Source organism: Hemiscyllium ocellatum, chromosome 32 (assembly GCF_020745735.1).
Source record: "Hemiscyllium ocellatum isolate sHemOce1 chromosome 32, sHemOce1.pat.X.cur, whole genome shotgun sequence".
NCBI classification, from domain to species: Eukaryota; Metazoa; Chordata; class Chondrichthyes; order Orectolobiformes; family Hemiscylliidae; genus Hemiscyllium; species Hemiscyllium ocellatum.
In genome coordinates, this window is record NC_083432.1 from 50,373,680 (window position 1) to 50,517,858 (window position 144,179).

At 44.8% G+C, this 144,179-nt stretch overlaps 1 protein-coding gene across 3 annotated transcripts; it reads left to right on the forward strand.

Annotated features, from left to right (window-relative positions):
* The first annotated feature begins 2,876 nt into the window (after positions 1-2,876).
* On the forward strand, positions 2,877-119,956 carry LOC132830785 (growth factor receptor-bound protein 7-like). 3 transcript variants are annotated; one of them, XM_060848630.1, is made up of 15 exons: positions 2,877-2,959; positions 60,577-60,766; positions 61,594-61,726; positions 76,118-76,274; positions 79,381-79,502; positions 80,720-80,794; positions 82,747-82,884; positions 90,686-90,793; positions 92,966-93,064; positions 93,522-93,602; positions 95,001-95,117; positions 105,146-105,206; positions 108,665-108,752; positions 109,864-109,957; positions 115,841-119,956. In XM_060848630.1, the coding sequence occupies exons 1-15, from the start codon at positions 2,908-2,910 to the stop codon at positions 115,985-115,987; spliced, it is 1,662 nt and encodes a 553-aa protein (XP_060704613.1). In that variant the 5' UTR covers positions 2,877-2,907; the 3' UTR covers positions 115,988-119,956. The 3 variants fall into 3 exon arrangements, with proteins under 3 accessions (XP_060704613.1, XP_060704614.1, XP_060704615.1); XM_060848631.1 differs by lacking the exon at positions 95,001-95,117; XM_060848632.1 differs by lacking the exons at positions 2,877-2,959; positions 60,577-60,766; positions 61,594-61,726 and adding an exon at positions 70,015-70,087.
* The last annotated feature ends 24,223 nt before the right edge of the window (positions 119,957-144,179 follow it).

The following is a 144,179-nucleotide window of genomic DNA, read 5'->3' on the forward strand; positions in this document are numbered from 1 at the left end:
GAGTATCTTAAAACTCAAGGTATTATGGTCACTACTCCCAAAATGCTCCCTCACTGATAAATCACTCACCTGGCTGGGCTTATTTCCCAAACCAGGTCCAGTATAACCCCTTCCCTGGTTGGACTGTTTATTACTGTGTAGAGAAACCCTCCTGAATGGTCGTTACAAATTCTGCCCCATCCAAGTCCCTAGTATGAAGTGAGTTCCGTTCAATACAGGGAAAGTTAAAATCACCCAGCACACCAACCGTGCTGTTTTTATATCTTTCCAAAATCTGTCTACATCTACTCTCCCATTGGCTGTTGGCAGGCCTGTAGTATAACCCCGGCATTGGGATTTCACCTTCCTTGTTCCTGAATTCTACCCATATTGCCTCACATTATTATTATTCGTTAACCTATGTTAGATAGAGTGTGATCCCACAATAAGGTAAATAATCAGTTAATTTGTTCTATTTTGTGGCTTTGTTTGAAAGGTCAGCAACACCATTTCCAGTTCTTTGGTTAATGAATGGAATTTTTAATATTCTGATTATAAGTGATCACAGAAGCTGGGCAGCTATGAAACTGTAGCATTTCCTCAGCACTACACTGTGATACAGCACACAAGATTGCAGGTCTTGGTGACTAAAACAATTTGATTGGGAGATAGAAAGATTATTGCCTCAACAAGGAGAATTATAAATAGGGGACAATAACTTAAATTTGGAGCCAAAGTTTCAAGACTGATGTCAGGATGTACTCCTCCATACAAAGGATGCTTTCCACTGGAAAGAATGTACTAAATTCTGGGGGACAGTTGCCTCTTCATTAGTGTTGGAGAAGGACGTCAAAGGATGTACATAAAAGCTAGGGGCATGAAGGTACTGCCAGTAGACAGTTAAAGAAATAAGGAATGGCTAGAGTGTTTGTTACTGATCTGTGTGTGTATTAATCAAATAAAATCTCCTGGTCCTTTTCAAAAGAGAGAAGCTAACAGTGTATCTAACCCCATGCTATCCCTATCCTGGGAGTGTTTGATAGGGTCAGTGTAGAGAAAACTTTACTTTCACTTTAAAAGATTATGATTAGATTAGATTCCCTACAGTGTGGAAACAGGCCCTTCGGCCCAACAAGTCCACACCGACCCTCCGAAGAGCAACCCACCCAGACCCATTTGCCCCTGACTAATGCACCTAGCACTACAGGCAATTTAGCATGGCCAATTTACCTAACCTGCACATCTTTGGACTGTGGGAGGAAACCCACACAGACACAAGGAGAACGTGCAAACTCCACACAGGCAGTTGCCTGAGGTGGGAATTGAACCCGGGTCCCTGGTGCTGTGAGGCAGCAGTGCTAATCACTGAGCCACTGTGCCACCCCAGTGAGTTGCTTTACTCTGTTCTTACCCTGTGCTGTACCTCCCCTGGGACTGTGAAGGAGGGTAGATGGTGGTGGGGTAACAGTGGACGAGGGAATTTAAAGTGGCAAGTTTTGATTTGGAAACTGGGTGTAATCTGACAGAGACTGAGAAAGGTTTAGGGACAGTGTAACCAACTCCGGTTTAGATCATAGGGCCCTGAAGTTGCTTCTTACTTGTAGATTTTGCCTGTTAAACTGATATTTAATTTTGAGAAGGAGTCATAGTTAGACCTTCCGTCCAGGGTCACCCTCATTCCTGAATGCTCCTGCTCTCCTGACCTGGTGGACCAGTTCCACTGCAGCTCATGCCAGCTGATCAATCCAGGATAAAAGTCTTGAATTAGCTGATAAATGGTTCTTTTTAGATTAATTGAAAGCTTGCTTGTTATTTGGTCTTCTAAAGTGTGCCTCTGAGAGTCCCAGGTGGAGATGCTGGGCTGCTCTTTGCTTTGTAAACAAGGATGGGTTGCTGATGGATGAGCTGACCCTCTGTCTGGTATTTTGAACAGGCCATCTGACCTGGCTGTAGCAGGGTCGTCATTAGCTCCTATCAAAGTAACAACCCATACTTACCTGACAGCATCATTGACTGAGATTACATGGCTTATGCTCACACTGAACATACGATACGTAAGTGAGTCACACGCACACAACCCGTGTAGTTGTCATGCTACAAAAGGAATATGGAGGTACTGGAGAAAGTGGAAACAATGGGAAAGTAGAACTATTAGGAAAGGTTAGAGCTCTGCCCTCTGAAAGAGTCAGTGAGGACTGACCTTTTTGATCATGGAAAGCTTGGATAGAGTAGGCATGGACAAGAGGATTCCATTTGTGGGAGACATCAGAACTGGAGGCCATCGATATAAGATATTGCCAATCAATCCAGTATGGAATTCAGGAGCAATTTATATTCTGGAGGCTGGTGAGAATGTGGAACTTGCTACACAGGGGTTGAGTTAAGTAACATAGATACATTTGAAGAGGTGATGAATAAATACATGAGGGAGAAAGAAATAGAAGAAGATGTTAATAAATTATTGAGAGAAGCTGATGTAAAATACAAACACCAGTATTGATCAGTTGGACTGAATGGCCTGTTTCTGTGTTCTAACCCTGTTCCAATTTAGAGTTCAGAAATTGCTGATTACATTTAAACTTATAATTGAGGCACATCCAAACTCTTGTTGTATCCATAAAAACAGTCAGAGATAGTGAGATCAACAAAGAATGGTCAGCCTCAGGATAACAAGGTTATAAGAAAGAATGTCAGAGTGAGGTGACCTTTGCAGGTGATAGAGCAGTGACAACAGAACGCTTTAAAAACAGCTGTTGGTGTCAGCTGTTCACTGGGCGGGCAATCTCTGCCTGTGCAAACACACTCCTGCTCCTTCCTGTGCCTGCCCAGGTGGATTTGTGATTACCATCGTGACTCACTCAGATAACTTGGCATCTTGCCATTTCCCTACTCTTAAGCTTCGCTCCAGAAACAGCTGAGCAGTCTGAAATGACATGGACGCCAACCTCGTCCAGTATCACAACAACTGCCAAAGAAACAGGTAATCTTCAAACAGATTCTCTGTCCTTTTTATACATTTAAGCTCAGTACTTGAAGTTGTATAACTTAGAGTCTATGGAGTTTAGTTAGCATTTAGTTGTGGTCTACCTGAATCATGTATTAACTTTTAAAACTTTCAACCTTTATTGTTTTACATCCGGCTAAATCCTTTCAAGTTGCTTTGAAGGCTTTTAAAGAACTGAGTTTCAGATATGAGAGCCTTATTCACAAATGCCTCTTATTAACAAACAGAGCAGCCACTGTTCACAATTACTGAAGTGTTAATGGACAGTGTTTGGGACTGTGCTAGTACAGTATTGAGATGCAGCTGCTATTTTACTACATTGCTGTTGAGTTGGTAGAGCATCATATCTTACTTACTGTAGAGCTGAACCTTTCCCAGGAAAGTAGCATATACCTTGCTTGGAAGAGAAACTAGATTAGCATGTCTGAGTTCTGATGAAGGGTCTCTCTAAAATCTAACTCTTTTCTTTCAAATGGTGACGCGCCTGCTGTGTGAACCCAACATGTGCTATTTTATTTCATATTTCCAGTTTACTGCATACTTTAATATGAATCATTTGTGGCATATTGTTGAAATAATTGATAACATTCAGTAACTTGTTTGTATAATTACTATCACTGGCTGTGTTCCAAAATACCACCAAAACCTTTTCAAACTTTGGTGTAAGATTTCCCACACCTAGAATCTTGGTTGGATTCCTGCCTGTTATTCACTGACAGCTTTCCTGCATTATTAATATTTAAAGGAATTTGTTTAAAATACAGTCCCTGTTTTCCCTACAGAAAGAGAGGGAAATCTGAGGGGGAATCAGCTTGAGCCGTATCGCTCACTAAGATCACCGACTGCCACCTCAGTAATGCCATTTGAGTTAGCGCCTGCCTCTGCTCATCTGTTTCTGAAACCATTGTCTAATGCCTTTGTTATATCTAGAGTTGACTATTTCCACATTCAGCATGTGGTTGACCTTCCACTTTTTACCCTCCATAAACTTGAGCTCATTCAGACCGCAGCAGAGATTGTATTTGGATGTTCAAATGTGAAGGATTACATCATAGCCTGATTAGTGGTTACGTGATATCAATTCTTTGTAAAGAAAAGGGGACAAAAGGAACGAATTTGCATTTACATATAACCTTTCATAATCTTAATATATTGCAAAGTGTTTCACAGGCCATGAAGTACTTTTGGAAATGTTGACATCATTGGAATGAAATGTAGTAAATAATAATAAAATCGATTTAGATAAATGCGAGGTGCTGCATTTTGGAAAAGCAAATCTTAGCAGGACTTATACACTAAATGTAAGGTCCTAGGGAGTGTTGCTGAACAAAGAGACCTTGGAGTACAGGTTCATAGCTCCTTGAAAGTGGAGTCGCAGGTAGATAGGATAGTGAAAAAGACGTTTGGTATGCTTTCCTTTATTGGTCAGAGTATTGAGTACAGGAGTTGGGAGGTCATGTTGTGGCTGTACAGGACATTGGTGAGGCCACTGTTGGAATATTGCGTGCAATTCTGGTCTCCTTCCTATCAGAAAGATGTTGTGAAACTTGAAAGGGTTCCGAAAGGATTTACAAGGGTTTTGCCAGGGTTGGAACTATAGGGAGAGGTTAAATAGGCTGGGGCTGTTTTCCCTGGACCATTGGAGGCTGAGGGGTGACCTTATAGAGATTTATAAAATCAGGAGGGGCATGGACAGGATAAATAGACAGTCTTTTCCCTGGGGTTGGGGAGTCCAGAACTAGAGGGCATAGGTTTAGGGTGAGAGGGGAAAGATATAAAAGGAATGTAAGGGGCAACGTTTTCACAAAGAGGGTGGTGCGTGTATGGAATGAGCTGCCAGAGGATGTGGTGAAGGCTGGTACAATTGCAACATTTAAAAGGCGTTTGGGTGGATAAAAGAATAGGAAGGGTTTGGAGGGATACGGGCCGGGTGTTGGCAGGTGGGACTAGAATGGGTTGGGATTTCTGATCGACATGGATGGGTTGGACCAAAGGGTCTGTTTCCATGCTGTACATCTCTATGACTCAAAGACTCTAGATAGCAATAATATTTGGCACTTGGACTGTCCTGTGCATATCAACATTATCTGGAGCTATCTTGGATCAGCTTATGTCAACAGAAACTTTACAGATACAGGAGGCAGCTACCTTCAGTTTATAAAATAACTGAATCAAGCAGAACAATTCTTGGCAAAGTGTTTCTGTGTTTGTCAGGATCAGCAGTACTGGTTGGGGATGGAGTGACCAGGTGACCACATCTGGGATTATCTGAAAAATGCTGTTGTGGATCAGTGGTTTACGCCATGCTATGAGTTTGGGTTTGAGATAATCTGGTCAATGAAAAGGAAAAAGTCAAGAACTGTATTCAAGCTTGGACTTCAAATTAACATTAAAAATTGCTGTGTCCCTGGTACATGGTAATCATAGGTACACTGGACTCTGATCTTATAGGAGTTGCATTAAATAAAGTCAAGTCTCTCTTCTTTGCACTTTGATGTGTAACTTTAAGGTAAGGAGGCAGAAGTTTCAGAGGTTATTGGAGGAAAAGCAAACTCATTTAAAGAGTTTGGGCATCTGGAACATATTCTCTGAAAGGGTGGGAGAGGCAGAAACACTCAGGACACTTAAGATCTATTTCAAGGAGCATTCCAAACAGCTTGGCATACGTGGCCTGTGGGATTAGGTAGATGTTTGATGACCGGTGCAAACACAATGGACTGAAGGGTCTTTTTCCATGCTGTAAAATCTCGATAACTCAATATCCACGTTTTCATGTCAGTTTTCCAGAGTCTATAGTGTTCTCCCTCTGTCTACATTGTGCTATATTTACTCAGTGATGTGCAGCTCTATCACATTATGTGCAGTTTTGGGTCCCCTATCTCAGGAAGGATGTTCTGGTCCTGGAGCGTGTCTAGAGGAGGTCCATGAGAATGGTTTGAGGAATGAAAAACTTAATATATGAGGAACGTTTGAGCATTCTGGGTTTAGAGCTAAAAATGTGTTGCTGGAAAAGCGCAGCAGGTCAGGCAGCATCCAAGGAACAGGAAATTCGATGTTTCGGGCATAAGCCCTTCTTCAGGAAGATTCCTGATGAAGGGCTTATGCCCGAAACGTCAAATTTCCTGTTCCTTGGATGCTGCCTGACCTGCTGCGCTTTTCCAGCAACACATTTTCAGCTCTGATCTCCAGCATCTGCAGACCTCACTTTCTCCCCATTCTGGGTTTATACTTGATGAGGGTTAGAAGGATGAGGGGGATCTAACTGAAACATATAGAATACTAAATGTCGAAAGTGTGATGCTGGAAAAGCACAACAGGTCAGGCAGCATCCGAGGAGCAGGAGAATCAACTTTTTGGGCATAAGCCCTTTGGATTCTGCCTGACCTGCTGTGCTTTTCCAGCACCACACTCTCGACTCTGATCTTTAGCATCTGCAGTCCTCACTTTCTCCGAGAATACTAAATGACCTGGACAAAGTGGATGTTGGGAAGATGTTTCCATTGGTAGGAGAGACTAGGACCTGAGGGCACAGCCTTAGAGTAAAGGGAAGACCCTGTAGAACGGAGATAAGGAGAAAGGTCTTCAGCCAGAAAGTGAGGAATCTATGAAATTCATTGCCACAGAAAGCTGTGGAGGCCAGGTCATTGAGTATATTTAAGACAGAGATAAATAGGTTCTTGAATATTAAGGGGATCAAGAGTTATGGGGAGAAAGCGAGATAATGGGCATTGAGAAACTTGTCAGCCATGACTGAATGGTGGAGCAGACTTAATGGCTGAATGGTCTAATTTCTGACTTATGGTCTTATATCACTGCAAGATTTCTCCAGGTCCCGAAGCTCCTGTACAACACCCCTCCTCAAGCTTTCTCTCCCGCCATAAACGTTGATTAACAGTTATATATATTCTCAAACATGTTCCTTGAATTACTATTTTTTACAGATTTTACTATACATTTTTTCCCTCTCTGTCCTATGTCTTAATAAGTAGATCACAAGAGTCTCTGACCAGATACAGAAACACTTTGAGGTAAAGTTGGCGATTTTGAATTTTCTCTATTGCTTCCTTAGATCATACACTTGCTGAAGGAGCTTGAGTTGATGTAACTACAGGAAAATATGAGGAAGAAGGATTGGTTCTTCTTTTCTGTCATTAGCATATAGTTTGGGTGCTGTTGTTAATACTCCAAGGTCAGAGTGATGTTGTCCATCCAATGATACTTGTTCTCCATATAAAGGATCTTGTTGCCTTGCAGTATTAATCTATCCTATGGATCCGAATGTACGTGTCAGATTGGGAATGATTTGATTTGTTGTTTGGTGTGTTCTCAGACTGTGGCGCATCTTCTGGCAGTGACTACTTTGTAACAGTGAGTTCGTTGTTGGTCAGTTTTTGATGATGTGGGATTTAGGAACCACATCTGTGAGAAGATCCTGTTCTATTAGATTGCTTCAGTTTTCATTTGGTGTTGTCATATGCTGAACATTGTTCAAATGACTGGTCTGTCTCCTCTGCTCAAGATCCACCATTTTTTGGACTGTTCGTTCTAGAGTTAGATCATATTTTGCTGCTAGAAGTTCAGTGACTGATTTATCTAAGAAACCGATGATAGTTTTGTCTCAAACGAGTTCATGTTGTAAATTTCCATAGCTGCTTGGTTCAGATAGTGTGTGTAGATCATTAATGAAATTATCTACCAGGGAGCGAGAAAAATAAGAAGAGTGAGAGTGAAAGCGAAACAGACAGGATGGCAGAGTTTGAAATAAACAGTGAAATAGAGTTTGAGAGTTCCAGACATGGAAATATTTCAAATAACCTCCCTTCCCATCCCCCGACTCCCTTCTCAGCCCCTCCCCTCCCTTCCACTCCACCCTGCCACCAAACAGATTCATTTCTCCCATTGACCAACCAGGTTGTGCCCTCTACCTGTCTTCACCTATCCCCACTTCACCATCCTGCCCCCAACACCCCTTTTATCTGCAGCTCCCTTTACACCCACCCCCGAAGACTAGACCCGAAACGTCGGCTATTCCACTTCCCTGCTACTGCCTGGCTTGCTATATTCTTCCAGCCTCCTGCCTGTCCACTTTGGATTCCAGCATCTGCAGGATTTTTGTCTCTGAGAGAGAGAGAGAGAGAGAGACAAGATTCTAGATTAGGCATTGACTAGCATGGTATTGTCACAATCATAGAGGGAATTATTGATGCATCCACTAAAGAACTAAAGCAAATTAAGCAGATCAGGAATGGGCGAGTGTTATTGAGAGCTGCCTGAAACACTGTAGAAACTTATTGTAAGGTCATTCAGCAGTGTTGCTCAGAGCCAATAGCTTGCCAGCAAGAAACCATTAATGGAGAGGCCATATCCATAATAACAGAGTCAGTGATGAATGATTACAGCAGGAGATTCTCCATGAAGGATAAGGATGAAATTATTTTAGATGGTTTGAGGTAATGGTAGAGGTAAAAGCAAGTTTCAAGTTGATTCAGAGACAACCTCTTAACTGGTTCCTAACAAATTAGCCAACCAAGCAAAGTGCAGGCCAGTCATGAGGTTTTGTGTTTGGAATTGAGTTCATCCATAGAATTTTGCTTGTATATCCTTCCCTGAACTACAAGTGTCCTGTTCCCTGGTGTCTATATTACTCCCTGATGTCTGACCTATAAAGGTAGTGTGGTAGAAGGATCAGCCACATACCTTCCTTTTTGGATAACTGACCAGAAATCTGAACACATGACCCAAGCTGACACTCAGTGCAATGCTGATATCGTTAACCCATGCTCTCTGGCAGAGCTAAATGTCCTCAGAACACTATTTCAAAGTAAAGCAATGGTGTTCTGGACCAATATTTATTCATCAAACAACATTGTTGAAAAAGCTGTTTTGTTAGTTTATCATAATACTCTTTGTGAAACCTTACTTGGTGTGTAAATAAGCTACTGCTTTTTCCGTATTGTAATACAGTGTGTTCAAGTCATAGTATTAACGTAAGGTCTTTTTTATTACAGTAAAATTAAAATCTAATTGTCTGGAAGTACTTGACTGTGCAAGGCTCTTTGTTCACAATGTCAGTAATGAAACTGGTATTGTAACAAGTGACACTGCAGCTGCTAGTTTTGGAAAGAATGTCAATAACACCCCTTGAGTTTGTAATGTTTTAGTATTGTAAAAAGTGTTGTCTTAATGAACACTGTAACTCATATCAGCGTGGCAAGTTTCCATGTTGTAATGAATATTTATACTTACAAATGTAGACTTCATGCAATTCAAAGTTAGACTCTGAACAGTTCTTAAAAACTTAAACAATTCCTCATCAGATTTCATACTAAGTTTCTTAACTAAAACCAATTTCATTGGTTGCAAACACTATGAGAAGTGCAGTGATCGTGGAAAATGCTATATCAATGCAAAGTTTTTATTTAAGGACAGAACCAGCAAATGGTCCAAGCTGTAATTTTAGCTGGCTTTGTTTGACTTGAGCAGATTCACACTCATTCTGTTGGAATCTTAGATTCGAAGCTGATATCTGCATTTAGTGAATTTATAACAAAGCTTGACTTGTACTTGTGCAGGCATGAAAAAGCTTGAAGACCCAGCTTCTCACATGTAATCAATGTAGGATCTTTGCAGATAAAATATGTTTGGTTCTCACCCTCTCTCTGTAAAATCACGTTAAGAAAATCAGCACTAGCAGAGAAAAATGTAAACAACCAGATTCTGGATTAGTGGTGCTGGAAGAGCACAGCAGTTCAGGCAGCATCTGAGGAGCAGGAAAATCGACGTTTCAGGCAAAAGCCCTTCATCGGGAACCAGAGTCTAGCCTGGTAGGTGTGAGTGAAAAAAATGTAGGGAAGAAAACAACTGTTAAAGAACCTTATCCCTCAACCATTTCTGCTCAAGTCATGGGTCATGGTCACAGTCAGATGCTGAGTCCCATGGCTATTCTTCAGAGTATTACCTCAAACATTCGTTTAGGAGAATGAAGCCCTGTTTACCATTTGTCAGTGTTTAGTTGTGAAGTACCTCCCATCGTCATTCAGTAGTCAAGGTTACTAAGCAAAGGACCTTCTGCAAAATTTAAGCAAGGCTTGCATTTATATAGCATCTTTATGACCACAGGCACCACAAAGCGCTTTAAAGCCAATTATATATTTTTGACCTGTAGTCAGACATCGAGCAGCCAATCTTTGCACTGTAGCTCCCACAACCAACAATGCCATAATGGCCAGATAAACTGTTTCTGAGATGTTGAGTAAGTCATAGAGTCATACAGTGCATCAAGTCTGTATCACCAAAACCTTACACGAGATTACTGCTTACACTGGTCCCACTTTCCCACAATAGGCCCATAGCCTTGAACGTTATGATACCTCAGGTGCTCATCCAAGTGTTTTGTAAAGGTTGTGAGGTTTTTCATCTCAATTCCCCTCCCAGGCAATGCATTTCAGAGCCCTCCACCACCCTCTGGCTGAAATTATGTTTCCTTAAATTCCATTTAAGCCTCCTGCCTTTCACTTTAAAATAATGCCCCTTCGTTATTTACCAGGTTATAGTCCAACAGGTTTAATTGGAAGTACTAGCTTTCAGAGTGATGTTCCTTCATCAGGTGGTTGTGGAGTACCTGATGAAGGAGCAGCGCTCCAAAAGCTAGTGCTTCCAATTAAAGCTGTTGGACTATAACCTGGTGTTGTGTGATTTTTAACTTTTGTCCACCCCAGTCCAACACCAGCATCTCCAAATCGTTATTGACCATTTGACTAATGGGAGCAACTGCTTTCTATTCACCCTGTCCGTGTCCCTCATGATCTCAGACACTGGTCAAATAAGTAAAAGCTCATGGGATACAGAATAATGTGTTGAATTGAATCAAAAGTTGGCTTAGTAACAGGAAACAGAGTAATGGTCAATGGCTGCCTTGCGAGTGTAAGGCTGTATGAAGTGATGTCCCGCGGGATTCAGCATTGGGATCTCTGCTGTTTGTTTTATACAATAATGATTTGGATTTGAATGTGGGGAGGCACAGTTGGGAAATTTGCAGATGTCACAAAGGTTAGTGAAGAGTGCATACGGTAGCTGTAAGCTCCAAAATGATACAAATGGGTTGGCGGAGTGGGCAGTAAAGTGGCAGATGGAGTTTAATTGTAATAAGTGAGAGGTAATGCATTCAGGGTGGTCAAACAGTAAAGGGAAATACACAATAAAGGGGCAATACACCAAGAGGGGTAGATGACATGAGAGGTCTTGGGTGTGGGTGCACAGGTTCCTAAAGTTGGCTGTATAAGTTAGATAAGGTTGTAAAGAAGGCATATGGAATTCTCTCCTTCATTGGCAGAGGTATAGAATACAAAAGTGAGCACATAGTGATGAAACTGTATCAGATACAGGTGAGACCACAACTGGAATGTTGTGTGCAGTTCTGGTCACCACATCACAGGAAGGATGGAATTGCTGTAGAGACGGTGCAGAGAAGATTGATAGAATGTTGCCAGGGCTGGAGAATTGAATATGAAGAGAGATTGGAGAGGTTGGGATTGTTTTCTTTGGAACAGGGAAGGCTGAGAGGTGACATGACTGAGGTGTACAAAATTGTGAGGCGTAGAGATAGAGGAGAGACCTGTTTCCTTTGGCCGAGAGTTCAAAAACCAGGGGTCAGAGATGGGTGGAATGACCTTCTTCTGTGCTGTATCATTTCTGTGGTTTGACCTCTATCAGATCCCACCTCAACCTTTATTGTTCCAAAGAAAACAACTTGAACTTATCCAGCCTCTCTTCATAATTAATATGCTCCATCGCAGGCAATGTCCTGGTGAATCTCCTCTGTGCCCCTCCAGTGCAGTCACATCCTATAGTGTGGAGACTAGAACTGCACACTGTACTCCTACTGGTCTCACCAAAGTTCTGTCCACGTCCAACACAACCACCCTGCTCCTATGGTCTGTACCACGACTGATAAAAGCAAGTGTGCTGCATGCCTTCTTAACGACAATGTTAATCTGTCTGCTGCCTTCAGAGATCTGTGGACAAGTACCTTAAGATCCCTGTGTTTTTCTGAGGTTCCCAGTGCCCCACCTTTCTCAAACTGCACCTTTGTCTTATTCCTTCTTCTAAAGTTCATCACCTCACAGTCTATCAGTTGAATTCCACCTGCCACTGATCTGTCCACCTGACCAATAACTCTTGGTTTATTACATCAAAGAAATCACCCTTTTCTCCTCCATATAGTGCCATGTGATCTTTTACATCGATCTGAGAGGGCAGGCAGGGCTTCAGTTTAAAGGAATTGCCTCAGTGCTGCACTCAGCCACACAGGCTTATTACACAGGCCTGGAAATGCTTCCAAATCTCACCATGACATAAAAGCAGCAGTAATCTTCGGAATATTGCACTTTATCTAGTTTCTAATACATGGAGGGGTGACAGATCTCCAAACAATCCTGATATTACATAGTGTGGGATGGACTGAATGGAATCAAAGTTGAAATATTCCTGCACACATTTGGAATATCTGTAATGAAGAAGATACAGCAAAGATTACCACAACAGTATTAAGTCTTAAAGAGTTATATTATAAGGATAGGCTACATAAACTTGGCTTCTATTTCCTCATGGAGAAAGTGAGGTCTGCAGATGCTGGAGATCAGAGCTGAAAATGTGTTGCTGGAAAAGCGCAGCAGGTCAGACAGCATCCAAGGAACAGGAGAATCGACATTTCGGGCATAAGCCCTTCTTCAGGAGCCCGAAACGTCGAATCTCCTGTTCCTTGGATGCTGCCTGACCTGCTGCGCTTTTCCAGCCATACATTTTCAGCTTCTATTTCCTCAAATTTAGAAGGTTGAGAGCTGATTTAATCAAAGTTTTGAACATTCAAAGGATCTGATAAGATAGTGCGGTGTTTGGAACCAGGCTGAACTTGTTGATTAGGAGGTCGTTGATTTGGGATTGTTAACCTGAGCCAATCAGGAAAGCGCTCACTGACCAGTGTAACCACGAGATGTAGAATTGCCTACTAGCTAAGGCCCAACTGGACTTCAAACAGGCAGCACAACTGACATTGTCATTAGAAAATACAGCAAGTGGAGCATGGGAGCTACAAGGCGTCCAAATACAGCAAGTGGAGCATGGGAGCTACAAGGCGTCCAAATACAGCAAGTGGAGCATGGGAGCTACAAGGCGTCCAAATACAGCAAGTGGAGCATGGGAGCTACAAGGCGTCCAAATACAGCAAGTGGAGCATGGGAGCTACAAGGCGTCCAAATACAGCAAGTGGAGCATGGGAGCTACAAGGCGTCCAAATACAGCAAGTGGAGCATGGGAGCTACAAGGCGTCCAAATACAGCAAGTGGAGCATGGGAGCTACAAGGCGTCCAAATGGCAGTGGACTTCGTCACCTCTCTGACTTAGTTGAGGTGTGGGCAAATGCAGAGCGTCACACCGGGCATACCCTGAGCAGAGGGACTACAGGCGCTGTAACGTTTTATGTTCTATAATGTTGGGTTAAATGGTCACTCAGTTCGTATGGAGGTCAATATCAGCACAGCTGCATCTGTGCTTGCAGGATCAGTCTTTAACAAGATTCACTTTGGACTCCAACCCTTAAGTTTGCCCAGGACCTAAGGCAGACTGAGAACATACACTGAAAAACTGTTGCAGATTAAGGGTACGACTTCGGTTCCGGTCTCCTGGGGAAAGCAGTTGGTGCAGTTACCACTGAGGGTAGTGAAAGGCTTCAGCCCAGCCCTGTTGGAGTGGAATTGTTCGAGAAAGATTCACCTGGATTGGCTCAACATCTTTTGATTAGAAAATGGCTGCGTAAGTGAAGTCCTAGTGAAATACCCAGGCGTATTTCAGGAAGGGCTTGGGACTATCAAAGGAGCTAAAGCAACTTTACATGTTGCCCAGGAAGCAATTCTGAGATTTTGTAAGGCTTGCCCAGTGCCATTAGCCTTGCAGGCAAAAGTAGAGACAGGAATCAGGGGGCTGGAGAACGAAGGAACCATCACACCAGTACAGTTTGCAGAATGGGCAGCACTGGTCGTACTGATTGTGAAGCCTGATGTCTCAGTTCACCTTTGTGGGGATTTGAAGCAAACAGGACTCCACTTGCCCTAGCTGAATAACTACCCAGTCCCTCACAGAGAGGACTTATGTGCAAAGTTGAGATTAGAGTGGTGCTGGAAAAGCACAGCAGGTCAGGCATCATCCGAGGAGCAGGAAAATCGACGTTGCAGGCAAAAGCCCTTCATCAGGATTGCTCCCCGGATGCTGCCTGACCTCCTGTGCTTTTCCAGCACCACTTTAATCTAGACTCTGATCTCCAGCATCTGCAATCCTCACTTTTACCGTATATGCAAAGTTGACAGGGTGGGCTATCCTTTATGAAGCTGGACATGAGCCACCCCCATCTACAATTGTGACTCAATGAGGATTCCCAGAAGTATGCTACAATTAATACCGGTAAGGATTTATATCAATTACAAGACTGTCATTTGGGGTATCATCAGCCTGTGCTCTTTTCCAGCCAACCATGGAGAACATTTCACAAGGGCTACCCTAGGTTGCCATTTTTCTTAGTGATGTACTAATCACAGGGAAGACCAATAAAGGGCACTTGGAGAACTTGGACATGGTTCTTAACCATTTCTCCCAGGTGGGTGAACGCGTTAGAAGGGAAACATTTGTGTTCCAGGTGCCCTAAGTGACCTACTTGGGTTACAAATTCGACAAAACCAGTTTACAGCTATTAGAAGAGAAAGTGAGGGCGCTCAAAGGAACTCTGGCTCCCACATCAGTTCTGAAGATTAGATCTTTCCTTCAGTTATTGAATTATTACAGAAAATTTACACACAACCTGGCCTCCAGCTTGGCAGCCTTACACCTGCTATTGGAAAAAGGGGTCAGCCTTGGAAATGGTCGCGTAGCCAAGAAGCAGTCTTTAAACGAAGTCAAATGCAACTATTGTCATCTAAGGTGTTCACTACAATCCGAAACGAGAGACTGTGCTGACATTTGATGCCTCACCTTACAGTATCAGGGTGGTAATCTTCGAGTAAAAAATGAGGTCTGCAGATGCTGGAGATCACAGCTGCAAATGTGTTGCTGGTCAAAGCACAGCAGGCCAGGCAGCATCTCAGGAATAGAGAATTCGACGTTTCGAGCATAAGCCCTTCATCAGGAATGAGAGAGAGTAGCCAAGCAGGCTAAGATAAAAGGTAGGGAGGAGGGACTAGGGGGAGGGGCGATGGAGGTGGGATAGGTGGAAGGAGGTCAAGGTGAGGGTGATAGGCCGGAGTGGGGTGGGGGCGGAGAGGTCAGGAAGAGGATTGCAGGTTAGGAGGGCGGTGCTGAGTTGAGGGAACCGACTGAGACAAGGTGGGGGGAGGGGAAATGAGGAAACTGGAGAAATCTGAATTCATACCTTGTGGTTGGAGGGTTCCCAGGCGGAAGATGAGGCGCTCCTCCTCCAGCCGTCGTGTTATGTTCTGCCGGTGGAGGAGTCCAAGGACCTGCATGTCCTCGGTGGAGTGGGAGGAAGAGTTAAAGTGTTGAGCCACGGGGTGATTGGGTTGGTTGGTTCGGGCGGCCCGGAGGTGTTCTCTGAAGCGTTCCGCAAGTAAGCGGCCTGTCTCCCCAATATAGAGGAGGCCACATCGGGTGCAGCGGATGCAATAGATGATGTGTGTGGAGGTACAGGTGAACTTGTGGCGGATATGGAAGGATCCCTTGGGGCCTTGGAGGGAAGTGAGTGTGGAGGTGTGGGCGCAAGTTTTACATTTCCTGCGGTTGCAGGGGAAGGTGCCGGGGGTGGAGGTTGGGTTGGTGGGGGGTGTGGATCTGACGAGGGAGTCACGAAGGGAGTGGTCCTTGCGGAACGCTGATAGGGGAGGGGAGGGAAATATATCCTTGGTTGTGGGGTCCGTTTGGAGGTGGCGGAAATGGCGGCGGATGATACGTTGTATGCGGAGGTTGGTGGGGTGGTAGGTGAGAACCAGTGGGGTTCTGTCTTGGTGGCGGTTGGAGGAGCGGGGCTCAAGGGCGGAGGAGCGGGAAGTGGAGGAGATGCGGTGGAGGGCATCGTCGATCACGTCTGGGGGGAATCTGCGGTCCTTGAAGAAGGAGGCCATCTGGGCTGTGCGGTGTTGGAATTGGTCCTCCTGGGAGCAGATGCGGCGGAGACGAAGGAATTGGGAATATGGGATGGCGTTTTTACAGGGGGCAGGGTGGGAGGAGGTGTAGTCCAGGTAGCTGTGGGAGTCAGTCGGTTTATAATAGATGTCTGTGTTGAGTCGGTCGCCCGAGATAGAAATGGAAAGGTCTAGGAAGGGGAGGGAAGAGTCTGAGACAGTCCAGGTGAATTTCAGGTCGGGACGGAAGGTGTTAGTAAAGTTGATGAACTGTTCAACCTCCTCGTGGGAGCATGAGGCAGCGCCGATACAGTCATCGATGTAGCGGAGGAAAAGGTGGGGGGTGGTGCCAGTGTAGTTGCGGAAGATGGACTGTTCCACATATCCTACGAAGAGGCAGGCATAGCTGGGGCCCATGCGGGTGCCCATGGCAACTCCTTTAGTTTGGAGGAAGTGGGAGGATTGAAAAGAGAAGTTATTCAGGGTGAGGACCAGTTCAGTCAGTCGAAGGAGGGTGTCAGTGGAAGGGTACTGGTTGGTGCGGCGGGAAAGGAAGAAGCGGAGGGCTTTGAGTCCTTCGTGATGGGGGATGGAGGTGTACAGAGACTGGATGTCCATAGTGAAAATAAGGCGTTGGGGACCGGGGAAGCGAAAATCCTGGAGGAGGTGGAGGGCGTGGGTGGTGTCCCGAACGTAGGTGGGGAGTTCTTGGACTAAAGGGGACAGGACCGTGTCGAGGTATTGGGAGATGAGTTCGGTGGGGCAGGAGCAGGCTGAGACAATGGGTCGGCCGGGGCAGGCAGGTTTGTGGATTTTGGGCAGGAGGTAGAAACGGTGGTGTCAGGGTGGTGTCAGCTCACTGGTAGCTCAATGGAGAGGAATGCCCAATATTGTATGCTTCCCGGACTTTGGCTTATACCAAACACAAAGATGCCCATGTACAGAAGGAATGCTTGGCAGTCATCTTTGGTTTGAGGAAATTCCACTAGTATCTTTATGGTCAGAGATTTGTCATAGTAACAGGTCACAAACCCCTGTTTGGGCTACTGAAGGAAAACAAGGCAGTGCCACCCATAGTTTCCAGTAGAATTCAGTGGTGGGCCCTCACTCTTAGTGCACACAAGTACAAGTTAGAACATTGCCCAGGAAGCAAAGTGGCTAATGAGCATGTCTTGAACTGCCTCCCACTGGAAAAGTCTGTTCTTGTTTTAAACATCCTGGACACCTTTCCAGGCACCGCTGACAATATCAGAGAGATCCCGTTCTGGTGAAACTAAAACAGCTGGTGATAATGGGGCAAACTGAAGGGCCATCACAACAAGGATTGAAACTTTTCTGGACCCAGCAAGATCAAATCACCGTAGAGGATGGCACATTACTGTGGGGAGCAAGGGTAATTGTCCCTGATTACTGACTGAACTCCACCAGGATCATCCAGGGGTTTCCAAGATGAAGATGCTAGCATGCATCTATGTCTGGGAGCTGGGGTTGGAGGTCAACATGGCTGTGTTGGTTGGGAAGCACCCAGAGTGCAACAAGGACAAAAGCTGCCACCAGCAGTGCCCTACATTCATGAGAATGGCTGGTTGATGTTGACTACGCTGCTCCTTTTCATGGGCTCAATGTTCCTGGTCATTGTGGATGCCCATTCAAAGTGGTTGGACATGCACAAAGTCCATTCGGCAAACTCCAGGATGACGATTGGGAAGCTGCAAGCATTGTTTGAAGATGCTAGCATGCGGCTATGTCTGGTAGCTGGGGTTACACAGATTCCTGGAAGTATTGGTCACGGACAATGGGGCATCATTTACCAGCAGGGAATTTGAATATTTCCAAAAGTCAAATGGCATTCGGCACTTCAGGACAGCTCCATACCATCCATTATCCAATTGTTTAGTGGAAAGATCAGACCAAACCCTGAAGGCAGGTTAAAGAAGCAGCCTAGGGCGTCACTGGATATCAAACTCTCCCAGTTCTTGTTCAATTATAGGACCACCCCACAACCAACAACAGGGATAGCTCCAGCAGAGTTACTGATGGGGAGAAACTCCACACCAGATTAAACCTGATATTTCCAGACCTGAGGGGGCAACGGGGGAAATGGCAGCAGGAAAGCTAAGGCTGGCCACATGCCTCCTGTAAGCGAGAGAGACAATTTAATTCAGGGGATGACGTTTGGTGCCGAAACCATTGAAATGGCCCTCTATAGGTACGGGGAGAGATTGACACGAGGTCAGGTTCCGTCACATACAAAGTTTGAGTAGGTGATACAGTCCTGAACAAACACGTGAATCACTTGAAAGCTCTTACCATGCAAATGGGGCAGGAGCAAAACATACCTGGCCCCTCAGAACAGGCAGAGAACCATGCGTTCTCTCCCCCCATCTAATGTCAAAGAAACCTCAGAATCCAAGATGGATGCAGCCTCAATATTGTTACCGCTGGAAGAAGAGGAAACTCTCCCGAGATGCTCCAAACACAAGAGGTGGGCTACAGCCTGATACATCTCACCTGTGTCAGAGACCGAATCAGATGAACCGGACTTGGGGCAAAAACTTTGCAGAAAGAGCAACAATTCAAAGATCAGGCCTATATCCCTGGACTTAGATGGGTGGGTAGGGATGTAGTAATTGGATCCATGTTGACCTCATTGACTACGAGGTTGTTAATTGGGGTTGTTAACCTGGGCCAAGCTGAGTAATATAACTAGGAGATGCCACAAGAATTGGCACATTGGGAAACGTTAAAGATCCGGTTTACAGCCACTGCCTTCCAACGCCTTAAGACAATGGTGCTCGGAGCCGACATCATGCACCCATTTGGAGATGCTTCGGTGTGTGGTGGAATCTCGTCTGCACTCAGCTCTGCCCGGACGGAATTTCCCAAGGTCCCGTACCTCCCTCAGGAGCCTATGCGCCACAACCTGAGTCGCTTTCAGAATTTCCAATTTGTCACCTTTTAGGGATGTGAAATGGTGAACCTTGTATCAACTGCGGCTGCACACCATCCACACTTTCTTCTTCACCCACTGCCCGGACACACCTTGGTGTGCCCATTTGCCACTGAGCGATGGAGATTCCCAGTGGAGGGTTCTTTATGTGAAAGTCCTCCCCCTTTCCCTTGGGGATCAGGGGTGGAAGATGTTGCACACAGCAGTCCCTTATAACCTCAGATTGTGGTGGTTCACAGACTCCCAGACTAACTGCTTGTTTTGTGGTTGTGCTGTGGAGTCTGTGCACTGTGTATGCTGGGTGTGGGCATATGCACTCCCTTTTTAGTTACCTGAAGAACTTTCTTTTATGTTTTTGTTTGCACTTCAGTCCCATCTCCTAACCTTTGGGCACCGGTGCAGAAGGGGGACGGTAGGTCAGAGGACCTCCTCGTGGGTCTGCTCCTGTGCCTGGCCAAACTGGCCATAAACAGGTCCATGCAGCGGGCCGTGGAGGGGGTTGTTAAGGCCGACTGCCTGCCCCTCTTCCGTGGTTACATCTGAGCTCAGGTGTCCCTGAAGATGGAGCACGTGGTGTCTACCAACACCCTCGAGGTTTTCAGGGAGAGGTGGGGTGTGGAGGGAGTTGGGCCCCACGGGGTGAGAAGGGTTTTATTTCTCCCTCTGATTCTATTTTGATTTAGTCCCTAGCCTCCCCTTCGCTTCTTTGAGAAAAGTATTGCTCGCTCTGGGTTTTGCTTGTCACTGGTTCCTTGGCCAAGTGGGTGTGTTTCCTGGTTGTGGAATATTAATAAAGTTATTTGCACTTGATATTTTTTCCTGTGTCTTACAGACACATGGGTGCTGGGGAGTATAAGCACTACTGCTGTATGGCAGGAGTGTAGGTGTAAACAAAAATAGAAACAAGGGATTCAGAATCTCCCAAGTAAGAAAAAATAAACTGGAGATTCAGAATCTCCAGAAGAAAAAACATATAACCAGTAGATCAGATCTCCTCAGTTCAGGTGACTGACTCTGAGCTGGCTGGAAGAGGCCAGTGTACTGTGCACAAGCAAATAAAGGGGGACTAGGTGATGGGACCTGGCCTCTGTGCCACTGTTTCAGTGTGTAGGCCTCGGACTGAGTCTTTGTGTGTAGGCCGACAACTCTGCATGAAGGCTGAAAGCTTTGTGCATAATGTTATGTGGATTGAGCTTCAAATCTCAGGCTTCACTTGAAAGCATTGCAATGTATTTTTACTTTTAGAGAAAAACAAACTGAAACAAGTTTATTTTGAAAGAGTGCAATAACTTGGATTGTCAAATGCACAAGGTCTGATCTTCTCCGTATAACTTGAATTGTATTTAATGGATTGTAAACAATTTATTCATTTTTTTCTTTGATCTTCTTTCGTGAATGCGAATAAAAAAAAAAGCCAGGAGATGAGAATCTCCTCAGTCTGAGCGACTGACACCCAGCTGGCTGGCTATAGCCAGTATACTGATGCTCAAGTAAATAAAGGGGGACTTGGTGATAGGATACCAGCCTTGGTGCAGGCATTAGATGCAAACTATTTCCTCTAGTAGAGGAATCCAGAAGATGAGGCAGAATCTTCACATTATAGTGAGGCTGTCCGAGGGGAGGAGACATTTTGTCACGCAAACTTGAACGTTCAGCCTCTGGATTCTGGGGTCCATTCAGATTTAAGTTGGAGAACTTTTTTCGGGTAAGGATTTTAGAGGAAATGGAACAAAGACAGGTAAATAGAATCAATCTGTAATAGAGCTGAAAATGTGTTGCTGGAAAAAAGCAGCAGGTCAGGCAGCGTCAAGGAACAGGAAATTCGACGTTTCGGGCATAAGTCCTTCATCAGTCCAACATATCCATGCCGACCAGATATCCCAACTTAATCTAGTCCCACCTGCCAGTGCCCAGCCCATATCCCTCCAAACCCTTCCTATTCATATGCCCATCCAAATGCCTCTTAAATGTTGCAATTGTACCAGCCTCCACCACATATTCTGGCAGCTCATTCCCTACACGTACCACCCTCTGTGTGAAAAGGTTGCCCCTTAGGTCTCTTTTATATCTTTCCCCTCTCATCTTAAACCTATGCCCACTAGTTCTGGATTCCCCAACCCCAGGAAAAAGACTTTGTCTATTTATCTTATCCATGCCCCTCATAAGGTCACCCCTCAGCCTCTGATGCTCCAGGGAAAACAGCCCCAGCCTATTTAACCTCTCCCTATAGCTCCAACCCTGGCAATATCCTTGTAAATCTTTTCTGAGCCCTTTCAAGTTTCACAACATCGTTCCGATAGGAAGGAGACCAGAATTGCACGCAATATTCCAACAGTGGCCTAACCAATGTCCTGTACAGCCGCAACATGACCTCCCAACTCCTGTACTCAATACTCTGACCAATAAAGGAAAGCATACCAAATGCCTTCTTCACTATCCTATCTACCTGCGACTCTACTTTCAAGGAGCTATGAACCTGCACTCCAAGGCCTCTTTCCCTAGGACCTTACCATTAAGTGTATAAGTCCTGCTAAGATTTGCTTTCCCAAAATGCAGCACCTCGCATTTATCTGAATTAAATTCCATCTGTCACTTCTCAGCCCATTGGCCCATCTGGTCCAGATACTGTTTGTAATCTGAGATAACCCTCTTCGCTGTCCACTACACCTCCAATTTTGGTGTCATCGGCAAACTTACTAACTGTACCTTTTATGCTTGCATCCAAATCATTTATATAAATGACAAAAAGTAGAGGGCCCAGCACCGAACCTTGTGGCACTCCACTGGTCACAGGCCTCCAGTCTGAAAAACAACCCTCCACCACCACCCTCTGTCTTCTACCTTTTGAGTCAGTTCTGTATCCAAATGGCTAGTCCTCCCTGTATTCCATGAGATCTAACCTTGCTAATCAGTCTCCCATGGGGAACCTTGTCGAATGCCTTACTTTTTGAGGTATTGAGGTAATGACCTGATTGAATGATAGAACAAACTCAAGGAGCTGAATGTCCTCCCTTTAATCCCATGAGTGACTGGATGAAAACAAGGAGTCAAAACCTAGGAACAAGAAAAGCATCACTAGAGATCCTTAGTGCCTCAGAGCCCATTAGATGTGAAGTCAACATGTAGCCTGCTCTGTGCTAGGCCTGTGTGATTTCAGAGAGAAAAATTGAAGTAAATTAACCCACAAGCTGTATTCTCCATATTCAGTGAATGCTCTTTAAATAATTTGTCACTGCAATTTGTATCACTAAACAGATAGTTGCCAGTGCCCCAATTCTACATGGGAAATTCTTTCTAAATGAATGGTGGACATGTTAAGAGATAAACTGAAACAATCATAAAACATTGCTATCTCGAGAACTTCCCCTTATCATCTTGCAAAGTAACCCATGTCCAATGTCCTCTACCCTGGCACAGTGCCAGACCAAGATTGCTATCACATTTGCCAACTTTGTTCAATAAATTGGCCAATATGAAGCACAGCAATTCTGGTATCTCCTTCTGCACCAGGCACATCAAGATGGGAGGCAATGGCTTAGTGTGATTATCATTAAACTGTTAATCCAGAGACCCAGGTAAGATCCTGGGGACCCAGGTTCAAAGCTGGTCATAACAGATGGTGACATTTGAATTCAATAAAAAGCTGAATTTAAGAGTCTAATGGTGACTATGAAACTATTGTTGATTGTCAGAAATCTGGTTCATTAATGTTCTTTGGGGAAAAACAATTGTTTACCTTGCCTTGTCATACCAACACATGACTCCAGGCCGTTAGCAATATAGTTGATTCTTAGTTGCCCCTGGGCATTTGATGTTAGTTCAAGTCAGAGATGCCTACAACAGGTAGTGAATTAAAAACTGACCAGGAATCTTGCCACAATTGCATTACTGTTGACTAAAGAGTGGAGTAAGAGTTTTGCAAGTGTATTCTGACAGGATCCTATGATGTTATTGGGTGTAGGACCCTAAAATTATGGACTCTTGCTTTGCTGAAATTCTTCCCCAGCCGCCCCATCCCCCCTTGCCCAAGGTCGGAGACTGTGCCCTAAATTTCCAACAAAGGAGAGTATTGTATATAAGAGCTAGATACACAGAATGAGAGAAAGGACGAGTGAGACAGTGCTGAGATAGCCTGTTTGGACCCTTCTATGTGCTAACTGATCCTGGGTGACGCAGACATCAACTTCTTTTCTCATTATCATTTTTAATAACTTGAAGTAAACATGTCTTCATATGAGCTGAAGTCACACTCAAGAGAGGTTGCTGGGGTGGGAAATTCTTTTTTTCCCTTTACCTTAGCTGTCTCTGTTCTTGCTGTCACTATCTCAAACACATGCTTTTTCCAAATTCTCACACTCACTTTTGGTGTGTCCCATACTCTTAGAAGGCTGTGGTGCTGCTGTCTCATTAGAGAGAGAGATGACTGGTGGTGATTTTACCTGAGAGCCACCACACCTCAGGTGAGGGGAGAGGTTTGAGAAGGAGAGTCCCTCGTGAGGACCTCAGCTATTGTGGGAATTGAACCCACACTGTTGGCCCTACAGTGCTTTGCAAAGCAACCATCCAGCCAACTGAGCCAAACCAATCCCCCTCTCACCTTCACACCTCAAGGAAAGGAACATAAGGAGATAGTGGTGGGAGGATAGAGGAATAAGACTATGGAGGAATAACAATGAAGAAAATGAGTGGTAGCTGGAAAGAAGGAGAGTAGATATGGGTGGAAAAGGTTTGATGGAGGTGAAGCAGAGATGATGGAGAAGGGATGATACAGTGGCAAGGGGTGACTGCAGAAATGGGGAAGAGGAGAGGGTGACAGAGGGAGAGGAGAGGGTGACAGAGGGAGAGGAGAGGGTGACAGAGGGAGAGGAGAGGATGATGGGGGAGAGGAGAGGGTGACAGAGGGAGAGGAGAGGGTGATGGGGGAGAGGAAGGACTGATGAAGGAAGAGGAGAGGGTGACAGAGGGAGAGGAGAGGGTGATGGGGGAGAGGAAGGACTGATGAAGGAAGAGGAGAGGGTGACAGAGGGAGAGGAGAGGGTGATGGAGGGAGAGGAGAGCGTGCTGGAGGGAAAGGAGGAGATGACGGAGGGAGAAGAGAGGGTGATGAGGGGAAAGGAAAGGGTGATGGAAGGATCGGAAGGTGATGATGACTTCAGGTCATTTCTTGGTGTCTAACTGATGCTGGTAAAATGAACCATACAGAACTGCATTGCTCTTTCCTACATTCCCTGGCCAAGCTTTCTTGTCTTTGGATTGTTTAATTTAATTCAAATAAATGCTACTTGCTGCATTTTGGAAAAGGCAAATCTTAGCAGGACTTATACACTTAATGGTAAGGTCTTAGGCAGTGTTGCTGAACAAAGAGACCTTGCATAGTTCCTTGAAAGTGGAGTCGCAGGTAGATAGGATAGTGAAGAAGGCGTTTGGTATGCTTTCCTTTATTGGTCAGAGTATTGAGTACAGGAATTGGGAGGTCATGTTGCGGCTGTACAGGACATTGGTTAGGCCACTGTTGGAATATTGCTTGCAATTCTGGTCTCCTTCCTATCGGAAAATGTTGTGAAACTTGAAAGGGTTCAGAAAAGATTTACAAGGATGTTGCCAGGGTTGGAGGATTTGAGCTATAGGGAGAGGCTGAACAGGCTGGGGCTGTTTTCCCTGAAGTGTCAGAGGTTGAGGGGTGACCTTATAGAGGTTTACAAAATCATGAGGGGCATGAATAGGATAAATAGACAAAGTCTTTTCCCTGGGGTGGCGGTGTCCAGAGCGAGAGGGCATAGGTTTACGGTGAGAGGGGAAAGATATAAAAGAGGCCTAAGGAGCAACTTTTTCACACAGAGGGTGGTATGTGTATGAAATAAGCTGCCAGAGGAAGTGGTGGAGGCTGGTACAGTTGCAGCATTTAAAAGGCATCTGGATGGCTGCATGAATCGGAAGTGTTTGGAGGAATATGGGCCCAGTGCTGGCAGGCGAGACTAGATTGGGTTGGGATATCTGGTCAACATGGCTGAGTTGGACCAAAGGGTCTGTTTCTCTCTGACTCTAAAAGGCTGCTTTGACAATGCAGCGTCACGTTGGGGTAATCTTGAATCGACTCTGCCAGTGCCAACCAGAGCTGACACTGAGGTCACTTTAATTGTGACAAAGCACTGCTCTCTCAGACACTCTGACTGCAGCAGGGGTTGGGTGAGTTTGGGACAATTCTACCGATAGGGACAATTTGTGAAGAACTCTGGGATGAAATTTCCATAGTGTCTTCCCAACAATCCAATCATTTCAGAGGTCTTCCAGCAAGATTCTAATTAACAGGGGGAACATCTCATGAGAATGTAATCAGATAATGTTTGTGACTTCAAAGTTTTTCGCATTTGCTATGTACTGGCAGCCATGAGCAGCTAAAATATTTCTCTCAGCTGTCATCAGAATATTAATCTTCAGAAATGTACCAGTGTGTGGAGACCTCACAGGTTGTCTAGTTCTCTGTAATGGCTTCTTCTGCAGAGTGAACATGCTTCAGGATAAGTTAACTGAGATGAGGGGCTGTCATTATTTCCATTTTAGCAACTCAAAATTGGGATGTGTTGAAACAGAGTAACTTGTGGTAATTAGCTGATGTTGAGAGAGCTTGTTTGTACAGATATAGAGTTGGACAAGCTCCAACAATGCTACATAGTTTAAAAGTACAAATGGTTCAAATCTTTCAATATTTTTTAAGAAAAAAAAATGATTTGGAATGAAACGTTCTCAGCTCCCATGTCTGTTCCCTGTTATCGGTGCTTTGTTTATTGAACATCAAACACTGTGCAATGGGACCATTCTTTGTTACACTATATCTACTGTGAGATGATGTAAATGATCAATTCAGATGCCTCTTGTGATGCAATTTGAGTGATAAGAGTTGTCCGGACAATCGGAAAATTCTCTTCATCTTTAACATCCAGTTATTCAGGAAGATGTGAGGTGATTCACTTTGTAAGCAAAAACAAGAAGATAGATTACTCCCTGAATGGCTGTAAATTGGGAGGAGGGAGTGTGCAGCGGGACCTGGGTGTCCTTGTGCACCAGGCACTGAAGGGAAGCAGGCAGGTGCAGCAGGCAGTAAAGGAGGGAAATGGGATGTTGGCCTTCATTGTGAGAGGGTTCAAGTTCAGCAGCAGGGATGTGTTGTTGCAGTTATACAGGGCCTTGGGGAGGTCACACTTAGAATATAGTGTGCAGTTTTGGTCTCCTTTGCTGAGGAAGGATGCTCTTGCCCCTCCAGGGAGTGCAGTGAAGGTTTCCCAGGTTGATTCCGGGGATGGCAGGACTTATGTATGAGGAGAGATTGACTAAGTTAGGGTTGTTTTTACTGGAGTTCAAATAAATTAGAGGGGATCTCAAACAGACTTATAAAATTCTAACAGGACCACACAGGGTAGATGCAGGGAGGATGTTCCCGATGGTGGGTGTGTCCAGACTAGGGGTCACAGTCTGAGGATTTGGAATAGACCATTTAGGATGGAATTAGGGAGACATTTCTTCACCAAAGGAGTGGTGAGCTGTGGAATTCATTACCACAGGAAGTAGTCAATGTCAAAACATTGAATGCACTCAAGAGGCAGCTAGAAGCACATGGGGCAAATGGGAAAAAAGGTTATGGGGAAAAAGCATAGGCTATTGAGTCGGACAATTAGCCATGATCGTGATGGATGGTGGAGGAGACTTGAAGGGTCAAATGGCCTCTTCCTGCTCTTATCTTCTATGTTTCAATAGCACTCTGCTTCAACGTCTCACTTTTAACAGTGCAGCAGTTTTCTCAGCACTGACCCTCCGACAGCGCGGCACTGACCCTCCGACAGTGTGGCACTTTCTCAGCACTGACCCTCTGCTATTCCTACAGTGTCAAACTGGCTTACATACACAAAAACAGAGTGCAGTTTGAATCCAGGTGACTGACTGGTGACTTTGTGTCTTGATGTATTAGTTGGGTCAACTGTCCGACTCTGCTTTTCCTTTGTCTCCACTATCATTAAGATAGTTATATATATTAAAAATGTCAGTGTATAACTTATCAATCTGTTTACAAATTGCTCAAGATGATAAAAGTTTTATAGGAAGGCTAAAAATACTCAGCAAAATCCTCTTCCTGTGAGTTAGTCAGACCGAAATGTCCTTGATTTGCCCGAGAACCAAGGCTGATTAGAACATGTTGTCCCATTGCAAGTCTCTTCCAAACCTCGTGTACTATACATTAAGAAGCATGTTCTGGGTGCATCTGACACTGAAACTGCTATGTGGTTTTGTTCAAAGTAGTAATATATTTTCAGTCAACAAAAGAAAAGCTTACAACTAAGTGATTACAAATGACTCAGGCTTCCAATCTTGGCAACTTCTATTGGAATGAAATGCTGGAGGTGTTGTTTCCTGCACCGATGTTAGAAAAAAGAGTTGCTACAAATAGAAGAACATTAAGCTGCTGGGACATAATATGTTAATCAAGTCTCCTCATTGAGCCCCAATAGAGAGTGTCTATTACTGAGTGGGGAAGAGTGGTATACTATTGGTCCCATCATTCACTCATGTTTTATATGGATGTAACCTTTCATTAAAGATATGTCACTGTCTTCTTTGCCAGACTTCATTAATCCCCTGCCATACACAATAGCAGCATCCTGTTCTGTTGTGTTTTGGTTGTGTTGTTGGATTTCTCATCTAGTTGCTGGGAAGGGCAAAGAGGGATTTGCTAAGTTGTAAATTTTCATCTGTTTCAAATCCTGTCCCACAAGGACCTTCCCCTGGTTCAGTGCAACAACGTCTTATAGTTTTGGATCATAGTTCCCCACCACATTCTCCACTGTTAAGGAAACAACACAGCCACATGACCGTCTCAGCAAATGTGCCAGTTATTTTGCGTGCAGCGAGATCCCATACACAGGACAGGTGTGAATAGCCATGAGTCTACTTTCTTCAAGCGAGAAATATTGTCCAGGACGCCAAGGATGTGCCCCCTCCTCTTCAAACCATGCCACGGAGTCATTTCCATCCAGGGATTCGAGTACTTTTTACACAGAGGGCATGAGGATTGTGAATATATTTTAGATGCGAGGATTTTTTTATTTGTGTGTTTGCTGCTTTCCAAACCATTTTGCCTTCACTAATGTCTGTGATTCTGAAAGATCTTTATTTCTCTTAGTAGATTTGGAGCTGCAGCATTGTCCTTCTGGCATTACCCAGGAAACTTTTATCCTCTCATTATTCCCTGATCCCATGAGAAGGTGATCCTGCTCTGACTGGAAGAGTGACTGATCCTAGCATCAAAACACAACCAGTCTAAAATTCCTGCATTGTGTTGTTCCCCCACCCACCCCAATCTCCCCACAGCAAAAGCTCAAGAACAATTTGTGGGAGGTCAGGTCATACATCAACATCCATCTCAGAGCTGTCAGACAGGGGATGGGAGGGCAGGGCAAGCTGCAGATCGCAGGGGAGACACTGGGCCTCAGCCTCTGACTCATGTTGCAGGCTTCCATTCCCCAGTGCCAGATTTGGAACGAGTTTGAAAATTGTCCCGCTGTCCTTCCAAGGAAGAACAAGGACCTCCTTAAACCAGTCGTCCACAGCAAAGATAGCAGCCGTTCAGCCCATCATTCCACATTCAATCTAAAACACTCCCTACCCCCACACACTTTCTTTCTCAAGCATTTCCTTTTTAAAACTCCCTTTGAGGACCAATGCAACATGTCAGCCTGGTTCAGTAAAACAAAAAGAAAGACATCCTTAACACTGGCTTGAGATGACAGCTGCAAACCTGATTCACATCCTAAACCTTCAAATATTAAAGAATAGGAACTTGTAATCAGCGACTCCAGGTGCAAACACACATAAGGAATGACTGAATTCACCCCAGAGCTGTCAGACCGGGGATGGGAGGGCAGGGCAGAGTTGCAGATCACAGAATCCAGTTTATGGTGTCACCAGCTTCACCCTGAACCCTTGGCTCCATGCACTGACGCTGAGATTCCCTTGGACAGCACTTATTCTCTCACTCATACCAGAAACTCAGGTATCCTCACAGAGTTCAGGCTTCCCCTGCTAAAGTGAAGGAGCTTCAATTCCAGTCAATCATGTGGGTGAGTTCGATTTTCATGTAAATAATTTCATTTTTAAGGTTCTTGTATTTTATATTTCTGTCTTGTTATTAATTTTATGAAATTTTCAGCCGAGTTAGGAATCAGGACAATGGCTAAAAGCAAGAATGGACAATTGTGATCAGTTTAGTTTGCAGCATTTCACTGGCAGTTGTTTTCTTCTCTACGATCTTTCACAAATGCCACGTGGAAAGGTTTTAGCATCCGCCCCCAAAGGTGTGAGATTGGACATGACCCCATGCACAAATATTGTGTGACCCCATTTTATCAGGACCTTTAACTTTTCATCTTAATAATGTTTTGGCTATTTTATAATGAGTATCCTCTTGTTATTCATTTGAGGTTTTCAAAACTACTTTTAGTATACACATTCTGATCAACCACTGCGGGGATTTTAATCTTCCTGTGTGCTATTTTTACTGTACTGGTAAACACATTTCTCTTCAATTCCCGGCGATGCTATTTTAATGTTACTGTTAAAGGCATGTTACACCCAAAGGGGTAAAAGTTGTTTCTCTGTGGTCTCAGTGTGTCTCAGGGATGTGAATTACAGCCTTGCTCAGTTCTACTGCATTTTCTCTAACATGTTGCTGTTGTTGGTCAAGGCAGACTCACACCCCCACCCCCACACTCCTACCTCCGCCTTCCACATTAACTCGATGTGTGGTCAATCCCTGTTTTCATTCACTCACTGAACACCCTTATGCAACTTCCCTGTCTGCTTTGTCAGTTACTGTAGTCAGCTGCAGTAATGATGATGTGGGGTTTACAGTGTTGGACTGGGGTGGAGAATGCCAGAAGTCAGATGATACCAGGTTATAGTCCAACACAAAGTCATAGAGTCATAGAGATGTACAGCATGGATATAGACCCTTTGGTCCAACCCGTCTGTGTCGACCAGACATCCCAACCTAATCTAGTCCCACCTGCCAGCACCCTGTAGCTCAAATCCTCCAACCCTGGCAACATCCTTGTAAATCTCTTCTGAACCCTTTCAAGTTTCACAACATCTTTCCGATAGGAAGGAGACCAAAATTGCACGCAATATTCCAACAGTGGCCTAACCAATGTCCTGTACAGCCGCAACATGACCTCCCAACTCCTGTACTCAATACTCTGACCAATAAAGGAAAGCATACCAAACGCCTTCTTCACTATCCTATCTACCTGCGACTCCACTTTCAAGGAGCTATGAGCCTGCACTCCAAGGTCTCTTTGTTCAGCAACACTCCCTAGGACCTTACCATTAAGTGTATAAATCCTGCTAAGATTTGCTTTCCCAAAATGCAGCACCTTGCATTTATCTGAATTAAACTCCATCTGCCACTTCTCAGCCCATTGGCCCATCCGATGCAGATTCTGTTGTAATCTGAGGTAACCCTCTTCGCTGTCCATTACATCTCCAATTTTGGTGTCATCTGCAAACTTACTAACTGTACCTCTTATACTCACATCCAAATCATATAAATGATGAAAAGTAGAGGACCCAGCACTGATCCTTGTGGCACTCCACTGGTCACAGGCCTCCAGTCTGAAAAACAACCCTCCACCACCACCCTCTGTCTTCTACCTTTGAGCCAGTTCTGTATCCAAATGCCTACTGCACCCTATATTCCATGAGATTAGATTAGATTAGACTTACAGTGTGGAAACAGGCCCTTCGGCCCAACAAGTCCACACCGACCCGCCGAAGCGAAACCCACCCATACCCTTACATTTACCCCTTACCTAACACTAGGGGCAATTTAGCATGGCCAATTCACCTGACCCGCACATCTTTGGACTGTGGGAGGAAACCGGAGCACCCGGAGGAAACCCACGCAGACACGGGGAGAACGTGCAAACTCCACACAGTCAGTCGCCTGAGTCGGGAACTGAACCCGGGTCTCAGGCGCTGTGAGGCAGAAGTGCTAACCACTGTGCCACCGTGCCGCCCACACGCAGACACGGGGAGAACGTGCAAACTCCACACAGTCAGTCGCCTGAGTCGGGAACTGAACCCGGGTCTCAGGCGCTGTGAGGCAGAAGTGCTAACCACTGTGCCACCGTGCCGCAAGATCTAACCTTGCTAACCAGTCTCCCATGGGGAACCTTGTCAAACCACTCAGCCCTCATCAATTCTTTTTGTTACTTCTTCAACAAACTCAATCAAGCTTGTGAGACATGATTTCCCACACCAAAGCTATGTTGACTATCCCTAATCAGTCCTTGCCTTTCCAAATACATGTAAGTCCTGTCCCTTAGGATTCCCTCCAACAACTTGCCCACCACCGATGTCAGGCTCACTGGTCTATAATTTTCTGGTTTGTCCTTACCACCTTTATTAAACAGTGGCACCATGTTTGCCAACCTCCAGTCTTCTGGCACCTCATCTGTGACTATCGATGATACAAATATCTCAGCAAGGGGCCTAGCAATCACTTCCCTAGTTTCCCACAGAGTTCTAGGGTACATCTGACAAGGTCCTGGGGATTTATCCACCTTTATGTGTTTCACCGTTTCATGATATCACCATCTATTTCCCACACTCTATATCTTCTATAACTTTACTACAGTAAACACTAATGCAAAATACGCATTTAGTAGCTCCCCCATCTCCTGTGGCTCCACACAAAGGCCGCCTTGTTGACCTTTGAGGGGCCCTACTCTGTCCCTAGTTATCCTTTTGTCCTTAATGTATTTGTAAAACCTTTTGGATTCTCCATCACCCTATTTGCCAAGCAGCTCTCATGTCCTCTTTTTTGCCATCCTGATTTCCCTCTTAAATATACTCCTACTACCTTTCTACTCTTCTAAGGATTCACTCGAACTATCCTGTTTCGGAGCACTGCCCTATTGTCAGGTGAAGTGAATAAAAGCCCACAAACACAGAGTTTATGGGCAAGAGATCAAAATGTCATTCCCATGGTAAATGGAATGTTGAATAATAAGTCTCTGCAGGTGATCAAAAATGTCAGATGGTGTGAGTAAAGTAACAACAGCTGAATGGTAAGTGAAAGGGATAACCTGTGATCCAATTAACTGAGACAGAGAGGGAATTGCAAAAAATTAAAAATAAGGTGGTTCTAGAGACAAACCAAATGTCTCTAATAACAGAATAGGTCTAACCAAAATATCAAGTCATCCCAACTCTACAAACTTATTAAGGTAGAGACATCATAACAAATGATCAAGGTGATGGTATTAAAAACAGGACAGTAAGGAAGATTTTACAGATATAGAACAGTGTGATGGGGGTTACATGGAGCACATTGAGGCTGTTTTCATGGGTATGGAACTTGGCTGTCCGTTTCTGCTCGGCGATTCCATGTTGTTGTGTATCTTGAAGGCTGCCTTGGAGGAGACTTACCCAAAGGTCAGAGTCTGAATGAGTTTGACTGCTGAAGTGTTCCCCAATGGGGAGGGAACATTCCTATCTGGCAATTGTTGCATGGTGTCCATTCATCCATTGTCTTAGTATCTGCATGGTCTCACCACTACACCACATCTCGGAGCATTCTTGCCTGCAGCATACATGATAGACAATGTTGGCCAAGTCACCCATGTATCTGCCGTGTACGTGGTGGGTGGTGTTCCCACATGTGATGGGAGTATCCATGTCAATGATCTGACATGTCTTACACAGGTCACTGTGGCAGGGCTGTGTGGTGTTGTGGTCAATGTTGTCCTGAAGGCTGGGCAGTTTGCTGTGAACAATAGTCTAAGGTTTGGTGGTTGTTTGAGGGCGAGAACTGGGGGCGTAGGGATGATTTTGGTAAAATGTTCATCTTCATCGATGACATGTTGAAGGCTGCGAAGAACATGGTTTAGTCTCTCCACTTCAGGGAAGTACTGGACGACGAAGGGTACCCTATTGGTCATGTCCTGTGTCTGTCTTCAGAGGAAGTTGTGGTTTTTCATTGTGGCCTGTTGGAACTGACGATCGATGAGTTGGACATCGTATCCCGTTGTTATGAGGGCATCCTTCAAAATCTTTAGGTGTCCGCCACATTCCCCTCATTTGAGCTGATCCTGTGTACGTACAGGGCTTATCTGTGGGGGATGGCTTCTTTAATATATTTGGGGTGGAAACCAGAGAAATGCAGCATTGTAAGGTTATCCGTGGGTTTGCATTAGAGTGAGGTACTGAGGTATCTGCCCTTGATAGATATGCATGTGTCCAGAATGAGACAGATTCTGAAGAGTAGTAAAGGTAAGTCTGATGGTAGATGAAATTTGTCAATATTGTTGTGTACTTGTTTCAGTAATTCCTTGCCATAGGCCCAGAGGAAGAAAATGTCATTGATATATCGGAGGTCCTGTGTAGCAAAGAAGTCCTGTTTGAACTTGTGCATGAAAATGGTGGCGCATTGGGATGCAGTAGGGCAGTGAAAGGGTTGGTTAGCTCAGTTGACTGGATGGCTGGTGAGTGATGCCAACAGCCAAAGTTCAATCCTCCATCAGCTGAGGTCATCCCCTTCCCAACTTTTCCCCTTGCCTGAGGTGTGGTGATCCTCGAGTTAACCATCACAAATCATCTCTCTCTCTACTGAGAGAGCAGATTTATGCTCCTGTGGAAATACGGTGACTTGACCCTTTTGTTTTTACCCTGCAACATGCCAGTCAATATTATTCGTCTGTCACAGTCAGATTTTCTTTCTTGGGATCTAGTCAACAATTAACTCTTCATTGGGTGATTTTGTTTAATGTTTAGCATTGATACTTAATAAATTCTCATATTCATCAATAAAAACATTCATTTGCTAGAGTGAGAGAGAGAGAGAGACCCCGTTTCTCTCCACAACTTGTCTTCAAAATCCCTACAGCACATGCACTGCAGTGCATCAAGAAGATAGCTTACTACCACTTCCTCCAGGGCAATTAGGGATGTGCACTAAATGCCGGTCCAGCCAGCGCCACCCATACCCTGCAAATGAATAAGAAAAATCTGGAAAACTTTCCTTGCAAACCCTAATGCTGTGTGAGTGAGTGATCCAGAGATCCAGCGACTGCACTGGGCAGATATTCCACTATGATAACTGGTGGAAATTAAACCCAAATAATAATGTAACATGGAATTGAAACTATCAGCATTTATCATAAAAACTTGTCTGTTTCAGTGATACTATTTAGGGAAAGAAATTAGCTTTTACCTGGTCTGGCCTACATCTCATTTCAAACCCACAGCAAAAGCCCGTGGCAATGGTCTCAGTAGCCACTCGATTCAAGGGAGTTCAGGACCTTCCAGCAATGCCACATTCTTGAAGAAATGAGGAAAAGTACAGAAATCAAAGCAGGAGGGTCAGCAAGTGTTCAGCTGGCAGTTCAGTGAGATAACAGAATAGCTGGTTCATTAATGAGATGTTCGAATGTAATATCCAAAGTCACTACCCAGGACAAGGATACAGAAACAGTGAGGCCTGAAACCATGTCCCTATCCCCTCCTGGAACTTCTTTAATTTGTTGCATTTTGTTGCAAATTAAAGTTCCCTGTCAGATCCTCCTTTCATGGCTGAATATCTCCAGTTTCCCAGGAGTTGTCTGTTATTTAATCTTGGACTGTTGTTATTCTAAGAAGAAGAAAGATAGGTTTGCATTTAATTAGCACCTTTCATCACCACAAGACATCTCAAAGTGTTTTATGAAATAACCCTGTCACCAAGTCACCCTTTATTTACATATGAACAGTCCTGGACTTCAGTACTGCCTGTTCGAGTCAGTTCTTATATCTCTGACACTCCCCTTTTCATCTATCAGCTAGGGCTCTCTGATTGACCTGGTTAACAGCCCCAATCAGGGAACTCATATTCTGTGAGGTCCAATAGCCAATTTGCACACAGCAAGATCCCAGAAAGCACAATTTGACAGTTTTGATGTTGTTAATTGTGAGGTAAACATTGGCCGCAGGGCTGTTGGTGATCTCCCCATTGGTTGCAGGGCCGTATGATGATCTCCCCATTGGCCGCAAGGCCGTGTGGTGATCTCCCCATTGGCTGCAGGGCCGTGTGGTGACCTCCCCATTGGCCGCAGGGCCATGTGGTGACCTCCCCATTGGCCGCAGGGCCGTGTGGTGACCTCCCCATTGGCCGCAGGGCCGTTGGTGACCTCCCCATTGGCTGCAGGTCCGTATGGTGATCTCCCCATTGGCTGCAGGGCCGTGTGGTGATCTCCTCACTCCTCTTTGAAACAAGGCCTTGGCATCTTTGCACTTACCACCCGAGAGAGAGGCGACAGGGCCTCCGTTTAATGACACCTGGAATAGGAATGTCAGCCTGGATTTTGTGTTCAAATTCTCGAGTGCGACATGTACTGTGACCTTCAATTATCTTCATGACCCTGGGCCAGACTCTGATTGGAAACCTGACAGCAACAGATTTGGAGTTGTTTTTACTGGGATAATAATAGTTAAGAGGGAAAATTAACAGAAAGATCTAAATTTGGATAGCTACACAAAAGTGCATTTGTATAAATAAGATACCGAGCAGAACAAGATCAGCTCCCCATCAGGCCAGGAACAAGTCTGTAAGACATGATTCTTTTCAGAAAGCATATTGAGAGAATCTCAAATGACAGCTTCGGTTTGCTGCTGATCACAACCAGAGTTTCTTGGGATCCCTTCAAGCATCTTCCAAATGGCCAATACCCCACTGATAGACCTCTGGCTCCTCAATTCTGGTCTGTCCCCATTTTGTTTGAAGATCGGAAATACACAAGCAAGCTTCCAGCCAAAAGGACCCATCTGCTGATTCCATTCAATAATAGAGTTCACCTGTCCTCTCTACTTAAATGCCCTCAGGAGAATATATCTGCTTCTAGGAATTCCCTGTGTTTTTTTGCAGTTGACGTCTATCTTTCTATCTGAAAATAGTACGACATTTTATTCAGTTAACCATTAAGGAGAAAGGATTAGTGATAGAACCCGAAAGAGAAAGGAAGAAGGATTCTTCAAATCCCTAACAATTATGGAATCCCTAACAATTGAATTCTGAAGTCTTGAAAACCACAGCTCTTCAGGAGGGATTAGATAACCAATGCAAGACAAAATATCAGAAGTTTCAGGAAAAGTGCAGAGTTTAAAATAAAGCCATTTGATATCACAGAGTGACATACAAAGGCTGCAACTCTCATGCTGCAGCTGCCTACCAGCAATGCAGCGTGTGCAGCTGGGTTCAGTGAGGATGGGAAAAGGTTAATATTCCTCTTCATGCCCCAAGCAAACAACATTCCCACGTTTCCTGACCCTGAGCCAAGAACAATATTTCACCATAGGTTCATGTTGGCCTGTCTACTGTGACTAGGCCTGATAAATTTGAAAATGTGTTGTGCAAATCACACGGTTTGAATGTTTCGACTGTAATTGAAGGGAGTGTCATTTTACACTGCCTCTACCGACTAGTCAGACTTTGCAATAAGTCACAGAGTGTGGTGTTGGACAGGCACAGCCAGTCAGGCAGCATCTGAGGAGCAGGAGAGTCAACGTTTCGAGTATGGGATCTTCAGGAATGAGGGGAGGCTCAGGGGGGCTGAGAGATAAATGGGGGGTGGGGGTGGAGGCTGTGGGTAGGTAGCTGGGAATGCATTAGGTCAATGAAAGTGGGGGTGAAGGTGATCGGTCAAGGGGGAGGGTGGAGTGGATAGATGGGACGAAAGATGGACAGATAGGACAGTTCAAGGGGGTGGTGCCCAGTTGGAAGATTGGGGAGGGGAAATGAGGGAACTGGTGAAATCGATGTTGATCCCATGTGGTTGGAGGGTCCCAAGGAGGAAGATGAAGCATCCTTCCTCCAGGCGTCAGGTGGCTGGAGTTTGGCAGTGGAAGAGTCTCCTGCTCCTCGGATGCTGCCTGACCTGCTGCGCTTTTCCAGCACCACACTTTTTGACTCTGATCTCCAACGTCTGCGGTCCTCACTTACTCCGAGACTTCTCCTAGGTGCTACCAAAGCACCATTAGTTGCAGAGTGAGTTATTTTGCAATGTCCTGGGACCCTCTCATTGACACTCAGCACTGAGAATTGTCTGGAGCAGTGAATGAGTGAGTGGGTGGTGGAGTGGGAAGGGGAGGACAGGGTATTTGAGAGTTTATGGTGTAGATGTTTGCAGTTTTAGTCTCAATGACCTGTCAGACTGTAGCCAGCTCCTTTCCTTTGGATTGTGGTCTATGTGCCGCATGCACACAGGAGGGGGAATGAGGCAACACGGGGAATAGGAGCTGGCAATCAGTCTACTGGGCTTTGTGGATAATCAACTTGTGAAATGGTATTACAGACCTCTTCAAGAGCACGTGGGTCCTGAACTTGGCCTCCCAGTCCAGAGATAGAGGCATTGCCATGCTGCCACAAAAGCCCTTTATTTGGCTTTGTATTTGTTTCCTTGAAGTGACTTGCTCCCACATTCACAGTGATGCCTCATCTGAGTTGTTGTTTGAGCTGTCATACTGCAGATTGTTGGTTTCCCCTGTTCAGGAGAGTCTGGTGACACACAGAGCAAGGCACCAGCCAAGAGCTGTCATATGACAGCTGATTAGGAACTGAGGCCATGATCATGTGTCAATGACCAGAGGGCGATATTGGAATACGCTGTTCATCTCTCAATGGCTGGAAACATCATATCTGGAGTTATGACTGACTCCTTGGCTTCAGTTTACTGTCATGAAAGATCACACAGCCTCACAGTGAGAAGAATTAAATGCATTTCTTAAAATAGAAGTTTGCATAAATAAAGTATTCAGCTTGGCCTTTCACAGGGTTTGCTGCAGTTGCCAACAGACCTGTTTGTTTTCCTGGTACATCTGTTTTATAGCTGTAAGTTCAGTATTTAGAGTAAACTTGTAAAAATGTTCACTGCATTCACTTCCTTAATTTGCTTCATTCAGCTCCTATATTGTTAAGGACATAAAAAAAGGAGCAGGAGAAGGCTGTATTGCACCTCAAGCCTGCTCAGATATTGATCATGCCCTAATTTTTATTTTCAACTGCACTTTTTCTCTAGAGTCCCAAAAATCCATTGATTTCAGCCTTAAAGATACTTAACAACTGACTATCTAAACTAGTGTGGCAGGCAGATGGGAACCAACATGTATGTTCAGATGGATCAGATTCAGACACAAGACAGCACAATGCCATTACTACAACAGAGAGCTGGCAAAAGGAGGGACAAAATTGACAGCTCAATATCCTTGGATATAAAGTGTTCAGACAGGAGGGAATAGGTGATGGTAAAGGAGGAAAGGTGTAGCAGTATTGGTTAAAGAATCAATCAAGGGGACATAAATTTAAGGTGAAGGGTGGAAGGTATCGGGGGATGTCAGGGGTAGGTTCTTTGCCACTCCCACAGGCGGCGCATTCCATGCCCCCACCACTCTCTGGGGGTAGAGTCAGAATCATTGGTGACCTTTAAGTGGCAATTGGATAGGTACATGGATGGGTGCTTAAGCTAGGACAAATGTTCGGCACAACATCGTGGGCCGAAGGGCCTGTTCTGTGCTGTATTGTTCTATGTTCTATGTTCTAAGAGATGATATATTCAATGTGTTAACAAATGTGGCTCTATGGAATGAACATAACAATAAAAAAGGGGCAGCCACACTGTTAGGTGATTATGATGGACCCCCAAATAGTGTGAGGGAGGTAGAAGACCATGTATGTAGACAAATCTCTGCCTGTAGGAATAAGGGGTAGACAAATAGGAGGTTGGGAGAACACAGCAAGCCAGCCAGCATCAGGAAGTGGAGAAGTTGACGTTTTGGGTGTAACCTTTCTTCAGGTTTGCGGGTGGATATTGGGGGAGTTGCAGAAAAGGAGGGAGTTGAGGTAGGGACAAGTGAACACAGGTAAAGGATATGACCTGGTTGGTCAATTGAATAAGAGGGCAAGAATGGTAGGAGACTTTAGCTATCCCAATATCAATGGGCTTTCAAACAATATGAAGGGCATTAATGTGAAACATGAATGTATTATGCCCAGAAATCGTTTTTTACACAACACATGACAAGCCCAATGAAAGGAGACACAATCGTGGATTTAGTTTTGGGAAATGAAGATGGGCAAGTAGTGAACTAACAGTTAGCAACCATATTGGGGTTAGTGACCAGAATTTGGTTAGATTTTAGTATCATTATGGAAGAGGAGAGAGATAATTCAGGAGTGAACGTTTTTAACTGGGGGAAGGCAGATTTTACAAAACTGAGCAGTGATTTGGCTGAGGTGGACTGGACAGGACTGCTAAAGGTTGTCTAGAAAAATGCAGGGGAGGATTAAGTAGAACAAGAAAGCTTATGATAGTCACAAAAACTCAATGCTGCAGATTGGGGCAGCATGGTGGCCAAGCACTGCTGCCTCACAGCGCCAGGGACCTGGGTTTGATTCCTGCCTTGGGCGACTCTCCGTGTGGAGTTTGCACGTTCTCCCCGTGTCTGCGTGGGTTTCCTCCGGATGCTCCGGTTTCCTCCCACAGTCCATAGATATGCAGGTCAGGTGAATTGGCCATGCTAAATTGTCCATAGTGTTAGGTAAGGGGTAAAATGTAGGGGTATGGGTGGGATGCGCTTCGGCGGGTCGGTGGTGACTTGTTGGGCCAAATGGCCTGTTTCCACACTGTAGGGAATTTAAGCTAAATAGCCAAGAGGAGTACAGAAAATACAGGGATCAAGTTTAAAAAAGAAATAAGGAAATCAAAGAGATGGCATGAAAAACATATTAGTAAGGAAAACCCCAAGATGTTTTATCAGTGTATAAACCACAAAAGAATAGTTAAGGAAAAGGTGGGATCTATCAGGGATGAAGAAGGGAGTATGTGTGATAATGCAGAGGATAAGGGAAAAAAAATTTAAATGAATTTTCTTTTCTCTGTAAGCATAAAGGAAAGGCATAATATATATACATATTCCAAGAGGAATAGTGTGAAATATTGGACAAAATAATCATAACAAGAGAGGAAATGTTAGAGGAGTTAGAATCCTTAAAAGTGGATAAGTCGCCAGGGCTGGATGGATTGTTCCCTCGAATGTTGAAGGAGGCCCAGGAGGAAATAGTAGATACTGTGAGAATTATTTTCCAATCATCACTGGTCACAAGTGAAGTGCCAGAAGGCTGGAGGAATGCAAATGTGGTTCTGTTGTTTGAAAAGAGTATAAAGGAAATGCCAGACATTAAAGGCCCATTAATTTAACTTTGGTAGTGAGCGAGTTGTTAGAATCAATCCTGAGAGACCAAATAAACTGTCACTTCAAAGGCCTGGATTTGTCAGGGATAGTTAGCATGGCTTTACTAAAGTAAGGCCATGTCTTACAAATTTGATTAAATTCTTTGAAGAAGTGACAAGAAGAATCGATGAGGGTAGTGCAATGAATGTTATCCACATGGATTTCAGTAAGTCATTTGACAAGATCTCTCATGGCAGACTGGTCAAAAAGTAAAAGCTTATGGGATACAGAATAATGTGTTGATTTGGATCTAAAGTTGGCTTAGTAACAGGAAACAGAGTAATGGTCAATGGCTGCCCTTGCGAATGGAAAGCTGCTTGAAGTGATGTTCTAGAGATTAGATTAGATTCCCTACAATGTTGAAACAGGCCCTTCGGCCCAACCAGTCCACATCGACTCTCCGAAGAGTAACCCACCCAGACCCATTTCTCTCTGACTAACGCACCTAACACTACGGGCAATTTAGCGTGGCCAATCCACCTGACCTGCACATCTTTGGACTGTGGGAGGAAACCGGAGCACCCGGAGGAAACCCACACAGACACGGGGAGAATGTGCAAACTCTACACAGTCAGTTGCCCAAGGCTGGAATCGAACCTGGGTCCTGGCGCTGAGGCTGCCATGCTAACCACTGAGCCACCGTGCCACCTGTAAAGGGCTCGCTGTTGGGACCCCTGCTGTTTGCTTTATACATTAATGATTTGGACTTGAACACTGGACGGGCACAGTTGTGAAATTTGCAGATGTTTAAAAAATTAGCTATGTAGTGGATAGTGCAGAGGATAGCTGTAAGCTCCAAATTGATACAAATGCATTGTTGGAGTGGGCAGCAAATGGCAGATGGTGCTCAACTGTGATAAGTGAGGGGTAATACATTTAGGGAGGTCAAACAGTAAAGGGAAATACACAATAAAGGGGCAATACACCGAGAGGGTTAGGTGACATGAGAGATCTTGGCATGTGGGTGCACAGGTTCCTAAAGTTGGCTGTATAAGTTAGATAAGGTTGTAAAGAAGGCACATGGAATTCTCTCCTTCATTGGCAGAGGTATAGAATACAAGAGTGGGCACATAGTGATGAAACTGTATCAGATACAGGTGAGACCACAACTGGAATATTGTGTGCAGTTCTGGTCACCACATCACAGGAAGGATGGAATTGCTGTAGAGACGGTGCAGAGAAGATTGATAGAATGTTGTCAGGGCTGGAGAATTGAAATTATGAAGAGAGATTGGAGAGGTTGGGATTGTTTTCTTTGGAACAGGGAAGGCTGAGAGGTGACATGACTGAGGTGTACAAAATTGTGAGGCGTAGAGCTAGAGGAGACAGGAGAGACCTGTTTCCTTTGGCCGAGAGTTCAAAAACCAGGGGTCAGAGATTCTAGCTAAAGGATTACGGGGTACATGGGGAAATCCTTTTTTACAGAGAGGGTGGTGAGTGTCGGGAATTTGCTGTCAGAGTTAGTGGTAGAGGCAGAGACCTTAAACTCTTCAAACTGTCCCTGGATCTGCACCTTAGGTGCTATAAGCTGCAGGGCTATGGGCTGTGAGCAGGAAGAAGGGATTAGAAAGGGCATCTGTGTCTCTTTGGGTCGGCATGGACAAGATGGGTGGAATGGCCCCCTTCTGTATTGTATCATTTCTGTGGTTCTCTGGTATCTACAGCCCTGTGGTGTACAGCAATCCGGATTCATGATTCTCTGAGTAAAACACATTGGTAATCAATTAAATGAGAACAGTGACGCACAGTGTTTGAGGATGGGCTGGATAAAAGGCATTGAAATATTCGATCAGCAATTATCATATTGAATGTTACAGCACGCCTGATGGGCTGAAAGGCCTACTCTGTACCTATCCTCTAAAATGCTCTTTGAGGGAAGGTCAATCAATCCTTTCACCAATCAGGCCTTTAGTTGCTGCTAGGACCCTGGGGTGAAAGTCCAATAAAGCAAGAGCTGCTGTTGAGTCAGCACTTTTGCACTGAGCAGTCCAGGAGCAGGGCAAGGCTGCTGGACATGGGCTGCCATGAGCAGACAGAGCAAAGAGCAAGCTAATAGATTTGTTGCTTGGGGGTTTTGAGGTTGGGGCTCACAGATAGAGAGGTTGCAGGCTGGATACTCCCTTACCGTGTGTCCAGACCCTCCATGAGGCAATTTGAGTAAGGAGACCTCCACCCATCCCTGTTTACAAGCTGCGGGCTCAAGGTTAACCTGTTCGTCACTTGCAGCTGGGTGAATAGATTTTCTTAGCAACCTGTTCAGCAATATTATTACACACCTCTGGAGCAGATGGGACTTGACCCAGATCTCCTGGTTCAGAGATGGGTACTTTACCTCTGCATCACATGATCCCTTGTGCCGGTTATTCCCAGGGGGCTGGATGTAATGCTTAATTGGTCATTTACGGACTGTGGCCTCTGACCAGTGGTGTTCCACAGGGACTGGTATTGGGTCCACTGTTGGTTGTCATTTATATAAACAAATAGGATGACCATATAGAAGACATGGTTAGTATGTTTGCAGATGACACCCAAATTGGTGGTATTGTGAAGAAGGTCACCGAAAATTACAAAGAGATCTTGATTAATTGGGTCAATGGGCTGAGGTGTGGCAGATGGAAAAATGCGAGGTATTGCATTTTGGTAAAACAAACAAGGGCAGGATTTATGCCATTAATGGTAGGGCCCTGGGTAGGGTTGGAGAACAGAAAGGCTAGGGATTCAGGTGCATAATTCTTTGAAATTTACATTGCAAGTAGACAGGGTTGTTAAGAAAGCTTTTACCTTCATTGCTCAGACCTTTGAGTACAGGAGTTGGGAATGTCATGTTAAGGTTGTACAGGTTGTTGGTTATGCCTCCTCTGCAGTATTGTGTGCAGTTTGGTCACTCTGCTGTACAGCAAGGCCTTATTAAATTGGAGAGAATTCAGAAAATATTTTCTGGGGTGTTGCTGGGAAAGGAAGGATTGATTTATAAAAATAGGCTGGGATGTTTTTAGGAGCGTCAGAGGTTGAGGGGTGACCTTATAGATGTTTATAAAGTCATGAGGTACATAGATAAGATGTTTGCAAGGGTCCTTTCCCTAGGGTGGGGAGTTCAAAGCTAGGGGGCATTTTTTAAGATGAGAGGAGAAAGTTTTAAAAAGGATATGAGGGACAACGTTTTTACACAGTGATTCCTGTGTGGAATGAGCTGCCAGAGGAAGTGGTAGATACAGGTACAGTTACAACATTTAATAGACATTTGGATAAGGACATGAATGGGAAAGGTTTGGAGGGATACGGGCCAGGACCGGGCAGGTAGGACTGGTTTAGTTTGGGAACATGGTCAATGTGGACTAGTTGGACTGAAGGGTCTGTTTCTGTGCTGTATGACTCTATGACTCGAGGGCAGGTGGTTAACCATGACCTTCTCCCTCTGAACTTAATTCCAAGGGAAGTGAGAAGTGGTGGGCTGCTGGGACTTTGTTTTGCTATCACTCTGCATCATTAAGTGCTTCCCACCTCCGAACTCATTTCCTTGAAGGGCAGAAGAGTCTGACCTGAGTAGTTGCATCAGACACACTGCTGCAGATAAATAATGGTAACTACACAACACATTTTGTTCAGGTAGTGTCATGGTTGGTAGCAATTTTAGATACACTCCCTTAAAGGTGCACACATCTCATATCTCATATCATAACAGAATAATAAGGAAAAGTGCATATTTTTATTAGGCTAGATTTCTGTGAAAGAACATTTTCATTCATTATTTTTATTGACTTAGGTATGACTTTTTAAATAAATGAGCAATGTACCCAAAACGAATTTCCAAATGGAATTTCTGTATGGTCAAACAAGTGAAAGTGAAAGTGAAAATTAGAAGAATAATTCTTAGCATTTACCCTCTCAAGCTCTTTCAGAATATCATTTGTTTCAATTAGATCATCTCTCATTTTTCTAAACTCTAAACTCTTACTCGATATCCGTCATAGAGCAGGATTCAACCCATTGAAGTTTTGTTGCCTTTGTACTCTCTCAGGCAGATGTCCCCTTCCTCACAAACAGAGCAAAAAATCTGAATGTCGTACTCCAGGTGTGGTCTCACCTGGCCTCACCAAAATCCGATATCAATTTAGCAAGATTTCCTTATTTTTGTACACCAACCCCATGTACTAACGGTATATAAAGCATTTGCTTTCCTCATTATTTCTTGTGCTTGCATATTAACATGCTGTATTTTTTGTACATGGTTACCCCAGTTCTTTGAACACCAACATTTAATAGTTTTTCACTACATTAAAGGTTTTATGTTTTCATATTCACCCTACGAAAGTGAATAACCTCACATTTCACCATATTATACACCATGTGCCACCTTGTGGTCCACTCATTTCATCTGTCTATTTACTTTTGCAGATTTTGGTATCTTAATTCCTTGTCACTGATAGTCTAACCCACCTTTGTACTGAAGCGATTGTAATCAGGGCCCGAAATGTTGACTTTCCTGCTCCTCGGATGCTGCCTGACCTGCTATGCTTTTCCAGCACCACTCTAATCTAAACTCATAGAATAGGAGTTCCGTGATTGGGGCTATTAATCTGGCACCATCAGACGGCCCTGGCTGACAGATAAGAACAGGAGTATCAGAGGTTCTGTTCACTCTGAAAGCTGGCTCAGAGGGAGCTGAATCAGTGGCAAGGGCTCCCCATGTGTAAATAAAGGGTAACTTGGTGATGGGATACCAGCCTCTATGGAGTTATTTCACAGTGCTATCAATCCTGCGAAATCTACATTCCTTGTATCTGGGGCTTGAGCCAAGATTGTCAGAGCTGTTTCACAGATGCATCAAGCAACAGCCTGACATAGTCATACTCATGGAATCATCCCTTTTATGCCTCTGTCCTTACATACAACATCCTGGACAACACTAAGATTGTTCCTGGGTATGTCCACTCACACCGACAGACCAGACCAGCAGAGGTGGTGGTGGCACAGTGGTATTCATGATTTGTCTTTGACAGGAGCTGTCCTAGCCCTCAACATTGACTCTGGACTTCATGAAGTCTCATGGCATCAGGTCAAACATGGGCAAATAAACCTCCTTTTGATTACCACGTCTTGTCCTCCCTTGGCTGATGAATCAATACTATTCCATGTTGAACAGCATGATCCTCTGTATGAAAATGCGACTTTTCCTCCATAATGACTGTGCATCATCACTCTTACTGATACTGTCAAAGATAAATGTGTCTGTGACACGCAGGAGGGAGCATTGATGGTGGCAAGGAAGCAGAATGTACTCTGGGCGGGGAATTTCACTGTCCACCACCAAGAGTGGCTCAGCAGCAGCATTACTGACCGAGCTGGTCAGCTCCTAAAGGATCTGTCTGCTAGACTGGGTCTGCGGCTGGTGGGTGAAGGAACCAACAAGAGGGAGAAACATACTTGGCCTCATCCTCACCAATCTGTCTGTCGCAGACACATTTGTCTTTGACAGTATCATTAAGAGTAATGATGCACAGTCCTTGTGGAGGCAAAGTCCCAGCTTCAGACTGAGGATACCCTCCATTGAGTTCTGTGGCACTGTGCTCACTCTGTCAGCCAGGGCTCCCTGATTGGACCAGGTTAACAGCTCCAAGCAGGGAACTCATATCATGTGAGGTCCACCTGACTGATTTTGTTTCAATCACTACATTAAACAGCTGAAGCCCAGCACTGACCTTTGCGGTACTCTAATAATCATAACCTTCCAACCTGAAAACGTAGCTCCTCTCTGTGTTTTTACTGTCCATTAACCAATCTTCTATCCTGCTCATGTACTATCAACAGGGGAGATGGTGTTGTCATGGTAAAATCACCTGAAAAATAACCCGAGGCTTAGTCCAACATATTGGGGATGTGGGTTCAAACCCCACTATGGCAGCTGGTGGGATTTAATTTCAATGGATAAAAATGGAACTGAAAGCTGATCCCAGTGGTGATGCCATGAAAATATCATTGATGTAAAACTGCACCTGGCTCACTGATGCCCTTCAGGGAGGGAAATCTGCTGTTGGTATCTACGCTGACCACGTTTGACTCGAGATCCACAGCAATGTGATTGACTCTTAACTGTCTTCTGAAAAGGGCTGAGAAAACCCCTCAGAATAAGGACAATTAGGAAGGGCACCAAATGCTGGTCTTGTCAGTGATACTCACACCCTACAAAAGAATTTCTAAAAAACTCCATGAGTCTTATCCTGTGCATCAACTTTTGTGTAATACCCGATTCAGTGCCTTTTCCAGATCCAAATATGCTGGATCCACTGGTTCCTCATTTTCTACTGTGTTAGTTATATTCTCAAGAAGATAAAAGAATTCTCAAATACGATCTTGTTTTCATCAAACTATCTTAACTCTGCCTGTTACCACTTCCTTAAACATGGATTCTAACATTTTCCCAGCAATGGAAGTCTGAATACCTGGCCTGATGTTCCTACTCCCACTCCTTTCCTGAATAACATTGCTATAGTTTCTGTTCATAATAACAATTCCAGAAGCTAGGGAGTTTTGAAACATCACTACCCAGGTACCCATTATCTCTGCAGCCACTTCATTCTGATTCCTAGGATACAGACCGTATGCCCAGTGGATTTGCCAAGTTTAAGTCCCATTACTCTCTCCAGTACCTTTTCTTAGTTGGTATTAATGAGATTTCTCACTCACATTGTCTCTTGGTTTTGCCACATTTCTGCTGTTCTTGTGTCTTGTGAAGTATAGGCAGGGCTGGGGAGAAAGATTACATGCTCTAATGGTTCTCCTGCTCCTGTGCCCCCTTTAAATCCGTGTTAGCTTCTGTCAAATGCCTTTGCAATGTGCTTTCTGCAGTATAAAAGCCCATCAAGTCTGCACTGGCTCTTTCTAAGAGAAATCCAGTCAGTCTGATCTTCTCTCCCTCCTCGATCTTTCCCTAGTTTTTTTTCCTCCAAGTAATTAATCCATTTTTCCTTGCAACATTAATTTGAATTTGTATTTGCCTCAACATCAGAGAGGTGGTATATTCCAAATCCTAACCACTCTCTGTGTAAGGCTTTCTTCTTGTGTTGGCTCTGATTCTTTTGCCAGTCTCTTGAAGTTAAATCTTGGTCATCTGTTTATTATTTCTTTGGCTATTGTAAATGGCTTCTCTTTATTCTACCTAAACCTTTCATAACTCTATACATCTTCTTCAAATCCACTTTGGTGTCTTGACTTTAAGGGGAACAAACCACTTTACTTGTAATCCCTCATCCCTGGGATCATTCCAGTTATTGGGTTCTCCCGATAATTTTCCAGTCCCTTGCTGGTCAAGAATCTCTCCATCTCTGCTTTAATAATAAGGAATAACTGAGTTTGCACTGCCTTTTGAGGAAGAGTAGACCTAGAGAGGGGCAGTGTTACATCTCAGTAATATTGAAGACATGTGGGAAGCTCATCTTGGGGTGAAATAAGTTTGCAAACATTCTGATTCAGCCTGGAAGTTTGATTTGATTTGATTTGATTTAATATTGTCACATGTACTAAGATGCAATGCAAAGTATTGTAGGACCAAATTACTGCAGATGCTGAAATCTGTACTGACAACAACAAAATGCTGGAAATCACAGCAGGTCAAGCAGCATCCATGGAGAGAGGGCAAGGTAATGCTTCAAGTCTAGATGACTCTTCAGAGCTGACATGAAGTGCTTGCTTTCTCTCCATGGATGCTGCTGGACCTGCTGTGATCTCCAGCACTTTTTGTTTCGAGTGAAATGTATTGTTTTGCGTGCTAACCAGACAAATCATGCCTTACAGAAGTACATCAGGTAATGCAGAATATAGTGTTATAGCTACAGAGGGGGTGCTCAGAAAGATCACCTCTAATATGTGGGAGGAATCAACTAGGCAAAAATGAGGACTGCTGGTGCTAGAAAAGCACAGCAGGTCAGGTAGCATCCGAGGAGCAGGAAAATCAATGTTTCGGGCAAAAGCCCTTCATCAGGAATAGAGGCAGGAAAGTGAGGACCAGGGGGGTTCTGTCCTTCTGTCCATCTCCATTAATGACGACCAACTTGACACTGACATTTTTTATAAACCCACCGACTCCCACAGCTACCTGGATTACACCTCTTCCCACCCTACCTCTTGCAAAAATGCCATCCAGTATTCCCAATTCCTCTGCCTCTGCCGTATCTGCTCCCAGGAGGACCAATTCCACTACAGAACACACCAGATGGCCTCATTCTTTAGAGACTGCAATTTCCCTTCTCACGTGGTTGAAGATGCTCTCCAACGCATCTCGTCCACATCCCGCCCCTCTGCCCTCAGACCTCACCCCTCCAATCGTAACAAGGACAGAACACCCCTGTTGCTCACCTTCCACCCTACCAACCTTCGCATTAACTGCATCATCCACCGCATTTCCACCACCTCCAAACGGCCTCCACCACAAGGAATAAATTTCCCTCCCCATCCCTTTCTGCCTTCCGCAAAGACCGTTCCAACTACCTGGCCAGGTCCACGCTCCCCTACAACCCACCCTGCTGTCCTGGCACCTTCCCCTGCCACTGCAAGAACTGCAAAACTGCGCCCACACCTCCTCCCTCACCTCCATCCAAGGCCCTAAAGGAGCCTTCCACATTCATCAGAGTTTTACCTGCACATCCACCAATATCATTCATTTATTGTATCTGTTGCTCCCGATGCGGTCTCCTCTACATTGGGGAGACTGGACACCCCCTCACAGAGCGCTTTAGGGAACATCTCCGGGACCCGCACCAATCAACCACACCGCCCCGTGGCTCAACATTTCAACTCCCCTTCCCACTCTGCCATGGATATGCAAGTCCTGGGCCTCCTCCTTCGCCACTCCCTCACCACCCGATGCCTGGAGGAAGAACGCCTCATCTTCCAACTCGGAACACTTCAACCCCAGGGCATCAATGTGGGCTTCACCAGTTACCTCATTTCCCCTCCCCCCACCTTACCCCAGTTCCAACCTTCCAGCTCAGCACTGTTCCCATGACCTGTCCTACCTGCCAATCTCCCTTCCCACCTGTCGACTCCACCCTCCCCTCTGATGTATCACCTCCATCCCCACCCCCATTCACCTATTGTACTCTTTTCCACCTGGTTTGTGTGATGGACTGGGCTGAGTTCACAGTTCTCTGTACTTTCTTGAAGTCATGGACAGAGCAGTTGTCATTCCCAAGCTGTGATGGAGTCAGTAGCTGGGCATTTGTTGCAGGGACCAAAAGACAACAGTTTCAGTCTTCCAAATATTCTGTTGGAGGAAATGTTACTCATGTGAGACTGGGGGGTTAATTGGAGAGAGTAAAGGGGTCCATCTAGCTCAGTAGAAGTGAGATAGGGCTGGGTATTGTCAGTGGAAACTCATGTTATCCTTATTGAAGTCACTGTTGATGAGAGATAGCCTTAAGTATTGGGAGACACCAAGGGTAATAATGGGAAGAGAAGCCATTGCAAGTGATTCTCTGGCAAAGACTAAATAGATAAGAATGGATGCTAAATACTGGAGATTCATAGGTTTATTCACTGGATAATGGAATTCTACACAATCAGAGTTTGTGAGGGAGATGCAGTAATCAAAGGAAGTGTCTTTAGGAGAGGTAACGTTGCGCTTGGAGCTGCTTGTGCTGAATATTCCTGACCTCTGTTGTTAGCTATTGAGACAGCATCAGGTACATCACATTCAAGCATCCTGTGTTTTGCTGGTTTAAGATTAGGCTGAAGCACTCAAGGCAAAGAGCAAAGTTCGAGCCTGTGCTTTTTGCAAACACAAACACAAACACAAAGTCCATTGTTGTTGCTCACCGATCCTTGAATGATTTCTCTGCTGTTGTAATTAATCAAATGTTTCTGATTGGACTGCGTGTGTTATGTGCTCCAGGGTTGTTTGAGGTGTGAGACCCAGAACAATGAATTAGGATGTCGTCAGCACTCCGCATTGCTGCCAACTCACCTGACTGCAGTTCTGTTCCCCACTCAGTGGCAAACCCTTTATCCGACGGTATTTCTTTGGTTCTGTTTGAGGTCATGGATATGAGGTAGCCGCTAATAAATCCAATGGGGAAATCAGAAGAAACATATTTCCACCGAGAGTGGTAAGAATGGAAAAAAAAACAAAGAAAATTTACAGCCAAGGAACAGGCCCTTCGGCCCTCCAGGCCTGAGCTGATCCAAATCCACTGTCTAAAGCCTAAACCCAATTCCTAAGGATCTGGATCCCTCTGCTCCCTACTCGTGCATCTGTCCAGATGCACCTTAAATGAATCTACCGTGCCTGCCACTGCCATCTCTGCTGGCAACGCGTTCCAGGCACCTACCTCCCTCTGTGTGAAGTACTTGCCGCGTGTATCACTCTTAAATTTCCACCTCTCACCTTGAAAGCATGACGTCTCGTTATTGAATCCCTCACCCTGGGAAAAAGCTTATCTTGATCCATCCTGTCTATACCCTTCATGATTTTGTAAACCTCAATCAGGTCCCCCCTCAATCTCCTTTTTTCTAAGGAAAACAATCCTAACCTACTCAACCTCTCTTCATAGCTAGCACCTTCCATCCCAGCCAACATCCTCGTAAACAGTGGGTGGCACAGTGGTTAGCACTGCTGCCTCACAGCGCCAGAGACCCAGGTTCAGTTCCCGCCTCAGGCGACTCTCTGTGTGGAGTTTGCACATTCACCACGTGTCTGCGTGGGTTTTCTCCTACAATCCAAAAATGTGCAGGTTAGGTGAATTGGCCATGCTAAATTGCCCGTAGTGTTAGTTGAAGGGGTAAATGTAGGAGTACGTGTCTGGGTGGTATGCGCTTCGGCGGGTCGGTGTGGACTTGTTGGGCCGAAGGGCCTGTTTCCATACTGTAAGTAATCTAATCTAAACCTTCTCTGCACTCTCTCCAAAGCACCCACATCCTTTTGGTAATGTGGTGCCCAGAACTGTACACAGTATTCTAAATGTGGCCAAATCAAAGTCTTGAACAATTTTAACATGACCTGCCAGCTCTTATACTCAATACCCCGTCCAATGAAGGAAAGCATACCAAATACTTTCTTGACCACTCTATCCATCTGTGCAGCCACCTTCAGGGTACAATGGACCTGAACTCCCAGATCTCTCTGCTCATCAACTTTTCCCATGGCTCTTCCGTTTACTGTATAATTTGCTCTAGAATTAGACTTCCCAAAATGCATCACCTCACATTTGTTCAGATTGAACTCTATCTGCCACTTCTCCGCCCAACGCTCCAGCCTATCGATATTCTCCTGTATTCTTTGACAGTTCCTTATGCTTTCTGCTACTCCACCAATCTTCCTGTCATCTGCAAACTTACTGATCAGACCACCAATGCCCTCTTCCAGTGCATTTATGTACATTACAAACAACAATGGCCCCAGCACTGACCCCTGTAAAACACCTTTCTCCATTTCAAGAAACTCCCTTCAACGACTACGCTCTGTCTCCTGTTGCTCAACCAGTTCTTTATCCACCTAGTTAGAACACCCTGCACACCATGTGACTTCACCTTCTCCCTTAGTTTACTATGGGGAACCTTATCAAACACCTTACTAAAGTCCATGTTTATGACATCTACAGCCCTTCCTTCATCTATCAACTTGGTCACTTGCTCAAAGAACTGTATTAAGTTGGTAAAGCATGATCTCCCCCAGCACAAAACCACGTTGCCTATCACTGATAAGCCCATTTACTTCCAAACATAAATAGACCCCATCCCTCAGTACCTTCTCCAGCAACTTTCCCACCACAGACGTCAGGCTCACTGGTCTGTAGTTGGTGCCTGTGAATCATGCCCTGACCTGCCATTTGATAGAACACAATGTGGAGGTGATCCAGAGCGGGTGAGCAATGAGCTGAATCTGTTTCCATCTCAGGTTTTCCCAATGTCTATCTTGTTTGGTGCATTTAGTAATATAGGAGGCTGAATAGTAATGAGGGTTTTTTGTGACTAAGTGTTTAACAAACTATAATCTCCTTGATTGGCAGCTTGCTGCTGCCCAGTCAGAAACCTGCCTTGCCACTGTGTAAACACGAACAATTGGTGAAGTTGCTCTTGGTGTCGAGATGGGCCTCACTGGACCTCTCACCTGATCCTGCCCCAAAGTTTGCCATCGTACATGTTGCTGAGACTCTTAGAAAGCTCTGCACCAAGTTTGATCAGTTGGGATCATTGGTTTGTTTATTGTAAATTTTATATTTAGCCAATCTGCCCGCATCCCCTCCTCAGTGGCCACTTTTTAGGTAAGACCGTCTCCACTTCCTCCTCCATCATTTATCATCAATGTCACCCCATCTTACTGTCTGGCTATGAGTAACTGAGCATAGAAATGGGATCCATTACCACAGCACTGTGACTGAAACTTAAACTTGCCCAAAAAATATGAATTGTCCTTGAGGAACAATGTCAAATTCTGTGCAGGAATGTCAGGAGTTACATAGAAACATAGAAGATAGGAACAGGAGTAGGCCATTCGACCCCTTGAGCCTGTTCCGCCACTCAATATCATAATCCCAGCCTCTCCCCAGATCCCTTGATCCCTTTAGCTAACAACTTATATCTACTAGGAGAAAGTGGGGACTGCAGATGCTGGAGATCAGAGTCAAAAGGTGGTGCTGGAAAAGCACAGCCAGTCAGGCAACATCCGTGGAGCAGGAGAGTCGATGTTTCGAGCAGAAGCTGTTCATCAGGAATGAGGGGGAGGCTCAAGGGGGCTGAGAGATAAATGAGAGGGGGTGGGGCTGGGCGAAAGGTAGCTGGGAATGCAGTAGGCAGACAAAGGCGGGGGTGAAAGTGATAAGTCGGAATGGAGGATGGAGCGGATAGATGGGAAGAAGGTGGACTATTAGGACAGGTCAAGAGGGCAGTGCTGAGTTGGAAGAAAAAGTGAGGTCTGCAGATGCTAGAGATCAGAGCTGAAAATATGTTGCTGGAAAAGCGCAGCAGATCAGGCAGCATCCAAGGAACTGGAAATTCGACTTTTCGGGCATAAGCCTTCATCAGTGCTGAGTTGGAAGGTTGGATATGGGATAAGGTGGGGGGAGGGGAAATGAGGGAACTGGTTAAATCAATGTTGATTAAATCAATTGCAGCAAGGCATCCTGGTTCCTGGACACACATCCTCTCACTATAGAAACCTACACACAGTTTGCCTACTTTACTGTAAGCAGCATCTGCACACTTACTCTCGGTGACGGCCAGTGTGTGAGGGCATCCAGCTCGTGTTGAACATTCTCCTCTCCCAATTTACAGCTATTCAGATAATAATCAGCCTTCCTATTTTTACTAACAAGTTAAATCACTATTATCACAGCTGTAAAGTCATCAAACATTGTTTGTTTCAAATTTTTGTCCATTGAAGAGACACTTCCATGTTCTTGGCATTCCACACACACTGTCCATTGGGACAGTTACCGAAAAAAAGACAACCTTTCTAAAAAAAAATAAAAGAAATAGTGGAAATACTCCTGACAGCATCTATTCAGAGAGAAAAAGAAATAATGTTTCAGGTTTGCTGCCTGACCTGAGTATTTGTAGCATTTTTTGTTTTTATTTCAGATTTCCAGCCCTCACAGTATTTAGCTTTCATATTACTTACTTTCAAAATGTACTGTGGGAATTTCACTGTGTAATTTCCTCTCTGACCCTCTCTATCCCTGTAACATCTCTAAAGTTCTTAGGCTCACACCATTTAACACTGTTCATCTTAATTAAATTGGACTGTGGCAAGGGGAGTATTTTGTCACTGTTTCTCTTTCTATGTTTCATAAGTTTCTTGTGTGGACAAAGTCTTGATGGGATCAACTCACACTTGTGTTAAACAAAGTTTGTTACTTTTCATTTTCCTGCCAAGTGCTGGCCTCTGTAAAGTTGCACTTTCATTTCCAATCAGCCAAATCCTTAATGCCTCCAATCCGAGGAGCAGATTCCTCAAGAAGGGCTCATGTCCGAAGTGGTGACTCTCCTGCTCCTTGGATGCTGCCTGACCTACTGTGCTTTTCCAGTGCCAAACTTTTTGACTCGATTGTATTTCAAGTCTGCCCTTTATTGTCTGCTTATGGCCCACAAGCTATGTATTTAAAGGACTTGAAAAATGAGTCAGGGATGTCATTGAATTAATCCAATTTACCTCAAAGCTAGCTGGTGATACAAGGTGTCAAACATTACATACCATCTTCAGCATTGCCAGTTTCTCCATGAATGCCAATCAACATGCCATCTCAACCAACAAAATCTGTGGTTCCCAACTCATAGCTGCTACCAGGTGTAGACAGGGAGAGACTCTCAGCTGATCAATTCATTTTGTTCTGGTTGGACAATAAATCAGTTTTGATGAGAAACAAAATATCTGCTGTGACCATCAGCTGTGATAGTCACAAAAACAGAAAGTGCTAGAAAAGCTCAGCAAGTCTGGCTGAGATCCATGGAGAGAAATCAGAGTTAACGTTTTGGGTTGAGTGACCCTTTCTCTGATGTTGTGATGGACTGGCAGTTTCCGAATCTGACCACTTCTCCCTAATCATACTGATGGACAGGTCTCAGCGCTAACCAGTGTCAGGCTTGTAAAAAAATGAAGAACATTCACTCCCAGTATCAGGATCTGATGATGTGCACACCTCTTCAATTCTCTGAACTTCTTGTCAAATGATGAAGAAATTCGCTGGGGTTTGGTGCATTATCACTGAACCTTACCTGACACCATTGGGTTTTATTAATCAACTCCCTTGCGCTGGTTGTGGTAAATCTCACTGTCAGTGTCTATTGCAGACATATCCGATACCTTGCTAAGGAAACAGAAAATCTCCAATACAGTCGAGCGTGGAGTTTATTGATTACTGAAATAAACTAAAGAATTGTTTATCATTGCAAACCAGGGGAAAATAACAACAAAGATAGTACATTAATCATCTCCTGTCACACAGTTCTGCTGAAAACATGGTGAATTTATCTCCAGTTTTTCTTTAAAACGTCAAATTTAAAGCAACCGTTTTTTTCCTGAATTGTCTATGAAATATTGCCAAAAGAGTATATCCAAAGTTTCTCCTTCGTCCACATTACTTCCTCAAAGAATTCCAACAAGTTGGTTCAACATGGTTTCCCTTTCACGAAACCATGTTGGCTCTGCTTTGTTACTTTGAGCTTTTTGAATTATCCTGCTATAATGTCATTAATAACAGCTCTAACATCAACCCAAGGTTCTGATGAACAGTTACCGGATTCAAAACGTTAACTCTGCTTTCTCCCCATTGATGCTACATGAACTGCTGAGTTTCTTGAACATTTTCCATTTTTGTATCAGATCTCCAGCATCTGGGTCCTTTGTTTTATTTCAGATGTTAAGCTAATTGATCTGTATTTTCCCGCTTTTTGTCTCTCTCCCTTTTTGAGTAAAGGAATTACATTTGCTATTTTCCATTCAATTGGAAAGTTCCATAAAGGGAGAAATTTGGTTTAAGATGATTCCATTGTGTGTAGAGTATGAGGTTATCAGCAATTGACTAACATTCTTCATTTTTGTCCTAGTGTGGGGCAAGGCAGTCATGTATTGGTACGTTCAGTGGACTCTGATAATTCTACGTTCCAGCCTGATGTTCTTGGGACACGGGTTTGAATCCTATATGGCAGATGGTGAAATTTGACATGTAACCTCTGCTGCACTGTAAAACCCATCAAGTTCACTAATGTCCTTTTGGCAAGGAAATCTGACATCCTTACTCTGTCTGACCTACACATGGCTCCAGACCCTCAGCAATTTAGATGATTCATAATTGTTGACTGAATTGGCCTAGAGAGCCAATCTGTTCAAGGGCAGTTAGGGTGGAGAAACAATTAAGGAAGCTACATCACATACAAAATTTTTAAACAAGTAAATACGAGGATGCCAGTAAATATTTTGATCCTTCCCCACTCCTCTACCCTCCTCTCCAACTCTGCATCTACCTTTCCTCCTCTTTGCCCCTCTTATCCCCTAACCTCTTGCCCTCTCCTTTCCCAGCTCCTCATCTTCTTTCTCATCTGTCTTCCTCTTTTTTCTTCTTGCCTCTGACCTGGCTTTGGATTTTAAAAAAAAATCTACTTTGTCAAATAAATGTACCCTGCTTTTGGCTCTAACATGGATAAATACTGGTCACCCAAAGCGCCTGTGAGTTTGGAGAGCTTTCGTTGATGATTCCTTCTTGGGATGGATGGTTTGTTCAGAGGGTGTACAGAGGCTGCTCACTTACTATCCCTCCAAACATCACGTATATGGATTGTTGTCTGAAGAGCTTCCCAGGCACCCAGTGTCTCACTTCACTGACCAATTCCCATTGATACTCTTTTAAACCTTTGAAGGAGCCCATTGACTGCATCCCACATATAACTTTTAGATTCATGAGCATTTTGTGTTCTTTAATCAACAAGTTATCTGAATCTGCTTACTCAAGTCACAGGAGCAATTTGATCATATCCTTTTTCAGTGTCAGGTAAAGAGGGACTTCCTGATGCTGAAACATCTGTGTCAAGTGGGAGAGGCACCTTTGATGAATTTGAAACACTAAATGTTCAAATGTTTAATACACAGATATAGAGAAAAATATGTTTAATCACATAATTACATTCTTTGGGCCTTCCACATAATAACCTCTTTGTTCTCAGTTATCTAATACTCAGTTGAGTAGGCCTAGCTTGAGAAATAATGGGCTGGTTGGAATGTGGGTCAGCAAACATTGTTGCTGGGACAATGTTCTGTTTTGTGCTGGTACCTGTGTACCATAAACTGGCTTTTCCTTCCCGTGGAGTTAATACTGAACAGTCATGGATCATCACACATCAGCTTTCAAGACTGGAGATGCTACAGGAGTAAGTGTGGATGATTCCTTTGAGGATCTTTGAGTCCCTAGAGACCTGCACCAGTGGGAATTACCAATTGCATAACAACATTTCAAGTTGGCTGAGCCCATGCAGGACTGTAGTGTTGCGCCCAATTCCTGGATAAGTGCCACTGGAAATGTGAGCTTAGATACTTGGGAACCCAACCACCCCAGTCAGTGTTGAAAGTAATACTTTCTGAAAATAATACTCAGAATTCCCATTCAATCAGTTCCACTGTAAGGCAGGCCAGTTACCTGAGGACATATATTTTTGATCAATGGCAAAAGACCAGAGGTGAGTTGATGGGAATTATTTTTTTGCACAGCAAGTTGTTGTGATCTAGAAGACATTGCTGGAAAGGTGGTGGGAGCGGAGGCAATGGTAACTTTCAGAGGAGAATTGAAAAGGAACTTGTAGGGCTGGTGGGGAAGAGCAGAGAGGACTGTAATTAATTGGAAATTGTTTTAAAAGAATTGGAACAGGCACTTCTTTCCTGTCCCTTTCTCATTTCTGGCTATATCTTGAGATACTAGCAGAGTTCAGTAAAGAGACTTGTCAGTGCCTCACAGACTGCAGACTTTTTTTATTCATGTATGAATACACCGGCATTTACTATCTATCCATAACTGCCCAGGGACAGTTCAGAATCAACCATATTGCTATGGGCCTGGAGTCACATGTAGGCCAGACCAGATAGGGGCAGACTGTGGCCCTGACCAAACCTGTTATGGAGATAGCTTAGACCCTGACTTTCATCTTAGTTAAAGGCAAGTGTAAGGTGGTGCTTTCCAGAGGTGACTCGATCGTTCAAGTTCCCAGGCTTTAAGCCAAATATATTTTATTCTTACAGCACAAAAAAGAATTGGCATAACTTTATCAAAATAGTTAACAAAATAATGTATTATTTAACAATGACTCTATAACTGCTCCAGTGTAACAGCTTCCCATAAGCACCTTTGGCAAAGGCAAATTCAGCAAAGCAGATTTCCTTCACTTGCTATCTCCGCCAGTCCAGGGGAAGGAGCACCGACCGAATGAATCCAGCGGCAGAGAGAGAACTCAAGCTATTGGCAGCATCAGAGAGAGAGCTGTGTCTAGCAGCTTCAACTCCAAACATCCCAACTTCAACAACTGAAAGCAAAACTAAAACCCTGGGTCTGTGTGAGTCTGGCTCCGCCCACTCATGCTTCTTTTGTCGACCTTTTTAAAAAAAACCCAAAGCTATTTCCTCTGTTTTTCATTGAGCAGACATCTAGGCACCTCATTTAGAATTGGGCGGCACGGTGGCACAGTGGTTAGCATTGCTGCCTCACAGCGCCTGAGACCCGGGTTCAATTCCCGACTCAGGCGACTGACTGTGTGGAGTTTGCACGTTCTCCCCGTGTCTGCGTGGGTTTCCTCTGGGTGCTCCGGTTTCCTCCCACAGTCCAAAGATGTGCGGGTCAGGTGAATTGGCCATGCTAAATTGCCCGTAGTGTTAGGTAAGGGGTAAATGTAGGGGTATGGGTGGGTTGCGCTTCGGCGGGTCGGTGTGGACTTGTTGGGCCAAAGGGCCTGTTTCCACACTGTAAGTAATCTAATCTAAACTTCACCCCCCTTCAAGAGAGACAGGGCAGAACAAATCCCACTTTATAGGCACATATTATCACACCTTTCTTAAAGGATATTAGGGAACCAGATTTCCGAAAATCAGCAATAGTTTCTTTGTCATCATTAAACTCTTAATTCCACCATCTGTCCTGACAGGATTTGAACTTGGGTTCCCAGAACATTACCAGGACTTCTGGATGAAGAGTCTAGTGAGAGTACCACTAGAGCATCGCCTACCCCAGACTTAAGGAAGAGGCAATGTCCTTGACAATTCAGCAAATGGATGTTTATGTTTATGTTTATGTTTATGTTTATGTAGTGAGGCACTGAGCAACACAGTGTACCAAGACAGATCCCTAACCAGTGCTAAATTAGCCAATGGCAGTCTGGATATCAGATTGAAAGACTTTAGGTTTCAGGGAAGGAAAGAGGCCAGGGATTGTACCATTTATCAGTGCTGTCTCATATGTTCTGCTTGTACAAACACTGAGGACAGAATGGAGTGAGCTCTGATTCAACCTATTGACAAGAAGCACTGTAGCAATTGGTTATAGACCTGGAGAAAGTACTGGAGGCTAATAGAATCAAACAATAGTTAGCAGTTAGGTTCACTGCTTTTCATCGTTTATGTAAATGATTTAGATGTGAATATAGGAGGCATGGTTAATACATTTGCAAATGACACCAAAATAAGTGGTGCAGTGGACAGTGAAGAAAATTATCACAGTGTACAACGATACTTTGACCAGATGGGCCAATGGGCCGAGGAGTGGCAGATGGAGATTAGTTTAGATAAATGTGAGGCGTTGCATCTTGGTAAGACAAGCCAGGGCAGGACTTACAGTTAATTGTAGGGCCCTAGGAAGCATTGCTGAACAAAGAGACCTAGGAGTGCAGGGACATAGTTCCTTGAAATTGGAGCCGCAGGTAGTCAGGGTGGTGAAGATGATGTTTGATAAGTTTGCCTTCATTGGTCAGTGCATTGAGTATAGGAGTTGGGAGGTCATATTGCGGCTATACAGGACATTGCTTAGGCCACATTTGGAATATTGTGTGTAATTCTGGTCTCCCTGCCAAAGGAAGGATGTTGTGAAATTTGAAAGGGTTCAGAAAGGATTTACAAGGATGTTGCCAGGGTTGGAGGTTTGAGCTATAGGAGGAGAGGCTGACCAGGCTGGGGCTGTTTTCCCTGGAGCGTCAGAGGCTGAGGGGAGACCTTATAAAGGTTTATAAAATCATGAGGGGCATGGATAGTGTGAGTAGCCGTGGTCTTTTTCCTATGGTGGGGGAGTCCAAAACCAGAGGGTATAGGTTTAATGTGAGAGGGGAATGATTTAAAAGGGACCCAAGATGCAACGTTCTCATGCAGAGAGTAATGTGTGTAAGGAACGAGCTCCCAGAGGAGGTAGTGGGGTAAGTTACAATTCTAACTGTTTTCAGTGGAATGCAGGAGGTTTAAGGGTGACCGGGTAATAGTTTATAAGATTGTGAATGGCATGGGTGGAGTGGAAAGTACGAGACTTTTACCCAGAGTGGAGGGATCAGTTACTACGGGACACAGGTTCAAGGTGTGATGGAGGTGGGGGGGTGGGGGTGGGAGGATGTTGCATCACCATGTTGGTTGGGGCTACTGTGTCCCCTGGGGCTAACTGAATGGGGCTCTCCTCCCTTTTTATACTTCACTGGGGGGATTGGGGGGCAGGGTTTGGTTTGGTTGGTAGTTTTGATTAGAAGTAGATTCATTGTGTCTTTGTTTTTATTAGATGCTGATATGGACTTCATGGCATTGGAGCAGACTGTGAGCACCAGACTGGACAATTTATACCAAGCAGGAGGTCTGCAAAAAGACGAAGCAGTGACATTACCCAATGGTCACTTGGCCATGAGCCAGCCTGCACCATGGGCCACATCAGTGGTTCCCAGGTCACAGCCTGTTCACATACAAGTAAAAAGGTAACTCTTTTCTTAAACCTGTCACAGCCCAACTGAACACTCCACCATTCACAAAAATCAAGCAAAAATTTGAATTTAAAAAATCAGGTTAGCTGATGAGGATTTAAGAATTCAAACCCAAATGCTAACTGTAAACCAAGTTGTGTTCTCACTCAGAGTGGTAGATGTTAGGATCTGTCTCCCACAAACAGCAGTGGATACTGGTTCAGTGTTAATTTCAAACCTGAGATGGGTAACTATTTGTTAAGCAAAGTTAGGAACAGATATGGGGCCAAAGGCAGATACAGGATATGGAGTTAGGCCACAGATCAGCCATGATCTCACTAGATGGCAGTACAGGCTCGAGGGGCTGAATGGCCTAAAGCTGTTCCAATGTGTCACAACTGGGAGAGAAACTGGAGGAAGCTGGAGGGGTGAGGCTCGAGGAGAGACAATGTAAGGTGGATTAGTTAACAGATCTTGTGCTGATTAAAACAGCAGGAAGGAAAGTGTCTTTGTTCTAGGATGTGTTTCTGGAGTCACAAGTTGGTAAGGGTGACTCCAGTGGGATTTGGGGAGGAATCATCTTACTCTAAACTCCTTTCTAGTTCCCAGAATGAGTTTAGTAATAGACTTCAACTGACCGGTGACCTGCTTCACTAGTTTTGGCACAAAAGCAAGAATTTCTGGAAAACCTCAGCAGGTCTGGGAGCATCTGTCAGAGGGAAAACTCAAGCCATTTATGTTTTTATTTCAACTTTCACTTCTGCAGCATTTCTGTTTTATCCAGTAGTTGTGGTGCTGAAGATTATTTGCAAAGTTGCTAAAGTATTTTAAATTTATTACAGGCAGCTAAAAGAGGAGGAGCTTCAAACAACATCACTCCCAACTATCCCGAATCCTTTCCCCGAACTCTGCAGCCTGTCAAATTCCCCAAATCTCAGCAATGAGTTCAAACCTCCAGCAAGTGGAGGCACCCGCGTGAGTAGAAAACCTGGAATCGATATTCGATTGTGTCTCTTCACGGCCATCACCTGACACTTTACGAGGAATGAGGAGAGCTGAGGGGATGGGGAGGGAGAAGGCCTGTGAGGGGAGATGATAGGAAGCGAGAATCCTACTTTATTTTTTTTACTCATTCATGAGATGTGAGTGTCGCTGGTGAGGCCAGCATTCAGTGCCCATTTCTAAATGCCCCTGAATTAATTTCAGAGGGTAGGCAGAAGTCAACCATCTTGCTGTGAGGCTGAAGTCACACTCAGGCCAGACCAGCAGAGGATGGCAGATTTCCACCATCAGAAACTGGATTTTTAACAACAATTGACATAGCCATGATTACCAACTTTTAATTCCAGGTTTCATTAACTAAATTTACATACCAAGAACTGAGGGGGGATTTGAACCTAAATCCCCAAAGCATTAGCCTGACCCTCAGGATTCCTAGCCTAGTGACATGAACATTATGCCACATTGTCACTATAATGTATCGTTGCATTGTTTGGAAAGTGAGAATCACAACAAGTGTGGGTCCTAATGCAACCTTTCACAATTGTGTACCACAAGCAGTATTGACCTCCCGCTAAGCCACTCTCAGGTTATATCTTCAGCCACTTTACTGTTGGTCTGAGCTGATGTCACTTGCAGAGAGTTCAGACCATAAACTAGGTTTTAAGTTACACAATAAGTGAGAGAGAAGTGAGAGAGCGCTGCACTGTCAGACGGTCAGTGCTGAGGGAGTGCTGCAATGTCAGAGGTTCTGTACTGAGGCAGTGCGACATTTTTGGAGGGTCAGCACTGAGGGAGTGCCGCACTGTCAGAGGGTCAGTGCTGAGGGAGTGCCGCACTGTCAGAGGGTCAGTGCTGAGGGAGTGCTGCACTGTCAGAGGTTCTGTACTGAGGCAGTGCGACATTTTTGGAGGGTCAGCACTGAGGGAGTGCCGCACTGTCAGAGGGTCAGTGCTGAGGGAGTGCCGCACTGTCAGAGGGTCAGTGCTGAGGGAGTGCTGCACTGTCAGAAGGTCAGTGCTGAGGGAGTGCTGCACTGTTGGAGAGTCAGTGCTGAGGGAGTGCCACACTGTTGCAGGGTCAGCACTGAGGGAGTGCTGCATTGTCACAGGATCAGTGTTGAGGGAGTACCGCACTGTCAGAGCGTTAGGTCTGAAGGAGTGTGGCACTGTTGAAGGGTCAGTGCTGAGAGAGTGCCACACTGGTGGAGGGGCAGTGCTGAGGGTGTGCCGCACTATCAGATGGTGAGTGAGGGGTGAGCATTCTGCCATTTGAGCCACAGTTGCCATCTCAGTGCAGTTTGTCTCAGAGGAGAAAATGTCCTCACTGTCCCTATTCTGTCCTGATGACTAACTCCCCAGGCAAACAAATACAGCTTTCCTTAATCTCTTACTCCGACAGTAACATTGCAGAGGTTTCATTTGTAACAGAGGGTGGTTATAGCAACAACAGTGAAAAGTGTCGGCTCCAGCTAGTTTCTGTGTTACATTGCCCAAGTACAGAGTCCACTTCAGGTGACGGTTGTAAATATTGACTCGAGGGATTGAGAAAGCCTGAGTTTCAGCAGATGGTGAAAACAAAAGATTACCTCGGGTCAAAGAGGGAAAAATCCCCTGAAGCATTCAGGCCATAGGCGATAATTCCCACAGTGAGCTGGTGGTCTGCAGCATCTCACCTGCAGAAGATTAGGGACAACCCCCTGCCCTCCCTCCCCCCACCTTGAGCTGTGTATGAGTTTTGTAACATCACAAATTCACACTCACTGTTCCCTCCTTTGTATTGATTATTGTATAATATAACAGTGAGCATGATTTGAAAGCATTTACTTAGTTGCAAAGAGTTTTGGAACATTTTGAGGTTGTGAAATATGGATGTAAGTTTACGCACTGAGCTGAAAGGTTCGTTTTCAGATGTTCCATCACTATACCGGGTAATATCATCAGTGATCCTCCAGTGAAGCACTGATGTTATGACACACTTTCTATTTGTACGTTTATGTTTTCTTGAGTTGGTGATGTCATTTCTGGTGGTGATGTCATTTCTTGTTCTTTTCCTCAGAGGGTGGTAAATGGGGTCCAAGTCGATGAATGCCATACTTCTAGCAACAAACACTTAGACTTGGACCCCATTTACCACCCTCCAAGGAAAAGAACAGGAAATGACATCGCCACAGGAAATGTCATCACCAACCCAAAGAAATATAAACACATAAATATAAAGTGGGTCACTAACACCAGTGCTTCACCAGAGGCTCATTGATGATGTTACCTAGTATTAGATTAGATTACTTACAGTGTGGAAACAGGCCCTTCGGCCCAACAAGTCCACACCGACCCGCCAAAGCGAAACCCACCCATACCCTTACTTTTGCCCCTTGCCTAATGCTACTGGTAATTTAGCATGGCCAATTCACTTGACCTGCACATTTTTTTTTGGACTGTGGGAGGAAACCAGAGCACCCAGAGGAAACCCACGCAGACACGGGGAGAACGTGCAAACTCCACACAGTCAATCGCCTGAGTCGGGAATTGAACCGGGTCTCTGGCACTGTGAGGCAGCAGTGCTAACCACTGTGCCACCGTGCCGTCTGAAAATGAACCTTCCAGTTCAGTGAGCAAACTTACATCCAGAACCTCAACCTGAGCTACAAATCTTCTCAAAACTCATTGTGAAATATGAATGCTAGATTTTCCAACCATCTCCCCACCACGTGCCCATATATTCACACACACACGCACACACACTCTGACCCTTGTCCTGTAATAATTAGGTCAATTTCCACATGCTCAGTGTTGGTGCATCAACTCTATCATGCCCACACCTCTCTCAATCCCTTCATTGCTCAATGAACAGACTGCTGGAGTGGTCACGGGGCTGCTGGAGTGGCGCTGGGGCAGGTGGAGTGGTCCTGGGGCTGCTGGAGTGGCGCTGGGGCTGCTGGAGTGGCGCTGGGGCTGCTGGAGTGGTCCTGGGGCTGCTGGAGTGGTCCTGGGGCAGGAGGTTCAGCAGAAAACGCAGAGGATACTGTTCAGTAGGGCAGTGCCTGGTCTCCCAGTCAGGCATTAGGTGCTTTTGAACAAGAACACCCCAAAACAGGGCCCACTGGCTACCCTACACATCCGCGCTTATCATACCCCTTCCAGGGTAAGCTCTCTTTACCCAAGCCACATCAGCATATCCTCCTCCATGGATAGTACAAGGAGGCAGGTCGCAATCCCCACCATTCAGAATGGGGAACAAACTCTGGGGTTTTGGAACCAATCCAATCCACACTGTCCAACCAACTGAGCTCTGATTCCCAAGATGATTAGCCCTTTTTCTCCGTCTCCCACTGAGGCACAGTTAGCAGCAGTGTTTACCATTTAAAACAAACAGTGTAGTATCACAGGAGGTTCTTTAGACACCACCTTCCATACCTGAACTTTCCCATCAAGAAAGAAGAGGACAGCAGAGACATGGGGAAATCATCTCCTGAAAATTCCCCTTCAAGTCACTCCCCATCCTGACTTGGAAATATATTGTCGTTCCTTCAGCGTCGCTGGGTCAGAATTCTAGAATTCCTTCACTAACAACATTATGGGTCTATCTACAACTTACAGACTGCAGTGATTCAAAAAGTCAAAAATCACACAACACCAGGTTATAGTCCAAACAGGTTTATTTAGAAGTACTAGCTAGTTACTGGATGAAGGAGCAGTGCTCTGAAAGCTAGTACTTCCAAATAAACCTGTACGACTATAACCAGGTGTTGTGTGATTTTTAACTTTGCCCACCACAGTCCAACACTGGCACTTCCACTTCATGATTCAAGAAGCCAGCTCACTACTTCCTTCTCCAGGGTATATAATTAATACTGGCCTATCCAGTGTTGCTCATGTCCCATGAATGAATAAAGAGATCACCAGTATGTCTGTTTCCATCTTTGTAAGATTGCCTGGCCTCTACAGCTTCCTCAACCCCCTGCTGCTAAAAACCCTGGTACCTCTACACCATTATTCTGATACATTCCTGTCGGATCCATCACTCTATCCTCTTTAAACATAAACTCGTTCAAAACTCTACTGCTCCTGTGCCAATTCAGACAAAGTCTCATTTCCCCATCACCTCTGCCCCCACTGATCTACGTTGGCTCCCTCCCAAACAATAACCAGATTTTAAAACCATCATTTTTTTTGCAAACCTTTTTGTAAATTTACAGATATTTAGTTGGTTGTTTTTGACTTGCACAGCTAACCTGTGCTGTGCCTCATTAATCACACCGCGACCCGTCCTGAACAAAAACAGAAATTGCTGAAGAGGCACAGCAGGTCTGGCAGCATCTGGAGAGAGAAAGCAGAGTTCATGTGTCAGATCCAGTGACCCTTCTTCACAATGTCTGATGAATTGATGGTCCTTCAGTGTTCAAGTGACTCGGGAGAGTTGGTTTTGTCGATGTTTCTACCTCACTCCTACAGCTGACCACAATTCCTGATGAAGGGCTTATGCCCGAAATGTCGAATTTCCTGTTCCTTGGATGATGCCTGACCTGCTGCGCTTTTCCAGCAACACATTTTCAGCTGACCACTAACCCTTGATTGCTGGAGGCCAGACTGAACAAGGTAACACAGTAGTTTAGAAAATTCCTGAAATCATTTAGAGCTCACCCAGTCAGCTATCATGATTAATCGATCGATTTTAAAGGTGCATAAATAACACAAAAGATTTCCAAGCACTGAACCACCCTGATACCAACACGTATACACAGCACCACCACCTGCCACTGAGTTGTCAAGTTTGAATAGTGATTAAAGCACAGCATTGTGGAACTGACTGTAGCTGCAGGACATTTTGGGTTATAATTAGTGTAGCATTCTGGAATGGGAGCCTTCAAACATCACTTCACACATTCCAGGTCCAGTTTTATGTCCCTGACAGTCTCCTCAGTCGAAACTCGAAGGTGCTTATTTTCATTCCATGAGTGTGAGTGACTCATGTCACCACTGTCACCACTAAGAGAGATCATGAGATTTCCAATAGCCCTGAATTCCTTAGAGATACTTAACATTAAAGAGTGGAATTCTCTTCCTTAACCTCTCTGCCTCTCCAATTCTCTCACTGTCCTAACATTGTCCTTAAAATCAATCTGTTCCCCTACCCTGATATCTCCTCACTGGGTTAATTGTCACATTTTGTCGAGTAAACTTGCGCAATCATATAGTACAGAAGAGGCCCTTCAGCCTATCAGGTCTATCTGACAAAAAACTACACTGAATCAGTACTTAGTTACCCATAGCCTTGAATGTTATGACATTTCAAATATATCTTACAACTTGTGAGGCTTCCCACCTCAGTTACCCTAACAGGCAGTGCATCCTCTGGATGAAGAAACCTTTTTTCAAATCCCCTCTAAATCTCCTGCCTTTCACTTTAAAATCAGGCAAGTGGGGAGTATTCCATCAAACACCTGACTTGTGCCTTGCAGCTGGTGGATAGGCTTTGGGGAGTCAGGAGGGGAGTTGTTCACCACAATTCCTCACCTCTGGCCTATTCTTGTGACCACAATGTTTATTTGACCAGTCCAGCTCAGCTCCTAGTTAATAATAACCCCGGAATTTTGATAATGAGGATTCATTGATGCTAATGCCTTTGAACATTAAGGAAAGATGGTTAGATGTTCTCTTGTTTGAGATAAGTATTGCCTGGCACATGTGTGTTGTGAATGTTACTTGTCACTTGTTCAGGATATTGTTCAGGTCTTGCCGCATTTAGACATGGACTGCTTCAGCAAATGGTGCTGGACATTGTGCAATTATCAATGAACATCCCCACTCTGACCTTATTATGGAGGGAAGGTCACTGCTGAAGCAGCTGAAGGTGGTTGGGCCTAGGACACTATCCGGAGGACCTCCTGCAGAGATGTCCTGGAGCTGACATGACTGACCTCCACCAACACAGCCATCTTCCTTTATGTCAGGTGTGACTCCACCAGTGAAGAGCTCGCCTCCTGAAACCCATGGATTCTCAGTGTTGCTTGGAATCCTTGTTACAACAGTCAGTCTAATACAGTCTTGATGTCAAGGGCTGTCACACACACCTCACCTCTGGAATTCAACTCTTTTGTCCAAGTTTGGTAACTGCTTGTTGATGACACTTCCATCACTTTATTGATGATTGAGAGAGAGTAGCCTGATGGGGCAGTAATTGGCCGGGGTGGACTTTGTGGACAGGACCTACCTGGGCAATTTTCCTCCATTGTCAGGTAAATGTCAGTGTTGTAGCTGTACTGGAACAGCTTGGCTAAGGCTGCAGGCTGTTCTAGATTACAAGTCTTCAATACAAACATTGAAATGTTCAAAAGCCTTTTCAGTATCCAGTTCTATCGCTGTCTTCTGCAGTGCAGAATGGTAGCGCTGTCAACTGCTGTACACACAAGAACATTTGTTGAACTATGGAGGTCTTTGTTTTTAAACACTTGCTAAAGTTTGTAGGAGGTTGGGGCTGGTGCAGCTGATGAATGTTGGATCTCCTCATCAATAATGGGCTTTTGAGAGAGGAAGATGCCGAGGTCTCTGCTTAACACATTCCAGAGCTTCTCCTTCAGCGTATCTGGGAGATGGAATGCCGGACTGGCCAAGTGTGGATTGATATGAGGTTTGTTTTGGCAACATTCAAGGGCAGACTGAGTCTCTTATCTGCAGAGTTGAAGAGATTGAGATTGACTTGCAAGTCTGGTGCAGAGTGAGCAATGACACTGCCATTGTCCACAACATTTAGATCGTGCGCGGCAGTCAGTTTAATTTTGGTTCAGGGGCGACTGAAGTTAAAGAGTTTTTTTGTTGAGATGATATTTAATACTCACACCAGAGGGTGATCGATTTTTAATGAGGTGACTAACCTCTCACAGCTGGAATGTAAATAGAATGGGGCTATCCCATAGCTTTGCTTTATTCTGGTCCAGATTTTGAAGGCACCTCTTTCAGGTCTGCCACTCAAGATGGTCACAATAATGTCTTCACAAAGCAATTGCCTGGATAGTGTTATGGTAAAGATACTAAATATGTACAAGTTATTGTTGATTCAGATATTGGAATTTATGAGGTAGACCTGGGCAAGTATTCAATACAGATTGACCGGAGGTGGACATAGGTTTAGACATAGACACGTACAGTATGGAAACAGACCCTTTTGTCCAACTCGTCTATGCTAGCCAGATAACCTAGATAAATCTAGTTCCATTTGGCCCATATCCCTCTAAACTCTTATTATTCATACACCCAACTAGATGTCTTTTAAAGATGGAATATCATGGGGAAGGAGGTAAAGGGTCAGGGAATATTCTGGGGGCTTTTATTTTAGTGTGTGTTTGCTTATCTGTGTGTGGTGGAGGGAGCCAGAGGTAAGGATTTCACAAGGTTAACTGGAGTCAGGACATGGGGGAGATGGAAAACTCCCAACCCTATTCTGAGTTCATTACATGCTGCTTAATTCATAGGTGGTCATATGAATTCATAATTAATTTAATTGTTGAAAATTGAAGCCAGATAATAGTTGACCCTTGAACCCAACTCCAATGCAGAATGGTGGAGGTGCTTACCACCATACCATAAGTTGGCCGAGTTCCCTGATGCTAACGGCCTCCCTTTTTCTTGTGATCAACTGATCTATTGCTTCTGTCTGATTTCCCATTACACATCTCTCCATTTTCACACCCTTGATATGGAGAGAGCTCTGTGTTTTATATATAAAATACATATATATTTAGAATCCCTGCCGTGTGGAAACAGGCTATACAGCTCAACAAGTTCACACAATTCTCCAAAGAGCATCCTACCCAGACTCATCCCCCACCCCCCACCCGATCCTTGCATTTCCCATGCCTAACCTACATTATAGGTAAATGTACCATGTCAGTTGTTGCCTATTTTAAGCTATTGTCTAGAATCAGGGAGGGTTGTGGGGGATGGGGGGGTGGGGGGGTCCCGTGTGTTGTGCTGATGTGCAGGTGAGCTCACTGTTTCACTACCTGCTGAGGTTATGCTGAAGGTCAGATTCAGAGCTATGATTTGCAGTCTGTTCAATGTTGCCTAGTGACATTAAATATAATGTCTAGACACCAGGCGTGCGTCATGATTTATAGCCACTATAAATAGACGTGGTGCGGTAATAGAACTCAATCTAAACAGCACACTGACCTAATGTCTTAAAGTGGCAGTCCTTTCTCTGGCCATTCAGTATATTTGAGTGAGGAGTGAGTGAGACTCGAGACGCTGTCCTCTCTTTGTAGATTTGCAATATTGTCTGACCAGGAAGCATTGCAAAATGGCAGGTGAAAAGCAGACATTACCCCACCTGTTGCAGGTATGTGCTGCAGTAACCAACAGCTCAGAGCACAAATACTCACCTGGCTACTACCAAACTTTAACATGCCAATCATTACATTTCTGTTCAGGTGGAGATAACTTCAATTTATTCAAATTGAATCATTTTAGCCAGAGTGAGAGTGAGGGTATTGGATGAGAGGTAGGGCTATGTGCAGTACAGGCTCTGTTGTATTCAGGAACTGTTTGGTTTTACAATGTTTGCATTTCTTCCTAAGGCCTGTCATGCGAATCGCAAGGCATGTAGTATTCACAAAACGTGCTTCTGAGATTGGGATCTATACAGCAGAAGAAGGGCTTATGCCCGAAACATCGAATCTCCTGTTCCTTGGATGCTGCCTGACCTGCTGCGCTTTTCCAGCAACACATTTTCAGCTCTATACAGCACCCCCTCACAATATTAGACCAAGTGTTAAATTTGTATTGAACTTGTATTCTTGTACATAACTTTGACACAATCAGTTCTGTTGTAATATTCCTGTCATCCTTATGAAATCTGGTTGAAATCCAGACTAACAGGTACACAGGTCCCATTCAGCAGTAGGCAGCCCTCCTAGATTGTTCTGGAACATCCAGGAATTGGAGACTAATCCGAGAATTAATTTCTTGGACACTGATTAATCACCAGAGTTGATGGTGTTCTAAAGCAGAGGTTGACCCCACCCCCCTCACCTCGAGAACTAAAATCGAAACACCCGAAGAGCAGCACCTCACCCTGTACTCTGTAACCGCAGTGTGAAAAGTGGTGGAACCTGCTTTACAGCAGCTTCAGTGGTTAAAAAAAATCCCTGGCACACACTTTAAAATCAACAAATAACAATTTATTTATCTAACTCCAACAGTGCGCAAATTAACTAAACTATTAACAAACTGAATAAATCCATTCTAATTACTAATTATTCCCAAATAAAACAAGATTCTGATAGTACGCCGTTCCAATAAATAGAAGTCCCACTCATATATATAAAAACAGAATTTAGTCTTTCAAAATCACAGCCAGGTTACATGTCTTCAGGAATGTTCTGTGCCTTCTCTGTCAATTCTTCTGTCAGGAATATTAAATAGTTATGTTATTGGTACAGTTATTATTTAGATGGTGTTTTCTCTAAGTCATAGAGGAGGTTGTGAGAGCCAGTGATTCTCTGTCAAGAGCTGATGGCTGTTAGCTCTGGCGGATGGCAGCTTGCTCTGGGGTCTTTGTCCAACTGCCCCCTTCTTTTATACCCATGACAACATATCAATATTTCTTACAATAGGATTGGTCCCATGTTGTCAAAACCATCAGACTTAGATTTAATAGGTTTTTGATATTTAAGTACCTGGTTTAAATTGATTAGCTAAATTCAAAAGCCTGTTGTCTTGGTGGAAACTGTTGCTTGGTCTGTTTACTGTACAGCCTTTCGATATAAATGTTTCAGTTCAGACTCTCTGTATAATTGCAAATTTTTAAACTGTTGCTCACAGACATCCATTTTAAATCTCTAAGCACAGAAAAAGCACATGATCTTTTAAAGGGACCACACATTGCTCCCCCCTCTCCTTAGCACTTACCAAAATCAAATTCTAACTTCCTGCCTCCCAATTTACAAGTAAGTACTCTCCCCAACTTCACGACAACGGCCAGGTTTACTCTCCAAACTGAAAGATGAAAAATCACTTAATTGTTCAAAAACATTGTTTTTTTAAAGTTTTATTTGAATACATCCATCAATCATAAAAACATTGAATATGAGAACAAAAGCTGTCTTCACAGTTGGCCAGGAGGATGTTTGTTTTCTGATTGGTGAAGGGAGCAATGCTGATGTTTTAAACAATCCTTGCTAGATGTAGGAGACATTTAGTCAAAAAGTGTGATGCTGGAAGAGCACAACAGGTCAGGCAGCATCTGAGGAGCATGGCAATCGATGTTTTGGGCATAAGTCCTTCATCAAGAATGTGGGGGGTGGGGCAAACTGGGCTGAGAGACAAATAGGAGGGAGGGGTGCGGCTGTGAGGAAGGTAGCTTGGAAGGAGATAGGAGGATGGTGGTGGGGGCATAATGGTGATAGATCGGAGGGGAGGGTTGAGCAGATGGACAGATAGGACAGTTCAAGAGGGCAGTGCCGAGTTGGAGGGTTGGATCTGGGATGAAGTTGGTGGGGGGTAGGGGGGAGGGGGGGTGGAGGTGAGGAAATTGGTGAAGTCGACATTGATGCCATGTGGTTGGAGGGTCCCAGGTTGGAAGATGAGGTGTTCTTCCTCCAGGCATCATGTGGCTTGGATTTGGCAGTGGAGGCGGCCCAGGATTTGAATGTCCTTGGGGGAGTGGGAGGGGGAGTTGAAGTGGTCAACCACAGGGCAGTGGGGTTATTTGGTGCATGTGTCCCAGAAATATTCCCTGAAACATTCCGTGAGTTGGCATCCTGTCTCCCCAGTGTAAGGAGACCACATCGAGAGCAACAGACACAGTAGATGAGGTGTTTGGAGATGCAGGAAAATCTCTGCCAGATGTGGAAAGATCTTTTGGGGCCTTGGATGGAGGTGAGAGGAAAGGTGCGGGCGCAGGTTTTACACCTGGTGAGGTGGTAGGGAAAGGTTCTGGAAGTGGAGGGTGGCTTGGTGGGGGTGCATAGGCCTAACGAAGGAGTTTGGAGGGAATGGTCTCTGCGGAATGCTGATAGGAATGGGGAGGGAAATATATTTCTGGTGCTGGGGTCTGCCTGTAGGTGGCGGAAATGGCAGGGACGATGTGATGTATCTGCAGGTTAGTGGGGTGGAAGGTGAGGACCGGGGGGTTCTGATCTTGCTGCGGTTGGAGGAGTGGGATTCAAGGGCAGAGGTGCAGGGTATGGAGGAGATGTGCTGGAGGGCATTGTTGACCATGTGGGAGGGGAAATTGAAATAGGAGGCTATCTGGAATCGTCCCTCCTGGGAGCAGGTGTGCCGGAGGTGAAGAAATTGGGAGTAAGGGGTAGCATTTTTACAGGGACAGGGTCGGTGGGGTGGGAGGAGGTGAGCCCAGATAGCTGTGGGTGTCAGTGGGTTTGATGTAGATGTCTGTGTTGAGCCAATTGCCAGAGATGGAAATGGAGAGGTTCAGGAAGGGGAGAGAGGTGTCTGAGATGGCCCAGGTGAATTTGAGATCAGGGTCAAAGTGTTTGTGAAGTTGATGAACTGTTCTACCTCCTTGTGGGAGTATGAGGTGGCGCCAATACAGTCATCAATGTAACGGGGGAAAAAGTGGGGAATGGTGCTGGTGTAACTATGGAAGATGGATTATTCTACATACCTGACAAAGATACAGGCATTGCTGGTGCCCATGGCTACCCCTCTGGTCTGAAGGCATTGGGAGGATTCAAAAGAGAAGTTGTTAAGGGTGACGATCAGTTCCGCCAATCAAATGAATGTGTCAGTGGAAGGGTACTGGTTGGGTCATCGGGAGAGGAAGGAATGGAGGGCTTGGAGGCCTTTGTCATGGCTTTTGGATGTGTACAGGGACTGGAAGTCCATGGTGAAGGCGATGGCGGGGTAGGGAAACGAAAGTCATGGAGGAGGTGGAGGGCATGAGTGGTGTCCTGAATGTATGTGGAGAGTTCCTGGACCAAGGGGGACAAGATGGTGTTAGGATATGAGGTGATACGTTCAGTGGGGCAGTAGCAGGCAGAGACAATGGGATGATTGTGGCAGTCGGGTTTGTGAATTTTGGGTAGGAGGTAGAACCAGGCAGTGTGAGATTCCAGGGCTATGAAGTTGGAGGCTGTGGATGGAGATTCCTCTGTGGTGATGAGGTTGTGGATGGTCTGGGAGATGATGGTTTAGTGCTGGGAGGTGAGATCATGGTCAAGGGGGCAATAGGAGGAGGTGTCCATGAGTTGGCACCTGACTTCAGTAGAGGTCAGTGCGCCAAACTACCACTGCGCACTCCCCCTTGTCTGCTGTTTTAATGGTGAGTTGGGGTTGGAGTGGAGGGAGTGGAGGGCTGTGCTTCGTGAAGGTGAGAGGTTGAAGTAGGTGAGAGGAGTGGACAGGTTGAGGTGGTCAATGTCACGGTGGCAGTTGGAGATAAAGACATCGAGGGCGGGTAACAGACCAGCATGGGGGGTCCAAGTGGATGGAATATCTTGGAGGCAGGAGGAGGGGTCTTTGGAGGGTAGATGGAAGTCCTGATGGAGGAAATAAGCGTGGAGGCAGAGGAAGAAAAGTTCAATGTCACAATTTGTATGGAATTCTTGACTTGGGGGCATAGTGCGATGAAGGTGAGATTTTTGCTGAGGACTGAAGTTTCATCATCAGTGAGGGGGGGTTCTGGGGGGACGGTAAAAACACAACAGGGCTGAGGGCTAGCACCTGGTGTTGAGCTGGGTTTGGGAGTGGGGACGGAGACTGTCTCTAAAGTGGGTGTGGTCATGGTATCGTTGGTGACATCACAAAAGGAAGTGATGTAAACTGCAGTGGTTGGGGGTGGGTGATGTGCAGAAGTGGAGACAATAGCCCTCACTGAAACCTCTGGACAAAGTCCAAAGAGAATCATCAAGTTCACCTCATCCATTACGGTGTCCTGTGTATTACTGTTGTTAGGAATGGACAATAAGTGATGGTCTTGCCAGCAGCACCCACATCCTTTGAAAGAATATGTTTTTAAAAACAATCATTATAAGGTGCATTTCACAACAGCGATTGTCACTGCCAAGGCTGTCATTTTTCATCCCTGAGGTAGACCTCGCAGTTGACTGGGAACATCCTGGTCACCACAGGATAAAACAAATGTATGTGAATTGGAGGAGGTGACAATAATATTCACTTGTATTGTATCTGAGCTGAGGGCATGTAACCAGCAGGGAAAGACTGTTCAGGCTGGTTCTCAGCCCATCACCAGAAAAGTAAAGACTGAGGGGCTGGCCTGATAGAGGTCCTTACAATTCTGATAAGGTTTTGGTATGGTGAACTTAGGAGATTAGGAGATTGCAATTTTTTAGGGGGAGTCAGATAATAAGTATGACAATCCTGAGAAATCCAATCGGGAAATCAGAGGGAACCTTTTTACCCAGACAGTGGAGAAATATGGAACTCACCCACAGGGAGTAGTTGAGATGAATGATATCGAGACATTGAAGGGAAACTGGATAAACACACAAAGGAGAAAGTAACAGAAGGATGTTGTTGATGAGTGAGATGAAGAACAGATCAGAGGTTCATATGGAGCATAGACACTGGTACGAAGCAGATGGGCCAAATGGCCTGTTTCAGTGCCGTGTTCTTTGTAATTTCCATCTTATCTCTGCTGATCATCCACTGTGAGTGACAATTCTGTAACCTGAGCTATCCTATGGTGTCAGTGTGAGGCTGTCTGCTCTCTGATTTACAGTTAGTTTGAAGGCTAACTGCACAGAAACACAATGTAGCACTTGTCCATATGTCAGGGCTGTGCAGGCTCATTTGTCAGTGTCTGTTTCAGTGTGACAAAGGTGTAATTATGGTCTGTGTGTCTAATAACAATTGCTATGGCCGATGTGTTTTACCTGTGAAGGTATGTCGAGAAGTCCTGTCCCCCCGGTAACAACAATGCTGTAGATTCTGATGGTGGGTACACCACAGCTTTCTCTTAACAGTTAAAATATTATATGAGTTAATAAAAAAAAGTCAAATCTCCACAATTAGAATCCATGGTTTGTAATGTGTTAGCTCAATACATGGAACTTCCTGTTCATCGTTTAGTCAGTCTTTGTGCCACATACCTTGGGGTCTATGTGCTAACAAGGAGATGATTGTAACCCCAACAGTGTTCCTGGCAAGCTGCTGTCAGGAATGGATTGGCAGAGTGAGCTGTGTCAGTCTGGTCAATCCATAGGGATTCATCCTCATGGGCACTGACGTGGAGTGGATGAAGTGTAACCTCCCATTTCTCCATGACTATAACTTGCTGTTTCAGCCAGACAGGCTAACCTGCTGACACTCCTCAAATTTCCAGCGAATCTCATTGGACTTCACCTCTCACCTTGCGCACCCCACCCCCCCTTTCTTTTTGATGTAGGTTATTACTATCTTCAGTGAAGATGGAATGAAGAGGTCACTCGAGGTCACAGCTGCAGTGAAAGCTCGGGATGTTTGTCACATTCTGGTCGAGAGGAACCGCTGTCTTGATGAGGGTAACTGGACCCTGGTGGAGGCTCACCCTAACATTGCACTCGGTAACCATGACAACAGAATATTCCTCACTGTCAGCCTTCAACCCCATCCACAACCCTCCCACATCACCCCTCACATCCTCAGATTTCTCACCTGCACTTACCTGCTCACCCCACCCCCCTCAGCCCCTCACACACACACAGTCAGAACACATGGAAACAGATTCTTTGGTCCAACTCAATATTCTAATCTAACCTAGTTCCATTTGCCAGCATTTGGCCCACATCTCTCGAAATCCTTCCGATTCACATACCCATCCAGATGCCTTTTAAATATTGTAATTTGACCCACCTCCCCCACTTTCTGAGCCAATGCATTCCATCCACCCTCTGAGTGAAAATTTTACCCTTCGGATCCATTTAAATCTTTCCCCTCTCACCTTAAACCTATGCCCTCTAGTGTTGGACTCTCCTACACTAGGAAAAAGACGTTGCCTATTTGCCCTATACATGCCCCTCATGATGTTATAAACCTGTATAAGGTCACCCCTTAGTCTCTGACTGTCCAGGAAGAAAGTCCCCAGCTTATACAACCTCTCTTTATAACACAAACTCTCCAGTACCGCCAGCATCCTTGTAGATCTTTTTTGCACCTTCTCAAGTTTAACAACATTCTTGCTATAGAAGGGTGACCAGGATTGTAGACGGTAGTCTAGATGTAGCCTCACCAAAGTTCTGTTCAGCCACAACATGATGTCCCAACTCAATGTTCTGACCAATAAAGGCAAGCATGCCAAACACCTTCTTCACAATCCAATCTACCTGCATCCTTACGTCTCTTGGTTCAGCAATACTCCCCAGGGCCCTACCATTAACTTTATAAGTCCTGCCCTGATTAACTTTTCCAAAATGCAATGCCTCACATTTACCTGAACAAAACTCCATCAACCACTCCTTTTCCCACCTGATCAAGGTTCCATTGTACTCTGAAATAATCTGTCTACCACACTATCTACTTTGGTGTCAATTGCAAGCTTACTAACCTTGCCTCCTATATTCACATCCAAATTATTTATATAAATGACAAGAAGCATTGCACCTCACCTCCCTTGCCCCCATTGTCTCCTCACACCAGTATTAAGTTGTGATTCACTTGAAACAGAAGCAGTAGACAGAGGGTAAACTTAAAGGGGGAAGACTTCATTGTGCATCCTTTTAGCTCCATAGTTGGTTTTAGACTCTTCCCCCTATGGTGCTGGGTCACCTGATCTGCTCTCTTAAAGGGTCAACATGCACTTAACATAACACCCTTCCCCCTTCATTTCCATACTCCCCTTTCCATTATACATAATCCAACAATTATAACTATTATATAAGCATTGTAACTAATATGTATACGTCATCAGGAATATTTACAAAAAAAGATGGGAAATGAAAACGGCCCTTGCGTAGTTTACCCCTCATATCCATGTTATCCCAATGACATGATCAGTCTCTCAGAGAGAGTGAGAACTGCAGATGCTGGAGAGTCAGACTGAATAAAGAGTGGAGCTAGAAAAACCTCAGCAGGTCAAGCCACATCAGAGGAGGGGAGTTGACATTTCAGGTCAGATCCTTTCAGATCAGTCTCTCAGGGGAATGGCAGTTTCTCAAGGACCGTCACCTTGTCTCAGAAACCTTTTGTAGTGCAGTGTCCCAGGCTCACAGCTGCTGTTGTGCCACAGGTACATCCCTCTTTGATTGGCAGTTCTTGCCTTGTGATGCTGCTATTGGCTCCTCCTCAGAAATGGCCAACCCTGGCTCCGAGACACATCACAGGGCAACACCCCGGACCAATGTGGGCTGGCTCACTATTCTGAGGGAGATGCCCAACCCCTCCTTGTTGGTGAGATACAGCGACCAGCTGGTCTGTGACACTTAATTCTGGGCCAAGATGGTAGAATACTCCTCATTTGAATTCCCTCAAGCTTGAGGTTCCTGCCCTTCTGGTCATCTGTCCTTCTTGATTTCACTCTCTCACCTTTCTGATCCCTTCTGGCTGCAGAGAGTCAAACAAGTTCTCAGCTGGCAGTTGAACATTAAGGACACTCAACGAGCACTGGTCATCTCATATGGCATGTTCCTATACACGCTGAGGAACTTGTTGAGTTGCCATCTTAATGACCTCTCCCTTTTAAGGCCTGCTTCAAGGTTTGTAGAAATCTCTCCATCTGCTGTTTGTCACAGAGTGACACACAGCCAATCCCACGTGTCCTACTCCTGGATTTTCCAGGTACTCTTTGAACTCTTGTGCCATAAACAGTAGACCATTGTCACTTGTTTAGAGTTTCCAATATTGGCAAATATTTCATCCAATCGGTCTAGGGATTTTGTTCCACTTGTGTTCTCAGTCAGTTGCTTTTGCAGGAAAGACACGATAGTGATGACCCACCTGGCTGAATATCCTGGCATCTAAGATGCTGGGCAAGCAGCCTTTGCCAGCCTGGAATTGTGCCCTCAGGGAGTCAGTGTGGCTATGAGTGCACTGCCATTCTCCCCTCTCTCACAAACTCTGCATCTCACAGGATTCCCGTCAGGTTTAGGCTCAGGTCAATCCAAATATTCCTCAACTCACAATAGATTCTCTGCTTATTTGCATAGAGTACAGACTTCATGCTCTCAATTGGTATCAAATGAGGAAATATTTTAAAGCAACAATCTCCTTCCTCTCTACAATACAAACAGGTTTGCTCCATTGGCTTCCCATCAGTTTGTCAAATGATTTTCTGCATGAGGCTGTGGGAACACAAACCCTGTATTTATTGAGAAGGTGACCAGGTCCCATGGTGGATAGGAAGTTGTAAACAAAAACAGAAGTTTCTGGAAAAGCTCAGCAGGTCTGGCTGCATCTGTGAAAAGAAATCAGAGTTAACGTTTCGGGCCCAGTTCTGAGGAAGGGTCACTGGACCCAAAAGGCTATCTTTGATTTCTCTTCACAGATGCTGCCAGACCTGCTGAGCTTTTCTAGCAATTTCTGTTTTTGTTTCTGATTTACAGCATCTGTAGTTCTTTCAGTTTTTATTTAGAGAAGTTATAAAATGTATTTTGGAGTGCTGATGGTAACTAACCCTCTCCTTACTTTGCTTTGTATAATTAATGTACACAACCCATTTCTGACTTTGTCTCTCAGAGAGGTGCCTGGAGGATCATGAGTCACTGATTGAGGTGCAGAAATCCTGGCTGATTAACAGTGGCAGCAGGTTCATCTTCAGAAAACATTATGCAAAATATGAATTCTTCAGGAATCCCGAGGTAGGATGTTACTGAGATTGGGTTTGTGCATCAGATTGATTCCATAAATCAGTGCTCCATTGCTATGGTTACATGACTACATTTATATCATAACTGAAGTAGAATTGTCTCAAGTACTGAATGGAAGTATCAGATATTTCAGCCATTGACAAGTTTATTGTGATCATAGTTGATGTATAAAATATTAAAACCTTCTAATTATCCCCCGAAACAATCAAACCTTCAGGAACTTCGGATCAACTCTTTAACGGTTTGTGTTTGTTCCTCACTTAAGATGGTGCAAATATTTGGAAACAACTTGCCACTGAGTTTGAAAGAAAATCTGACTCTGAAGTAAATGTGATTTTTTTTTCACTGTGTATGTTTGAAAAGGCACAAAGCAATAGAATGGAACAGTATAGCGTGGGAACTGTTCACTCAGAACACAATCAGCTTCACAGACATGGTTAGCTGAACGATTTGTTTCAGAGCTGGGAATTAAATCAAATTCTCTTTTGAATTCCCATTAGTTTAAACATCTATCAGATGTAAAAGCTCACTGCATACACTAACTGTGCTGTCTACACTAGCTGTAGACCTGACCTCTGTGCTCTGTATATAGCCATACTCCCTCATTACTTGCTGCATACCTTAGCTATATACCTTGACCATGTGCACAATACTGCAGTTAAATAGCCTGTCCATGTGTTGTGTACCATGATAGCCCAACTATATGTCATCTGAGCTGTTTGCTCCAGCTGTGTATATGCCTTGAGAGTGATGAGTCAAGACAGTCACCTAACCATGGTCCCTCCAGAATTGGGACTTGGGGTAAGGAGAAATGTCAGAACAAAGAAAATTAAACCAAAAACAGCTACAGATCCAATTTTAATTGGACAGAAAACTATGGGATTAAAATATGAAGAGATAATGTATTGTTAGTTTCAAAGTTAAAAATCACACAACACCAGGTTATAGTCCAACAGGTTTATTTGGATGTACTAGCTAGCTAGCAGCACTGCAAAAGCTGGTATTTCCACATAAACCTGTTGGACTATAACTTGGTATTCGGTGATTTTTAACTTTGTATACCCCAGTGCAACACCGGCATCTCCATGTCATGTTAGTTTAAAGACAGATAGATTTGCATTGAAAAAGCAATCTCGAAAATTACTACTTTAAATGAATGAGAAGTTTTTAAAAAACAATTTAATGGTCATGTTTATGTTTCTGAACAGCCATTTTTCCCGGTGCACTTGGTAGCAGGAACCCTGGATGCAAACGCAGGAGTTTCACACTCACAGCTTATACAGGTGAGATACACACTAACACAGCCACAGCTCACACAGGTGAGGTACACCTTGGCACACTCACAGCACACACAGGTGAGATACAACCTGACACACTCACAGCTTACACAGGTGAGATACACACGGACACAGCTACAGCTCACAAAGGTGAGGTACACCTTGGCACACTCACAGCTTATACAGGTGAGATACACCCTGACACACTCACAGCTCACACAGGTGAGATACAACCTGACACACTCACAGCACACACAGGTGAGGTACAACCTGACACACTCACAGCTCACACAGGTGAGATACACCCTGGCACACTCACAGCTCACACAGGTGAGATACAAACTGACACACTCACAGCACACACAGGTGAAATACACACTGACACATTCACAACTCACACAGGTGAGATACACCCTGACACACTCACAGCACACACCGGTGAGATACACTCTGTCACACTCACAGCTCACACAAGTGAGTTACACACTGACATAACCACAGCACATGCAGCTGAGATACACTCTGACACACTCACAGCACACATAAGTGAGATGCACACTGACACACTCACAGCTCACACAGGGATGACACACTCTGACACACTCACAGCTCATACAGGTGAGATGCACACTGACACACTCACAGCTCACACAGGGATGACACACTCACAGCTCATACAGGTGAGATACACGCTGACACACCCACAGCTCCCACAGCTGTGACACACCCTGACAGACCCACAGCTCACACAGGTGAGATACAACCTGACACACTCACAGCTTATACAGGTGAGATACACGCTGACACACTCACAGCTCACACAGGTGAGATATAACCTGACACACCCACAGCTCACACAGGTGAAATATAACCTGACACACTCACAGCACACACAGGTGAGATACACGCTGACACACAGGCTCACACAGGTGAGTTACACCCTGACACACAGCTCACACAGGTGAGGTACACCCTGGCACACTCACAGCACACGCAGGTGAGATACACTCTGACACACTCACAGCTCACACAGGTGAGTTACACCCTGACACACTCATGCTCACACAGGTGAGGTACACCCAAAACCTATGCCCTCTAGTTCTGGACCCCCCCACCCCCACCCCAGGGAAAAGACTTGTCTGTTTACTGGGATTGCTTGACCCCTTCTACAGCATCATGCAGCTGCAGTTTGGTGTGTAAATTGTTCTGTGTTGTAGCTTCCCCAGGTTATCACCTCATAGCGCTGCCCTAATTGAACCAGGGTTAATACCCTGATTTGGTGGGAATGAGAGTGGAGATAATGCTGGTTCGTGGGTTATGGATTGATTGAATACAATTTTGCTTCTAATTACCACAGCACCTCATGGACACCCAATTTTGAGCTGCTGGATCTGCTCAAAGTCTGTCCCTTTTAGCACAGTGAGACTGCCACAGAACCCTGGAGGTTATTCTCAGTGTGAAGATAGGACTTTGCCTCCACAATGACTGAGGGTCTGGGTCTGTCCTGCTAGTGAGAGTGGATATACCTAGGGACAATCTGGGTGTTATCTCGGAAGTTGTATCTAAGGACAGGAGTCTCTAAGGGATGATTCCGTGAGTATGACTATGTCAGGCTGTTGCTTGATGAGTCTGAGACAGCTCTCCCAATTTTGGCTCAAGACTCCAGATGTTAGGAATGTAGACTTTGCTGGATTGGCAGCGCTGTGTTTGCCATTATAATGTTTGGTGCCTGGGCTGATGCTGAGACATCCATCTGGTGATTCTGATTGATTGGACTGGTCTGAATGGCAGGGTCATGCAATGAGCTGTGGCAGTCACAGGTAAAGGTGGTTCTGAATGGAGAAAGGCCCAGCATGATTTGTAGAGGGCTCTTCCCCTGAACGGCTCACATTATCAAAAGGCCTAAGAAGCTTTGTTTAATCATCAGTAATTTAAACAAAACTTTTTCTTCGCTCCAGAATTTTCTCAATGCTCAGAACTGTCCTGAGATTCAGGGGTTTCTCCACGTTAAGGATAAAGGAAAGAAAACTTGGAGACGTTTGTATTTCTTCCTGAGGAGATCTGGGCTGTATTACTCCACTAAGGGAATGTCCAAGGTAAGTGCTGACATCAGTTCTGTATTGTGCATTCAATAACATTCTCCTAGTATATATATATATCACCGTACACATATATATATCTATATATTATATAAATCATTTCATACATCACAGGAAGGTGTCACATGGTTCTGGTCTATTCAAATTTGCATCAGGTGACACAATTGATTCCTAAATTGAGATTAACAAAGACTCGATGTCAAAGCTTTTCATCTCCTGCTCAGAGGGGCAAATACAAGAATACCAAATTACAAACCAGCTCAATGGTTTCTGTACTGCAGCAGCAAATTGGTTGGAAAGTCGACCCTGATTGGCCAAGGCATTCCCGTGCAGAAAGTAGCTGGCTCCCCAAACTCTTGGTTATTTCACAAAAAGTTGAAAACTTGTCACATTTAGCCGGGGAGCACTGCCCCATTTAGCCGGGGAGTTCTGCCCCATTTAGCCGGGGAGTTCTGCCCCATTTAGCCGGGGAGCTCTGCCCCATTTAGCCGGGGAGTTCTGCCCCATTACAAACTTGGCTGGTTTATAGTAAACCAGTTGTTACATTTTGGTGAAAACCAAAAGAACTATGAGTGCAGTGCATTTTTGTATTAATTTGCTGAACACGGTTATTTCTGGCTAAACCAATATTTTACGCCGTTCCCTGATTGTTCTGGAGAAGTGGTGGTCACCTGTCCTGGAGAACCATGCCACTCAATATAGGTCCACCCTATTAGGATGCTGTTAGGGAGGAGTTCCAGGATTTTAACCCAGTGACACAGAAAGAATGATGATATATTTAGAATAGCAATTTATTGTCACTTGTATTTATGAAAATACAGTGAGATTTGTATAAGTTGCCAGAGGATGTGGTGGAGGCTGGTACAATTGCAACATTTAAGAGGCATTTGGATGGGTATATGAATAGGAAGGGTTTGGAGGGATATGGGCCGGGTGCTGGCAGGTGGGACTAGATTGGATTGGGATATCTGATCAGCATAGACAGGTTGGACCAAAGGGTCTGTTTCCATGCTGTACATCTCTAGGACTCTATGATTTAATTTGACACCGATTTAATTACAGAAATTTTAAAAAGAAATAATTGAGACAAGATTAAGACAAAGTTAATCTCTTTCTACCCTCCCCCCCACCCCACGGCTCCTGGGGTTATGGTGTGGCTATGGGCTGCTGCTGCTGCTAAAGCTATCCCTGAAGCAGCCAAAACAAGGATTTCCAGACCTGACCCACCATGCTGCCACGGCCAAAACTGACACCAAAGGATCCTACACTGCATCGCCACCATAGCCAGCAGGGACAGATCGGACCCACCAAATTGCCGATGCTGAAGCCATTGTTCAAGCTGTCACCACCTGAAGCCATGGGGAAGGAACCGGAACCAGCCCGGTGCTGCTGAAACCGCCACCCTGCCACCACCAGGAGGGTCAGACCAGACCCACTGACAATGAAGCCTTCGATAAAGCCATGGCCACCAGGAATGGACATCGGATCCACCACACTGCCATCACCACCACAGGCCCTCGCAATCACCTTCCTCCACCATGGCTGCAGAAAAGAAGAAAAGGTGAACTTTGATACAAAAGAGAAATTAAGAAACAAAACAAAAAAAACCAAAGAATAATGTGTCCAGCCAGGACAGCTAGAACTGGAGTGTACAGACACAGAGCCTGAAAACACCTCCCACTCTGCTGCTGCTGCCATCTTCATGTATATCCAAACCAGGAATGTGTGTAGCTTGGAGGGGAGCTTTCAGGTAGTGGTTTTGCCAAACATCTGCAGCCATGTTCCGATCTGGTAGAGGTGGCAGGTTTGGAAGGTGATGTCGAATTTGGCTGTGTGAGTTACTGTTGTGAATATTGGAGGTAATACACACTGTTGCCACTGAGCATTGCTGGTGTAGGGAGTAGATGGTGAAAGTGGGAACAGTCAAGTGGGCTGCTTTGTCCTGGATAATGCCAAGTGTTTTGTGGGAGCCGTACTTATCCCAGCAAGTTGGGATAACTAATAACATTTTTCATTATGTCTTATAAATGATATGCAGAAGACAGGAGATGAGCTAAGCTCTGCAGAATTCCTAGCCTTTGACCTGCTGTTGTGGCCAGAGTATTTCTGTGGCTAATCCAATTCAGCTCCTGGTTGATGATAACCCCAACTTATTGATAAAGGGGAATCAGTGATGGCAATGCCACTGAACGTCAAGGAGAGATGGTTAGATTGTCTCTTGTTGGAGATGCTCATGCCTGGCAATTGTGCTGTGCAAATGTTAGTTGTCACTCATCAGCCCAAGCCTGGATGCTGTCCAGGACTCGCTGTAAATAGACTTGTTCTGCTTCAGTATCTGAGGAGCTGTGAATGGTTCTGAACATTGTGCAATCATTGGCAAACATCCTTACTCTGACCTTATGATGGAGGCAAGGTCATTGTTGAAGCAGCTGAAGATTGTTGAGCCTCGAGCGCTACCCTGAGGGACTCCTGCGGAGATTGACTGACCTCCAACAGCCACAACCATCTTCCTATGTACCAGGCATGACTCCAAATAATGGAGACTTTTCCACCTGATTCCCATTGAGCACAGTTTTGCTAGGGATCCTTGATACCAAAAGAAGCCTTGATATTAAAAGCAGTCACTCTCACCTCACTCTCACCTCACCTCTGCAATTTTATGATGGAACATAGCCATTAACCGGCTGGGCCAGCATTTATTACCCATCCCTGGTTGTCCCTTAAGAAGGTGGGGGTGAGCTACCTTCTTGAACCACTGCAGTCCAGGTAGTATAGGTTCACCCACAATGCTGTTGGAGAAGGAATTCCAAGATTTTGACCTATTGACAGAATGGCAATATAGTTCCAAGATGGTGAGTGGCTTAGAGAGGAACCTTCAGGTTATGGTGTTCCCACATATATCTGCTGCCCATGTCCTTCTAGATGGTCGAGGTTATGGAAGGTGCTGATTAAGCATCTTACAGATGGTACACACTGCTGCTACTGAGCTTCTACTTACTAAGTAATCCTGAATGCACTGCTACTAATCAATTGCAAATAATCAGTTGAGCACATAACATTGCTCATTTATATTGCTAGCAGCAAAATGCATTCACACATAGAGAATCATTCTCAGCAAATAAGAGGAATATCTTCAAAGTTTGCATCTTTTTTGAATTGTGCAGGAGCATGGGGAACCTATAGTTTTTCATTGTTCTGTCCATGGCAATGGCTGTGCAGATATTGCTCAAGGTTATCATTCATAACCAATTGCATAAGTTTACTTCTAGTAAATGTTTATGACATATCATTTTACTGTTGGATCTGAAGCATTCTCTTACTTAAATTGAAGCATTAACCACTTTCTCACTGATTAGCTGACCCCATGAGTGTATAATGTCGAAAGAGAAGGGACTTGAACTATCTGTGGCCTGAGAATCTGTCAAGTTAAATCCTGAAATTAATGACAGGCTCCTACACTAAAGCAGCTTTCAAACATACAGAGGGAACTAAAGGCTCATGTTCCTTTGTGTGTTGTTGTTACAAAATTCTTTAAAGACTTAAAAGTGCATTCAACAACTGAGGCAACAGATTTAGTGTAAATTCAGGTTTTTGAAGATTGCGAAACTAGTTTGGGGGATTATCAGGTTGTTTGATGTTTTCTGATGCTTGGCAGTCAACATGTGGAGGGTCAGACACAGACTGACATCATTCAAATGTTGATTGTTTTGCAGAATTTGTGATAATTGAAAATATCAATGAGTGACAGAATTAAGAAGTTGTAAAGCAGAATATTACTAACTGATGTAAAACTGGGGAATGTTGGTATTTGATTTGTGGTTGGATTTCATTTTGAATATTACTTGGATCTGACCAGGGAGGTTTCTCTGTCTGTGAGTGACTTAGATCTACCTCTGGTATGTATCTTCAAAACTGTTTGTATCAAGGTACACTCTGCATTTCTTGGGAAGTTCATCTTTCTCTCTGCTACAGCTCATTCCATCTCTCTTCTCAGACACTTACACGTGACTACTAACGTCAACTGTTACCTTCTTGATTCACATCATAGTCTTATTAACATAACTTTTAACCTGGAACCTGAGAGTATTCATTGAGGATCTGGCGGTCCTTGTAAATGAATAGGCAGGGGTAAACAGTGAGGAAATCAATTGGTGTGTTAGTTTAAAGATTGAAATAGAAGAGTTGAGAAGGTCTTGCTGCAAGGAGACACGGCTTTGGTCTCCAGCTGAAAGAAAGTTAGATTTACCTTAGAGATGGTGTAGTTCAGATTCATTCGACCAGTTCCTAGCAACAAAGGGTTGTCCCCTGAGGAGAGATTAAGTAGAGCTATATTTCCGAGAGTTTGGAAGAATGTGAGGAGTTCTCATTAACCGGCATCCAGTTCTTACGTTTTGACAGGATTGAGAAGGGAAAGTATTTTCCCTAGCGAGGGAGCCTAGAGTAAGGAGTTGGCCATTGATAATGAAGATTATTCACTGAAAGGGTTGCACATTTTGGCATTCTATATCCTAGAGGTAGAGGTTTACTCAGTCTGTTCAGGTCAGAGATCAATAGAGGTTTGGGTACTGAGGGAATTAAAGTTTATAGTGACGATGTGGGTAAGTGAAATAAAGTTGAAGATCAGTTGTGATGTTTGGCAGAGTTGAGTTGAATGTTTAAAATGGTTTGCTACTGGTACTATTTATTACGTTCCTATGTTCTTATGGTCTTCTGCCAGCATAGGCTATAAGCCCTGACAACATTCCAGAAATATTCCTAAAGACTTGTGTTCCAGAACCAACCCCACCTCTAATCAGCTGTCCCAGGAAAGCTGCAAAACTGGCTTTGGGAAACCTCCCAGGTATGTCTTGTCCACAAAAAGCAGAGCAAACCCAAACCAGTCAATTTCTGTCCCAGTTTGCTCCTGATTAACAGCAAAGTGATGGCAAGGTATATTGATTCGTTATATTGTTATTTAAGCCAATGCTGCTTTCTGCTCATTGGGATCATCTTGTAGGAAATCTCTTCAGACTCTGGGTCTGCATTTACACTGTTCCTGATGCTATTGGGTCTCATCTCTAAGTAACGTTCTCCAATGGCTTATATACTACATTGTTTCTTGATAAAAACCTGTGTTGGTAGGTTATCAATTAGAACTCGCAAGAGTAATGTCTAAGAATTCTCTCTTCACATCCTCATTCTAAAGTGGTGTCTTCTCTCTGACTGATGAAGGACTTCGGCCTGAAATGTCGATTCACCTGCTCCTCCAGATGCTGCCTGACCTGCTGTGCTTTCCAGCAGCATGCTCTCGCTTCATCTGTTATACACCTTTGATTTACATGAATCTCATTGTACTCAATCAACAGTGACATCAAATGACCATTACTTAGCAATAACCTGCTCTCTGACAAGACTACTCCGTACCTGGCCTCATTATAGCCTTGATTAAACATGGACAAAGGAGCTGAATCGCAGCGGTGAGGTCAGAGTGACTCCAAGCAACATCAAGGCCATATTTCACTGAGTGTGGCATTAAGGAGGCCTGGCAACACTGGAGTCACTGGGAACTGGGGCAATGTTCTTTGCACATTGGAGTCATACCTAACACAAAGGAAGATGTAGTAGTTATTGGATGTCAGTCATCTCAGTCCAAGGACATCTTGACCAGAGGTCCCCAGGGTAATGCCCTAGACTCAGCCATTTTGAGCTGTATATTGCTAAACGTATATACACTTTGTCTTGCGCCCATCAGGACTTTTCATAAGAATACCATTCAGGGGGAAACTGTCCTTTATACTGCACGAGAGGAGAGTATGGATGAATTTGTAAGTGGACTCTGGTTGACAGAGGCATTGTCATAGAGAGTGCACTTGTGAATGATGATGGACAGTTAACGGTCAGGCTTTGTTTACATTTTAAACCAGGCAGGTTGACTCTGGTGTGAGGATTAGAGGAAACTTTCAGATGGTGGTATTCTTGTCTATTTGTTGCCTTCATCCTTCTGGATGGTAGAGGTCAGGGGTTTAAAAGGGGTTGCTGAAAGGGGCTTGGCAAATTGTTGCAGTGAACTAGAATTATAAAGTTATAAAGCCTGTATTTTTTACAGCCTTCTCAATTTGTTCTGTCATATCCAAATATTTGTACCTATACCCTACACACCCTTTACAATCATACCCTTTTTTTCTCTCATTCTTTCCACCATGATGTATCTCACCACGCTTCTGTGAGTTATACCTCAGCTGTGTTTTTCTTATCCATTTTCCCATTTTATCTTTTCCTGAAGTCTGTTACTATCCTCTTCATTCCATTTCAGAGCTTTGTGTTCCCTTTGAAATTATATTGTGTATCAAACAGAGGCTTTAGATTTATTTCCAAAAGAGCAGAATCCTGAGGCACCCCTCCCCGCCCCCCCACAAACCTCCCTGCAGCCTGAGTACCACTGCTCACTCCAGCTCGCTGCTCCAGGCCCTTGCTTCAGTTCCCTGTCCAGCTGTTACAGGCCCTTTCATTCCCAAGTGTTTCATTTATTCTGTCTGAAATAAGGAATGGAGTGCAAAGTAAGGACAGTAGAAGAAAGGGGCAGATGTTATCAGTGAGCGTTCAACCTTCCCTTTGTCCTGTTTAAACCAGGAGAAACTGTTCCCAGTGGCAGGACTGTTGGCAACCAAGGGACACAGATTTGGAGAGAGAGAGAGAGACATAGTGAGAAGATGAGGAGAATGCTTTTCCCTTAGTGATGTGTTATGATCTGGAACACACTGGGTCATGGTTGACGTGGATTCAGATTTAATTTTCAAGACAGAATTGGGTGAGTGCAGCCTGGTCTCACTCTCCCTTTGCTGGGAGTGTCTGGGATGGAGATTGAACCAATACCTTCAGGCACAGAGGCACAAATGGAACCACAGATCACACTTGCATCAGCAGCCATATGAGCCAGACTAACTGACACGTCTACCTCTGCCTACTCCATTCTGGTCCTGCTTGAACCCGGACGCTGCCCAGTGTCTCAATGATTCATCACCTCTGACAGCTCCTGTAAAATAAACTGGACTGAAGCAATGTCAGCGCTCAGTGCACCTGGAATTACCTTGAGTCGATTTTCCTGCACTAGGTGAGATACCTGCCCTCTGAGGTTGGTGTGAATGAGCCATGGCATCAGTTCAACTTGACCAGTTCCCTCAGCAGTTTCTAGCCTGTGGAGTTCCCAAGCAAGGGGAGGTTGGATGGAAATCTAGTTGGAGGCTGTTAGAACTGAAAAGGTTTCGGCTATCAGAATTGTGAAAGGTTCATGCCAGAGGACTTGGAAAAAAATTACAAAACTGTCCACAGTCCAAAGAAAATATTAATGATTTAAAAATAGCTAAGATCCCAGAGATCCTTCCCTGGGATTGAATCTCCCTAACTGATAGTATTGGAACAGATTGAAATTTTGTTTTGATGTTTGAAGTTTAAGATCTTTCTGTCTTCTTTATATAGCTTTTGTTTGTTCACTTCTTTTTTGTAATAAACATGTTCTTGAACAATATCTGCAGCCATGAGTGAATATATTTCAGTAACTAATCACCACAGTAGCCAACTGCAAAAATTAAACATATGATCTATGTAGCCAGGTTTCATTTCGAGATCTAACTTGTCCAGCATTCATATTTGCTGGGATCATAAGACTATATTTCAGAAATGACCTATTTGACTGGAAAGGACTTCAGGATGTTCAGTGAAGTGAAAAATACTGAAGAAATAGTCTTTCTTTGCAATGCAGTTGTGCCGGCTCCCCATCCTTATATTCCTGTCCTTCTTCTTCTTCTGCTTTATTTGCCAGGAACCGAGGCACCTTCAGTATTTTGCTGATGTGAATGAGAGTAACATTTACACGGTAACAAACAGAAAGATGTACAACACACCAACGGATTTTGGATTCTGCATCAAGGTAGAACAGCGTATTGTGTGTGTGTCTAACTGTGAGTGTGTCTGTGTAATTCAGATATTAACCACCAGGTGGTAGGATTTACTGCAGTTCATGTGAATGTGCTTTGGGTATCTATAACTGCTGCCTCTGTGACGTTGACCGCCTCAACATGTCCACCCCTCTCCCCCACTCCAACCTCTCACCCTCACAAACCACAACCATCCAATCCCTCTGCTCCAACCCCATCCTCACCATCAAACCAGCGGAGAGGGGAGGGAGGTTGGGGGAAGAACGCAGAGCAGTGGTAATTTGGCACATTGACCTCTACATTGCCAAAGTCAGGCACCAACTCACGAACACCTCCTCCTACTGCCCCCTAGACTACAACCTCACCTTCCATTACCAAACCATTATCTTCCAGATCATCCACAACCTCATCACCTCAGGGGATCTCCAACCTCATAGTCCCAGAACCTCACACCATCCAGTTCTCTATCCTACCCAAAATTCACAAACCTGACTGGTCTGGTCGACCCATTGTCTCCACCTGCTCCTGCCCCACTGAACGTATCTCCTCATATCCTGACACCATTCGGTCCCCCTTGCTCCAGGAACTCTCCACATGCATTCAGGACACCACCCACGCCCTTCTCCTCCTCCATGGCATTAGTTTCCCCAGCCCCCAACACCTTATCTTCACCATGGACACCCAGTCCCTGTACGCATCCATTCAGCATGGGGAAGGCCTCCCAGCCCTCAATTTCTCCCTCTCCTGTACCCTTCCACCAACACACTCATTCGATTGGCCGAACTGGTCCTCACCCTCAACAGCTTCTCCTTTGACTCCTCCCACTTCCTTCAGACCAAAGGGTAGCCATGGGCGCCTGCATGGGCCCAGCCATGCCTGCCTCCTTGTTGGGTATGTGGAATAATCCATCTTCCATAGTCACACCTTCTCCTCCACTACATTGATGACAGTATCGGCGCCACCTCGTGCTCCCACAAGAAGGTAGAACAGTTCATCAACTTCTCAAACACCTTCCACCCTGACCTCAAATTCATCTGGGCCATTTCGGAGACTCCCTCCCCTTCCTGAACCTCTCCATCTCCATCTCCAGTGACTGACCCAACATGGACATCTACGTCAAACCCATCGACTCCCTTGGCTACCTGGACTGCAGCTGCTGTCACAACCCCCTCCCTGTACAAATGCTACCCCTTACTCCCAATTTCTTCACCTCTGCCACACCTGCTCCCAGGAGGGACGATTCGACTCCAGAACATTCCAGATGGCCTCCTATTTCAAGGACCACAATTTCCCCTCCCACATGGTCAACAATGCCGTCCACCACATCTCCTCCATTCCGACCTCTACCCTTGAACCCCACCCCTCCAACCGCAACAAGGTCAGAACCCCCCTGGTCCTCCCCTTCCACCCCACCAACATCCAGATATATCACATTGTTCTCCGCCATTTCCCCCACCTACAGTCAGAACCCACCACCAGAGATATATTTCCCTCCCCACCTCTATCAACATTCCACAGAGACCATTCCCTCCGTTTGTGTATGTGTGTGTTTATATGTATGCCTGTTTGTCTGTCTGTGTATGTTTGTGTGTGTGCGTGTATGTTTATGTGTGTGTCTCTCTACCTTTGTGTGTGTGTGTGTGTGTGTGTGTGTGTGTCTGTATATATTTATGTGCATGTCTCTCTGTCTTTGTGTGTGTGTGTGTCTGTATATGTTTATGTGCATGTCTCTCTGTCTGTGTGTCTGTGTGTGTGTGTGTCTATGTCTCTGTCTGCGTCTGTCAATCCTCACCATCAGTGCTGTTCCCAGTTACAGGCCCTCAGTCCTGAGCCTGGCTATTCCACCTTGGAACAGACTGCACTACACCACCCACTGTAGACTAGGTCTCAGTCCGGCCCATCGAAAACTGCCCCTCGATCCAGGCCACACGCTCACAACTCAAATTTGCGTTATCTTACCCTCATAAAAGCAAGATCTTGACCCACATCATCCTCTTCAATATTTGCCATGTTCCCCCGCTGACCCTAAATGCACTTTCCCAATCCCACTGAGCTCCTCCTTCCAAACTCACTGCCACAGTCCACTGTGTTCCAGCTCCCTCGCCCTGTCAGTAATCTCTCTCCTCAGGTGTGTCTCCTGTTGATAATGTTCTTCCCATCAATAGTTTCACAGGTCGGATAATGGCCGGAGTGATCTGGGAGTGCTGTGCTCGGACGATGAGCAAAGTCGCACGTGTTGGATGACAGCATTCCGCCTCTTCAAGGTTTGTCTGACCAATGAGTACATTCCTGATGAAGACCAGGTGTGTGTGAGGGTGGCACACATGTCTCGGGCTGAGGCATTAATGATCATGATGATGTTTCTGGGGCAATCTGAGGATGTGGTGAGGGATGCAGTGCACCGTGCAGGGACAGCTCCTGACAGTCCTGCTGTATTTCATTGCCTTTTCACATCCCAACCACCACCTACAGCAGAAATTAGGATTTCACTCCCCATAACCTTAGGTCTCAGGAACTAAACTGGAAACTGGTGTCAAGAGGAAGCACATGTATTTTTAATGGGGTAAGAGGAGGGAACTGGGATTAATCAGATCAGGAGCGAGAGGATGGGTTGAATGGTCTCTGACTGACTGACTGTGCAGGCTGATGCTGGGATCTCCCCCAGATAGACCTTTGTGAATTTTGCTGGGATTCTATGATAACACTCTCTTTGTTCTGTAGCTGGGTGAGCAACTCTGTCTCAACTATCAGATAATGCAGCAAAAGAAGAAACCGCAATCCTGGATCCAGCCATCCATCATGGTGAGTGTGTGCCTCCATTCTCCCACACCCCCCTCCTGCCCCCACATCACCTACACCTCACATCCCCATCCCCTCCATTCCCCCACACCCTACTCCCACATCCTCCAATCCCCTCCTGCCCGCATTCCCCACCCCTACATCAATCCCATCCCCTCCCTCCCCCATTCTCCCATCAATCCACTCCTAACACCATCCCCCCAATTCCTCTCCTGCCCCATTCCCCCGGCCAATCCCCTCCTTCCACCTGCGCATCCTCTCCTTCCCCCATCTTTTTTTGCTCCCCTCCCCATCCCCTTCTGCCCCTCTCCCATCTTCGAGACCACCCCAAGACCCAGTCCCCCTGAATCCGAGACACAATCAATCCTGTCAACACACCAACTGATTATTTAATAATTTCCAGAATCATTTAATTATTGAGAAACCATTTTCTGTTTTCATGCTTTCTCAGTTTCACTTCTGACAGTTGTGTGAAATTGACGGAACATCACGTTTTGCATTTATTTCAGAAATGACGGGTATTTTGAAATTTCTCTGACCTCAGCAGGTTTCTCACTAACATTAATCCTTCATTTCATTTCACTCAAAAGGCAGACAGCAGCTGCTGTACATTTAGTGAACCGGGGTCTGAGCCAAACTGACCAGCCACAAGGTCTCAGTCCATCTGATGTAGTTCCATGTGAGGCAGGGGGTGGGTTTGGAGTTGGGCAGCTGTGGAGGGGGTGTTACTGAGCTGGATTAGGAAGTGGAAACCAGCCTGTGTATCAACTGACTGTTGAGTCCTCCTTGAATGAGTACGTGGGTGAGTACGTGGGTGAGTACGTGGGTGAGTATGTGGGTGAGTACGTAGGTGAGTATGTGGATGAGTGTGTGGGTGAGTACGTGGGTGAGTACATGGGTGAGTACATGGGTGAGTGTGTGTGAATCAGGGGATGAGGAATGCATAAGGATGGCAGAAAACCACAGAAATAGGATTCTCTGTGATGCTTCTCTTGTGGATTAACCTGTCAATTCACTCTGTGGAGACAGTCTACAGCCAGAGCACCTAACAGCAGGCTTCAGGAGTAAATGGGGCTAAGTCAGGTGGGCTTGGGATAAATCAGCAGGTAAATCAGATGTGGATTAAGCAAAGGTGTAAACTTAATAGGGAGATGGCAAATCAAACGCAGGGGCTTCAAACAGAAGTGTTATTCTTTGGGGGTGAATGAAGAGCTGTTTGTGCGATCGCCAATGCTGAAGGGCACTGGGAAACTCTGGGGACAGGGTTCATTTCTTGTGACAATCCCTTATTACACTGAACATACAACAAGTGTCTGTGGGAATGTTTGGGATGGTGTAATGAGTGACTATCTTCTCCACACGTGTAACTGACTATGTTCCCATTCATCACCTTCATCACAGACAAATGTTTCGGAGAGTTGCCTGGTTCCAATGGATTTCTCGGGATGCACAGGGCGAGTGATTCAGAACGCAAAAGAAGCTTCGTCAGTGGCGGAGGAGGAAGCTCAGGCTTGGAGGGTATGGATCCCAGTCACAGGGACTTTGCAGCTGCTCAGATGTTTGACAGAGAATTCTGACAGGGAGAAAAAACAGTTCATGTTATCAACCATTAGCACCACAGACTGGGGCCACCCAGCTGTGCCAACTCCTTTGAAGATCTATCCAATTAGTCCCAGCCCTTTCTCCTCTCTCTTTCCCCAGAACTTTGCTTAAAATTGTCTCAGCTACACCTTACATTTATAAAGCAGCTTTAATAAATAACCTGTCACAAGTCACCTTCATAGGATCAATTATAATGAAGAATTGACACCAGCTCACTTAAAGAGATGTTAACACAGAGTGACCTGAAACCCCAGTGAGAAGATCAGTTGTTTTTAAGTGGGGCCTGTGTCCATCTGCAGCAAGACTTGGACCATATCCAAACTTGGGTTGATATGTAGCAAGAGCTGAAAATGTGTTGCTGGAGAAGCGCAGCAGGTCAGGCAGCATCCAAGGAGCAGGAGAGTCGACGTTTCAGGCATGAGCTTGATATGTAGCAAGTAACAGTTGTGCTACACAAGCGTCACTCAAAGATCATTTTCACCAGGAACGAATCCTTGAGATTCAATGGGATTGCCATCATTGAATCCTACATCATCAACGTTGCTATTGACCAGAGCAGAACTAAATCTGAGCAAGTCAGAGATTTGGAATTCTACAGCAAGTAACTCACCTCCTGCATCTCCAAAACCTGTCTGCTATCTGCAAGGCACAAGTCACATGTGAGAAGATGTACTGTCTACTAGTCTAGATGAGTACAGTTCCAGTAGATGAGTACAGTTCCATAGATGAGTACAGTTCCAGGAGCACTCCATCATCCAGAACTGGCTTCATTGCCACCAACTCCACCCCTTTCAATATTCACTTCCTTCACTGTTGTTGCATGGTGGCAGCAGAGTGTACAAGATGCAAAGCAGAAATTCATCACGGCTCCTGAGACAGTTCCTTCCTTACCCATGACCATTTCTATCTAGAAGGACAAGAGCAGCAGACATACGGGAACATCGCCACCCACGAGTTCCCTTCCAAATCACTCACCGTTCTCTTTGTTCATAGTTGTTGATTCAAGGTTTTTGGAACTTAGTTCCTATCACATCCCCATAGGAGTGGGCTACTTGGGCTGTTCGACGTGCTCCATCACTCACTCAGAGTGGGCCTGATCTGGTTCTCATCTCAGCTCCAGTTGTCAGCCTGCGCCCCATAATTCTCTATTCCCTTATTACCCTCAGCTTGGAATACCTTTAAAAACTCAGTCTCCAAGCTCGAATGATCCTTTGATAGAGTCTGAGAAAGGAGACTTCTTATTCTGAATCTGTGTCCTCCAGTTTTAGTCTCTCCCAAAAGTGGAAACATCGTCCAGTGTCCACCCTGCCCATTCCCTTCAAGAACCTCTCATTCTTCTAAACTCCAACAGATATAGGCAGCAACTGTTCAACCTGCCTTCATAACATAACCCGCCCCTTCCCCGGAGTGAGGATGGAGCATTGTGGGTCTGCCTACAGCATGTGGGCAGTAGCAGTACAAGAACGTAGCTCACCTTCTCAAGGGCAACTAGGGACAGGCAATAAATGTGTCCCCAGCCAATGATGCGCACATTTCATGGATGTATAAAAAATTGTTAGCAATAACTTTTCCAAGGAAAGAGGCATAAAGGTTTGGGGAGGGAATTCCAAATCCAGGTCCCAGGCAAGAACAGCTGCCAGTTTTATAAGGATCAAAATTGGGGATGTGTAATGGCCAGGTTTGGAGAAATGCAGAGAGCTCAAAGGGTTGTGGAATTGGAGAAGGTTGGTGTGAGGCTATGGAGATATTCAGAAATGACGATGGGAATTTTACAATTTGGAGTGCTGCCAGATGAAGAATCCATGCAGGTCAGTGAGCACAATGGGCACATATGTGTTGGATACATATACAATGGATACATATGTGTTGGATACATATACAATGGATACATATGTGTTGGATACATATACAATGGGTACATATGTGTGGATTGTTCAGATGCAGCAGCAGCTCTTTGGATGAGCTGAGATTTACAGAGGGTCACAGCTGCATATTGGAATATGGAGCCTACAGTTAAGGGATGAATGAGGATTTCAGTAACAGCTGGATAAAGGAGAGGAGCTGATAGAGGAGGATGGTGTGGTCAACTTTGTCAAAGACTGCAAACAAGACAAGGAGTATGTCAAACTCGCCACTTTCACTGAGAGGATGTCACCTAAGATTTTGATTCATTTAATTTAGTGATCGTCAAGGGGCATTGTGGACCAGATTTTATGAGCATTAGAAACAGTGGCCCCATATCTACATACTTAGCTGATCACAAATGGGGAGAGTTGAGAAGGTATATGTATGGGAATCAGGTTGGACTGGGATAGAGTTCACCTTATAAACTCTGCATCTGAACTCCCAGAGGGAGAGTCGGTGCTGAGGTGGGCATGATTCAATGTGAACACACCCTGAACTCTCTCCACTTTTCTCTATTATTTCAGGCTGGGACTTCCCAAGTCAAAATTAAATGCTGCAGATATCAGGCAGTAACTGAAAGTGAGCCTGGCAGTGTTATACTGCATCAATATACAGAACTAACCCTGTTCCAACTGTGTTTATACTGCATGATATAGAGTAATACTGACCCCAGTGAGATTGGACAGTGTTTATTACAGAATTACATTGATCCAAATCAAGTTGTATACATATATGCAAGCCTAAACTGTCCAGCCTATCCTTATCCCGGGAAACAGTCAGGTGAAATTTCTCTGCATTTTCTAATGTGTTTATGTTCTTTCTTAAGCTAAGAGACAAAAACTGTTCCCAGTACTCCAGAAATGGTCTCACCAATTCACTGCACACTTGTAACAAAATTTATTAACTGAGGTAGATTGGGAAAATACATTAAAGGCACGACTGTACATATTGGACAATAGGTTGTCTTTAAGAAATATGACCCACAGCAATTATACATTCCTTCATAGTGCAAAAACTCAATAGGTCAGTCAATTCTGGCTGTCAAAGATGCATTAAAAATTACACAGCCTTACAAAAAAAGTTTATAAGACTGTCAGAAAAAAGTGGATCAAGTGTTAGAATACAGCAAAAGAGAATGAAGAAACTGTGATAGAGTGAGAGTTAGGAAAGGGAGAATAGATTATGAATGCTAATAGCAAAAGACGTAAAAAGAGCTGGAAAAGCATGTACAGCTTTTTAAATTCATTTTATGGGATGTGGATGTCACTGGCTGGGCCCAGCATTCATTGCCCGTCCCTAGTTCCCCCTTGAGAAGGTGGGGGTGAGCTGCCTTCTTGAATCACTGCAGTCCATGTGCTGTGGGTTGACCCACAATGCCCTTAGGGAGGGAATTCCAGGATTTTGACCCAACGACGATGAAGGAACGGTGATATATTTCTAAGTCAGGATGGTGAGTGACTTGGAGGGGAACTTGAAGGTGGTGGTGTTCCCATGTATCTGCTGCCCTTGTGTTTCTAGATGGAATGGTCATGGGTTTGGATGGTGCTGTCTGAGGATGTTTGGTGAGTTTCTGCAATGCATGCTACTGAGCATCGGTGGTGGAGGGAGGGGATGTTTGTGGATGTGGTGCCAATCTAGCAGCTGCTTTGTCCTGGATGGAGTCAAGCGTCTTGGGTGCTGTTGATCTGTAAGATGAAAGCATTTAACTAAAACAAACGAACCACCATTGCTGCAAAATTAGGAGAATTTATAGTGGGCAAGTAGAAAATGGCAAGAGGTAAAATGATTACCTTATGTCTGTTTTCGCTGAGGAAGATACATGAGTTCTCCCAGGATTAGAGGTTCAGTTGACTAAGGAGAATGAGGAGTTGAGGGAAATTAGTATTTGAAAGTTGTACTCGAGTTACCAGCACCTGATGATCTGCATCCCAGAGTGTTGAAGGAAGTAGCTATTAGGATAGCCAATCGAGTAAAAAGTGAGGTCTGCAGATTCTGGAGATCACAGTTGAAAATGTGTTGCTGGTTAAAGCACAGCAGGTTAGGCAGCATCCAAGGAACAGGAAATTTGACATTTCGGGCCAGAGCCCTTCATCAGGAATGCTGATGAAGGGCTCTGGCCCGAAACGTTGAATTTCCTGTTCCTTGGATGCTGCCTAACCTGCTGTGCTTTAACCAGCAACACATTTTCAATTAGGATATCCAATGCCTTGGTGATTATCTTCCAAAATTCCTTAGTTTCTGAAATGATTCCTGTAGATCGGAAGCTTGCAAACATCACTTAAAGATTCAAGAAAGAAACAAAGGATAAAACAGGGAACTTACCAACCCATCATCCTTACCTCAGGAATAGGGAAAATGATTTGATTTGATTTGATTTATTGTAGCCACATGTACCTACGTACAGCGAAAAGCCTTGTTTTGTGACCAGTACTGGTAAATCACAGCAAACAAGACATACAGACCATAAGGTGCTCAGACAGAGCAAGGCATACAGGGTTACAGCTGCACAGGAGATGCACAAAACAAGATCAACATTATTTGAAGTTAGAGAGGTCCTTACAGCAGAGTAATAATGGCAGGGCAACAGCTGTTCTTGAACCTTTTGGTGCGTGTGTTCAAGCCTCTGTTACATCCACCTGATGGAAGACCCCACCTTTTGGGGTGGGAGCCTTTCCATGGCAACGAGAAGTGTAAATGGAGTCCATGGATGGGAGGTTGGCTTCCGTGATCATCTGGACTGTGCACACCACCTTCTGGAGTGTCTCATGGTCCTGGGTAGAGCAGTTACTGTACCAGGCCGTTGTGCACTCTGATAGAATGCTCTCTGTGGTGATTCTGCAAAAGTTGGTGAGGGTCCTACTGGACATGCCAAAAAAACTGGAATTTGTCATAAAGGACATAATTAATTGATACCAATGATCTGATTGAGCATAGTCAGCATGGATTTGCAAAAAGGGAATTGAGAGTTCTTTGAGGATGTTATGAACAAAATTGATGAAGAGGAGTCAATAGACAACATATTTGGATTTTCAGAAGACTTTTGTTAAGTTTCTGTACAGTGGGCTGGCTAGCAAAATTAAAGCACATGGAATAGGAGGGGATGTGCTTGTAAGGATTAATGATTGGCTAGCATGCAGAAAACAGTGTAGAAATAAATAGGTCATTCTCACTTTGACAGTCTGTGGCTCAGTGGTACTGCAAGGATCATGATTTGGGCTGCAGCTGATCACAATATAGATCACAATGTAATATCCAGATGTTTGGAAGATCCAAAGGAAGATGTAAAGTAGCTTCAGGAGGATTTGGATAAACTTGGTGAATGTGAAATAGATAGGGGGAGTATTTCTTAAATGTAAGAAATATTACACAAGGACTAACGTGTCCTTGTTGATAAGTCACTGAATGCTGAATACAGGTGCAGCAAGCTATTAGGAAAGTTAATGGCATGTTAGCCTTTATTACAAGAGGAGGTGAGGACAGGAGCAGTAAAGTCTTGTTTCAATTGTATTGGGCCATAGAGCTGTACAGCATGGAAACAGACCTTTTGGTCCAACTTGACCATACCAACCAGACATTCTAAACCGATCCAGTCCCATTTGTAACCTTCTAAACCCTTCCTATTTATATATCCATCCAGATGCCTTCTAAATTTGCAAGGTTTGTGAAGGTTTGTAGCTCAGGTTGAGGTTTAGGGTGTAGGTTTGCTCGCTGAGCTGTAGGTTTGATATCCAGATGTTTCATTACCTGGCTAGGTAACATCATCAGTGGTGACCTCCAAGTGAAGCGAAGCTGTTGTCTCCTGCTTTCTATTTATATCTTTCTCCTGGATGGGATTCCTGGGGTTTGTGGTGATGTCATTTCCTGTTCGATTTCTGAGGGGTTGATAGATGGCATCCAGATCTATGTGCTTGTTTATGGCGTTGTGGTTGGAGTGTCAGGCCTCTAGGAATTCTCTGGCATGTCTTTGCTTAGCCTGTCCCAGGATAGATGTGTTGTCCCAGTCAAAATGGTGGGTTTTTTCCACCTGTGTGGAGGGCTACAAGGGAGAGAGGGTTGTGTCTTTTTGTGGCTAGCTGGTGTTCATGTATCCAGGTGACTAACTTTCTTCTTGTTTGTCCTACGTAGTGTTTGTGGCAGTCCTTGCATGGAATTTTGTAGATGACGTTGGTTTTGTCCGTGGGTTGTACTGGGTCTTTTAAGTCCTAAAAAACATCAAAAACACCAAAATAGAGGAAGACAAAACAATGATCTCATTCGACGTAACAGCACTGTTCACCTCATCAACATCGACCTGGCAAAGGAAACACTTACCACACTTTTAGAAGAGACCATCACACACACCCCACCCACCATCAATCACATTACCAACGAAAACATCATGAAGCTAATGGACCTGTAGCTCACCACCCACTTCACTTTCAACAACATAATCTACAAACAAACCAACGGCACACCCATGGGATCTCCGCTATCAGGATTCATAGCAGAAGCAGTAATGCAAAGGCTAGAACAAACAGCCCTACCAACCATCAAACCAAAAATATGGGTCCACTACGGAGATGACACAACTTTGTCATCACAAAACGAAAGAAGATAGAAGAGATATTTAACATCATCAACAACACCCTCACAGGCATAAAGTTCACCAAGGAGGAAGAAACTGACAACAAACTCGCATTCCTGGACGTCACAGTCGAAAGGAAAGACAACGGAGAACCACAAACCTGCGTACACAGAAAACCGACAAACACTGACCAAATACTTAACTACACCAGCAACCATCCCAACACACACAAACAAAGCTGTATCAGAACACTATTCCAATGAGCCACCACACACTGCAGCACAGACAAACTTCGAAAAACAGAAGAGAACCACCTATACGACATATTCAAGAAGAACGGATACTCAAAAAACACAGTGTGCAGATTCCTCAAGAACAAACCATGACAAGCAGACCAAACACAGCCAGAAACCCTAACCACCTTACCATATATCAAAGAAGTTTCAGAAATGACAGCCAGACTACTGAGACCCCTCGGAATCCTAGTAGCACACAAACCCACCAACACTCTCAAAGAAAAACTAACAAACTTAAAAGACCCAGTACAACCCATGGACAAAACCAATGTCATCTACAAAATTCCATGCAAGGACTGCCACAAACACTACGTAGGACAAACAGGAAGAAAGTTAGCCACCAGGATACATGAACACCAGCTAGCCACTAAAAGACACGACCCCCTCTCCCTCATAGCCCTACACACAGATGGGAAAAAAACACCATTTCAACTGGGACAACACACATCTATCCTGGGACATGCTAAACAAAAACATGCCAGAGAATTCCTAGAGGCCTGGCACTCCAACCACAACGCCATAAACAAACACATAGATCTAGATGCCATCTATCAACCCCTCAGAAAACAAACAGGAAATGACATCACCACAAACCCCAGGAATCCCATCCAGGAGAAAGATATAAATAGAAAGCAGGAGACAACAGCTTCGCTTCACTTGGAGGTCGCCACTGATGATGTTACCTAGCCAGGTAATGAAACGTCTGGATATCACACCCACAGCTCAGCGAGCAAACCTACACCCTATGCCTTTTAAATGTTGCAATTGTACCAGCATCCACCACTTCCTCTGGCAGCTTGTTCCATACATGCACCACCCTCTGGGTGAAAAAGTTGCCCCTCAGGTCCCTTTCAAATCTTTCCCCTCTCACCTTAAACCTATGCCCTCTAGTTCTGACTCCCCCACCCCAGGGAAAAGACTTTGCCTATTTAGCCTATCCATTCCCCTCGTGATTTTATAAACCTCTATAAGGTTACCCCTCAGCCTCCAAAGCTCCATGAGAAAAAAGCCAGTGTATTCAGCCTCTCCCTATAGCACAAACCCTCCAAGCTTGGCAACATTCTTGTCAATCTTTTCTGAACCTTTTCAAGTTTAATAACATCTTTCCTATAGCAGGGAGGCCAGAACTGAATGCAGTGTTCTAAAAGTGGCCTCATCAATGTCCTGTACAACAGCAACATGACATCCCAATTCCTTTACTCAATGTTCTGACCAATGAAGGCAAGCAAACATGCCAAATGTTTTCTTCGCTACCCTGTCTACCTGTGACTCCATTTTAAGAAATTATGCACTTGTACCTTGAGGTATGTTTGTTCAGCAACTCTCCCGTGACCCCTACCATTAACTGGAGAAGTCCTGCCCTAGTTGGCCTTACCAAAATGCAACATCTCACATTTATCTAATTTAATATCCATCTGCCACTTCTCGGCCCATTAGCCCATCTGATCAAGGTCCTGTTATATTCAGAAGTAACCTTCTTCAGTGTCCACTGAACCACCAATTTTGATGGCATCTGCAAATGTACTAACCGTACCTCCTATATTCATATCCAAATCATTATGTAAATATGAAAAGCAGTGGACCCTGCACCGATCCTTGCGGCACACTACTGATCGCAGGCCTCCACACCGATAAACATCCTTCTACCATTCCCTTCTGCCTCCTACCTTCAAGCCAATTTTGTGTCCAATTGGCTAGTTCCCCCTGGATTCCATGTTATCTAACCTTACAAACCAGCCTACGATGCGGAATCTTGTCAAACGTTTTGCTGAAGTCCATACAGACAATTCTGCCTTCATTAATCTTCTTTGTCCAATTTTCAGAAAATTCAGTCAAGTTAGTGAGACATGATTTCCTATGCACAAAGCCGTGTTGAGTACCCCTAATCAGTCCTTGCCTTTCCAAATACATGTAAATCCTGTCCCCCAGGATTCCCTCCAACAACGTACCTACCAGTGGCATCAGACTCGCCAGTCTATAGTTCCCAGACTTTTCCTTACCACCTTTCTTAAATAATGGGACTATATTAGCCACCCTCCAGTCTTCCAGCACTTCACCCTTGGCTGTTGATGCAAATATCTCAGCAAAGGGCCCAGCAATCTCTTTCATAACTTCCCACAACGATCTGGGATACACCCGTTCAGGCCCTGTGGTTTATTCTACCTTTATGTATTTTAAAACCGTCAGAACGTCTTCTTCTGTAATTTTCCAAGACATAATTTCTTATTTCCCCAAGTTCCATAGCTTGTTTCCTTCTCCACAGTAACTGCTAACACAAAACATAGGAGCTTGTTTAGACACACCCCTGGGGAACAGTATGCAATTTTCATTTCTATGTCTCAGGAAAGATATTCTTTCCATAGAGAAAGTGTAATGAAGGTCCATCAGATTGTTTCAAGGATGTCGGAACTGTCCTATGAAGAGACACTGGGTCAACTGGACTTGCATTCTCTAAAGCTTTGAAGAATAAGAGGCAATCTTATTTGAAACTTGCCAAGTACTTCAATGGAAGGACAGGCTCGGTGTAGGTGAGATGTTCCTCTGGCTGGGGACGTCTAGAACCAGAGGACATAATTTAAAAATAAGGGGGACTGTCTCTTAGCTCAAACATGAGGAGAAATATTTTTACTCAGAGGGTTTTGAATCTTTGAAATTGTCTACCGCAGAGGATTGTGGAAGTGCAGTCTTTCAGTATGTTTACAGCAGGGGTGACTGTCACAGAGGAACATGGGAATGAAGGGGGTAAAAGACACTGAGGTGTTTGATCAGAGGCAATTGTATTAAATGGCAGAACAGGGTCAGAACAGGGTCAAGAGGCTGAATTGTCTGTTCTTGTTCCTATATTCTTTACTTTTATACTCAATTCTGTTAATAACAAATGACAATATTCCATTTACTTTTCTAATCACTTGCTGGCCTTTTGTGAATCATGTACCAAGACACCTAGATTCCTTTTGCCTCTGAGTTTTGCAAACTCTCTGTATTAAAATAAAATGCTCCTTTTTTGACTCTTCCTGGCACAGTGAACAACTTCACAATTTTCACATTATACTCCATCTGTCCACTCACTTAATCTGGCCATATCTCTTTGCTGACTCCTTATGTCTTTTCCACAGCGTACTCTGTGTCTGTAACTCAATGTATCTCTTACAAACTAAATTTATTCCTTTTCTTTGCAGAAGAAGGGAGTCCAGAGGCACAGCTTGCCCAGTCCGTGCCAAGGCTCAGTACTCAGTGCAGGTGAGTTACCCTGACGGTAAATGTCTCTGGGCAGTTACAGATAGAAGCCTAAAATTACCAAGGGATGTTAATAATTACAGTGGGTAGAAATGCTGAAGCACATGGAAATCAATTTAAGCAAGTATGAATTCATCAGCCTTGGAGCCAAAAAGGATAGGACAAGGGACCTGGTAAATGGTGGAAAGCTGAAAACAGCTGAGACCCAGAGACGTAAATCTGAGTCCCCTGTTGGGTTTCCTCCAGCTGCTCCAGTTTCTTCCCACAGTTTAAGATGTGCAAGTTAGGTGAATTGGCCATGATAAATTGCCTGTAGTGCCCAGGGATGTGCAGCCTAGGTGAATTGGCCATGGTAAATTGCCTGTAGTGCCCAGGGATGTGCAGCCTAGGTGAATTGGCCATGATAAATTGCCTGTAGTGCCCAGGGATGTGCAGCCTAGGTGAATTGGCCATGGTAAATTGCCTGTAGTGCCCAGGGATGTGCAGCCTAGGTGAGTTGGCCATGGGAAATGCAGGGTTATAGGGATAGGATAGGAGAGGGGGTCTGGCTGGGATGCTCTTCAGACAGTCGGTGTGGGCTGGATGGGCTGAATGGCCTGCTTCCACACTGTAGGGATTCTGTGATTGCATGATGGCCATCGAGAGTGTAGTGCTGGGAAAGCACAGCTGGTTAGGCAGCATCTGAGGAGCAGGAGAATCCATGTTTTGGGCATAAGCCTTTCATCATTCCCGAAACATCGACTCTCCTGCTCCTCAGATGCTGTCTAACCGGTTGTGCTTTCCCAGCACTACATTTTCGACTCTGATCTCCAGCATCTGCAGTCCTCACTTTCTGCCATTCTATGATGGTCCACCCACTGTCAGTGGAAAACATCTCTCATTTACTCTGCCTTCATGATTTTGAACGCTGTTAAATTCTCTGCAGTAAGGAAAACAACCTCAGGTTTTCCAGCTTTTCCACATTCACCGAGGTTTCACATCCCTGTGACCATTCTGGTAATTCTCCTCCACACTTTCTCTAAGCGAGTAATTTTTGTTATAGCGTCTGTTTATTAAATAAAATTCTCAGAAATGCAGTGGAGTCTTTCTGATGATTCGTGCGAAACCAAACATTAACAAAATCAGGTTTTCATGAGTGTGAAAACTGCAAACCAGCAGGAAGCTAGCTTCAGCCAATTGTCCTCAGCTGTGGAAAAAAACATTTTGCTCATTTCTGATCATGAACCACAAAGCGTTAGAACCAAACTCCCATAGGAACGGGAAGAGACCATTCAGCCCCTCAAAACTGCTCCGCTGTCCTCTGTCATGACTGATCAATATCTTAGCTCCACCTAATCGTATGGTTCCAAAATTGTTAGTAGCCTTTCCCAACAGAAACCGATCTGGCCCAGTGTTGAAGAGTAAAACTGATTTCGAATTCAACAGCTCTTATGGAGGAGAGGAAGGCCTAGCGCAAGATTATATTGATTGAATGCCAAAAAGTCTGGAATTTCTATTTTATTCTGTTCAACATTAACCTGTTTAAAAGTAGATTTCAGATCTCCATTGTTAGTTTGTAAAAGGTGTGTTAAATATTCAGTGAAATGTCAACACTGGTGTGAATGGAGGAACATTTATCCTGGGTTCACAGTGCAATGTATACACATAAAATGGGTTTGATGGACTGAATGGTCAATGCTTCCCAGAATCTTAGCAATTCCTTAACTTTTTTTTAACCATGGTCATTTTAGCCACAGAAATGTGGGAGATTGTGCTTCTTCTCTATCTCTCTGTCTTTCTCTCTCTCTCCTTCCTGTCTGGCTTTCTCTCTCCATTCCCCTTCCCTTTCTCTCCACTTTTGTGTCCATCTCACAATCTGCCTCTTCTTTTCTTTCTCTCTCGATTTCTCTTTCTCTGTCACTTTGTCTTGCTGTCCCCGTTTCCCTGTCTCTGATCCTGTCCCTTTGTCTGTCAGCCTCTCTCTCTTTCTCTCTGTTTTTCTGTTGCTCTCTCTCTCTCTCTCTCTCTCTCTATCTATCTCTCTCTGTCTCTCTCTCTCTCTCTCTCTATCTATCACTCCACTTGTGCTTATTATGAAGGTTTTTCCCCCACCTACTCTCAAGATTACACAAATCTCTTTGTTAGTGGAGAAACTGTAAGAGGTGTTGTTGCAGTTATCTCTTTTTCTATCTTATAATGTGCCGTGACAGGAACCCAGAAACACTCAAAGACCCGTGTGATTATTGAGTGTGCAGAGGGACCACACATTAGGTTTCTACAACCCAATGTATTCTGGGGGAACTGTGGTTCTGTGAGGGTCAAGTCAATCTCCATTTAAACCTGAGGATGGTCCGGATAGAGGTGGGTGAGGATGGTCCGGATAGAGGAGGGTGAGGATGGTCCGGATAGAGGTAGGTGAGGATGGTCCGGATAGAGGTGGGTGAGGATGGTCCGGATAGAGGTGGGTGAGGATGGTCCGGATAGAGGTGGGTGAGGATGGTCCGGATAGAGGTGGGTGAGGATGGTCCGGATAGAGGTGGGTGAGGATGGTCCGGATAGAGGAAGGTGAGGAGCACTGGGGAAAGCCTCACAGACTCTGAGAGAACATCAGAGCCTGCAGCAGAGGGACATCATTCAGCTCCTTGAGCCTGCTCCACCAATTCATCTCACCTTGGCACCAGCTCCATTTCTCTGCCAATTCTCCATTATCCTTCAACCCATTACTAATTAAAAATCTGTCTCTCTTTACATTTACTCAAAGTCCCAGCATCCATCGAACTCTCAGAGGGGAGTGAATTCCATAGATTCATGACCCTTTGAAAGAAGTAATGTCTCTTCCTCCTTGTTTTGAATTTGCTGCCCCTTATCCTAAAGCTATGACCTCTCGTTGTCGTTTGTCCCACATGAGGGAACATCCTCTGTTGGTCCATTTTTTTCTATTCCCTTTAGTGTCTTATATACCTCAATTAGATTTTCTCTCATTCTTCCAAACTCCAGATAGGAAAGGCCTAAACTGCTCAATTTCTCTTCATGAGATAAATCCCTCATCTCTGGAATCAATGTGGTGACCCTCCTCTAAATTGCCTCCAATGTAACTACATCCTTCAACAAACAAGGGGACCAAACCTGCACAATTCTCCACGTGTGGTCCCACTAATGTCTTGTTCAGTTGCAGCAACACCTCCCTGCTTTTATGTCTTGTTCCTTTAGCAATAAATGCTCAAATTCCATTTGCCTTCATTGTTACCTGCTGTAGCCTGCATACCAGGTTTCTGTGCTTCATGCATGAGGATACCCAGCTCCCTCTGCAGTGAAGCATTCTGAATTTCTCTCCCTGGGAGATAATAAGGGCCTGCAGTGGGTATGTTGTGCTAATGTTGTGCTGATTTCTGCAGCAGAAAGATTGCTGATAACAGGATGAGCTAGGAGCAATGTCTGAGATGGATTAACTGCAATAACAGTTTCCTTTATCGTGGATCTAGCAATACACAGCAGTCAGCCCTGGTTTCATGGACGGATCTCAAGGGAAGAAGCACACAGACTGATTATCCAACATGGCCACATTGATGGGTGAGGACACAGCTGGGGGGCAAGGGCGAGAATTATTTCACTTCAGAGAAATTTTGCAAATGAGCAGTGGGTGAGAGAGCCCATAACCTGAGACAGAGCAAGGGATTTAATAATTACAGATCATTACAAAAGGAAACAAGATTAGGCCTTTCCAAAGCAACCAGCTTGGAGTTCCCTGGTTGAGTGAGTGAGTGATGAATCCTCCAAATCCCACCTCAATAACTAATTGCCTGCTAGTAGGTGCACTCCCTTCAGAACCCCATTGTCCAATTTGGAAAATTCTAATAAACGGGTTAATTACATTAAACATATGACATTATTTGTTTCTGCTCCACCAACACCCCACAGATACAAAGCAATGGATCATTTTAACGCCCAGGAGTGACTGTTCTTTGGCCACATGGTACTAACATCCACCACATTCTTCCATGAAAGACTTTTCTTCCTCTACCACACTGTACTGTGTCAACTGACAGATCTGCTATTGATTCCTAGTTCTCCTATTGCTCTCCTCACCCCTTCTCTGTGCATTATATTGTTGCTCTCCTGAGGGCATCCAAAAAAAACCGCGTCCCGGGTTGCGTCCCACTGTAAGTTCCTTGTTGTACTGCCCCAGATCTCAGTGAATGACATTGAAGTTTCAAGTATAAATTACTGATCTATGTTTTAAAATCCCTTCATAGTCTTGTCCCTTGCTCTTCCTGTAAATTCTTCCAACTCTCTGAAATTTCAGTGCTCCTCAAATTCTAGCCTCTTGAGACACCCACGTTTAACCGTTGGTGGATGTGCCTCAAAACCTGGGACAGAAACTCAGGAATTTCCTCCCTAACCTCCCTCCCTCTCTCCCAACTATAAGCTCTGCCTGTCTGACCACATTGTTGTACAGGATTCACTGTTACCTTTTGGCTGGGATATTGTCGGATTCACTCCCAGCCTTTGTCATTTTGATAGTTTGCAGTAATATTATGAATATTCCAGTGGTTTTACTTATGGTTATGGATTGAACAGGAAGATGAAACTGAAACAAACAGCAGAATTGAATGAGAACTGAGTTTGATTTTACACTGATTTTTGGAGGGGTATTTATTTGTGTGCTTTTCCCTTGATGCAGTGTATTCCTGATTAGAGAGAGCCAAAGGACACCCAAAGGGTTTGTGCTGACCCTCAGCCACCACCACAAGACCAAACACTTCCTGGTTGTTCCGGTAATTTATTTCTATCCAATTATTCGATGATAACATTGTTAAATGGGATCTGGACTTGTAGTCCAGCAAGTAGGTTAGTTGTTTTTCAGGATGTCCAAGAATGTAGGGAGGCTGTGGAGAAGGTAGCACTGACAGGGAATACTTGCGGACACAGAGATGGGCTCAAGTGTGTATACTTCAACGCAAGGAGTATCAGAAATAAGGTGGGTGAACTTAAGGCGTGTATCGGGATTTGGGACTACGATGTTGTGGCCATCACGGAAACGTGGATAGAAGAGGGACAGGAATGGTTGTTGGAGGTTCCTGGTTACAGATGTTTCAGTAAGATTAGGGAGGGTAGTAAAAACGGAGGGGGTGGGTGGCGTTGCTAATTAGAAATGGTATAACGGCTGCAGAAATGCAGTTCGAGGGGGATCTGCCTTTGGAGGTAGTATGGGCTGAAGTCAGAAATAGGAAAGGAGCAGTCACCTTGTTGGGTGTTTACTGTAGGCCCCCCAATAGCAGCAGAGATGTGGAGAAACAGATTGGGAAACAGATTTTGGAAAGGTGCAGAAGCCACAGGGTAGTAGTCATGGGCGATTTCAACTTCCCAAATAGTGATTGGAAGCTCTTTAGATCGAGTAGATTGGACGGGGCGGTGTTTGTGCAGTGTGTCCAGGAAGCTTTTCTAACTCAGTATGTAGATTGTCCGACCAGAGGGGAGGCCATATTGGATTTGGTACTTGGTAACGAACCGGGACAAGTGATGGGCCTGTTAGTGGGTGAGCATTTTGGTGATGGTGACCACAATTCTGTGACTTTCACCTTGGTTATGGAGAGAGATAAGTGTGTGCAACAGGGCAGGTTTTACAATTGGGGGAAGGGTAAATACAATGCTGCAAGACAGGATTTGAGGAGCATAAATTGGGAGCATAGGCTATCAAGGAACGATGTCGTTGAAATGTGGAACTTTTTCAAGGAACAGATACGATGTGTCCTTGATATGTATGTACCTGTCAGGCAGGAAAGAGATGGTCGTGTGAGAGAACCTTGGTTGACGAGGGAAGTTGAATGTCTGGTAAAGAGGAAGAAGGAGGCTTACATAAGGTTGAGGAAACAAGGTTTAGACAGAGCGTTGGAGGGATACAGGATAGCCAGGAGGGAGCTGAAGAAAGGGATTAGGAGAGCTAAGAGAGGGCATGGAAAATCTTTGGCGGGTAGGATCAAGGATAACCCCAAGGCCTTTTATGCGTATGTGAGAAACGTGAGAATGAGAGTAGGTCCGATCAAGGACAGTAGTGGGAGACTGTGTATTGAGTCAGAAGAGATAGGAGAGGTCTTGAATGAGTACTTTTCTTCAGTATTTATAAATGAAAGGGACCGTATTGTTGAAGAGGAGAGTGTGAAACGGACTGGTAAGCTAGAGGAGATACTTGTTAGGAAGGAAGATGTGTTGGGCATTTTGAAAAACTTGAGGATAGACAAGCCCCCCGGGCCTGACGGGATATATCCTAGGATTATGTGGGAAGCAAGAGAGGAAATTGCAGAACCGTTGACAATGATCTTTTCGTCTTCACTGTCAACGGGGGTGGTACCAGGGGACTGGAGAGTGGCGAATGTTGTGCCCCTGTTCAAAAAAGGGAATAGGGATAACCCCGGGAATTACAGGCCAGTTAGTCCTACTTCGGTGGTAGGCAAAGTAATGGAAAGGGTACTGAGGGATAGGATTTATGAGTATCTGGAAAGACACTGCTTGATTAGGGACAGCCAGCACAGATTTGTGAGGGGTAGGTCTTGCCTTACAGGTCTTATTGAATTCTTTGAGGAGGTGACCAAGCATGTGGATGAGGGTAGAGCAGTGGATGTAGTGTACATGGATTTTAGTAAGGCATTTGATAAGATTCCCCATGGTAGGCTTATGCGGAAAGTCAGGAGGCATGGGATAGTGGGAAGTTTAGCCAGTTGGATAGAGAACTGGCTCACTGGTCGAAGTCAGAGAATGGTGGTAGATGGTAAATATTCAGCCTGGAGCCCAGTTACAAGTGGAGTTCCGCAGGGATCAGTTCTGGGTCCTCTGCTGTTTGTAATTTTTATTAATGACTTGGAAGAGGGAGTCGAAGGGTGGGTCAGTAAATTTGCAGACGATATGAAGATTGGTGGAGTTGTGGATAGTGAGGAGGGCTGTTGTCGGCTGCAAAGGGACTTCGATATGATGCAGAGCTGGGCTGAGGAGTGGCAGATGGAGTTCAACCCTGTCAAGTGTGAGGTTGTCCATTTTGAAAGGACAAATAAGAATGCGGAATACAGGGTTAACGATAGGGTTCTTAGTAAGGTGGAAGAGCAGAGGGATCATGGGGTCTATGTTCATAGATCGTTGAAAGTTGCCACTCAGGTGGATAGAGCTTGTAAGAAGGCCTATGGTGTATTAGTGTTCATTAGCAGAGGGATTGAATTCAAGAGTCGTGAAGTGATGTTGCAGCTGTACAGGACCTTGGTAAGGCCACATTTGGAGTACTGTGTGCAATTCTGGTCGCCTCACTTAATGAAAGATGTGGAAGCTTTGGAGAGGGTGCAGAGGAGATTTACCAGGATGTTGCCTGGAATGGAGAATAGGTCATATGAGGATAGGTTGAGAGTGCTAGGGCTTTTCTCATTGGAATGGTGAAGGATGAGGGGTGACTTGATAGAGGTTTATAAGATGATCAGGGGAATAGATAGAATAGACAGTCAGAGACTTTTTCCCCAGGTACAACAGAGTGTTACAAGGGGACATAAATTTAAGGTGAAGGGTGGAAGGTATGGGGGGATGTCAGGGGTAGGTTCTTTACCCAGAGAGTGGTGGGGGCATGGAATGCGCTGCCTGTGGGAGTGGCAGAGTCAGAATCATTGGTGACCTTTAAGCAGCAATTGGATGGGTACATGGATAGGTGCTTAATCTAGGACAAATGTTCGGCACAACATCGTGGGCCAAAGGGCCTGTTCTGTGCTGTATTGTTCTATGTTCTAAATATTTCTCCTGCTCATGATCCCACATTCATCACAGTCACAATTGCAGAATCATTACAGTACAGGAAGAGGCCATTCAGCCCATCATGCCTGCACCAGCTCTTCATATGAGCCTCATTACCCAGAGCCTTTCCACATCCCCCTGCATGTTATTTCCGTTCAAATTATTGTGTAATAACCTCTTAAATGCTACAGTTGAACCTGCCTCAGCCACATTGCAGACAATGCTTTCTCTGTGTGAAAATTACTCTGTGAAAAACTTTTCCTCACATTACTCTTGCTGCTTTTTTGACATCACTTTAAATCTATCAACATCATAGCGTCATAGAGTTCTACAGCACAGAAACAGACCTTTCAGTTCAAGTTGTCCATGCCAACCAAATTTCCTAAATTAATCTAGTCCCTAAATTAAACAGCCACTCTCAGACAACAACTCACCAGAACGAAGGACCCGATACCCAGCATGAGCAAAACCAATGTAGTGTACAAAATCCCATGCAAGAACTGCACAAAACACTACATAGGACAAACAGGAAGACAGCTAACAACCCGCATCCACTAACACCAACTAGCCATGAAACGACACGACCAGCTATCCTGTAGCCACACACACAGATGACAAACAACATGAATTCGACTGGGACAACACCATTATTATAGGGCAAGCCAAACAGAGAACAGCCAGGGAATTCCTAGAGGCATGGCACTCATCCACAATAAGCACATCGACCTGGACCCAATATACCGGCCACTGCAGCGGACAGCTGGAACTAACAACTGAAAGCAGCAGAGACAAACCACTATAAATGCCGGAGGAAACATCACAGAAGCGCTTCACAGGAGGCTCCCAAGCACTGAGGATGTTACCTAGACAGGGGACAAAATGTCTGCAACATAAACTCCCAGCTCGGCGAACAGAACCACAACAACAAGCACCCGGGCTACAAATCTTCTCACAAACTTTAATCTAGTCCCATTTGTCAGCATTTGGCCCATATCCCCTAAACCCCTTTCTGTTCATATACCCATCCAGATGCCTTTTAAATGTTGTAACTGTACCAGCCTCTGGCAGCTCGTTCCATATGTGTACTATGCTCTGCATGAAAATGTTGCCCCTTTGGTGTCTTTTAAATGTTTCCCCTCTCACCTTTAATCTATGCCCTCCAGTTTTGGATTCCCTTACCCTGGGAAAAAGACCTTGGCTATTCACCCTTCCCTTGCCCCTCATGATTTTATAAACCTCTACAAGGTCACCCCTCAGCCTCTGACGCAGGGAAACAGCCCCTGCCTATTCAGCCTCTCCATGTAGCTCAAACCCTCCAATCTGGCAATATCCTTATAAATCTTTTCTGTACCCTTTCAAGTTTAACAACATCTTTCTTATAGCAGGGAGACCAGAATCAAATGCAGAATTCCAAAATTGACCTAGCCAATGCCCTGTACAGCCTCAACGTGACATCCCAACTCCTATACTCAATGCACTGACCAATAAAGGAGTGTTTACCAAACGCCTTCTTCACTATCCTGTCCACCTGCAAGTCTGGGAACAGCTTCTCTATCCACTCTATCCAGCCCATCCACAACTTTGAGAATATCTCCTGAATTTCCTCTCAGCTGCCTTCTGTCTGAGGAGTAAAAAGTGAGGTCTGCAGATGCTGGAGATCAGAACTGAAATGTGTTGTTGGTTAAAGCGCAACAGGTCAGGCAGCATCCAAGGAACAGGAAATTCGACGTTTCGGGCAAAAGCCCTTCATCAGCATTCCTGATGAAGGGCTTTTGCCCAAAACGTCGAATTTCCTGTTCCTTGGATGCTGCCTGACCTGCTGCACTTTAACCAGCAACACATTTTCAGTTCTGTCTGAGGAGAGCTGTCCCAACTTCTTCAAGCAATCCTCATAAGTAAAGTTTCTCACTTCTGAAACTAATCTCCTAAGTGGCCTCTGCACCCTGTCCAATACATTCATATCTTTCCAATAATGTAGCACCCAAAACACTACTCAGTACTCCAGCTGAAGGTTGGCAAATGTCTTGTGCCATCTCATTAAGCAAATTGACATCAAGGTGACTAGAGCGAATGATCAAGCAGCTCACATTCACTGTACGTCACAAATCTGCATTTATAAAATTATGCTGAGTAAAAGTTACAGCTGATAGCTCAGGGGGAGTTTGTATCTGAACTGGTGGTGATTCGATGAGTATGGGACTCGTACCCCAGTGAGAGTCAGTGTGTGTGGGACTGTACCCCAGTGAGAGTCAGTGTGTGTGAGACTGTATCCCAGTGAGAGTCAGTGTGTGTGTGTGGGACCCATACCCCATTGAGAGTCAGTGTGTATAGGACTGTATCCCAGTTAGAGTCAGTATCTGTGTGGAACTGTATCCCAGTGAAAGTCCGTGTGTGTGGGACTGTACTCCAGTGAAAGTCCGTGTGTGGGGGACTGTACCCCAGTAAGAGTCAGTCAGTGTGTGGGACCATACCCCAGTGAGAGTCAGCGTGTATGGGATTGTACCCTAGGGAGAGTCTGTGTCTGTGTGGGACAGTATTCCAGTGAGAGTCAGTGAGTGGGACTATATCTCAGCGAGAGTCAGTGTGTGGGACTGTACCCCAGTGAGAGTCAGTGTGTGTGGGAGTGTACCCCAGTGAGGGTCAGTGTGTGTGACCCGTACCCCAGTGAGAATCAGTGTGTGGGACTATATCTCAGGCAGTTTTTACTCTGCGGGTGGCAGGAAGGCTCTATCCAATCAGGCTGCACCCTGAACCTGACAGGCGATTGGTCAACACCTGTCAACCTAGTCACATGATTGGTCAAAGCTAGGCAGGGGGTCCAGCCAATAGTTCTGCAGAAAGGAGCACAGTCATTGGAGCAGTGTTTAAATGTCTGTTTTCTCTCTCTGGGTTAGTGCGAGGAAGATGGTCAAACATACCTCACTGTGGACACCGGGCAGACCAAATTCACCGACCTCATTCAGCTGGTGGACTTCTATCAGATCAACAGAGGCGTGTTACCCTGCAGCCTGAAACATTACTGTACCCGTGTGTCACTGTAACCATGGCCTTTCCCTGTCCACCGTCAAACACTGCCTTGCCTACCTGCCCTATTTATGCACTAGCTGCACAGCACTGGTTCCTTCACCCCTCCTCTCAGTGATTTACTAGTTAATCTGCAGAGTTCAGCCAGGGTGCGGTTACAGTGGATGTGAAGGAATATCTCATTCTTACCTGTCGTTCAATTTCTTAGCGACTTTTCGAAGAATTTCACAATTTTTTGAAACGCTTTCAGATCTCACCTTCCTGAATATCTAGGTGGTTTGTCAGTCTGAAGGTCATGGAAATCACGGGTTGATCCTTTTGGAAAGGTTTTGTGATTTAGGATCACAAGACTAACATTGCTTTTAGGGTAGAAAAATAAGTCGCGGTAAATAGAAACATTATTTAATCAGAATTGTCTCTTGAGGAAGAGGGTGAAAAGACAGAAGTCTCCAGAGAGAGAGAGAGAGAGAGACCAGTGTGAGACCAGTTCTCGTGTGTTTATCAGTAATGTGGGTAACTGCCCCAGTGGAAAGCACACAACACGCATATCGCACGATCAAATCCCGATTCCATATCCCAGAGGCTTGTCCAAACACAACATCAGAGCAGTCTCTGAAACACACACACACACACACACACACACACAACTGTACAATACCAAGTGGCAGTCAATTCCTTTTACCTGCAGAACACTCTTACCTGTAAAACAGAAAACATTTTGTTTAATTGATGCAATCAGCACTAAAAAATCAGAAATGCTATAAATATTACATGGATCTCTCCTCCACCCAGCTTGTGTGATTGGAATATAAACAGTGCCTAGAGACTGTCAACCAGGGCAATGTATCCTCCAAAGCAGAGAGAGACAGATGAGGATGACCAGGAGAGAGAGGAACAGAATGTTTGGGCTGGAGGAGAGTGTGACTGGCACCAATGATTGTGGTACTACAGCTGTGAAGAGAGAGTGAGCACTAGTGAGGGCTGGACTCGGAGAGACTGAGCAGGATTGAGCGAGTTTATCTGATGTCATTGATTATTTGTATCTAGTTCTCTACACTGCACAGTGTTAAAGGAGCTTGAACACAACACTGCATCGGTTTGTTTGAATCTTCACATTTAGGTAATTTAAATATCTTTACTGTCACAGAATGATTTTTGTCAGAAGTATGAACTGTGAATGATGCCAGTCTGACCTTCAGTCAGGTGCAGCCTCTGTAGGTATCACATTGCTCTGTTGTGGGGATGTGGGAGACACTGGGAAAGCCAGCAGTTACTATCCCTCAGTAACTAACCCTAACTGAGTTGCTAGCTCAGCCTTTTCAGTTCATAGATAAGCATCGGTCATGTGGCTGGAGATTGCATTAGCTGGGTAAAGATGGCTGGTTTGTTTCTGTAAACTGCTGTAGTAAACCAGATGGATTTTTACAACAATTAATGATAATTTCATGGGCTAAATGTCACTCTTTCTCCATAAATTAAATTCTACTAGCTGCCGTTGGACATTAATGAGTCTCTGAGTTATTATTTCAGTGATATTAACATGTTTCTCTGATTGTGTGGGATTCCCTGTGAGTTAGTTAAAGCTATCTCCTCATTGTGACCAGAGCAATTAAATAAAGACATTTTCAGTATCATAACCGTTTAATCCTTCCAGTGAGGTTCATTATAGTCTAGTCGAGGCCAAAGTGAGACCTCAGAAAGTGCCAAACCTGTTAATGTAACTTGTTATTCCCTGCTATTGTCAGATATGTAATTTGTTTCCAATAATCAATAACTGAGACTTGACGTTGCAGGAGGGCGGTTTCATTTCCAGTAGTTTTAATGAGCTGGAGCAGAGAATGGACTATATTTCCTCACCTGTCTGCAGCCTGTTTCTATTTCAGAGAAGCAGGAACAACAGAAACAAGACTCTGCAGTGGTGTCCTGTAAACAGAAGCTGGGAGTTCCCTCCTGTTCATTGGACTGAAAGCTTGGACCACTGTCAATATCACATGTGGTCAGTATCCAAATCCATGTCAACACAAAAATGGCAAAGACGCAGGGCAGAACCTTCGAACAACTGAACAGTATGGGCAATGGGGAGATATTGGGCCAAACCCACCACATCATTCCCAATTTAAACATAGAACAGTACAGCAAGGAACAGGCCCTTTGGCCCATCATGTCTGTACTGGCCAGGATGCCATTCTAAATTAATCCCAACTGCCTGTACATGCTCTGTTGCTCTCTCTTCCCTACCTGTTTATGTGTCTGTCTGAGTGCCTCTTAAACAGTACTATTGTATCTGCCTCTACCACCTCCCCTGACACTGTGTCTGGGCACCTACCATCCTCTGCGTAAAACCCTTGCCTTGCACATCTTTAAACATTCCTATCCATGCCTTCATAATTTTATATCCTTCTTTCAGGATCCCCTCAACCTCTGACATTCTAGCGAAAACAAGTTTATCTAACCTCTCCTCATAGCGAGTACACCTCAATCCAGGCAGTGTTCTGGTAAATCTCATTTGTACCCTCTCCAAAGCCTCCATGTCCTTTCTATAGTATGGGACCAGGACTGCACAGAATATTCCAAATGGGGCCGAACTAACATTTTATACAATTTGTTGAAGCATAATGGTGAGATTCTTGCCAGGGAGCAATGAGTTCCCAATTAATGTCCTTTTTTTTGGTAACAGCCAACTTACCACGGGTTGCAATCTTTCCAAACTAGCCATACAAACTCAACATCAGAAAGCTTGACATGGGAACCAGAGCAGGAACCTGGCAGCTCCAAACAACCTCCATGTTGCCCAGAGGCAAGAGGAGGGCAAGACCCATGAGCACCTTCCATGTACACACTCTTTCATCACACACACTTACACCAGACCTTCACACTTACACCAGACTTTCACAAAGCTATTGCCACCATTTATGCAATACCCTGAATCCCACATTTGTGAAACAGCGGCCATGCAGGGAGAAGCACAGTCCATGGAGTGGACCATGCTGCTTACCAGGCCTGCCCCCTTTACCTCTTGGTGCACACTCACCTGGTGCCTACTAGCATGGTTGCAGCATACCCTGCCCTGCCATACCCTGCCCTGCCACACCCTGCCCTGCCACACCCTGCCCTGCCACACCCTGCCCTGCCACACCCTGCCCTGCCATACCCTGCCCTACCACACACTGCCCTGCCATACCCTGCCCTACCACACACTGCCCTGCCACGCCCTGCCCTGCCATACCCTGCCTTGTATACCCTGTCCTGCCATACCCTGTCCTGCCATACCCTGTCCTGCCATACCCTGCCTTGCCATACCCTGCCTTGTATACCCTGCCCTGTCATACCCGGCCCTGCCACACCCTGCCCTGTCATACCCTGCCCTGCCATACCCTGCCCTGCCACACCCTGCCCTGCCACACCCTGCCCTGCCATACCCAGCCCTGCCATATGCTGCCCTGTCGTAAGAAATAGCAACAATAGTAGACCATTCAGCCTATCCAATCTGCTTTACCATTCAATAAAATCATGGCTGATCTGACACTTCTCACATCCACTTTCCTGGCCCCCTCAATCAAGGATCTATTGATGTCAGTCTTAAATATACAGTTTGGAGTCCGGTCTGACAGCTCTCCCTGGCAAAAAATTCCAAAGAATCACAACCCTCTGAAATTCCTCCTCATCTCAGCCTTACGTTGTGCCTCTTTATTCTGAGACTAGCTGCTTGGCCCTGGACTCTCCCACGAGGGGAAGCATCCTCTCAGCATTGACCCTGTTCTGTCCTGCTTTGAAATGTTACCCAACCAGCCTGGAGGCCATGCTGTGGGCTGGCACCAAATCTTCTTGTATGTCAGTGTCACCTGGCAGCTGCAATCAGAGTCACACTGCATCGGCTGTTAGGGGAGGGGGCCACAGCTCATTACAGGAGGGCCTCGTCAGTCAGAGTGGATTGGCATTGGGGAGTCAGGGTAAACTCCTGTGGCAGTCCCAAGCGTCTGCCTGGTTTTGGGGTGGGGATGGGAGCTGGGGGGGTGGGGGGAGGAGAGGGGGGTGTGCTGTGGCCCAGGCAGCAGGTGACAGTCACTTCACAGACAGCGCTGAGGACAAAGCATGGTTAGGGGGGGCTGGGGGGGGGAGGTGGTGTGATGCTGTGAAGGTGGAGAAAGCTGAGAGTGAGGATCGGGTAAGGAAACCAAGGCAAAGGGAGGGGTGTGTGGGGTAGGGGCATTGCAAGGGAGCTGAAGGTGAGGGAAAGGCCTGAGCATTCTCAGGGGATGAACAATGTCTATAAACATATTAACAACACAGATTGCAGGCTGGCAACATCCTGGTCATCTTCTTGCACTGACCCTCTCTGTGTGTACCACTTTCCTGGCACTGTCACCAACAGTCTACCACCTCAGATAGACAGTCCCACACTCACAACCAGCCCAATACTGGGCAGTGCTGAAGGGCAGTGGGACCTGAGGTATCAGAGTCAGCCATAGCTATCCTGGCTCACACACAATGTGATTAATGCTCACTGTATAGCCACCATCCTGAGAGTCTAAACAGCGGGAGAACCTTCTCGAGAGAGCAGTCCATTGGTCCTGATGATTTGGTGGGACAATTCCAGTGGGGATGGCGGGTCCCTCCTGGCACTACCCTGTTTCCATGTGAGTATGGGGCACCTGGACAGTGGTCAAGACTCCCCGGGCTCCCCTGGTCCTGAGAACCATACCTTGGGCATGTGGGCAAGACTCTGTGGCATGTCCTAAGGGCATTGGGCCTTTCTGTCATTGCAGTCATCAACCTGTCGAAGTGGGCTGGCGGACAGAGCCATTGTGCCCTAATCCCCTGGGCTATGCACCCCCAGATTCCTCATCCCCAGGACCACAGGCTGAGCCAGAACCTCCCTCCAAGTTTGAGTTACCTGGAGCGATTCTCCCCCACTTGACTGTGGAACTGTGGGAGATTGGGAGATCTTCGCACACCCCCCTCACCTCTCGAGCTCCAAGATGTTTCAGTGCTGCCACTGGGGGGGGGGGGCAGGAGGGAGGGAGCGCCAGGAGTGGGGCTCAGGATGGGGTGGGGGTGGAGTGTATTGTTTTGGGTGGGGGTGGTGGGTATGGAGGGGTGAGGTGTGAGGGTGTGGAGCAGGAGGGGTTGTGGAGATGGGTAGGGATGAAACTGGATGGGGAGGTGGGGGTGGGATGTGTTCTAGGAGTGTGGGGACGTGCAGGGGGAGTTGGGGGGGGAGGGGGTATATTCAGCCCAGCTATTGGTTTTTCTCCTTGTGCAGGGTGAGGACAAGGAGACATTCCCCTCCATTTACTCCCCCCCCTCCCACTGTGGGAGGTCTCCTGTTGTAATGACATACACAGCATAAATGAGTGTGACTGAAGTGGGTGTCAGGTGCATGTGGAGGAAAGGTGTTGTGGTTTTCCGAGGGATTGGGGAAGCCAGTGTGGAGGGATGTTGGTTTGGGAGGAAGTGGGCTAATTGGAGCAAGAGAGGGGAGGTATTGGGTGTGGAGGGTATGGGGGGAAGGTTGGGATTGCAGGGGTGGGGGTAAGGATGGTGGTGTTTGGGGGTGCATCAGAGGGTCTGTCAGAGCAGAAGCTTTGCTGGGAGGCAGATGCAGTAGCTGACAGAGTATGAGGTAGCAGAGAGCAACGTGATCTCCTTCCAGCACTGTCACACAGTCTCCCAAACCCTGGATAGGACACTGACCACATGGCAATCTCTGATCAGGTGGCACAGGCTTCTCGATATGCCCTCTAGGAAGTGGGTAGCCCTCCTGTACAGACCCCATCCAGGTCCCGTTGGAGAACCTCTGTGCCAGTTTCCTAGTTGGATATCTCCGTCCAGTCACCGGTCACAAACCGGGCAGATGCCAGTGCTCCTCTTACTGCACACAGGCTCTTAAAGATGGTACAGCCACAGGGATCCTGCTCTGGTGATGACGGTCTGATGAACGATGAGCTCTCCTGGGAATGGCGTGTGGTAACATGGGATGGAGCGATGATATGACTTTCCCCGTTGGGTCAGCAATAGCAATTTAAGGAACACATTTGGGAAAGTTGAGCGAGAAAATTTCACTTCAGCAAAACCTGACACAACTCATAGCAGCCAAAAACTACACATGACCCCGTCCATTTTTTCCTCCGTGTGTTAAAATTTAAATTGCCGGCTCATAAAAGCACACAGGCACGGGAGTGAATTGGGACATTTGTCCATTTTTAAATTACTGTAAAAATCCATAATAAGAAACAGGAAAGAGTTTAGGATCTCTCAGTGAGGAGAATTTATTTCTCAACGTTTCAACAAATTCTAACTAATTCATCAGAAAATTGACTTTGGTTTTGCTTCATCTGAAAATCTGGTCTCTGGAGCAAGAGTCTGCCTGAAACAAATGTTGACTCAAGTCAGGGGTTCTCATGTTTCAGAGCTGAGGGAATGGGCAGTTGTGTGGCTGTTGCTTGTGTTTCAGGGTGCAGTCAGTGTGGCATAGTTTCTGTCTGGCAGAGTGTTTTATGAACAATTGTGTAAGGCTGTGGGAACCAAGAGGAGAAAGTGAGGACTGCAGATGCAGGAGATCAGAGCTGAAAATGTGTTGCTGGAAAAGCGCAGCAGGTCAGGCAGCATCCAAGGAACAGGAGATTCGACGTTTCGGGCATAAGCCTCTCTTCAGGAAACCAAGGCTCATTGGCTCAGAGAATATCAGAATCTTTCAGGCTGATGGTAGCTGTAGCTATCAGAGGCTGTGGCATTGACCCCTGATCTCCTGGTTACTAGCAGCTCATTGGTCTCCAAATCTCTCTGCTACACAGAGACACTGAGTGAATGCTGATAGCTGTTGATGTCCTACTCTCAAGACTGCAGGGTCAATAATATGAACGATGCTTATGTGATTTTTAAAAAAAATATAATTTAAATTAGAAGCCAGGATAAAGGGTTTTGCATTTATTTACCATCAATTACCGCAGCACTGCCTCTCTCTCAGTGCCATGGTGTTCACCTTGCCAAAAAAAAACTCCACAACAAAATCTGTTTAATTCATAATTAACAGCTTCACAATGCATCACAGAGATGAGAAGATTAAAAATGGGTGAAAATTGTTATCGGAAAAGAGTTTGGGAAACCAAGACTAGACAACGTCACGTGCTCTATGTGTACAATTTTGTCCATTATTTCCAAGTTGGGCAACACTCTTAACCAGTAACATATAACACTGCCTGAGTAGGGACCTTCCTCTTGTGAGTATCTATTCTGAGATTGGGTCTCTAGGACAGGCACCATACAAATGCTGGTTGAGTGGGGAATGAACTGAAGGCATTGAATCTAAAAGTAAAGTTAACCAGCAGAGCTATTCACTATCACAGCTGTTACTACTTTATTTGTTCAAGAAATGTATGTCTTGTTGTTTGGGCCAGAATTCATTCTCCTTTGCCTATCACCCTGGAGAAGGTGAGGGTGGGGGTGAATTGCCTTCTTGAGAAGTTTAGGGGTGATGAGAAGGTGGGGTGATGAGAAGGTGGGGGTGAGCTGCCTTCTTGAACACTGCAGTCCATGCGCTGTAGGTAGACTCACACTTAGGGAGGGAGTTCCAGGACTTTGACCCAGTAATACTGAAGGAAATAGTTGGAAAAGTGCTTGAAAAGGAGGATTGATGAATTACTGAAGTGCATCTTGTAGATAGGTCCTACTGCTGCTACCTCATGTTGATGTTAAAAAGAGAATTCATGTTTAAGCTGGTAGCTGTGGTGCTGGTCAATCGGGTTGCTTTGTCCTGGATGGTGTCAAGCTTCTTGAGTGTTGTTGGAGTTACACTTATCCAGGCAAGGAAGGGGAGTATTCCATCACACTCCTGACTTGTGCCTTATTGATGGTGGACAGGCTCTGGGGAAACAGATGGAGAGCCTCTGACCTCTTGTTTCTACTGTTTTATATGGCTAGTTCAGTTCAGTTTCTGGTCAATGGCAACCTCCAAGATATTGATAATGGGGAATTACTGATGGTGGATCTCAGGGGGTTGGCTGTGATTTCTATAGTTCTGGCCCTGTTTGCATAGAGTCTCACTTCCAGCTCTGTACGCTTAGGTCAATGTACCCTGAGGTTGCAGCAGCTCACTAACATTGTCAATCACTGAATGCAATCACACCGTGCAGTGAACACTATAGCATGAGATTCAGCACATTGGAAGGAATATTTGGCACATTTAAAAAATTCATAATCTACCAGATGGATCCCACACAGTCCGTGCTAACTCCAAAGGTTACATAGAACACCCAATTCTATCCTTGGAACCTTCCAGCACTGAGAACCCGTGTAAAGGTTAGAATTAAACATATCATAAACCAGAACTTATGAAAGAAATAGAAATAAGATAAGGTGTGAGCATTGTTCATTAACTTAAATCATTAGATTCCTTTTTTGAACAAGTCTGGATACTTTATTGAGGAGAATATTTACTGTTTGAAATAACAGGAGAAGGGAGTTCCCGCTGTGCATGGTGATGGAATTACTGTAATGATGGGTTTGTCTCAATAATCTCCCATTTGATCCAAATGTCATTTCCTTTAATTCATTTTTCATGAATTTTGGAATAAATTAAATTTTACTGAAAATTTCATTATTAATTTCCTTTAATTGTGATGTCATTTACTTTTCTCTCATTTCCCTGATACTGTGTATAAGGCCAGTAAACAGTTCATGTATTTTTCTACAAAAGATTGGTTTATGTTCCAAATGATTTAAAATAAACTTACTTTGCTACTCTGACAGCAGAAGCACTGTATTTTATTCCTGACTTTATGAAATCTTCAGCCTGATGCTGGAAACCCTGTGGAGGTAAATGAGCTGGTTCAATGGATGATGAAAAGATAAGTGGGACAGTGTTGCTAGATAGAGCCAGGCTGGAGACTACAGGGTCAGGTTGCAAGGGTGAACATGGGACATTTCATTATACAGAGGCTGCAGAACAGACTGTACATCAAGAAATAATGTGGCTTGCTGGAAAGGTGACTACAGTAATCACAGGTAACCATATTCTTCACATCAATTAGGCAGATCCGATTGACCAGACCGGCCTGGACGATGGATTCAAACACTGGAATTCGGGCAATTTCTTTGAACAATTAATTCTTGAACTTACTGGTTATCTTAGACCTTGTACTGCACCAGTGAGACAGGATCAAGTAAAAATCTCATTCAAAGTTCCTCTGTGTAACAGTGATCATAACATGGTAGAATTTCACATACAGTGTGAGATATGAGGGCTAGTAAATTGACGATTTAAAATTAAATAAACAATGTTAGAAGGGGATGAAGACAGAATTGACTTAAATGGGCTGGGTAAATAGTGTGAAAAAGGAATATGATAAAATAATGGCAGCAGACATTAAATGAGATATTTCAGAACTCAAAAAAGATGTCACAGATAGTAATTTATTTCTTTTTACTGCTTGTGATCAATATATGCAAGAGGAATATGGTTCCCTATCCTGAAGTGTCACAACCAAATAATTCCAGCAGTAGGTCTTCTGTGTTTTAAAATAAAAAAATGTTTTATTTATTATAGCAGTTGCTCTATATTTAGAGTCATAGAGATGTATAGCATGGAAACAGACCCTTCGGTCTAACCCGTCCATGCCGACCAGATATCCCAACCCAATCTAGACCCACCTGCCAGCACCCAGCCCATATCCCTCCAAACCCTTCCTATTCATATGCCTCTTAAATGTTGCAATTGTACTAGCCTCCACCACATCCTCGGGCAGCCCATTCCACACACACATCACCCTCTGCGTGAAAAGGTTGCCCCTTAGATTTCTTTTATAGTAGGCAGCACAGTGGTTAGCACTGCTGCTTCACAGCGCCAGAGACCTGGGTTCAATTACCACCTCAGGCGACTGACTGTGTGGAGTTTGCACGTTCTCCCCGTGTCTGCGTGGGTTTCCTCCGGGTGCTCCGGTTTCCTCCCACTGTCCAAAGATGTGCGGGTCAGGTGAATTGGCCATGGGAAATTGCCCGTAGTGTTAGGCAAGGGGTAAATATAGGGATATGGGTGGGTTGCGCTTCAGCGGGTCGGTGTGGACTTGTTGGGCCGAAGGGCCTGTTTCCGCACTGTAAGTAATCTAATCTAATCTAATCTTCCCCCTCTCACTCTAAACCTATGCCCTCTCGCTCTGGACTCCCACACCCCAGGAAAAATACCATGTCTATTTATCCTATCCATGCCCCTCATGATTTTCTAAACCTCTATAAGGTCACCTCTCAGCCTCCGATGCTCCAGGGAAAACAGCCCCAGCCAATTCAACCTCTCCCTGTAGCTCAAATCCTCCAACCCTGGCAACGTCCTTGTAAATCTTTTCTGAACTGTTTCAAATTTTTAGCTGCAACATCTCACTCCGTCATCTCACATACAATCTCTCACACACAAAGAAAATAAGACAAAGATTAAAAACATTGTTACATCTTATAACTAGCTCAGTCACCTTCATGCCAGGCCTGTAATTTTTTTTTAGATGAAACTGATGCTTTAAAATCAAAGTGAAGGTCTTGTAAAGGGAAGGATTCCAAATAAGCTGCAAAGTTTCTTGTAGTCAATTTTCCATTTGGCTGGTTCTCAAGTGAGCTTGGAGTTGGAGTAAATCAGGGTGATCGTGCCCTTCCCTGAGAGGTCCCGTTTGCAAAGGAATGCCGTTTATGAACTATTAGATGACTTACAGTTTGTTCAATGGATATTCGTGAAATTCTTTCTTCCAGCAACCCCGTTTTTGAATTTTAAAAGCAGACAGCAAAGTGGTTTCCTCATCATGTGACTTTCACAAGTTCCCATAAGCTCCAGGAAACAGAGCAGTGTGTCAGCATGTGGCGTGATTGAAAAGAAGGAAGAAGTTAAATCAAGTAAGTCTAATCAGAAGAACAGCCAGCACCAGGTTAATGAACACAATGGGACTTATGTCAGTGCAAGGAGGTATAACAGCTAAGGCAGATGAGCTTAAAGCCTGGATTAGTACATGGAGTGATGATGTTGTAGCCATTACAGAAACTTGGTTGAGAGAACGGCAGGACTTGCAACTCAACATTACAGGGTTTAGATGGAGAGGATTATAAAAGGAGTGGGAGATTAAGGAGCATGTCACAACTGCACAAAGTGAGGACATCTTGGAGGGTTCATCCAGTGAGGCCAGATGGGTAAAGGTCAGGAATAAGAAAGGTACAATAACTATGATGGGGTTATACTATAGGCCTCCCAATAGCCAGTGGGAGACAGAGGAATAGATCTGTAAGTGGATCATGGAAAAATGTAACACAACAGGTTTGCTGTAGTGGAAGGTTTTAACTTCCCCAATGTTGACTGGAACTCCTTAAGTGCCAGGAGCTTAGATGGGGCAGAAGGATGCATCAAGCAGTTTTTTGAATCAATGAGTAGATATTCAACGAGGGAAGGGTTGTACCAGACCTTGCACTAGGGATGAGCCTAGCCAGATGATTGTGCAGGAGCATTCTGGGAACAGTGATCATAATTCTGTAAGTTTTAAGATAGTTTTGGATAAGGTGTGTGGAAAAAAATCCAAGAAATATAAAAGCAGTAAAGGCTTTGATAAGTATATGGAAAGGATGGGAGCATCTGGAGTGAGCATTAGTCTTTAGAGTTGGAGACTGGGAAATTAATAACTCGAAACAAGGGAATAGCAATGTTTTGAAGAATCTGGAATAGAATAGTAGAAAAATCAAAGGCCAAAAGGAAAGTGGAGCCTAATTACTGGAGAAAAACAAATGAGAAACAGGTGGGACTTAAAGCTATCAAGGCCCATTGATTTGATGAACTGATGTTTTCCCACTGAGATCCAATTTTGGGGCTTGAAAATTGCAATTAAAAACAAAGAGCAGGGGCTTGGGGGTAAGGCCCCTGAAAGCCAGGGAAGAAAGGGGTGTAGATCTCCAGCAGCCATTGCTGCCTCAGAGTTCACAACCCTAGCTGTGGCCCAACTTCCCTCTTTGGGAAGTCCCATCTAGCGTTGGTGGATTTGTTTTTGTGATTGTCAAAAATTGACTAGGTTTTGGAAAAGTTCCAACAGACTGGAAACTACTTTTCAAGAATGGTGGAAGACTGAAAGGAGGGCACTATCGGCCAGTCCTCCTCACATCTGTCAATGAGAAAATGTTAGGATCCATTATTAAGGAAGTTATAGCAGGACAGTTAGAAAATACAAACACAATTAGGCAGAACCAATGTTTCTTTGTGAAAGGGAAATTATGTTTGATAACTTTATTAGCATTCTTTAAGGGAGACCAATAAATGTGGTGTATTTGGATTTCCAAAAACATTTTGCTATGCTGCGCATACACAGTAAGGGCTCATGTTGTTGGGCTTATATATTTGCATTGGCTAATGAACTAGAAGCCAGGTTGGGATAACTGGGTCATTTTCAACTTTGCAAACTATAAGTAATAGAATACACTGGGATCAGTGCTGGGGCCTTAACAGTTTATATTTCATATCAATAACTTGGATAAAGGGAGAAATTTTCTTGTGGGCAAATTTGCTGATGGCATGAAGATATGTAGGAAAACAAATTGGGCGTGTGATACAAAGCAAGATAGGTGGGTTAACTGAGTGGACAGGTATGCTGATTGAGCATAATATGGAATAATGTGAATGTGTCCATTTTGGATGAATAAAAAAGCATAATATTAATCAAATTATCTCAGTGCAGAGGGATCTGGGTGTCTTTGTACATGAATCATGAAACACTAGCATACAAGTATAGCAGATAATTAGAAGAGCAAATCGAATGTTAGTTTTCATTTCAAATAGATTGAGTATAGAAGGGAGGAGGTCTTCCTACAACATGTTGGGCATTGATAAGGCTGGACCTGGAGTACTGTGCACAGTTTTCCTTACTTAAGGAAGGACAGAGTTGGAATGGAGACAGTTCAGAGAATGTGCACTTGGCTGATTCCTGGAGCTAGTGAGGTTTCCTATGAAGGAAGTTTGGACCTATACTCATTAGAAATTTGAAGATCTAGAAGTGTTCTGATTGTGATATGTCAGATTCAGGATGCCTTGACAAAGTGGTTATTGCCTGTCATAGGGAATCTGGAATTGAGGAGCATTGTTATTAAGAGGTTTCCCACATAAGACAGAGAGAAGGATGAATATCTTGACTCAGAGAGTTAGTCTTTGGAATTCTTTTCCACAAAAAGCAGGATTTCAGGACTGAGTTTAACAGATTTTTGTTCTGCAAGTGATTCAGGGATTGTTGGCAAAGCAGCAAAGTGTGATTCTGGCTATATCAGGTTCAGCCATAACCTTACTGAATGGTGCAGTAGAGGGATGAGCTAAATGATCCTATATCTTATGGTCTTATTAAAATCTGGAATAGATTGAGGAGGAAGGGCTGTGACTAAGTTGATTTATTTAAGACACAAGGAGGCAGGGTTGGAAAAAACGATGCCAATTAGAAGAAAGAGGAGCCTACATCTCTACTGCTATCATCACAATCCCAGGATTCCCAAACTCTTTTCCAGCCAATAAAGTATCTTTAATCTGCAACCACTGCTGTATTGTAGGAAACACAACAGCCAGTTAGTCACAGCATGATCCCACAAACAGCAGTGTTAGCATAGCCTTCTTAGAGGGTGGAATGAATTTAGAATGAGGTTTATCTTCCATCAAATTGACCTCACAATTATACACCCGACCACCAGTTTCACAAGTTTTTAAAAATAACTGAGAGCTTTCAGTATGTTTCGGGGAGCTGTTGGGAGCAGCAGCCACTGAGAAACAGAGTATAAGTGTTGCTATTGATCCAAGCAGATATGAAACCTTTCAGTTTGGAAAAGGGACTGTTATGAGTTTCATGAACACGGTCAGGACCAACCACAATGACACTCAATGGTAATCGGGTTTCAATAAATGACTAACCATCCCCTCCCTAACAAGTTAGTTTACTGCTTCTCTGCTAAACCTGCAACCAAATCAGGCCTTCGCTGATATTACACACTGACTCAGCTGGGAGAGCTGCACTCAGCATTTTCATAGCCCACCATAAAATTGTCAAATTCGCCATAACCAGAGATCATTCCAGAAACCAGCTGCTCATGAAAGGTCACCTGTTACTGCCTATCATCACTTTAACCAGAAAACACTCCATAGATCACACTTTTACTAAACAGATATAGTCCCCTTTAATTTCACAAACTAGATATTGGATTGGTTTATTTTCAGTTCCTCCATGACCTTATGGCTCTATCTCCTAACTTCCCCATGTTCTACAAGCCTCTCAGATGTCTGTGTTCTCCTGTTGCTGGTCTCTTGTGCTTCCTAATCAGAATCAATTAGAATTGCAGAATTGGGGCAGCTCAGTGGTTAGCACTGCTGCTTCAGCACTAGGGAGCCAGGTTCCACTCTACCCTCAGGTGACTGTCTGTGTGGAGATTGCACGTTCTCCCCGTGTCTGCACGGGTTTCCTCCGAATGCTCTGGCTTCCTCACACAGTCCAAAGATGTGCAGGCTAGGTGGATTGACCATGGGAAATGCAGGGTTTCAGGGATGGAGTGGTGAGTGGGGAGTGGGTCTGGGTGGGATGCTCTTTGGAGTGTCAGTATGGGCTGGAATAATCTGCTTCCACAATGTAGGGTTTCTATGAATCTCATGCTGGTGGACACAACAGCCTGGAATTCCATTCCAGAAACCTCTTGTCTTTTCTGTCTCACCTTCCTCCTCAAAGACTCTCCTTACAACCCATAGCTTTGACCAAGACTTTGGACAACTGAAGGGTGGCATGGTGGCTCAGTGATTAGCATGCCGCCTCACAGCACCAGGGTCCCAGGTTTGATTCCAGCCTTGGGTGACTGTCTGTGCAGGTTTCCTCTGGGTGCTCCAGTTTCCTCCCACAGTCCAAAGATGTGCAGGTTAGGTGAATTGGCCATGCTAAATTTCCCATAGTGTTAGGAGCATTAGTCAGAGGGAAATGGGTCTGGGTGGGTTACTCTTCGGAGGGTCAGTGTGGACTGGTTGGGCCGAAGGGCCTGTTTCCACATTGTAGGGAATCTAATCTAATTTTGCCATATTTAACTCAAAGTTACATTCATGTTTATCATATTCCTGTGAAACATCTTAACATCTTGTAACGTTTAAGGCACTGTTTAAATCTGTGTTGCATTTTAGACAAACCCCACAGCCCATTACCACTTTAACTGAGCCCGTTACCCTTTACTATTTTAACTCATTCACCGACATCTTCCCACTTCAATGGAAAGCCATGGGCTGTTTTGTCATGTTTGAGGAAGACAATGAAATCTGGTAATATCACAGAACTAGTAATTGGGGAAAGACTCCGGGCTAATGCTCTGGGACTTGAATCATGACACAGCAGCTTGTGAATTAATGACTTAGGAATTGAAAGCTGGTCTAATGGTGACGAGGGGATCACTGTTGGTTGTTGCTTTAAAACTGATGTGGTCTGGGAAAAGCTGCTGTTCTTATCTGGTCTGGCCTCCATGTGACTTCAGACCTACAGCAATATGATTGACTCTTAACTTTCCTCTGAAATGACCAGTAAATCATTCAGCTCAAGGGAAATTAGGGATGGACAACATGTGCTGGCCTTGTTAGAAATGCCCTCATGAAATAAAGTAAAAATGCTAAAGTTATATTATAAATACATGTTCCTATTATGAAAATAGGGAGTTTTTGGTTTAACACCCCACAGCCTCTAACAACAATAGCCCATTCATTATTTCTCATTGTTCTAAAACTATCCTTTCTGCAGTGTGCTGTGTTGAAAATTCTATCCTGTGGATGTATTTAACTGTAATGAGTCACAGGTCAACTCCACCCAGGAAGCTCAGATGGATGTAGAAATTACTCTGGAAGATCAGCAAGAACACATAGCCCAACAGCTCTCACCTCACTGACCTGAACACACAGGCTCCCAAGCAGCAGCACCAACACTCTGAGTGAAATAGACAGGGCACCAGGAATCAAGGATATAACGCCTACACTGTACACAGAGACTGCTATTCTCTTTAAAATACACAGGAGCTGCTATTCTCAAAAGGCTGTTATTCTCTGAAATATATGTAGGATTGCTATACTGTACAATATACACGGGACTACTGTACTCTATGTACAGGGACTGCTATTCTCTGCAACACACATAGGGGCTGCTATTCTCCATAATGTACACAGAGGCTGCTGTAGTCTATATCATACCCTCTTACCATTCCCTACGCAGGAGCTATTGTTCTTTACAATATTTGCATGGCTGTCATTTCCTATAATCTACACAAGGGCTACTATTTCCTATAACATGCGGTGGGTGCTTATACTTGTCAATGCATGGAAAATTGGCCTGTTGTTCAGCAGAAAGTATTCACAAACCAACACAACTATGTCGTCAGGCTTTCAGATTTCACAGGAAAGGAACTTAGAACGTAGAATAGTACAGTACAGGCCCTTCGGCCCTCGATGTTGTGTCGACCTTTTGTCCTACTCTAAGATCAGACTAACCTACATACCCTTCATTGTACTATCTTCCATGTGCCTATCCAAGAGTCGCTTAAATGTACCTAATGTCTTTGACTCTACTACAACTGCTGGCAGTGCATTCCACACACCCACCACTCTCTGTGTAAAGAACCTACCTCTGACATCTCCCCCATACCTTCCTCCAATCACCTTAAACCTATGCCCCCTCGTGATAGACATTTGATTTCTCCCTGGGGAAAAAAAAGTCTCTGACTATCCATTCTATCTATGCCTCTCATCATCTTGATTTGGAGGAGCTGATGTTGGACTGGGGTGTACAAAGTTAGAAATCACACAACACCAGGTTATAATCCAACAGGTTTAATTGGAAGCACTAGCTTTTGGACCATTTCTCCTTCATCAGGTGGTTGTCACCTGATGAAGGAGCGACACTCCAAAAGCTAGTGTGCTTCCAATTAAACCTGTTGGATTATAACCTGGTGTTGTGTGATTTTTAACTCTCATCATCTTGTACATCTCTATCAAGTCACCTCTCATTCTTCTTTGCTCCAATGAGAAAAGTCCTAGCTCCCTCAACCTTTCCTCATAAGACATGCCCTCCAATCCAGGCAGCATCCTGGTAAATTTCCTCTGCACCCTCGCTAAAGCTTCCACATCCGTCTTATAATGAGGCGACCAGAACTGAACAGAATATTCCAAGTGTGGTCTAACCAGGGATCTATAGAGCTACAGCATAACCTTGCAGCTCTTAAACTCAATCCCCGTGCTAGTGAAAGCCAACACACCATATGCCTTCTTACCAGCCCTGTCAACTTGGGAGGTAACTTAGAGGGATCTATGGGCATGGACCTCAAAATCCCTCTGTTCCTCCACATTGCCAAGAATCCTACCTTTAACCCTGTATTCTGCATTCAGATTTGATCTTCCAAAGTGAATCACTTCATACTTTTCCAGGTTGAACTCCATCTGCCACTTCTCAGCCCAGCTCTACATCCTGTCAATGTCTCGTTGCAACCTACAACAGACCTCCACCCTATCCACAACTCCACCAACCTTCATGTCATTGACAAACGTACTAACCCATCCTTCCACTTCCTCATCCAAGTCATTTATAAAAATCACAAAGAGCAGAGGTGTCCCTGTGGAACACCACTGGTCATCGAGCTTCAGGCTAAAGACTTTCCATCTACTACCACCCTCTAAGTTCTCTGGTCCAGAGAGTTATGTATCCAGACAGACGGGTTTCCCTGTATCCTATGCCTCCTTACTTTCTGAATGAACCTCCCATGGGGAACCTTATCAAACACCTTGCTAAAATCCATACTTACCACATCTACTGCTTTACCTTCATCAGTTTGTTTTGTCACATTCTCAAAGAATTCAATAAGGTTTGTGAGGCATGACCTGCCCCTCACAAAGCCATGCTGACTATCTCTAATCAAACTATGGTTTTCCAAGTAATCATAAATCCTGAGTCTCAGAATCCTCTCCAATAATTGGCCCACCACAGACGTAAGACTGACTGGTCTGTAATTCATAGGATTATCCCTATTCCCTTTCTTGAACAAAGGAATAACATTTGCCAACATCCAATCATCTGGCACTGCTTCAGTGGACAGTGAGGACACAAAGATTACCATCAAAGGCACAGCAATCTCTTCCCTCACTTCCTGTAGTAACCTTGGGTATATCCCATCTGGCCCAGGGGATTTATTTATCCTTATGTCAGTGAGTCTTTGTCTGTTGAACAGGGAAGTAGAATTTTAGATGAATGAGAGTTAACAGCCTTTGCAAAGAGATTTGTGGCCACCTGCATACATCAAATTCACTCTTTAAAGATTAAAAGATTTAAATGTTTAAAACCAAGAGCAGTTGAAGCAATGCTAGTTCCACATGACCAGCTGAATTAGGGCCTCAGACAAATCAGGCCTCTGTGTCACTTTGAGAAAGTGTAGACAGAGGTTTCTGTTACATATTGTTCTGTTGAAGTTGCACTATGACTGCACGCTTACTGTCCAACAGCGCTTCAAGTATAAAGCTCTCCTCATTTTCAAATCCCTTCATGATCTCACCCTCCATTTCTCTGTAATTTCCTCCAGCCATAATCCTCCACAAAATTCACTGTCATCAAATTCTGCACCTTGCTTTTATCTCTGAGGGCCATGGCTTCAGTTACTTCAGCCTTAAGCTCTGGACTTCTTCTCTAAACCTTTTGATCTCTCTCCAATTTTAAGGAGTTAAGACAGACCTCTTTGACTGCACTTTTGGTCACTTTTCATAATGTGCCTCTAATGTGGCTCAGTGTTCAATTTTGTTCGATAACACTCCTGTGACACGGTTTGGAGGTTTTTCTATGGGAAAAGTATTATACAACTGCGTATTTTTATTGGAGTCATGGAAATGTGTTGGACATAAGCTACAGTGCCCAGTGTCAGGAGAGATATATCAACCTATCATTCAGAAGGTGATTGTAACAAGCCTCCTACCAGCAAAGCGATGTTTCTTTGCTGACAATCTCTACCCACCCACAAGGCATTATTCCTCCAAATGCTCTGGCTTCCACCCAGTTTGGGCTCATTAGTGAATCTATCCTGGTAAATTGGGACAGACAATCGCGTGGGTATAGCTAAACTTCTCATATTCCTTCCACAAGCAGGCACTGACCCCCTGTCATTGAGCAGGTGTTTCAAATTCTTGCTAATGACATCAGTCACAGATTTTATTGTGCAGGAGGAGGCCATTCAGCCCATTGTGTTGTACTGGGAGCTACTGTTTCTGACTCAGCCCCATGACATTGTTATCAGGGGTCGTTCCACCATTACTTTACAGTGCATACATCTCCTTCAGATCTCCATGGTAACTGAGTCAATCCAAACAGGACCAACAGTAAACAAGGATTCTCGATGCAACTGTGTGGAACATCAGTGGAGCTGAGGGTCTGTGAGGCAGGGAAGAGGAACCACATTCATCTCTGACTAAAACAAGCAACTGATTTGTGACGTTCCTCAGGTTAGAATCCGACACAAGATCAACTTCAGGCAAATTGAGAAAACCTTTCTAAGATCAAACAAGGAAAAAGGTTGTAAAGACAAATTCTTTCAGATATTGTGCTCAACGACAAAAGTTGAACTGAATAAAAGTGTAAGGAGTGTGAAGGGATATCAGAAGCTGGTGCTTTTAGATGGGGATTACAGCAGAGATAAGATACAGGAAGCTTATTGGCTGCTCTGATAATCAATTTTATAAAAAGACAAGAATAAAACTGATCAGTTAATCATAAACATGAATGTCTGACACTAAAATTTCACAGTAAGTGCAATGTGTTTTGCGGAATGGTGGCTCAGCGGTTAGCACTGCTGCCTCACAGCGCCAGGGAGCCGAGTTCGATTCCAGCCTCAGGTGATTGTCTGTGTGGAGTTTGCACATTCTCCCCGTGTCTGTGTGGGTTTCCTCCGAGTGCTCCGGTTTCCTCCCACAGTCCAAAAATGTGCAGGTTAGGGTGAATTGGCCATGCTAAATTGCCCATAGTGGTAGGTGCATTAGTCAGAGGGTTGGGGAATGGGTCTGGGTGGGTTCCTCTTTGGAGAGTTGGTGTGGACTTGTTGGGCCGAATGGCCTGTTTCCACACTGTGCGGAATTCTATGTTTCTATTTATGAATTGAATCATGTTGAAACCTTTCTCTTTTTTCAGTCATTGTAGCCATGAGGAATTTGAGTGAAAGAGGAGCTTTAGAGAAAGCAGCTGGCCAGGGATACTGTCCAGACCTCGCAGCTGGATAGGTGTCTGACACATATCCCTAACCAGCACATCGATGTCCTCAGTATGTATCCAGCTTTCACTCAGAAACTACAGACTGCAAACTGTGCAAAATATCCCTGAGAAAGTGAGGAGGGCCTGTGAAATATTGGGATCACCTTCACTCCCTCCTCGACACTGAACTATAATGTAATCCCACACGGTTCTCAGAGGTTGGTTAAACTGCACCCATTCTCGCACACACACACGTACTCGAACTTGATATCAACTAGAAGCTAATCAGTGGTTTCAGCATTTGTGAGTCATATTACAGAGAAATAAAGTCAAATCACACAAGACTGACTCCAACATTCTCTCTCAATCTTTCTCTGGAGCTGAGAAATGACTGTTTGAGATATTCACTGATGAAAACAGCAAAAGTTAGGTTACTGCCTGATATGTCACTGTCTTGGAGTATATCCAGACACCATCACAGATGGTGAAGGAGAAGGTCAAGGCAGGGTCAGCTTGGTAAAAACTTGTTTAAAAATCTTTAGATTTGGGAATCTACTGAATCTGAGTGAAATCCCGCACTCTTCTCTCAAAAGCATCAACTTCATTGAAGCAGGTTTGAAGTATTTCCGATAATTCCCAGACATATCTGTCAGAAGGCTCAGAATGTTGCAACTAGATTGAGAGTGGGGGACCTAGAAACAGAGGATTATACAGTACAGAAGAGGCCCTTTGGCCCATCAAGTCAACATCAACCAAAACCACTCAAAACTACACTAGTCCCACCCTCCCACACTTGGCCCATAGCCTTGAATGTTCTGACACTTAAGATGCTCATCCATTTTTAAAGATTGTGAAGTTTCCCACCTCAACTACTCTTCCAGGAAATGCATTTCAGATCCCCAACACCCTCTGAGTGAAAATGTTCTTTCCTCAAATCTGCTCTAAATTTCCTGCTTTTCACCTTAAAATTATGTCCTTGTTACTGACCCTTTGAATAAGGGAGCAGCTGCTTTCCACCCATGTGTCACTGCTCCTCATGTTCTTAAACATTCCTATCAGGTCCCTATTTAACCTGCTCTGCTCCAACACAAACAACCCGAGCTTATCCAACCTCTCTTCATTGCTAAACTGCTCTATTCCAGGCTCCATCCTGGCGAATCTGGTCTTCATCTTTCTATCTACCCCATTACCTTGTCCTGTCACCTTCAGGAATCTGTGGCCAAGTACCCCACGCTCTCTCCGTGGCCAAGTACCCCACGCTCTCTCCGTGGCCAAGTACCCCACGCTCTCTCCGTGGCCATGTACCCCACGCTCTCTCCGTGGCCATGTACCCCACGCTCTCTCCGTGGCCATGTACCCCACGCTCTCTCCGTTCCTCTGAGCTTCCTCGTCACCAGCCACTCATTGAGTACACCCTTAATTGGTATTTGTTCCAAACTGCATCACCTTACACTTTATCAGAGTTAAATTGAACCCACCTGTGACCTGCCCATTAGACCAATCTGTATGTGTCCTCCTGTAACCTTTCTTCCTCACTGTCAGCCACTTGACCAATTGTCACATCATCTGCAAGCTTACTTACCATAGCCCCACATTCTCATCTATGTAGTTGACATATATTAAGAACAATAATAGATCCCTGTGGTAGGCCACTGCATACCAGTGTCCAGTTTCAAACAAACAGACTTCTACCACCACCCTCTATCTCCTGTCACTAATCAATTTCGGAACCACCTTGCTTAGTTGGCCTGGATCCCATGTGCTATTACTTTCTTCAATAGTCTCCCATGTGGAACCTTGTCAAAAGCTTTTCTGAAATCTGTACATCAACTGTGTTGCCCGCATCTACAGATTGGTCACCTCCTCAAAACATTCAATCAAATTTGTTAGGCATGTCCTTTCTGACAAGTCTATGCTGTCTGTCCCTGATCAAACTTTGCCTTCCAAATGGGGATTCATTTTCTCCTACAGAATTTTCTCCAACAGTTTCTCAACCACTGATATTAGACCCAGCAGTCTGAAATTCCCCGGTTTATCTCTAATGCCTTTCTTGAAAAGTGGAACCTCATTAGCTGTCCTTCAGTCCTCTGTTGTAAATTTACCCTCAAGCAGCTGTTCCATCTACACTGGCCAGATTCTGTTTGATTTTAATAAAATCTGCCCTCCTCAGCCCAAACCCCTTTTTGCAGGGTCATCCTTCTCTTATTCCAGAACAAACTTCAATGTGCAGGGTTGTAGTCACTATCAGCAAACTGCTTTTCTACTCTGACTGTGAACACCTGTCCAAGGCCTTGGAATTCAGTCCAGCATTATCCCACCCTATGTTGGAGTTACATCAGCATCGAGTCAGTAAGAACTTGGAGATTTCTTTCATCTGGATTTAGTGCACGTGGAATTAGCTGCTCACCTTTCCTCTGAGCAAACATTGACAAGTTATCAGGGATTGAGATGTTGGTTGATAGAGCCATAGAGCCATAGAACCATAGAGCCGTAGAGCCATAGAACCATAGAGCCATAGGGCCATAGAACCATAGAGCCATAGGGCCATAGGGCCATAGAACCATAGAGCCATAGAGCCATAGAACCATAGAGCCATAGGGCCATAGAACCATAGAGCCATAGGGCCATAGGGCTATAGAACCATAGAGCCATAGAGACATAGAACCATAGAACCATAGAGCCATAGAGCCATAGAACCATAGAGCCATAGGGCCATAGAACCATAGAGTCATAGAGTCATAGAGCTGGAAACGGACCCTTCAGTCCAACTCATCCATGCTGACCAGATATCTAAATTAATCTAGTTACAAATCACACAACACCAGGTTATAGTCCAACAGGTTTGTTTGGAAGTACTAAATTTAGGAGCGTTGCTCCTTCATTAGGTAGCTAGTACTTCCAACTGTTGGACTATAACCTGGTGTTGTGTGATTTTTAACTTTGTCTAGCCCAGTCCAACACAAGCACCTCCACATCATGAATTAATCTAGTCCCATTTGCCAGCACTTGGCCCACATCCCTCTAAACCCTTCCTATTCATGTACTCATTCAGATGCCTGTGAAATGTTTAGTTTTAAAATAATCACCATATTAAAACCAGGGACAATGTCAAGAGCACACATGTTTCAAATCTGTACAACTGAAGATATTGCTTCTCATTCAAAGCTGTTTCTCTAATCAAAAATTTCATTTGGCTGCTTTAGACGACTCGGAGACAGTGAGGGCTGCAGATGCTGGAGATCAGAGTCGAGAGTGTGTTGCTGGAAAAGCGCAGCAGGTCAGGCAGCATTCGAGGAGCAGGAAAATCGGGTCGGAGCCATTTGGGCCATTCGTGATGAAGGGCTCTAACCCTAAACATCAATTTTCCTGCTTCTCAGATGCTGCCTGACCTGCTGTGCTTTTCCAGCAGCACGCTGTGTTGTTACTAAACAGATTAGTGCTATTTAATTCAAACTAGTGAGTCCAATTTTAGACATTCTCTTAGAGCTAAGGAATTTAATTTCAGATAATTTCTCTCTGTCATGGTAGATCTAAGATTAACATTTTGCTGGTGGTCAAGAAACTGACACCACTTCAACATATAGCTATCTCATCATCACTGATCTTCACTGAATTGGACTTCAGTAAGATGTTCGACAAGGTTCCCCATGGGAGACTGATTAGCAAGATTAGATCTCATGGAATAGAGGGAGAACTAGCCATTTGGATACAGAACTGGCTCAAAGGTAGAAGACAGAGGGTGGTGGTGGAGGGTTGTTTTTCAGACTGGAGGCCTGTGACCAGTGGAGTGCCACAAGGATTGGTGCTGGGCCCTCTACTCTTTGTCATTTACATAAATGATTTGGATGCGAACACAAAAGATATGGTTAGTAAGTTTGCAGATGACACTAAAATTGGAGGTGTAGCGGACAGCGAAGAGGGTGACCTCAGATTACAACAGGATCTTTATCAGATGGGCCAGTGGGCTGAGGATTGGCAGATAGAGTTTAATTCAGATAAATGTGAGGTTCTGCATTTTGGGAAAGCAAATCTTAGCAGGACTTATACACTTAATGGTAAGGTCCTAGGGAGTGTTGCTGAACAAAGAGACCTTGCATAGTTCCTTGAAAGTGGAGTCCCAGGTAGATAGGATAGTGAAGAAGGCATTTGGTATGCTTTCCTTTATTGGTCAGAGTATTGAGTACAGGAATTGGGAGGTCATGTTGCGGCTGTACAGGACATTGGTTAGGCCACTGTTGGAATATTGTGTGCAATTCTGGTCTCCTTCCTATCGGAAAGATATTGTGAAACGTGAAAGGGTTCAGAAAAGATTTACAAGGATGTTGCCAGGGTTGGAGGATTTGAGCTACATGGAGAGGTTGAACAGGCTGGGGCTGTTTTCCCTGGAGTGTTGGAGGCTGAGGGGTGACCTTATAGAGGTTTACACAATCAGGAGGGGCATGGATAGGGTAAATAGACAAAGTCTTTTCCCTGGGGTGGGGGAGTCCAGAACGAGAGGGCATAGGTTTAGGGTGAGAGGGGAAAGATATAAAAGAGACCTAAGGGATAACTTTATCACGCAGAGGGTGGTACGTGTATGGAATGAGCTGCCAGAGGAAGTGGTGGAGGCTGGTACAATTGAACATTTAAGAGGCATTTGGATGGGTATATGAATAGGAAGGGTTTGGAGGGATATGGGCTGGGTGCTGGCAGGTGGAACTAGATTGGGTTGGGATATCTGGTCGGCATGGACGAGTTGGACCGAAGGGTCTGTTTCCATGCTGTACATCTCTCTGACTCTGTGAATAATGGTCCAAATTTTGGAGAAGAATTAATTGGTTTAGAACTGAGCTTTATCCAAAATATTTATGCTATCTCTCTCACAATGCTTAATGTATGGCGAATATGAGGGAACATGATACACAATTCCTGTATTTGTGGATGGGGCTTGTTCCAACTGAAAGTAATTTGTTGATTTGTTTCATATTCCTCTGTCCCTGCCGAACAGTAACAGGTTACTGACAAAGTGAATACTTTTAAAATGACAAAATGAAGTTTTCCAAATTAGTGAGCCTTTGTGTGTGAGACTGTGCCTGTGTATGAGACTGTGCCTGTGTGTGAGACTGTGCCTATGTGTGTGAGAGACTGTGCCTATGTGTGTGAGACTGCGCCTGTGTGTGTGAGACTGTGCCTATGTGTGTGAGAGACTGTGCCTATGTGTGTGAGACTGTGCCTGTGTGTGTGAGACTGTGCCTATGTGTGTGAGACTGTGCCTGTGTGTGTGAGACTGTGCCTATGTGTGTGAGAGACTGTGCCTGTGTGTGAGACTGTGCCTGTGTGTGAGACTGTGCCTATGTGTGTGAGACTGTGCCTGTGTGAGTGAGCTTGTGTCTGTGTGTAAGGGACTATGCCTGTGTGTGTGAGACTGTGCCTGTGTGTGAGACTGTGCCTGTGTGTGAGTCTGTGCCTGTGTGTGTGAGACTGTGCCTGTGTGAGTGAGCTTGTGTCTGTGTGTAAGGGACTGTGTCTGTGTGTGTGAGACTGTGCCTCTGTGTGAGACTGTGTCTGTGTGTGAGAGACTGTGCCTGTGTGTGTGAGAGACTGTGCCTGTGTGTGAGACTGTGCCTGTGCGTGAGACTGTGCCTGTGTGTGTGAGTCTGTGCCTGTGTGTGAGAGACTGTGCCTGGCGAGTGAGCTTGTGTCTGTGTGTAAGGGACTGTGTCTGTGTGTGTGAGACTGTGCCTCTGTGTGAGACTGTGTCTGTGTGTGAGAGACTGTGCCTGTGTGTGAGAGAGACTGTGCCTGTGTGTGCGAGAGACTGTGCTTGTGTGTGAGAGAGACTGTGCCTGTGTGTGAGAGAGACTGTGCCTGTGTGTGCGAGACTGTGCCAGTGTGTGTGTGAGACTGTGCCTGTGTGCGAGACTGTGCCTGTGTGTGAGAGAGACTGTGCTTGTGTGTGAGAGAGACTGAGCCTGTGTGTGAGAGAGACTGTGCTTATGTGTGAGAGAGACTGTGCCTGTGTGTGAGAGAGACTGTGCCTGTGTGTGCGAGACTGTGCCAGTGTGTGTGTGAGACTGTGCCTGTGTGAGTGAGCTTGTGTCTGTGTGTAAGGGACTGTGCCTGTGTGTGAGAGACTGTGCTGTGTGCGTGAGAGACTGTGCCTCTGTGTGTGTGAGCTTGTGTCTGAGTGTATGAGACTGTGTCCATGTGTGTGAGACTGTGCCTGTGAGAGACTGTGCCTGTGTGAGACTGTGCCTGTGTGTGAGACTGGATCTGTGTGTGTGAGACTGTGCCTGTGTGTGAGACTGCGCCTGTGTGTATGAGCTTGTGCCTGTGTGTGAGAAACTGTGCCTGTGTGAGTGAGACTGTGCCTGTGTGTGAGAGACTGTGCCTGTGTGAGTGAGACTGTGCCTGTGTGTATGAGAATGTGTCTATGTGTGTGAGACTGTGCCTATGTGTGCGAGACTGTGCCTGTGTGAGAGAGACTGTGCCTGTGTGTGTGAGACTGTGCCTATGTGTGCGAGACTGTGCCTGTGTGAGAGAGACTGTGCCTGTGTGAGTGAGACTGTGCCTGTGTGTGAGAGAGACTGTGCCTGTGTGTGCGAGACTGTGCCTGTGTGAGTGAGACTGTGCCTGTGTGAGTGAGACTGTGCCTGTGTGTATGAGACTGTATCTGTGTGTGTGAGCTTGTGCCTGTGTGTGTGAGACTGTGCCTGTGTGTGAGACTGTTCATGTGCATGTGAGACTATGCCTGTGTGTGTGAGACTATGCCGGTGTGTGAGAGAGACTGTGCCTGTGTGTGCGAGACTGTGCCTGTGTGTGAGAGAGACTGTGCCTGTGAGAGACTGTGCCTGTGTGAGAGAGACTGTGCTTGTGTGTGAGAGAGACTGTGCCTGTGTGTGCGAGACTGTGCCTGTGTGAGAGAGACTGTGCCTGTGTGTGCGAGACTGTGCCTGTGTGTGAGACTGAGTCTGTGTGTGTGAGACTGTGTCCATGTGAGACTGTGCCTGTGTGTGAGACTGTGCCTGAGTGTGAGATACTGTGCCTGTGTGTGAGAGAGACTGTGCCTGTGTGTGCAAGACTGTGCCTGTGTGTGCGAGACTGTGCCTGTGTGAGAGAGACTGTGCTTGTGTGTGAGAGAGACTGTGCCTGTGTGTGCGAGACTGTGCCTGTGTGTGAGAGACCGTGCCTGTGTGTGAGCTTGTGCCTATGTGTGTGAGACTGTGTCTGTGTATGAGACTGAGTCTGTGTGTGTGAGACTGTGCCTGTGTGAGACTGTGCCTGTATATGTGAGACTGTGCCTGTGTGTGAGATACTGTGCCTGTGTGTGAGAGAGACTGTACCTGTGTGTGAGAGAGACTGTACATGTGTGTGAGAGACTGTGCCTGTGTGTGCGAGACTGTGCCTGTGTGTGAGAGACTGTGCCAGGGTGTGCGAGACTGTGCCTGGGTGTGGATACTTGTGTAAGCCTGTGCCTATGTGTGTGTATGTGTGTGACTGAGTGTGTGCTTGGGCGAGTGTGTGTGTGAGTTTGCTTGAGTGCAGGTATCTGTGTGTTTGTGTGTTTGTGTGTATGTGTGCATTTGAATGTGAGTGAGAGGTGTGTGTGATTGTATTTGTGAGAATGTGTGCATGTCTGAATGTATCTGTGCGGGTGTATGCATATGTCTGAGAGTGTGTGTGTATATATGTCAGTGTGTGTGTGTCTGTGTGTGAATGTCAGTGTGTGTATGTCAGTGTGTGTGTATGTCTAAGTGTGTGTATGTGTGTGTCAGTGTTTGTGTGTCAGTGTGTGCGCCTGTGTGTGTATGTCAGTGTGTGTATGTCTGATTGTGTATATGTGTGTGTGTATGTCAGTGTGTGTGTATGTCAGTGTATGTATGTCAGTGTGTGTGTGTATGTGTGTGTGTGTATGTCAGTGTGTGTGTATGTCAGTATGTGTGTGTGCCTGTGTGTATATGTCAATGCGTGTGTGTATGTCTATGTGTGTGTTTGTGTGTATGTCTGTGTG

Bases quoted from the DNA above. Each gene is read 5' to 3' on its own strand.
- LOC132830785 (XM_060848630.1), top strand. From the start codon at position 2,908: ATGACATGGACGCCAACCTCGTCCAGTATCACAACAACTGCCAAAGAA. The intron at 79,503-80,719 runs GTAGGATGTTAC...GTTTCTGAACAG, and splicing joins AATTCTTCAGGAATCCCGAG to CCATTTTTCCCGGTGCACTT. The intron at 93,065-93,521 runs GTTTGTCTGACC...TTTGTTCTGTAG, and splicing joins CAGCATTCCGCCTCTTCAAG to CTGGGTGAGCAACTCTGTCT.